This window comes from Apteryx mantelli, chromosome 25, assembly GCF_036417845.1.
Source record: "Apteryx mantelli isolate bAptMan1 chromosome 25, bAptMan1.hap1, whole genome shotgun sequence".
Lineage (NCBI taxonomy): Eukaryota > Metazoa > Chordata > Aves > Apterygiformes > Apterygidae > Apteryx > Apteryx mantelli.
In genome coordinates, this window is record NC_090002.1 from 7,342,721 (window position 1) to 7,473,339 (window position 130,619).

General features: G+C 53.3%; 6 protein-coding genes across 6 annotated transcripts; 4 read left to right on the forward strand and 2 right to left on the reverse strand.

The window, feature by feature from the left end:
• Window positions 1-3,327: 3,327 nt before the first annotated feature.
• LOC106496755 (green-sensitive opsin) lies at window positions 3,328-7,944 on the reverse strand. The gene is given in 6 exon segments (XM_013957513.2): window positions 3,328-3,417; window positions 3,419-3,460; window positions 3,703-3,942; window positions 4,068-4,233; window positions 5,665-5,833; window positions 7,584-7,944. Coding segments are annotated over 6 exon segments (1,068 nt in total).
• A 12,408-nt stretch (window positions 7,945-20,352) lies between these two features.
• Window positions 20,353-24,171, forward strand: MLN (motilin). Its single transcript, XM_013957512.2, has 4 exons — window positions 20,353-20,469; window positions 21,752-21,868; window positions 23,276-23,384; window positions 24,122-24,171. The coding sequence occupies exons 1-4, from the start codon at window positions 20,353-20,355 to the stop codon at window positions 24,169-24,171; spliced, it is 393 nt and encodes a 130-aa protein (XP_013812966.1).
• Window positions 24,172-29,516: 5,345 nt separating this feature from the next.
• On the forward strand, window positions 29,517-42,551 carry LEMD2 (LEM domain nuclear envelope protein 2). Its single transcript, XM_013957515.2, has 9 exons — window positions 29,517-31,089; window positions 32,474-32,514; window positions 33,218-33,293; window positions 34,563-34,639; window positions 35,287-35,366; window positions 37,685-37,830; window positions 38,846-38,947; window positions 39,036-39,138; window positions 40,301-42,551. Exons 1-9 carry the CDS (start codon window positions 29,526-29,528, stop codon window positions 40,449-40,451), a joined length of 2,340 nt encoding a protein of 779 aa, XP_013812969.2. The 5' UTR covers window positions 29,517-29,525; the 3' UTR covers window positions 40,452-42,551.
• Window positions 42,552-56,893: 14,342 nt separating this feature from the next.
• IP6K3 (inositol hexakisphosphate kinase 3) lies at window positions 56,894-66,839 on the forward strand. The gene is made up of 5 exons (XM_013957514.2): window positions 56,894-57,104; window positions 62,682-62,904; window positions 63,980-64,152; window positions 64,764-64,939; window positions 66,195-66,839. Exons 1-5 carry the CDS (start codon window positions 56,906-56,908, stop codon window positions 66,669-66,671), a joined length of 1,248 nt encoding a protein of 415 aa, XP_013812968.2. The 5' UTR covers window positions 56,894-56,905; the 3' UTR covers window positions 66,672-66,839.
• Window positions 66,840-69,215: 2,376 nt separating this feature from the next.
• Window positions 69,216-73,548, forward strand: UQCC2 (ubiquinol-cytochrome c reductase complex assembly factor 2). Its single transcript, XM_067310662.1, has 4 exons — window positions 69,216-69,395; window positions 72,150-72,224; window positions 72,575-72,644; window positions 73,367-73,548. The coding sequence occupies exons 1-4, from the start codon at window positions 69,258-69,260 to the stop codon at window positions 73,459-73,461; spliced, it is 378 nt and encodes a 125-aa protein (XP_067166763.1). The 5' UTR covers window positions 69,216-69,257; the 3' UTR covers window positions 73,462-73,548.
• A 1,167-nt stretch (window positions 73,549-74,715) lies between these two features.
• ITPR3 (inositol 1,4,5-trisphosphate receptor type 3) lies at window positions 74,716-119,288 on the reverse strand. The gene is made up of 58 exons (XM_067310799.1): window positions 118,882-119,288; window positions 111,385-111,455; window positions 107,390-107,511; window positions 103,767-103,853; window positions 103,366-103,524; window positions 103,100-103,198; window positions 102,838-102,921; window positions 101,883-102,029; window positions 101,267-101,362; window positions 99,883-99,933; window positions 99,115-99,257; window positions 98,722-98,821; window positions 98,260-98,420; window positions 97,366-97,507; window positions 96,952-97,113; window positions 96,616-96,788; window positions 96,342-96,461; window positions 95,909-96,091; window positions 95,564-95,815; window positions 95,134-95,278; window positions 94,845-94,992; window positions 94,283-94,479; window positions 93,960-94,089; window positions 93,561-93,618; window positions 93,180-93,345; window positions 92,821-92,985; window positions 92,291-92,359; window positions 91,649-91,774; window positions 91,342-91,464; window positions 90,922-91,122; window positions 90,228-90,479; window positions 89,917-90,042; window positions 89,455-89,580; window positions 89,171-89,291; window positions 88,202-88,386; window positions 87,894-88,042; window positions 87,615-87,723; window positions 87,367-87,457; window positions 86,920-87,089; window positions 86,038-86,212; window positions 85,769-85,953; window positions 85,165-85,365; window positions 84,630-84,740; window positions 84,302-84,397; window positions 83,591-83,692; window positions 83,198-83,284; window positions 82,362-82,472; window positions 81,644-81,836; window positions 80,506-80,631; window positions 80,104-80,276; window positions 79,823-79,987; window positions 79,147-79,339; window positions 78,570-78,665; window positions 77,991-78,115; window positions 77,564-77,729; window positions 76,665-76,825; window positions 75,983-76,144; window positions 74,716-75,635 (listed from the first exon to the last, which is right to left on the reverse strand). Exons 1-58 carry the CDS (start codon window positions 118,968-118,970, stop codon window positions 75,567-75,569), a joined length of 7,995 nt encoding a protein of 2,664 aa, XP_067166900.1. The 5' UTR covers window positions 118,971-119,288; the 3' UTR covers window positions 74,716-75,566.
• Window positions 119,289-130,619: the final 11,331 nt, after the last annotated feature.

Consider the following 130,619-nt stretch of genomic DNA (forward strand, 5'->3'; position numbering starts at 1 on the left):
ATAATTGTCATTGGAAACCTTGTCCTTGTAATATGAGGAGCTGTAGTGGAAAGGAAACGTAATGAAGATGAATTAAAGTCCGACTGTGAAAATGAGCTCTTGAAATCTGGTTCCCATTTGTCTGCCCTTGCAAACCAAGGGGAGCAGCGCCGGGCTGTGCCGGGACGGCGACGGCCGAATCCTGCGCTGCTCCTCGAGGCCTTTGCAGGCTTTGGCGGAGGTGCATGAACATCACAAGCTGGAGCAAAGGAATTAAGACTAAGCAAGCTGCCGCAAAATCAATTGGTGATAAAAACCCTTCGGCAAACGCGTGCAACTGTATCATTTTATTATGTTGCCCTCTGAGCAGTAAAAACACATAGATACGCACCTACATGGATACAAAACAAAATCCGAAGCGCTGGGTCGGAAACCTGGGCTCCTGCTGCTTCCCTTTTAATCTCCGATTAAGCAATATATCTTCGGGTTGCTTTTGTCAGCTCTCTAAATCTAATAACTGAACTAACCATCTTCTCCTATTGTTTGCATATAAATAAGCGTCGGATCGATAAAGAACATCTTTAAAAGAACCTGGGTTTGAAAAACGAGGGGAGCGTGGCCTGGCAGGCATTTGGAGGAAAGTTATGACTTCACACCTCCAAGACAGTGTTTAAAACAAGGCAGGGAAAAAAAAAAGCCCCCTTCCGTGAAGTGTTTTCTGCCGCTGAAAGATTGAATCGATGAGGGTGTGATGGGCTTTTAACTTCTGGTTGCGGATTGCCCGGCCGCCCTCTTCCCTACTGACGCCTGCCCGGTGCTGCCGTGGGAAACTCGGCAAAGCGGCGAGGGGACCCCGAGGGCAGCGTGTGCCGGCGGCAGCTCGTCCCTCCGCGCCCCAAAAGCTCCCGGTTACCCCCTTGGAGGTCGCCGGCTGTTGTTATCCTCCTCCGGCAGCCGCTTCCGAGTTGTGAATTCTCCCAGCATCGCCTGCACGGCAGCAAAAACTGAGCAGCCCTCGCCCGTAACAGCAGCATTTAGAAAAATATATAAGAAAAAAGGGGGGGGGCAGCGTAGGGTCGCGCTCTGTTCAGGGCGGCGGGAGCTGCATGCGGTTACGGAGGTTTCGCTTCCACTAATATATTGCTCTTGAAGTCGCAGGGTGAGATGAGCAATCCCGGCGAGGCCGCCCGCCTGTACGGCTTTTTCAATCGCGCGCCGTAAAAACGCGGCAATGCTGCCCGGCCTTTGCTCCCCCCTCGCCTCCAAGAGCCGATGGAAACGTGCTCGTTCCAGGCCGGAGAGGGAGAGGAGGCTCTGGGGACAGGGAGAAAGTGCCGCCAGGGGAGGAATTATCCAGGATTGCTGCCGGCACGAGCAGCGCCAAGACCTGCTCCCACGGTGGCCCTGGCCCCGATGCCCCAATTTGGCCCGATCCAGTGCAGCCCTGCGGAAGCATCCTGCTCCGGGCATTTTGGAGCAAAAGGGAGGGGGGGGTCCCCTTTTTTTTTTATTTCTCTTCTTTTTTTTCTCACCTAGAGGTGGTTGCTATTCCTGCATCCTTACTTCAGGGGCAAAGCCTTGGGCTTCCCCTCGCTTTGAGTTGCTTTGGGCCAAGAGAGAGGAGGAAGAGCGTGCAAGAGAGGAGGAAGAGCGTGCAAGAGAGGAGGAAGAGCGTGCAAGAGGGAGGGCGCGTGTGCACGGGAAGGGGGGGGCTGCTGGGGGTGGGAGCCCCAGGAGCGATTGCATTTGGGACCGCTCGCGAGCTGGCTCGATAACAAATTCACTGACACCGGGAACAATTTTTCCCTGACTCTGCCAATTCCTTAACGATGCTGACTCTAACGGCCCCGCGGGGAGGGGAACTTGAACTCGGCAAAAAGCTCTCCGTCGAAGCAGGATTGCTTTATTTAAGGCTACGTGCGGGGATGTTTAAATATTAAAGGCTGAAAGCTAATGGCTGGCGGGAGCCTGGGCAGCGAGTGGGGCCGCGGCACCGCTGAGCGGTGGGGACAGGCAGGGACGCGCTCGTCCCGGCCAGTGGCAGGTGGCTGTCGGCCGAGCGGACGTTGCCAGCGCGGCCCAAGAGAAGCAAAAGGACTGAAGCATCTTTTTCTTTTCTTTTTTTTTTTCCCCTTCCCCCTGTGCTGCTGGTGTTTATTTTTTATTTTTAAATCCCTACTTTTCAACTGTAAAAGTCCTTGGGCTGACACGATGTTATTTATTTATAAAATACGTGCAGGAGAGCGCTCAGGTAGCGGTGCCACCCTCCAAGGCCGCGCGTGTTGAGCCAGGCGAAAGAAGGTTTCTCCACCTTAGATTTGGGAAGAGGAGAAGGAGGAAAGGGCCAAAAAAGATAGAGACCTCAAAGTACGTGAGCAAATATTTACAGGTTCCAAGAAAAAAAAAAATACATGTATATCTACAGTGTTGTCTTGGGGATATAGGGAGCGGGGCTAAAAGCAAAGCCCGCTCGCAGCTCCATTTGTTATATTGATTTATGAAGACTACGGGTATCGATTTGCGTCGGCCGTGCCGTCAGCAGGGGCGCGCAGCTCCGGCAGGACCCGGCCCCGGCGCTGGCCGGGGCAGCAGAGACCACTCCAGCCACGGATCTGTGCTTCTGAGACTTTCTTTGATGGTGCCGTCTTTGTACGGTTGGTTTTTAAAAGAGGGACGAACGCTTTCGAGATGCTCCCTCGAGCCCCAGGGAAAGGAGGATGCTAGCAGGGAACGTGTTTCGGAGGAGACGGGAGGAAAATACTCCAGTCTGGGCTTTCCCGCTGGCTGCCGCCGCTGTAGCGCGGTGTGAACGCTGGAGGTGCCGTCTCGGCGCCCGCGGGTGCGCTGGGCAAGGTGTTCGTGCACATGTGCAATGTCGGCAAGGCTTTAAAGTGTTGGGGTTTTTTTCCTCCTGCACGGGAGGTGCTGGAAAGGGAACCCCTGCGAAAGCAGCCTCTGCTCCGGCTCTGGCTGCAGGCTGGAGGTCCAGGTTGGGTTTTATCATGGGGTATCAGCATGCAGATTCGGGGAAAAATGCCCCAGGGGGCAGGACGGGGCAGGACAGCGCTTGCCCCCGGGGATGCACCCACGGTGGGCGCCCGCGTGCAAGAGCCCCGGCCGCGTTGGCGCTAGCGGGTGCAGGGGTGCCCCCGCGAGCGTGCCCGGGGTCTGCACGCGGGGCTGCGCCGGCATCCGAGGGGGGAGCGACAGCGGTGTTTGCACAGCCCGGCAGGCGAGGGGTGTCGGTGCACAAGGGAGTGACTGCATGAAACGAGTTTGTGGGTGCATGGGTGTCTAGGTCTCGGTCCCAGAGCTCAGAGGGTCGCCCCAGTTCAAACTGTCCATGGTCTATGCGGGTGATACTTGGCTGGAGGAGATGGAGGAGACTTCTGTCTTGCTCTGGGACACGGTGGAGGAGACTTCTTCATCCCCAAAAGGGGTTCTTGCCACAGCAGATTGTGGTGATCATGCAGTTACGGAACTGGAGCAGGGAGAGAAAGAAAACGCTGGCACCAGGGGCAGCAGGGACGTGCCGCAGGACGGGGAACACCCGGCAGCCCCCCAGCTTGCAGCTCCCCACCGTGCTGAGATGCAGCCACTTCTGGGGAGGAGCAAGGTGCTGCTGCAACACCAAAAGCACTGCTGAGCAGAGGGCAGGGGAGAGGCCGTACAGGGGGCTTCGCTGGGAGTTGGCCAAAACAGTGGCTGGAGGGAAGAAGCCACCTGCTTGTTCATGAGGACGTAGATGATGGGGTTGTGGAGGGAGGAGCTCTTGGAGAAGAAGGCAGGCACTGACATGAGCGTGGCGGTGAAGTCGGCTCCCTTGTTGGTGAAGATCCAGAATGCCACCACGGCGTAGGGTGTCCAGGCCAGCATGAAGCCCAGCACCATGAGGATCACCATCTGCGTCACCTCCTTTTCTGCCTTCTGGGTCATGGCTGACTCCTGCTGCTGAGCAGCTGCCTGTGGGCACGGACAGGGGTGGTGAGCGGGACCCTGCGGCTCTTCGCCCCAGCATCGCCTCTCTTTTCCTGCCCAGGCTGTCCACCCTGTCCCCCTTCGCTCCCCGGTCCCCATCCAGACATTACCTCTCGGACTTCGCAAATGAGCTGCCCATAGGAAAAGAAGATGACCACGACGGGGATGATGAAGTGGATGATGAACATGTAGAGGACGTAGGACTCGTTGTGGTAGTCAGGGTTGTGGGTGTAGCAGTCGAGGCCGCAGGAGCACTGCATCCCCTCTGGCATGTATCTGCCAAGGAGAAAGATTGGGACGTTCGTGAGGACCCTCCTTGGGGACGACGGGAGCAGGTTAAAATGAGCAACTGGATCCTATGCAGCCGGGAGATGCTCCCGGAGCAGCACATGTCTCTTGGATGAGCTCCTCGCTGGCTTCGCGGCGCTCACCCCAGCTCCATTGCCCCCTTCCCGGGGAGCCCCAAAACCCCAGGGCTCCTCAGTACGCAGGAGTCGCTCCCGGCACCCGGCTTCGCGGTGGGCCAGGGCAGGCAGCAAGTGAGCAAGGCCTGCTTTGCCGCTCGCGCCGTGCCGACACATCGCGCTTGGGTGCGTAACATGGGTTTGTTGTGACACTTGCTTCCTCCCACGGGGAACAGGCTATTTATTTCCTTCCTACATGGCTGAGCAGTTGCCTGCCGGGAGCCACCTGCTCTCTCCCTCTGCGGATGGAGGGACGCCGCACGGGGACGGGAGCTGCCGGTGGGGCCGGTCTGAGCTCCGGAGGGCTTTGTCCCCACTGCTGCGTGGGGCCAGGATGCGCAGCCCACATCCGTGGGGACCTCGGCTCAGAGGGACATAGCTCGTGAGCCGAGGACAGCTGCCGAGTCGGGGATCCCCATCCACAGCTGGAGTGGGACTGTGTGGCCATGGGTTTTGCTCTGCTGTCACCAGCTGGTGGCATGGGGACCTCGCTACCCCCGAAGCCACCTCCTGCACACGCCCAATGGGCTGCTAGGGGCTTGCTACGACCCCAGAGGACCACTCTGCCGTGGGGTCTCGGGGGGCCAGAGCGCAGCATTGGAGAGATCCCCTCTGCCTCCTTGGCTCCTTCCTTATGCTCTGGGCAGTGCAGAGAGCAGCAGGGGTCCATGCCCCCAGCTAATCCTCCTAGCCAGGCTGTCCCATGGTCCTGGAAGGATGAGCCCCTCCGCAGTGCTGGGAGCAGGGCAGGTGGGAGGGCAGATCAGGGTGGGATACAGGGGAAGGTGGCTGCAGGGTCCAGGAGGTGCAAGGAGCAACGCTGGGGCTGCTGCAGTGGAGCAGCATGTGAGCAAGGCTGGATGTGCCTCCTTGGAGCAGCCTTGTCCGCTGGACGGCTCATTCAAATGCCATTTAGGGTCTGCGGAGAGAAGTGGGCCCTTCACGGCATGACTCTCCTGGGTGCAACCCAAGGATGGGTTGAACTGTGCCTGCAGAAGCACCTCTTTCTCTCTGCAGCGTGTAAAGGGAGCTTGAAGGATTATTGCAGCTGGAGATGCTGAGCCTGGAGCTACCTTGACTTGGGGGGACACTGAGCCATCATAACACCAACAGACGTGGCATTTCCAGTCTCGCTCAGATGAAGCTTGGGGGCTTCGTGGAGGGAGACAGGCTGTGTCTCCTCCCGTCCCGTTGGGGTGTCTGCACGGCAGCTGGGGCTGCCATGGAGCATCCTTTGACTCACCTGGACCAGCCGAAGAGAGGTGGAGCCGCACAGGAAAGGGCCATTACCCAGGTAAAAATGATGCCCATCATGGCGTGGGTGGAGGAGAAGTGGAAGTTCCCCGTGGGTTTGCAGACAACGATATAGCGCTTGATGGCCAGGATGACCAGGGACCACAGGGCAACCTGGCCTGTGGGGGGGCGGGGGGGGGAGAGGGAGCGTACGATGGCATTAGGGTCTCCTCTGAGCTTCATCTTCTCTTCATGGTCTCATGGTCATAGCAAAGAGCAGAGGGGACCAAGGGGTTGAGGACTGGCAAGGGGTGACCAGCATCTTTGTGAAACAGGAGCAGCGGGAAGAATCTGCCCGTTAAACAGCCGAGAATCTCCTGCCTGTAATGTGCAAAAGGTCTAGGAGCCGAGGAGAGCGTCTGTGTCGCAGCGGGATCCTGGGGAAGGGGGAGGGATCGTTGTGATTTTTTTAATCTTTTAAAAATCAATGGGGCGAATGCCACCTGGGCGCCGGGAAGCACCATTTCCGGCAAAGATGCCAGATGTATCCAAACCTGTTGATGCTTTTAAATGTGTTTCCTGAGCCTTCCACCACTGCTGGATGAGCTGGAGGAGGCGTACGGGGGAGGCTGTGTGGGTGGGCGTGCGGGCACATTTATTTCTAAGGGATAATTAAACTTCAGGGGATTGGGAGTGTTTAGTCGGTGCTGTAAGCCTGCTAATGCCCCCAGCTGTGATAATCTACAGATAACTACACCCTGGGCTAGGATTCGCTGGAGACCTGCTGCTAGCACAGTGACTGCTTCCCATCAAACTTTCTTTCCTGTGATCAGGAGCCTCCTTGTTCTTTACTAGATAAAAAGAGAAAAAAAAAAAAATGGAAGTCCAAATAAAACTGCCTGAAAGCACACAGGGCTGGAAGCGCCTTTCTGTTTGCAGGCTCGCTCGATCAGAAGTGGGGCAGACCCATACGACGCTCTGCTGCCTCCCCGATACCAAGACCTTCCTCAATCCTTGGCTTGGGTCAAGTAATTTCGCCTTGCTTTGGCCTTGCAGAATATCTATCTTTTTTTTCTGATAGGAGTTATTGCAGGAAATCACCCCTTTAAAAACAAAAAAAGAAGTCCTTGCATTGGTTGTGACTCTCTGCTGCAAGAAATAGCATTTGTCAGCTAAATCACAAGGTGTCGTGTGGGCCCGGCTGGCTGCGTGGGCACAGGGTGCAAAATGAATTTTTCCTGTTTCGCAAGGGGGCTTTGTGCAGGGCGCGGTGTTAGCGGCGCTCAGGTCCTCGAGGAGTGAAATAAGGAAGCTCATAAGAGGCAGCCAAACTGGGTGCAACTGGGGCAGAGCTGAGCTGTAGCTGCAAAGCCTGGGCCTGGTTTGCCTCACTCTGTGCAATCCCATTGCTGGGTTCCTTCCCCTCCGTGATGCCGCTCTTATCTTGGGGACCCGGCGCGGATGTCCCTGCCAGGTCTCAGCCAGCCCTGCAGCCTCGGGGCGAGACCCTCGCCATGCCCTCGGGCAGCTGGGCTGGATGAGGCCACATTTGACCCTGCGGACCAGGATCCCTTCTTCATTTGCTTTGCAGCTGTCCTGCTGGTTGCGAGAGCAGCGTGTCTCAATGTCGAGATCAAACTTCAAGAAATCCCCCTTTTTTCGTTTTTATCCCCACCTTTAAGCTGAAGGGAAGTCTTGTGCGGTGACGTCTGCCCCGTGCAGCGACCCAGTGCTGCAGCTTGCAGCCCGTTTCTGCGTGCTGCAAGAGGATGGCTGCAGCTTTCCCTACGGGAGGGATGCCGCAGGCACCAGACCTGTCCCATCAGTACAAGAAAAGGGTGGAATTGGGCTCCCAAAGTCCCAGGGGAATAAACTCATCCGCTGCCAAGCCTTGTCCTTGGGCATGCGCTCCTGTCCTGCATCCCTTACCTCCCAGCGTGGCGAAGAAGCCCTCCATGGCGCAGCTGGTGGGGCCGAAGATGAAGTAGCCATTCCAGGCCGCGCAGAAGGTGACCGTGAAGCCGAAGCAGGCCATGAAGAGGTCGGCCACCGCCAGGTTGACAAGGATGTAGTTGAGCGGCTGCCGCAGCTTCTTGTACTTGAAGGTGACCATCAGGGTGAGGAGGTTGATGGGCAGCCCGGTGGAGATGAGGAAGAAGATGTAGCAACGCATGACGCCGTATTTCCAGGGCTCGGCTAGGTAGTACTGGGGGTACTCGAAGGGGCTTCACACCATCCCTGTCTTATTGGACACAGGCACGTAAAAATTGATACCTTCCGTCCCATTCATCCTGCCAATATTTTGGCAGCTGCTTTATTTATTTATTTATTTTTAATCAAATGCTCTGCTTTATTCTGAACATGATGAGCTCATGGGAAAGTGAATTTTCACCTTCCAGCGTTTCTTTCATTGAGACTAATGTTCTGCCACATCTTTGTGGTGTTTTGTCTTTTCCTAAAGAGTTGCACAAATGAAGCATAACTGGGGAAGGAGCAGGAGAAATGAAAGTTGTTTTCAGTGGGAAAGGATCAGCAGGGGGAAAGGCTGAGGGAAAGGATCAGTAGTATTTTCTGCGCAGAGGATTTCTCCTTGGCCAAGGCAAACCCTCTCCTCTCCCTGTTCCAGCTACGTCTTGGTGCAACTTCGGCTTCATGCTTGGTACCCAGAAGCCTTTAACACGGAGGGCTGCTAACATCTGGACCAAGAGGACATTCACTCGGCCTTGGAGCAGTGCTCAGGATGTTCCCCCTTGTTGGGAGCTGAATATGAAGCAGGTAAGCGTAAGTCTCCTTGTCGTTCCAACCAGGCTGAGCACGGGGCTGTCCCTGCCCTGTCGTCCTCTCGGCCTCAGCTTTCTCCTCTCACAAGCGGAGGCTGGCGTTTCGGTAGATACCCTGAGCCTGGAGTTGACATGGATTTAGAGTTCCCGGCAGGTCAGCAGCAGCCGGAGCAATGCTAAAGGCTAAAGGCCTCAAATCAACTCAGCAGAAGAAAATGATACCAGAGAGGATAGGTGGTTCCTCCAGGACGTGTCCTGAATGCAACCTCGCTTCCTCTGTGTCTCTGTCACAGAAATGGAAAGTGATGGCTTTAATTTGGTATCTCTTAGCAAGGAAACTTTGCCGGCTGTCTCCCAGAGAGTGCTCAATTATTTTCCGTGCTGACTCTAAGACAAAGAAGGCAATAGCAAAATCTAGGCCCCGTTGAATGAGAGAGAGGGAACAATCCCTTTTTCCTTCTTGTTTGTCCTGAAGAAAAGGAAAGGTTTTCTTTCCTCTTGCAGGATTTTCTGCTTTGCTAAGCTCTTTGAGATGAGATTGTCTCTTATTCATTGTTCGTCAGCATGTTGCGTGACAGAGCCCTGAGCTTGTCTGGGCTTTCGCGTCCTGTGTAAAGCAAGAAATGATAATGAAATAACCAAGCAGCGGCAGCTTGCACCGACATGACAGGGCGTTCCCTGGGCTCGAGCAACGCGCAGAGCGGACCACGCAGGTGTGCTGGGAGAGGTGGGCTCCCCGGGGCAGTGGGAGCTGGGAGCCCTTCGCTGTGCCTATCCGCCTGCGCAAGGCAGGGCACGGCCGTGCATCGCCTCTTTGGTCGTGGGGAACTAAGTGACTTGCCCAAGGGCACCCAGGGAGCCAGTTGCAGAGCAAAGTGTGACAAAATGCAAAAGCAACAGCAATAAAAACCCATTGCGGAACAAACAGGGGGGCCCTGCACGTGCCTTTCCTGAATAAACCCCAGATAAGTGCTTCCCCCTTCATCTAGGTTCCCTCAGCCCCAAAAGAAACCATGGGGTGCTGTGGGCTAATCTCCCTGCAGACACCGAAATTCAGTTTTGAAACACCAGGGCTGAGCTCTGGCTGCGAGTCTGGCACCTTCCCATCTGTGCCTAAACTATCGTGGTGGACTAATGCACAGGACCTAACCCCTGCGCTGAACACCAGTGGCAACGTTGAGCACAAAACGGCACAGAGTTTGCTTTTCTGCCTTTGGCTGGTTTTGTAATGCGTTACCCGAATCTCCCTTCCGGAGGGGCTCAAACCTTCCTTGCAGGCAGGAAGAAAAAGAGGGAAATGTGAATATCCCACCGACACGTGCCTGCCTCCCGGTACTCCCGGCTGCCCTGGGAAGACTTCGCTTCCCTGTATCACATAGCAGCCGTGCAGGGCCGGGGCGCTGAGCTGCTTACGCCGGCCTTGCAAGCTCCCTCGCCGGGAAAGGGGTTAAAGCAAGCTAAAGCCAGGGCGTTGTGGAGACCATATGGAGGGGAAGAAAACCCTTTATCCTGTAATTGGATTCGTTCCCAGCGGCTCCTGGCGGAGGTGAGGCTGAGTGGAACTGACAGGTCGTGATGGGTGAGGCGCTGTCAGCCGCCCCGGCCGAAGCAGGATGTGTGTGCACAAACTTGTAGATCAATCCATTAGAGTGGATCAAATAGACTTAAATGTGCGGCAGGGAGCAGGAGGACACAGATGTATTTACAGTTCGGTTCGGTGGGCCATTCCTCCCCCAGCGTGGATTAACTCCGCCGAGGAGGTGGCCTGGGCCCTCTGCCGGCGAGAGCTGCGTGCCGGCAGCGGCTGCCTGCAGGTCCTCCAGGCTTGCGCAGTTGCATCCATCCAGGACAAGGGGCTGGTGGTGCAAAGAGGGGCTCTTCGTGCCACTTCCCCCAAAAAAAGAGCACACAGAAGCCTGTCTCCTGCCATGCAGCAGGCAGGTCCTTGCTCAGAGCCCTCAAAACTTGCTGCACCCACAAGCTTTGGCCAGGGGAAACTCCAATTCCTGTTTTCCTTGCAGGGGTCCCCTTTGCAGCTCCTTCTCCAGGCTCTCGCCACCAGTGCAGCCTTGCAGGGGGTGGCTGCACCAGCACCAGAAGGCAGTCGGGAAGCGGGGAGAGACCTGCACCACCACCGCTGGCCCCATGCATGCGGCGTTCACAAGCGAGCAGGCCCCCGCCACCTCCCAGGCTTTTCCTCCTCCTGCTGATCCACGTAATGTTTCTATAAGCATCATAAGATTTCCTTGCAGAGACAAAAAGTCATTGGGACCTGTCATTTTTTGCCAAGGAGCTGAGCAATCCCAGTTCAGCCGCCAACCTGCACCACGCTGTGTGGTGCTGTCAACACTTAACTAAGTGATAAACTAGGGCTGTAGCATAGTGTGCAGGTTTGCGAGATGGTATCACCAGTCCTCCAGCAGCGCAGGACCAGCCCAGCCCATAGAAGCCATGTGAGTGTGGTTCTCTAGCTGTTAGCGGCTGCGTAAGGGAGCAAACCGGCCGCTGCAGAGGGTGCTGGCCAGCGAGAAGATGCTGGCTGTTCCCGTGAGATCTTCCCGTCTTGCTAATGGCAAGTGCCTTACTGCGAAGCCAGGTGCCTAGAGAAAAGAAAAGCCATCTCATTTAACTGCAAAGGGATACAAGAGCGCAGCATCGCCATCGCTTCGTTCTGCACCTTCCAGCAGCGCCTGCTGCGGGCCAGCTTTGAGGACGGCTGAGCAGTCAGAAAACGGGATTTAGGCAAATAACAGTAATCCAGCTCTTTTATTTTTAATTTGTAAATCTCATTTGAAGTTGAACCCTGTTGTTCCTGAGGGCCTTATTTTGGATGTTTGCAGCCCGCTGCAGCAATGCTTTACACATGCTGTTTCATTTTGTCATAACTGGGTCATTATTTTTTTTTTTCATTTCTAGTGCACAGCCCTTGTTTTCTCTGTGGAAACCTGGAGACTGCTGTGACAGGTCTGGCTGGGTTTTTATGTTTCGGGAAAAAGTGCTGAGGAAATCTGGGGTTTACTTGTTTGTCTACTGTTTTCCAGCAGGGCTGTTGCCCAGTGCCTGGCTGGGCTGGCTCCAGGGCGCCTTGCTCCGATGTCCCTTTTTGGACCGTGCAATGCCACTTTGGTGCTCCAAGTCCCAGCAAAGCCACCTCCCAGCAGCACTTTGGGTCTCCCAGGGAGAGCCCCTCTCTTTGCTGCCTCGCCCAGGCTCTTGCCACCAGGTGGACCCCACCATTGCCTTGCTTCGGGTGCCTTACTCCTCGCAGTGGTGGCTGAGCATCCTGCGCTGGGGCTCGTTTTTGTCCTCATCTCGCTGCTCTCCCTGCTTTAAAGCCTTCTAGGGATTTGCTCCAGACCAAATGCATCCCTTCTCTCCCTTTGCCCTTCATCCTGTAATTGGATTCATTTCTTCCACTTGGCCCGGCCTGGCTCCCTCTCCGTCCCTCTATGTAATGGCCCCGGCTCTTGGCTGCGCCTGGTGGAGCTAAGCCCCATCGCTCGGAGCTTGGCCTGCAGCCAACTGAAGTTAGTGGAGGGGTTTTCACTGTTTTTTTTTTTTTTTTTTTTTTTTGCATTGAATCCCATGTTGGTATAACGACCCTTTCCCTTTTGCCATTCCTGCTCCCTTCCTCCTTGCTGCCTCTTTGTCCCTTTTCACATGCAATTTTCATTTCGTGCTGTTTGTGCGGCGGCTGCATCTCCGGCGGAGGCTCTGCGCGAGCTCTCTGAGCACGTGCTGCTGCCCGGGGGCTGCCAGGGCCTGCGCGTGACGAGGGAAGACGTAAATGCGGCAGCCCTGCACAGATGAGCAAAGTGATGGTGGGATCGTTCGGAAAAGCGATGATTAATTTTCCACTCCTTTCATTAATATTTATTCTCCTTAATTTCCTGATCTTTACTGTTTAGCTCTCTAAAGCCCTTGCAGTTGACTGGAGGAGAGGCTTTTCCTGAGGTTGCTATTCATCACCTAGGCAAAAGATCCATAGATTAAGCAGGCTTTTTATCAAATTTGAGTCCCATTGCGGAACTGGATTTCCCTGGACAGACCGACACGTCCCTGCAGATCTGACTGCTGCTGTCTGAGTTTTGCATTCGGTTCTGCTGGCCCCGTGTCCCAGCCGGGACGTGCCGCTGGGTTTCGCTGATCACCAGGTCTCTCCCATGAAGGTGTCACAGCCACGCTGGCCCCATTAACGCTCACCAGTGCGCGCATTAATCTGCCTGGTAAGACCTGGATAGGAAAGTGCTTGCTGGGTTGTGCTGTCTCTTTTTCACCCTGAAGCCATCTGACCCTCTTTCTGTGTTAGCTCACAGAATGAATTGGTGTCTTGAAGGTCTGAAAAGAGATAAAGAAACAGAAAATTCTTCTCCCCTGTTGCAGATAAACTACTATTAACTGCTGAGGTGTTCTGGAATGAAAACAGCGACTCTACTGCAAGTGCTGATAAATCCTGGGCATCCAGCATAATCCAGTCCACTGTATCAGGAAATCTCTTGGGAGCTGGCAGCATTGAGATCAGCAATGTTTTTTGATGCTATAGACTCCTGTGGATGGATAATCTCCATGGACAAAACCCGAAAATGCTGGAGGTTGGATCCTGGACTCTCCAGTTCCCTCCTCAGGCAAAAAAAATGCTAGCTTCTGCAGGAAGACGGGGCTTACTGCAAATTTGGCCTGCAAAACTGACCACAGGACTGCATTTTGCATCCCAAGGGTGAGTAAGAATCTCATACATCATCCTCCTGCTGATTTGACAGTGCAAGCAGCCCTGCAAAGCAGCTATTTAATGTACTTCTCGGTGCCTTAGCATTTCATCTTGCTATACTTAACCTGATATATTGTTATTTGATACAGGAACGGTAGGGGGGGTAAAAAGAGGTAATAAGAAAATAAAAGGTCAGTGGGTGCCTGGTGTGTGTAAGGCTAAATTGCTCTTTCATAAAATCTAATAAATATTCCCTGTGAGGGGGGGTAGCGAGCTCCTTTTCTGAAAAGCTAAGTGATTTCCCCACCTCCAGAGCCTCGGGCCAGCACTCAGGCTATTGGACGCGTGCGGTCTGCGGCCGTGGGCCGGGCGCCTTGCCTGCCCCTCGGTGCTGCCAGCCGGGCCCTGCTCCTGCAGCGCCCCGGGGCGACTGGGGAGCAGCGCTCCGGAAGGGACTGTCCAGCCGCAGCCCCTCCTGGCGGCGCGAAGTGCATTTTCTGCCATTCCTAAAAATAGTCCTGAGCCTTCAAGTGAAAAGCTGGTGGTTTGGATTTGAAAACCGAAAGGGGAACAAATGAGATGCATCCTATTTTGCTTTCTCACCTCCTCCTTTCTCTCTTCACTTGTTCCAGATCAGGGAGAGAATGGCAAAGGAGCGAGCAGAAACCACGAAAACAAAGCAAGGAAACACTTTCCCTCTTGTTTATTTGTTTCTTGTTTGAGCGATTAGAATGTTTTATAAACACCGAAATGTGTTTTGTAAATGCCTGCATGCCTCTCCTCGCACTGCAAAGAGATGGTGTTAAATCCCTTCCAGGCACAGAGACACTGAGGAAGGAGGCCAGAATTTCTACACGTCCCCAGTATTTGAGGGTCCACTTCAGGTCACCTCAGGCCTGGCTTCCAGAGAGGCTTTGGGGTTATGGGCTGCAGCACTGATTCCTCAGGCTTTAAACACCGGAGGGAGGCTCTCAAGGGCCCAGAAGAGCTCACCAAGTTGCTGAAGATGTAAATCAGCACGATCCTGCTGGAGACGGCCTGCTGCGAAGGAGCTGCTCTCCGTCCGGAGCCTCTTGGAGATGCCGGAGTTGGAGAGCTAAGGAGCTTGGTGCTTTCAGGTAAAAGTGAGATCGCCACCTCTAAAAGGCGAGCTGGGGGGCATTCCCCATCCTCTGCTGCACACCCAAAGCCTTTGCCTCCTGCTCTGTGTCTGACTTGCACCTTATCCAGAGCTCAGTGCAGTTCTGCAAAAAGACCCTCCAGGTCTCTGTGTTTGCTGCATAAGCCTAGCAGGCACAGTGGGAGGAGAGAGGAACAACGCCAGACAAATTTGCCATTAATCTAAGAGACCACTATTTGCTGCTGCAACCAGGAGGGTGAACTGTTTTGGGGAGTCAGCAGGAGTTAAATCCTCGCTATCGATTCTCTCCCAGCCCCTCAACGCAGCGGTGAATTGCCATGAATTACTGCGCCGAGCAGTGGGGAGAAACTGAACCGGGTGTGAGGCAAGAATTGGGCCGGGAGTGGGAAGTCTGTGTGCTTAAAATATTTATGCTGCAAATTAACATGTGTTTTAAGCCTGCAATTCTTCAAATATTTATCTAGCATTAATATTTGGAAAACTGCATTAAAATTTGCCACTGGTGCTTTATTCATTAGGAGAGTTCAGCAGCCGCAGACAAAGTGCCTGCTAAATCTGTAATGCATCCATGCAGAGAGAGCAGCTGGAGGACGGTGCCTGGGCTGTGAGGAAGAGCTTTCTACTCCTACTTCCAAAGCAGGGAGCCTCAAATGAACTCCTTACCCTCATCCACGTTTAGCTGTGCGACTGCAGACATTGCATTCAGCATAGCATGCTCCACATTTTTGACCCATCAGACTCAAAGCAAAAAAATTATGTGCGAGTGGGGTGAGACAGACACTCCCTTGGGCATGGGGAAGGGGAATTGAGGGCTGAGGACACAAATTTGTCCAAGCCTGATGGCTGCTGCGAGGCTGGAGGAGCTGCTACTGCAGATGGGTCTCCTCTGTGCACAAAGCCAGTCCTCCCCTCGCAGATGTGCCAGCCCCATCCATGGAGGTTGTTGGAGATGGGGGGAAAGAGGGCAATTTGGCCCACCGTGGCTGTCAGGGCTATTGCTCCAGCTCTGACCCTCGGCCCTGAATTACAAGCTTTGCTGGCGGACACCCAAATTCCTCACTGACAGTCTCCACCTGCTTGAGATGGAAACGAACAACCCAAACCTACAGCGTAAGCAGGGCGCAGTGCGGGATTTTGGTCATTCACGCTCTCCTCGTGTGCTTTCCCCCACCTGCTTTAGCCTAGGGCCGAAATTCAGCTTCGGACTAGCACAGGCTTCTTCTCTCCTCTTTTTCATGCAACCCACTTGCCAAAATACCCCAAGCACAAAGGGACTTGGAGGGAAAATTACAGGACACGGAGACAAATGTTCAGTGTTGCTGGTACTCGTTTTCCTTTGATTCCTTGACATTGCAATTGATACATGGTTTAATGGACTTTGCTACCACTGCCAGTTTCCTGTTAAAATTACTCCCAACTATGGCAAACATTTAACTTCAGGTACAAGCAGAGCTGCAAACAAGTCCATATTGCACATCATTTTTTTGTTAAGCTTCTAACCTCTGCTGTAATTTTGCTTCATAAAACAAGGAGATTTTAAGGGGACCTGCAGATTGCAAGTTGTTATAGGGAGCCCAGCAGAACAGAGATTTTTTTTGCCTTATGACAGAGGCCAGATTCCCACCTGTGAATTTTATTTTCTTTCATCCTCATTTTTTATTGGCAAAGGGGGAGGGGGTCATGCTAAAAGCTGCCTTTATGAACTCAACAAACCTAGGGCAAAAAGATGCCTGTTGCTACCATCCACTCTGGTGCTTCCATTAAAGAAGTCTTGGAATGAGGTCTCAGTTCTCCATTTCCTTTCCATTTTGAGTGCACTTGCATAATTAAGAGGTGGACTTGGTAGACAGTGTCCAGCTAATACAAATATGATTAATTTTAGTCTTCCCTTTTTGTTTTAAAGGTTGTCCCTTCCAATGAAGAAAGCTTCATCGCAGATGGATGGGAAACCTGCCAGCCAGCCACATTTCTGAGGTAAAAGGGGACAAGACATGGGAAAGTTTAGTGCACCGAAAAAGTGACCTTTCTCGGTAATTAATTTGTCACTTCCCAACACCATCTGCCGACTCGTCAGCTGCATCCATCATAGCCATAAAAAAAATAAGAAAGAAAAAGTCAATTAAAATGAGAACCAGTGTCAAATGGGCTTTGTGCAAATTCTTTAGCAAAGGGAAAAATAACCTATCGTGTAATGTCCTTTTCATCAACACACATGCACGTGGTCCCAGGGAGAAAAACTATGTTGACCTCTCTGGAAGTTTTATAGCTAGGACCACTTCATTGCCTGGTGATAAGCCGTAATAAATACACAGGGATCTTGGAAGCATCTTAGCGACTGCCACATTTTTTAAGGAGGGGTTTGGCCCAAATTGAGCATTATTGACTGCAGTGACAGCAGCAAGGCCCTGGTGAGGACCCACACGCTGTGCAGAGTGTGTACACATTGTATTGACTAGCTGTGATGGAGCCGGGTGAGGAAAGCCATGTTCCTGCCTTGTGCCACCATTTTTCTCCTCTTGTCTCCAGCAAATACTGCCGGTGCTTAGCTTTCAGCCGGCGAGGCAGGAACGCTGCTGCACGCCCCTGCTGTAACACCCTGCAGAGCCACTCGATGCAGCAGGGTTTCATTCCTTCCCCAACTCATTTTTTCCTCTTGCTTCTCACCTGCTTTTGGCTGGTTGCTCTCAGGTTTGCTCACATGCAGCCACCGATCTGATGAGAAGCAATAGGACATCTCTGGCCTCGTCCCAGAGCTTCTGTGTGCCTGAGGGGGATCAGTGTGTCCAGGAGTGTGAGCTGCTCAGCTATTATGGTATTGGCGCCATCTGAGGACCCCAAATAGACAGATATATCCCCCAGACTGCCCAGTCATCTCCTCACTTGTCTGCTCAGTTTATAAAGCTCTTTGGTGCTAGGTTTGGCATGTACAGTTTTATTTATTATTTTAATATTTTTCTCTAGATCTTGCCAGGAGATTTATTACCTTAAATCAATGCTTTTGCAATGCCAGTGGGTCAAACTTCATTCTGCATTATGCTTATTTCAGTGGCATCAGTGTTATTATTGTGATTTGTTCATATTACGTTAGAAATAGAATCAACACCCAGGCATCATTTTTCTGCTGATACATTCACAGCATAAAGGCCTTACCCGGAGGGCTCACAATCTAAATAGACAAGTGGGGCGAGAGGAAGTTTCTCCACCATAAAGATAGGGAAACTGAGGCACAGAGAGATTTGCTTTAGGTCCAGCTGTGGGCACCACTGAGACCTGCTGCCAGCCTAAGGACAGAAACCTGGGGGAGGGCAGAAAGGGGATCATCCTGGAAACCAGAAACTCTTAGAAATCCAATGCAGATAACAATGCTGCCTGTATGGCAAACCCGTTTCCACGCACTCCAGGTAGCCGTTCATCAGCTCTCCTGGAAGTGGGGGTACCAGCGCAGGAAAGCAGGTATATAAAGGGCTGGGAAACCCAGCAGGAGCATCCAGACGCGAAGAGGAACGAGAGGCCTGACCTTCAGCATCCTGTGGCCGCGCTCGCCAGGTAGGTGCCGGGTTTCTGCTTCCATCCAGGAGCTCGGCAGGGTGGCCCGTGGGTGCTCGAATAGGCGCCGGTGGCAGCGGTGGTGAGCCCTGGCTCAGGGGGGTTTCTCCCTGTGGTTTTCAAAATTTTCTGCAGGGAAAAGGGAGGAAACATGACTCAACTCAATGTTTCTGTTGGGCAGAGCAGAAAACTTTTCCTCGAGAAGAGGTCAAAAATGGGGCCTTTCACTACAGTCAGATGTTGTGAATCAAAACTCTGGCGAGGTCAGCCCAGTTGTGCCTTGGGATGTTTTGCCTAACAGCATATTCCTGCACACCGTGCGGGAAGCATTGCCTAGGAAGGTGCTGTGAGCGCTCAAGCCCAGCCAAGCTTTGCCCTGCAAAATTTGTCTGGAGGCTGGTGCCTGTGTTGGCATCTCTCTCCTTCCTCCTGCTCTGTTGCCATTAATGCGACTCCTCTCGCAGCCCCAGAAGGGCCCCGTTTCCCTAATCTCCATCTCCCCCGGTGCTCGCTTATCCCACACTGACCAAGCACTGGCAGAGCTGGTGTTACCAGCGTGCATTTGCTTCCATTCGGCAGGAGCTTGTCTGACAAGGAGGAGGGAAAATCAACACTTAAGCAAGGGGAAAGGTGCTTTCTGCTCTTCCCAGCCGTGGGAGCACTGATTCCACCCGCTTCTGTCTCCTTGCTTGCCCTGAGCACCTAGCAGACAGCAGAGCATGCTGCAGAGACGCAGGCAGCCCTGCATGTCCTCTGCACTCCGGGAGCTGCTTTGAACATAAAGAAAATGAGTCACAGCCAGCTCCTCTTGACAGGAACAATTTGGTTTTCGGAAGGCAGAGCTCAGCAGATAAAGGCACTGTCCTGTCGTCGCTGTGCTCGCACCAGGACCAGGCGGTGCCCACGCCTCCTGACCCCAAACTGGCACTCTGTCCCCATTTTATGCTGGCATAAGCAGAGCTGAATAATGCTGCACCCAGCCTCATGCGACCACAGCACTTTGTTGTGCTGATGCTGAACTTGGGATGCTCCTGCTTTGTGCTTTCCCTTTGTAGCTGGGAAGCAAATTCACTAGCGACAAGGTACATATCTGCCTGGAGAGGCAATGAGCTGGAGTTCTCGGGTCTGAAAGACACGTCCTGCTTACAAAATAAGGAAGGGACATTCAGAAGAGACATTCTCCAACTGGAAATGCGTGGGGGTGTTTCTCTGGGGGAGGAGGGAGAGAACTGATTCACAAAGGGCTAGTCAATAAGAGATGAAGGAGGTGACTGGGTTTATTTTGTTGTGTATGGCAGTATTTTATTGCAGCTCTAGAATAAATGAAACAGCACAAAAGACTGATGCTACTGAGAAAATGCTACGTTATCAGCACATGTGCATAACAAAATGCTCCGAGGAGGGGAGAGCCTGAGAAACCCCCTTTTGATCACCGCAGCAAATGGTGCATATGGCGAGGTCATCCAGGGCGATGTCGCAGGGCAATTAATAGCTTTGACCCAACGTGGGGGCAGCGGGGAGGTGGCCCTGGCTGTGGGCAGACTGGTGCAGTGCTAAGCAATGCTGAGAGAGAGAGGAGAGGGGCTACAGTTGCCTTCGCTCGCTGTCAGACCTCCCCTGAACTGGCATTTTGCTGAGGGATCTGGCTGGCAAGTGCTGTGGAGGGGAGTATTTATTAACTTCCACTGACCTTCAGTTCAATACTAGCTGATATTTATGGGAAATCTAATTTAGGGGTCAAATTTGACCTAACAACCTCTTTCTAATAATGTCCAAAGCACAAGCTTTTTGAAACTAATTAAGGATCAGGCTCCAATCAGGTAGAGTAGTTAAGTTGTGGGACCTGACTTCATTAAATTCGTCCAGAGAGAATATTTTAATATTTAAAGAGAGCATTTAATGTTTACATAAGTCCTCTTCTGATGTAAAGTCGCTGTTAAATCACTTCAAAAGCTAGTTTTTAAAGCCCTTTCTACTAGACTCCTACGGAGCAGGGCTGGCAAATGCCATTCTAAGCTCACTCTGACCCAATGAGGTTTATTAAATGATTCGGTCCACCAATGTAGATTTTCGGTGGTGAGGAATATGAAAACAAAATTTAACAAAACAGCTCTGTGAAGGCTTTTGCTCTCCTGCAGCACCACCCTGCCCACTCTGCTGTCAGGGCTCTGTGGGTTCGACGGGAACGCTTTGCTGTGGATGCGTGGGGCTGTCGTACCACCGCAGCTGGGGGCCAAAGCTCTCAGCACGGAGGGAGTCTTTAATGGTACTGAAGGGCTGGGCTTTGAGTCTCTGGGGTTATTGCTCAAGAACAAATCTGTTTACAAGAAGTGGTTTGAGAGAATTGTCAGTCAAGACACTTCTATTCTCAGCTCAGGAGCAACTGGAAGAGTAAATATACCTATAGTTAGCTGGTCGTTAAATTAGATGGCAGCTGATCAAAAGCCAGAGGGATTTCTCCTCAAATGGTCCTCTCCATTATCACCCCAACATCTTTTTTCCTGTGTTGCTCAGGCTTTCACAATGGTCTCAAAGAAAGTGGTGGCTGGTTTGCTCCTGGTGTACGTGGTGTCTATGCTGGCTGAACAGACCGAAGGCTTCCTGCCCTTCTTCACCCAGAGTGACTTCCGGAAAATGCAGGTAACCCATAAGAAATGTACTGCACCGGCTGGAGCCCTGAATAATGCAGGAAAGGTGTTTCTTCCATCCTCACCCCAAGCTTTGCCAGTGCATGCCATGCCACTGTTGTTCTCATCATCTGTCCCTTCCGTCCAAACAGGAGATATTATGATATTGGCAGTCCCCCACTCATCACAAAGCTAAGGGCTATGGGAGAGACAATCCTCAAGATGTGAGACCAGAAAGGAAGAGCTCAAACCCCTTTATATAAGAACTGAAAGCCCTGTGTGGGTTATCTGCAGATACTGGCTCTTTTTTCCTCTTCCCTCCATGCTAAAGGCTGTAATTTTTATAGAGAAGTTGCAGCCTCCTTTCACCATTCTGCTGGGCCTTTTTGTTGTAACGAATAATTAACCATCCTCAAGATGGTTGTCACCTCTGGGATGTGCAGAGAGGAGAATATTTTTCTTTTGATGTGAAACTAATACTGTTGAAAGGTGTCAGGCAGGCAGCCTCAGAGACTGGCATCTTCTCCTTAAACACAGTTAAAGGGAGCTTCCCCCGCACGACGCAATCCATTGATACTGGGGAGAAATCTTGTTTCCAAAGCCTATCCACTCGCTGCCGAGCAATTGCTTTTTGTGGGGAGCACAGCCATCCTTTAACCTCCTTGAGAGAGAGGATGGGCACCCACACACAGTCCCCATATCGTTTGTACGTCACAACCCTGGTAGCTATGTGTCTGCTGGTGACTGAGGAGCTTTTAGGTTTATGTGGTGAAATCAGTCTTGGCTTCCTCCCAAAGGCTGCCTCTCTTCCTCTGAGCACTCATTCAAACGGAATTAAGTGCACAGCAACCAGTATGGCACTGAGCGTGGCCTTCACTGGGTTCTGCACCCCTTGCCATTGTCTGTTGTACCCCACAATTTGGCTTTTCTCCTGGGGCTGGAATAGCTCTGTAAGGTCAGTGTACTTGGCCACCACATCCTGCTGATAGTGTTATCTTGCACAGATCAAAGGAGCCATCGAGGAGTGACGTGTTTGCTATAGGCTGTTCCCTGCAGCCTGACCTTACACCCAACGTGGCAGCCCCTGCTGCGTATCAGAACTGTAGCCCCTGAGGCCGTGCTGACCATAGTCCGTGGGCCTCTTCCTGGTGAGCTGCAGCTCAGGGCCCAAAGGAACGATGCTGCACCCAGCTCTGCAGGCCCCTGGCTGCAGGGCATTGCACCCTGGATTTGCCACAGAGCATGTTTGGTACCGTCACGATGCTGTGTCACAGCTCTTTCCTGTGGGGTTCCAGGAAAAGGAGAGGAACAAGGGGCAGAAGAAATCCCTGACCTCGCTGCAGCAGCTGGAAGAGCAAGGCTTCTCTGAGCAATCCAGAGCAGAAGATGTCAGCAAGGTCAAGACCATCCAGGTAAGGTGAACCGTGCGACCTTAAGGAATCCACAAGGACACATGGGGCCAGGTTGCTCTAGAGCCAGCCCACAGGACCTGGCTACAGAGACGTGGTTAATGGTGCCATGTGAGAAGAGAGTGGGTGCTATTAGGGAGCTCACAGTCAATAAAAAGGAATACCACCCATTTCCTCCCAGCTCTGCCAGGGAACTGAGCAAGGTTGCACCAGAGAAAGGGTATACCTTCAGCCTTTAAATTATCTTGAATATTTACCAGCCTGGTCACCCTTCAGACCCACCTTGCCTCTCCCTTAGCACAGGAAAGATGAAAACAACACGTGGTCTTTCATTTGCCACTCAGTAAACACCAGCCAAATGCAAGTCAGTAATTTACAGCTCTGCTTCAGGTCTGGTTTTAACTTGTCACTTTTTTGCCCAGCTCCAGTATCAGTTGTCCAGCATCACTCACCTCCTCTCACAATGCCCTGCACCAGGAAGACCTTATTTACAAACTTGAATGCAAACACCCACACCCCCAAAGCCTGGATACAGAGCAGAAAATCATCAATTTTAAGGATTTAAGTGTCAGTCTAAGCCCTCAAAGGCACACTTACCTGGTCAGCCAAGTCTGAAAATAGTGCTTTTCTGTTTTTGCCCTGTCAATGCAGCCACTTCTGTGGTGAGCACAGCCATTCCCTGTACCATCAAAAGGAGCGTGTAGGTCCAGTCCAAATTGCAGGAGAGGCTCAGTGGGACAGGCAGAGTGACTAGCTAGACTGGAATTTGGCCAAGACACAGGTTAATATGCACTGCTCTTATAAACGTGGTACACCAACAATCAATAATAGGATTTAAACAGCAAGATCTCACAGCTCAATGTATTAAATAAGAGGCACATCCCAGGGTCTAACCCCCCACTGCAACCACAAGTCCTCCTGTGCCTCCAGCCATGCCCAGAACAACTTTACTTTGGGTACATCTGAGCAGCGGCTGGCCTGAACTCGGTCAGCCTGGAGGCAGGATAATGTCTCAGCCTCAGTCCTTACTAAGGCAGGACACTTCATCAGCATCAGGAAAGCTGATAGCTTGGAGGGTCAAGGTGGGAGAGAGTGGGGGGTTATAAGGTTCAGAAGTGACTGTCTCATTTAAGGTTTCTCTTGCCAGCAGGTGCCTTTATCTGTGTTTCTGAGTCAGTCCATACGCATGAAAACTGGCACTATGAACAACACAAGATTGGATTGACAGTACAAGGGGCTGCCTTCAAAATGTTGCTATTCCCCACACTCAGGGTCATCATCTTCCCTTCAAACCAGCACTGGACCCTCTATTAACTTGAGCAAAGTGGAATCAAAGCATGGCGGCCCCCAACTTACCTGTCTCTCTTCCCCTCAGCTTTTCCCATTGACTTTTCCTGCTTTCCTCCACAGCTAGCTGTTCCTGCCAAAGCTGGGATGTGGCTCACCTCAAGACAGCTGGAAAAATACCAAGATGTCCTGGAGAAACTGCTAGCAGAGATGCTACAGGACACCCCAGTCGGTACTGTCGGAAGCTTGAATTCTGCCTTGGAAATTCTGCCTTTCCTTTCTCTCACCAGCTCATCATCATGGAGATATTTGTATTCCTCAGAAGGGCTTTTGTGTCATGCTTGCTCACTTTACAGAGGCCTTGGATACCTCCGCCCTCTCTCATGCATACACTTTTCTGCTGGGAAGGTTATACTGTCTTCAAGGGCCCTGCCTGTGCCCTAGAGCTGATATTGACTGCTAACAGCACTGCAACACTTCTCAGCAGCTCTCCTTAGCACTGCTTCCCACTTCCCTGCTCCTCCTCCCAAAAAAGACCTCAGGCTTTAGGGTGCAATTTCCAACAGAGCTTATAATTCAAGCTACATCTTCAAGGCAGCTCAGCACCTGTCCTTGGGTTGGATCTTACAAAGACGTTGGGTGCAGAGCAGTTCTGAACACCTTCCTTCCTAGACAGGGGCTTAAAACTAAGAGAATTAGCTGCAATTTGAAGTGTCAAGTGCTAACAAACCAGCTGTGGGCTTTGATCTTAGTGTATGGGAATTGCAAAAGGAGAAATGCAGAGGTAGGATGTTAGATAGTTACTCCTGCCTGCAGACCTGGGGGTTGTGGAATGGTTATCACTGTTATCTCTGGAGCTTTGTCTTATCTGGGCTTAAATGTCTCTAATAAGAGGGTCTCTATTATTCCTGTGGGAGTTGTTATTCTGCTTTGGCTGTGCTGATTTAAGTTTGTCTTCTGGATTTTTAGGTGAAGAGCTGAGGAGGAGGAAACAGTATATAAAACCTAGCAAAGACTGAATGACAAATTTAAGGATACTTGTTCTTTCTTCTTTTCTTTTCAGCTTACTGATATCTGCAGAATCAGAAGAGAAAGCGATGCAGCTTGCTAAAGTTAAAGGCCTCCACTTATGTAAATGAAATCTGTAAAAGAGATTAACAACAAAATCTGAGGTGAGATAATAAAATGCGCAGTATAATTAAATGGAGGATTTGTGTCTTTTTTTCAGCATGCTTCTCAGCCAGATGGCAAGCACCAAGTGTGGGAAAGAAGAGAGGCAGAGTTTCCAGTTCTAGAGAATATCACTTTTCTTCTGAAAAGTGCAATGCACATTGCAATGACTGAGTAACTAATCTTCATGGACTAATAAGCTTTAGTCCCCGCTCTTGGCAAAGAGGGAAACTGAGGCAAAGATTTCCTAGGATCACCCAGCCAAACTGCTGACACAAAGCCAGCATGAGGAGCTTGGGTGTGGGACCAGGGCGTCCCCATTCAGCTCCCTGCTCTCCACACAGGAGGGCTGGATGAACCCAGGAGTCCTGATTTGCGGTTTCTATCTGTATTTTTAACCCCCTCTTGCTCACTCATACTATATAAATCTAAATAATACTACAAGGAATATGTTAGCCATCGCTATGATGTGAACAGATACAGTGTGAAACACCACAGAGATCCAGCCTTATTCCTGCCCCTGAAGCAAACCTAGATGGGACATCGTAATTCTGCTTGAACATATTGCTCTCCATTTACATACCTTTGGCTCATTTTAGAACTGCTCCTCTCTATTGGCAGCAGGAAATGCAGCATATGTAAAGGGCCAATGAGACCAATGGTATGTATGTGAGTATATCCGATTCCAATCCAATTTTATCTGCCCAACCTAACATAAATTCTGTTCTCGCTGTGGCTCACTTAAATAGCTGTGTTTGTGCTAGAACAGCACATATGCGCTTCTAACTGTTCTGTATGCTCTCTGCTGAAAGCCATCCCTTAGGAGGAAAGAAATCTGCCAATGTATAATGCAACATCCAGCAAGGAGCGGATTCCAGCTTTAGCATATGATTCAAAGGCATATTCCTATTGCATGGACTGATCAGTTCAATGTAACTGGAAGTTTGCAGGGATTACTGCTAAGGCAGGTTGAGCTATGAAATGACTAGTAAATGAGTGTGAATGGGAGGAAGACAGAAAATAACACATTCCATTAGGCTGAAAATGAAAGCAGCTATGTCTTGCTGGGCTAGAAGCTCAGCCAGTGCGAAGCAGGCTCCAGTGGAGGCACATTGAGTGATACCCATTGGAGATGAGGCTTGGAAATCCCTGGAGGAGTTGTGCCACATTTATACCATTGTCCAGCAAGATCAGAGACAAGCTTGTTTGTGTGAAAGGAGGAACTATTGGCTCATTAATTCTGACAGACCCAAACCCTTACCCCAGGTTTAATTTTGCCCTGCCACAGGAAAACAAGGACAGTTTCCCCTTGAAGGGCAAACTGCTCCTAAAAACCCTACATGAGATCCACCCCAGGTCAGAGCTGTCCCTACATCATCATCTTTTGCCCAGATCTTTCACCGAAGGGGTTTCCCTCGCTGATAGTTCCCCTGCGGAGTCTATGAAGGAACATTGCCCAATGACAGTAAATAAGAAAGTGAATATGAGCCTCTGGAATTTGCTTCCTGGATCATTTCCCACTGGGCTGATGGTGGGGCTGATGTCGTGGAGACTACCATAGAGGAGATCCATGAATGTGACTTTGCTGGGTTGTCTTCCCCCTGCTCGTACATTTTGACCAGGACAAATTGCCACTGCTGGACCAGACCAGCAAAGGTCTGCTTTTACCTTGGGCCTCAGATGTGTCAGTGGCTCCTCTCACTTGATCCAGCTATAAATGAGGTCTTGGATGTATGGCTGGTGGTGATGGTAAGCACATGAACCTGTAGCCAGAGCTGTGCTGTCCAAATGGGTCACTAAAGGCAAGGGGATCTTCAGCTTTTGGAAGTAAATTCCCTCCAGACTCAGTGGGCTGGAGTGGTGTGAATGAAGGCGGATACTGATCTCGGGCATCCTCACTCTGCAGGGTTTTGTGGCCAGATGAACAGCTGAACTGTGGGGGGAGACAGGCAGGGAAACGAGGAGGAAGCAAGAAAAGAGACACTAACTTTGTACAGTGTCTAATCTAATAAGAAGCTAGGCAGGCTGAGGACATGACATATGATCAGGAGGACAAGAAGTAGTGTTCCTGGGTCACACCTGTGCTGTGGCTGTGAGTGACAGGGTATTAAACTGGCACAATCAGCACCCAAATAAGATTTGACACTTTCCCTGGTGACATATGCAGGACTGTCATCCAAATGCCATGGGATAAGAGGTGGGGGGATGCACTCGCAATTTTTTCAGCATCCCCTGGGTCAGGGGTGGGCAGGTTCATCCACTGCCCTGTTTTTTGGGGTGCAATGTGCTCCCCTCTTCCAGGGCCTTGTGAAGATGGTGAAGATCTAGTTCCACCCCTCTGCTTACACCAAGCCTGTCTTGTGCTTCAGGAGGAGAAGCAGAAGGCACAGCACTCCTCCTCTTCCCATGCTATCGCTGAGTCACTGCCAGCAGGCCTAAGGCAGCTGGTAGGATGGCAGGAAAGGTGGAGGCTATCCCCTCCTTGTTATCCCATTTTCCCACATTCAGCTCAGGATATTTACAGCCAAGATTTTCCAGAGCTGCCCAGTGGACTGGGAACTGGCTTTCCACCTCTGGCGATCTCTGAACATCACAACCTGTCTGCATCAGCAGAGCATTTCAAGCTGGCCTATGCTCACCCTTGGCAGCCTTCCCCGCTGCCCAGAGCTGTGTGGACAACCAAGGGGGCTGCACAAAGCAGTGTCGGCAGGAATCTAGACCTCTCCCCACCAGAGAAACTCCATCAGCCTCATCGCTGGCACTGTGGGCAGGATAACAGGTAAAATTAGGTGCTTGTCCATAGGGCTACAGGCTCTGTCACCTCTGAAAGAGGGCTGTCTTCTCCTGTGCTCATCTCCATGATGTCTAGGTACATCCAGGAATGGTAGGGATGTTCCCAGAGCGTTGTCTTGCAAGGAAGAAAGAGACAGGGGTAGCTGATTTCTCTCCACAAAGGGACATCTGTTCCTGCTGAGTGTCAGCACCACCAACCTCCCTTCTGCAAAGGAATCATAGCTTTTCCCCAGCCCTCCAGTTCTCCAACACCACTCCCAGGTTCTCCTTTCCATTTCAGAAGGTCATCTAGCAGCAACGCTGGGCCAAGCTCTATCCTGCTGTAACTTCCCCGATCTCCAGAAATGGCAAGAAATTGAAGGGTTTTCTTTCTTTTTTTTTTTCTCCTCCATACCAAGGGGAATTCACTTAATTCATGAGCTTATATCAGCTTGAGCTTGGATGCCAACATGCATCTGCATGTCTAGGCAGAGCTTCTCCAAACCGTCTCAAAGCTGTGAGCTTACAGAAACTGTGTACTCAGAGCACATTCTAATTCTGTATTTACATTAGACACTGCTCCAAATTATTAGCTGTCAGTCGCACTTTCCAGTTAGTGAGCAGGGGAGGCTCAGCTTAGCACATTCATGCTTCCCATTGGAACAGAGTATGCTCTTTTAATGGGCTCCCTGGCCTCCACTAAGTGTATATTTGTTGTTGCTAACCAGATTAACAAATCTCAGTGTATTTTTTTTGCTGCTTTCTTGCATAAATCAGGAAGAGCAAGGAGAGCTTTGTCTGATGCCCTGATTTAGAAGAAGGGCATGACAGCAAAGTGAGCGTGAAAGGAGGGCCAGAGGAAGCAAGGCAGCCTGCCCGACTTGCCTTGTATTTAATGCATCCATTAAAATCAAAGATGCCCTTGCTGAGACTGTACAAGACGCAACGCCTAATCAGATGACACGGCTCTGCGGAGGTCTCTGCGTTCTGCCCCTGACAGCTGTACCCGGTGGAAGCCAGATGAATTTCTCACCCTTTGGAGGTCTGCTCTCATCTTAAAAGGGCACCTATGTCACACAAACGTCACGGTGACGACGCGAAGCGGCAGCACTGCCCGAGGAGCCCATGGTGGCCCATCAGGCTGGGTGCAGCTCACATGCTCTGGGAAGAGGAGCAGCTGCCTAGGTCCCCTCCTGGGACCTAGCTTGGCAGCTGACCGGCCGCTCTTAATATCAGAGTGTCCTTAAAGATTTGTCCTGTGCACGGCTGCATTTAGCATCGCTAGCCTCACAGCAGCAAGTGTTGGGGTGTCCATCAGAGCACTTCCCGGAGCCCCTTCCCAGCTCCTGCTCGCGGCACATCCTGCTCTTTCGGAGATGCGCTACGGGAGAGACTGTAAAGTTTCCATGACTCTGTTATCATGCGTCTATCATAAAACCCGTGATGCAGAGACGGTCTGTGCGCATTCATCACTACCTTTTCATTATCCTTAATTAAATCCAATATTACGCTACAGTATTTCAGCCACTTTCATTACTTTCTTTATGGGCAGCAGCAGAAAAAAGCAATTACTGTACATCATAGCCTTGCCAAAATAAATTTTCAAGTCGACACTTGATTTTGCTTTTTTAGGCTGCGAGTATGTAAAAAACCCTCCTTCCCCAGCGAATATCCTGAGGACCCAGATCCTGATCCTGCCGAAAGTGGTGGCAATGCTCCAGCTCGTTCGACTGGTGCCAGCTTCAACTGTAACTTGGCAGAGACAGGAGGGAGGAGGAAAATGGGGGGGGGGGGGTAGGTGGCTGGGAAAGACACTCTTTTCTCCTCATAAATGTCCCTATATGTGTCAAAAATCGGCACAGCCTGGCCTGAGCGAGAGTGAGGAGGGCTCAACCCCCCTGCTTGCTCCAGCCCTGCAGCCCCATGTGATGGCACAGTCCCCCCAAGGTGAGGAGGCGGTGGCACTGGCTAGCCCCAGGAGATAAGGCTGCTTTTGCCCCTCGCCCCCTCCATTTCTCCCTTTTCCTTCAGCCTTTCCCCTCTCCTGAGATGGGCACCAGATGCCTCCCGGCGCCAAGCCCTCCCTGAGTGTGTGTGTGTGGGGGGGGGGGGGGGGGGTGGTCCTGACCTCCTCAACATGGCGGAACCAGCGGACCCCCCCCCCCCCCGCCTTCACAAGATGGCGGAAGGCGGGATCCAGCGTGTAGCGGCTTTTCTCGACCTTCCCAATATGGCGCTCATTCCCGCCCCGCCTCCGCCCGCCCACCAACATGGCGCCGGCTGCGCGGGCGGACAGAACCTACATAAGCCCAGCGTTTGCCCTTCCCAAGATGGCTGCCGTAGAGGGGCCGCGAGCCCCTCCCAAGATGGCGGTCGCGCTTCCCCGCTCGCGGGGCGCTTCCGGCCGGGGCCTAGTCTCGGGGCCGCGGCCATGGCGGAGCTGACGGACGCGGAGCTCCGGAGGGAGCTGATGGCTCTCGGCTACCGGCCGGGGCCCATCACCGAGACCACCCGCAAAGTCTACGCCAAGAAACTCAACTGCCTGCGGGCCGAGGTGGCGGCGGCGAAGCGCAGGGGCCGCGGCGCCCCGCCGAGCCCGGCTCGCCCCCCCGCCAGGCCGCAGCAGGCCTCGCCGCCGCGGCCGCGCCTCGGCTTCAACCCCGCCGCGGCCGCCCGCGACAGCGAGGAGGAGGAGGAGGAAGAGGAGGAGGAGGAGGAGGAGGAAGGCGGGCCACCAGCAGGGGGGCGGCCGCCCGCGGCCCGCTGGGGGGCGGCCGGGCAGGGCGGCGGGGCGCCGCGCGACAGGGCCGCGGCTCCGGGCTCCCCGTCCCGCCGGGGCCCGGCCGCGGGGCTCCGCGCCGGCTCGGCGCTGCCCCTCGACGGGTTGAGGGCGCCGAGCGCCCCGTCCCGGTGGGACGCGTCCGCTGAGTGGAGCGGGGGGCTGAGCACTGGGTCGAGGCCCTCCCTGGACGGCTTCGGGGGCTCCAGCCCCCCGTCCCAGTGGGGCACGTCCATAGAGAGGAGCGGGGGCCTCAGCGCCGGCTCGGCACCATCCCTCGACGGGTTTAGGGTGCCGAGCGGCACGTCCCACTGGGATGCGTCCATGGAGAGGAGCGGGGGCCTCAGCACGGGGTCGAGGCCGTCGCTGGACAGCTTTGGGGGTTCGAGTTCCTCATCCCGTTGGGGTCTGTCCGCAGAGAGGAGTGAGGGCCTCAGCGCGGGGTCGAGGCTGTCCCTGGACAGCTTTGGGGGTTCGAGCTCCCCGTCCCACTGGGACACGTCTATAGAGAGGGGCGGGGGGCTTGGCACCAGGGCTGGCTTGGGGACCTCCTCGGATGGGGTTGGGGGGCTGAGCCTCTCGTCCCAGTGGGGCACGTCCCCAGGTAGGAGCAGGGGGCTCGGTGCCAAACCTCTCTCCGGCGAAGAGAGTGGGGGGCTGATGTCCAGGAGCCAGTGGTACACATCAGGAGGAGGCCTTGGGGGTCTGAGCCCCCGGTCTCAGTGGGAGACAGTGGGGGAAAGGAAGGGGTTATCTTCTAGCAGCTCGTGGAGACGCGAAAGCGAGTTAATGCCCAGCGCCCACTGGGGCACCACGGCAACGTCAGCGGGACTCGGGGGGTTCAGTCACCAGGCCCAGTTTGGGAGAGGGGAAGGAGACTTGACTTCCAGTGTTCGGAAGGAGTCAGAAAGGGAGCTGAAACCCAGCACCCAGGGAGGGGGATTAACGCGTAGGTTCCCATGGAAGACAGCGAGCGATGCAGGGTTAGCCTCAGGGACCCGCTGGGGAACAACAGCAGCAGGACAGGGAATAACCTCCCGGACTCAGCCGTGGCGGTCAGCACCCAAGCCGCGGCTGGAAGGAAAGGGCAAGGGCCTTGAACACTACCTCTCCCAGTTCCTCTGCCTGGCCAGCTTTGTGTTGCTGATGATTTTTTTGGGCATCCTCTTGGTGAAGATGATTGGATCAGGCTGGCTTGACAGGACAGAGGAGAGTTGTACGTGTACTGGTTTAATTTTGCTTTTAAGCTATGTTCTTCACCTTTCTTTTACTGCTTTACCTTTATCCCTTCCATCTCCATCAGCTTTATCATTCTTCTCGTTGCCATAACTTGACATCTCTGTTTCTGTCCCCATTTCCCTCTCCCCTTGCCCGTGGAAAACCTTGTTAGTCATGGAAAGTAAGTCAGGTGTGTTTCTTTTCAAATGAATTCGGCCTCCAGTTCTTCAAAACCATGGATTTTATGGAGAGTGAAATTCCTGCTAGGCCAAGGATGCTTTTTATGATTGCCCATTGTGTAACCTAATGCCTGCGTAATTGCCCATTGTATGTTTTAACGTTAGCCTCTACAAAGCACAGCCATTTGGTGTCCTTTATCCTGGCCCCATCCGCAGTACAGTGTTTGAATTGGTACCTCTGTTCTTCGAGTGTGGTAGAGCTTCAACAGGAAAGGAAAAGAGACTTTCCCTTCCCCCTGTATCTAAGACAGAGCTCCCCAGCTAGAGCAAACAGAAGTATTGTAACTTCGTGTCTTTGAACTGGAAGAAGTAGTTTGGGGGGTGGCTTGGAAGGTGCAAGTCCTGATAAACTCAGTACACTGTGTTGTGTAGGTGTTTGTGCATTTTGCACAGGGTAGGTGGGCTGTTTCTTGCTTTCTCAAAGTAAAAATAAAGCTGGCCAATATCACTGACATGAATTTCTGGTGCACCTGTTAAAACTCTGTTAGATATTTCTAAGCCAATGCTATTTTGAAGCAAGAAATCTTGCAGTCCAGCTGTAAATTCTTTAAATTCTCAGATAATTAAGATTAGTAGAAAGCACTGTATCATAGACCTGTGGGTGGTATATATCTAATGGCTGGGGGGAGAGGAAGAGCTGTTAAACCAGAGGCCATAATCTACCAAGCTAACAGCTCTTTTGGCTAAAATAGATCCTCTGCTTTTGCCTTGAGTAGACTTGATTTAAATCTCCTTTATCACCGTGATATATCAGGTGACCATGGCCTGCAGCAAAGGACACTACTAGATTGTCAGAGATCTGTGCAAACTTCCAGTGTGAAGCAGTAGATAGTACAAGAGCACAAAACATGTACTTAAACAGGAGCTGTTAAAACATTCAGACCACAATTTTTACTTGCCAGCTGAACAGGGTTCATCATTTGCACCCTGATACAGAACACATTTTATTTGTTTTGTTTTCAATGCTGCCTATCAAAGGAGTGCTTTGAATGCACGATTTGCACAGCAAGGTACTGTGTAGTGAGATGAAGAATAGCAGAACTGGATTCGAAAGTAGAGCCTTTTTTAAGCACATAATTACTTTCTTGATCAAAGCCCTTGTTTTGCAGCCAGCTAACTCTTCCTTCCCCTTCTTTCTTGTAGTTAATCTCTTGCCTGTGGATTGTGACCAAAGAACAGATGATGTAAGCATACATTTATTTATTTTAAAATACTATGGATAGGAGAATCTCACGGAAGAGTAATTATGCTAGGTAGCATCCAGCAGTATCAGCATCACTGTAAATTTATTAGTTCTATCATTTTGTAAAAAAAAAAGTTCTGATTTGCTGAGCTGGAATTAATAGGCCAGATTAAATAGGACTGTGTATGAGACTGAAAAATCCATTTCTGTAATAGCTGTAGCATAAGTGATGTTGGTTTGCAGAAGAGGCTGTACCTGTGTTCAGCCTTAACAATGCATGGTTTAATACAGCTAATTCCTTGAACTCCATTATAATGTTTGTACAGTCCTGATTTTTTTCATAATGCATTATTAGGATAGAGGAGAACTTTGTGTTGGATTCGGAATTATGGTTAGTCTCTTGTGATTTTTCTGGAGAGTCAGTCCGCAGTCTGTCAGAGGGGACCTGCTCCTTCAGCTGCTGGTGATGCAGTTCTGGGTGGTTTGGCATGTGGGCGTTGGTGGCACTTTCGAAGGATGTGCTAGCTAGCTTTTGACTTGGAAACTATAGATCTTTACTGCAGAAGTGTTTCATTTGAACTAGTGAAGTGATGCATAACTGAGTAAAACCCTACTGCTGCTTTGTTTTCATATTTTTGGCTAGTCTGACCACTGTGCTGTTGCTGCTGATCTATTGATGTTTGTTACCTGTTTCTGGCTTTCAGTTCTGTCATGCTCAACAGAAGGAGATTATAATGAACATGCTGCACGAGTTGTATAACTACTTGTCAATACAAGCTGGTAAGTTCCAATTGTCATTATAAAGCACTTACAAGCATTCAGCGAACTGCCTCTCCCAGCTGTCTGGACATTTCTAACCTTACTTTGAAGAGAGGAGTTTATGGAACAGTGAGTTCCACTTGAAGAGCTCTGGGAAAGTCAGGTAATAGAAAAATAAAAAAAGATGAGTTTATTTTTAATCTGAATAGTGCTTAGCTAATGCACTGATATCACTGTGTGCTTGTGGAGTGGTCCTTATTTGCACTTCTTGTATTGGGAATTTGAGGTACAAATATTCAGCTTTATGGTCCTTTCCTACCTGCATCTTGAAACTGTCTTGAAGACGCTTGGAGCCAGTAAGTGTAAACTGATGTACTCTTACAAATAGAGTTGAAACAACTTAAGAAATTGCCATCTCTCTGCTCAAATGTGGTAACTGTTTATATGAGTGCCTCTGGGTTTTTTTTCATTGCTGGGTAAAACAGGCTTACTTAGCTCAGGAGCTAACTGAACTCAGTACTTTCACCAGTCTCTGCTACATATATGGCAATCCAATCCATAACTAGTATTTTGTGATGGAAAGGACTGTTAGAAGTTCAGTGAATACGTTTTTACTTTTTTCAGTAATGTACATAATAATGTTGATCATTAAAAGTGCTTACGTTCCATTTTCTAGAAGATTTGAGACATTAACAAGGCTGAGTCTTAGGCACTGAAATTTCACTGAATTTCTAAATCTTTTCAAATCAGACTTCAGCACCTGTGAAATTTCCATCAGTTTTACGTAGTCTCTTAACACATTTGTTTAGTCATCTTTGTGAAGCAAGATTTAGAAGCCTGAGTTTCTGGCTGGTATCTGTGTGCCTGGGTAGAAGATAGAGCTGGGAAGTAGGCTCCTCTGTAGCATTTTGAATGCTGATGCTTAACTCCAACATCACTGTCTTTGATGCCCAATGGAAGAGGCACCTCTGCAGGGTGTTAGGTCAGAGAGGCAGTTATGTACTTAGCCAGGGGAAGAAATAGGGTTTTTTTCCCTGGATTCTGTGTTGAGCAGCTCACACACTGAAGCATGAGGTTTGATTGCCCTTATTCAACCTGTATATAGTGGTTGAACGTTTTATTAATAGTCATAAGATTATCTGCCTACATTATAAATCTCACCTTGTAATTGTTTTGCCCAGAGCTGTAGATGGTTTTAAAGGATAGCATTTCCAGACAGTTTGGTATATTTCTGAACTGTTTGAGGGCTTTTTTCTAAAATAATTTCTGTCTGTTTGACTTTCTTACCAGGTAATTTTGAGTGTGGAAATCCTGAGAATCTAAAAAGCAAATGCATTTGGGTTAGTGAAGCAAGGGATCACGTGATGGTGAGTACGCTGTGAACACCTATTGTTATAACATAGCACTTAGTCTCTTATAAGGCAATAAATAATAGATACTAAAGCAATTCACCATCTGTTTTACTTCCTCATCCTGTTTTGCTTTTTCCCCATATCTCTTGCTTCCCCTTTGGGCAGTTCTGTTCTCAGCAGTTCTTTTGAAAATAATCTTCTCCTACATCTCTGATTCAGCCCCTGTAAATCTAACTTAATGGTTTGTTGTTTCACTGTAGTCATCAGTCTTCTGAAACCAGAAATTTCCCTGGATTGAGGGCTGGGCAGAAGAAAGATTTTTCCATACCTCAAAGTGTCAGAAGACAGACTGCTTTGATCTAACATTCCATTTCTTTCATGGTAAACTGTCAGTAAGATTATGTTGTATTTAGTGGTTAGTCTTAGCAATCCAGGGACAGTGTTATTTTACAGCATGCTTCATGCATCATCTACCATAGTCATAAGATTTTAGTCCAGACCGACCTCCAGATTTAGTTTCTTCTTCCACTTTGCAGGATTATGATAAGAATTAACCTAGGGACAGACCACACAGAATGAATTCTCCCACTAATGTAATGAAATAATGTTATTGCAGTATCTTAAATGAACGGAGAACTAATCTTATGGATTCTCCCATACAGAATGTAACTGCTAGTTCACCACAAAAGTTTGAAGCTGCCCTGGAATGGATACTGAAGAGTAGCAAGGATTTAGGAATATGGTAAGTGGAAGCCTCCTGTGCCAGTTTTGCTTCTCTGTTGGTTGATGTTATGTAGTTTGTCATCCTGTGTGGTGTGCTCTAAAAGCTATGATACCTCCCTTAATAGATTTCGTAAGATAATCTGGGATCAGTTTTGTCAGTACTGGCTGGGCCAACTTCCAAATAGAAGGTAAGGTCCTGCAGCAAAAATTGGCAACTGAGGGCATTCCTTCTGAGTCTGTCCCAACCTTCGCGCTGGGGGACGTTGCCTTCACAAAGACGCTGTCTTTCAGATGAAGCATAAATCTGAGGTCCTGGCTGCTTGTGGCTATCAACCATTATGTCACGCTTATTACAAGGTTTAGCAGTGCTAGTCCTGGTGTCCTGCCCGCGGTCTTGTGACTACAGTCGGCTTTTTAAACTTTCCCACGTACTCAAATGCTTTTCCCTAGGTAACTGTTTTATTCGGTACCGTTATCACAGGCTGTGCTTCGGTGCAGTGTGGAGTTAGGTTCTTTGGCCAAAGGAATTGGATTTGATAGGTAACGTGCTCTGGGAACCTTTGGGACCAGTCCCTGTGAGGAAGAGAGGGGAATAGTCTGTTGAATGGTATCTTTTCTTTAGTGCCAGTTGTTTTTCTGACAGAAAACACAGTACATATTAAAATGAATGGAACGACTCCCGCTGTGTGGGGTGTTGGTCAGTCACTGGAAGGGCTTTTCTCTTGTTTCTTTTGGCTACCAGTCACTTCAGTACATGAGAAATGGCAGAGATACTAGTTTCTTCAAGTAAAAAGTATAACGTTCAGGTCATTACCTAATGAAAGACTTATCCAGAGTCTGCAGACGTCAGTATCTTCTTCTGGGAAGCGTGCACTGCCTCCGCTCTGTGTTAACAAAGTCTAACGTTTGTTTGCATTTTAACATTGCTAATTGTATCTCTGATTAAATGACTTGTAACAACAGTAACACTAGAGTTTGTGGGTGTAGCTTGCATAAATTCCTAGTGCTTTATTTTCCCTTATAAATTTGTGTAGCTGTTACTGTGATCCAATGGTCAGAGAGCATCTACTACTTTGACTTTTGGTATGTGGTAAATTCCCAGGACAGGACATTGTTTCCCTGGTGGCAAGTTTGGATTTGTGGGTAGGCTGAGATCCAGAATTTTCAAATATGTGTTCTTGTACAGGAGCGCTGTTCAAGTCAAGAGCCGTGGAACACTATATACTCCCTTTTTTATTTTCATAATTAGCAATTCTACCAGCTTTTCACCAAATGGATCCACTTCCAAGAAGCCTATGTAGCGTGCAGAATGAGTGTTGAGCATGCTTAAAAACCTGCAGGTGGCATTTTAGCAAACAGTACGTGAGATTATTTTCCTAGGTGCTAGTCGGAGAGGCAGAACTGAAAATGAGCTCTGCACTGGGTGATTCTGTTGCATATTTTAAACATTTTCCTGGAATTTGGATTGTAAATAAGACAAGGGAGTGGGAAACAATTGGGTGCCTCTTTGGTTCCTGTAGAATCCAGTAACCAAATGGAAGCTGTCAGCAGTTTGTGATCTCACGCTAGTGAGCAAGTGTCTTTGTCTAATAGGTTATTCATTGCAAACCTAGAATGTATTAGTAGCTTTAAAAAATAAAATCCCCTTTAGTCCAATTCCTCTGAATCTGATGGCTCTCCCTTGGATTACTTGATGCCTGTTGGCATCTACTAAGGAAACCACATCAGTGTAGATCTGTATATAAAGAAGTGAGTTAAAAGCATATCAGATAGCACAGCAGGTGCGTACAAGTGATTTTGCAGGAGGATGTGCTATCGATTTTGCCATGAACGCTTGCCAAGGGTGTGTCTGTTTTCTACTGCAGATACAGTTGATGTGTTTTCACTTTTTTGGCTAAACTGTTTATACTCATCCATACTGAGGAAAACAGTGCAACCTCCATGGACATATGCAGTCTCCCTCAACTGCTCTCTGCAATTGCTGAGAGTGACTCAGTAAACATTTCCATTTCTGTATGCTGGGAGGTGGGAATCCAATTTAAAGTTTAATCTTCTGCACACTGAGAGGTGCTGTCAAAGAGTCTGCAGAGGGAGACTTCAGTTTACCAGTGGGAGTTCCAGCCCTGCTGCCTTTTCTAAAGCCATATCCATTCCTTGCTAAGCAGCCAGTTCCGAAATATTCTGGAAGGAGGAGCTGCAAGAATGTGGTGTATTTTCTATGCGGTGTACTGAAAAAGTTACTGCCTCTGCAGTCTGTCTGTTCTCCCTCTCTTGATTAAAGTCTGCAGTTGGAGTGTCTGTTTTCTTTAGTGGAGATTTTCTGCCTCTTCCCTTTAGGTTGAAAGGCAGAGACCCTTCTGAACCGGTTACCACAGTGGAGGAGGTGGTCTGTCTTGAATCAGCCCATCCTCAGATGGGGCTTGGCTGCCGTTTCCGTCGGGCAGTGATCACTGCCATTATGAACCTTTTCCTGTTTTTCTGGGGTAAGTCTTTAGTGTTAGTAATCAGCTTCTCCCCTCTCTAGCTGTACAGATGAACACGCATGCACATACATGCATTCTCCCAACCATATGAAATTAAGAGGTGAAATAAATCTGCTGATGAGTTAATTTCTAATTAACCTTTGTTCTGGCAGCAGAGAGAGACCTGTAGACCTGCTCTTGTGCTGTGAGTGCTTAAGATTTATTTTAAATCAGCAAGCTGATTAGCTCTCTGAGTATTCCTCAATCACCCATTACTATGGTCTGCAAAATGAGTATTTTAACCTGCCTAAAAGATTTGGTTTCTCTTTCTTTTCTTGGACTAAGCTACAAAGTCTTCTGGCCTCTTTAGTAGTGACTTGTAGCATTTCAGTGCTATAGACTTTACTGCAGTAGTCTGTCATGCCCCAGCTGAGACAGAGGTCTTACTAAGATAGCTGATAATGAGAGATGAGTGTTGCCTAAAAGAGTTTATAATCTAGCCAGGCAAGGTGGGAGTGAAAGGAGATAGTTATGTTTATTGCAGAGGCCGAGATACTAAAGTTAGCTGATGTTGTAATGGGGGCCTTTGTCAAGGCTGAATTCTGGGCTGGAGCCCTGGGCTTTATATCCTTATGAAGCACCTATTTTTGGAGCAGTGGAGCTTGACAGTTTCCTAAGTGATTATTGTGGGGGAGGCCTCTAGCAAAGAGATGGCTCTGGGATTTAGAGAATTAGAGCCTTGTGGTCGTCCTGAGGTTTCTGAGGGGGAAAAAAGCCCATGATGAGGCCCTTTGACCAGCTCTTCCCACATGTACACATGCCCTTCCGCTGCAGGCACTGTCAGTACTAAGGTTTTTGTGGGGTGCAGCTGCCACGATGAGCAAATGAATTGCTTGGATTCGGTTCCAAGCAGGCCCTGGGTGGCAGGGAGTGGAAGCTGCCTCAGAGAGGAGGCAGCATCAGATATAAACAGCTAGCATCCAGCAAGAGCATCTATGTCAGTACTGAATTCCATTTGTTTTTATTCTTCTCCTAGGTCTGATAACTCTTTGGGGGATCCTGATCTTCCTTAAGTATCGCTGGCGGAAGATGGCAGAAGAAGAACAAGCCATGTATGAAATGGTGAAGAAGATCATAGGTAGACTCCAGTAACTCTAAGCCAAGTAGCACTGTTCTCCTCTCTGCAATGTTGAGGTCTCTCACTGCTTGTCCTTCTGCCCCCCCAGCTGTTGTCCAGGACCACTATAAGGAATGGGAACGGAATTTGGAGCGTTACCCCTATGTCGGCATTCTTCATGTTCGGGACAGCCTCATCCCTCCTCAAAGCAGGTGAGCTGAATTTTGTTCTTTATGGAAGGCTGTCAGCATGATGTTATTCAGCTCAGCTCAGAACCACAGTTAGCAGGTAACAGAGCATGAGCAGGCAATTGATGGGAAGCTGGAGTGGAAGAAGAATCTCTCTGGCCTTTCAGTTTATAAAGGATTTTGACATAACTCAGGCTGTGTCTTAACCTGCTGCAGATTAATGTGACAGTCCTGGGGCTGATATTTTGTGCAGTCGCACAGGTGTATTGTCATTGTTCTCTCAAACAGTAATTGGATTTTGTTTTGCCTGGGCATGGAGTACCTTATTTTCTCTCCATCTAATCTGAGTTGGATGCTATCCTGTTTCTCAGCCGTCCTACCTTGTTCTTCAGGCAGGTGCTGTGCTTTTCAGAATGAACCTTTCCATGAGTGGAATAGGCTCTTCTGAAGTGGCTGCGTGTGTTGCCTGCCTGGAAGATTACCAGTTTGAGTTGGGCAGCTTTGAAAAGGAGATACAGCGAGATGGCTGTTCTTGTGCTTTTTCTGAAAAGAAGCATGGTCAAGGTAGTTGCTCCACAGCTGATGGAGCTGGGGGGCAGGATCCTGGTTCTTGGTGACTGCGTGCCATCTGCTTCATCTTTGCAGGCTTGTTTCTGGCATTTGGAGCTACTTCCAATATACATTTTGTCCTCTGCTATTAGGAGGACAAAGTCTTAAAAGTTCTCACCTTTAATTGGTCATGTTACTACCAGTAGGAAGAAGCTATTTCAGCTGTTTTGAACTGATATTGCATGTGGTGTGCAGAATTACTGGACTCCAATTCAAAACTGGGGTGAGTTCCAGTTTGTGCTTCCCAGTCTGAGATCTTTCTGCATGCTGGAAGGATGGAGGCAGGTTGCTAATTGAGTCTTTTCCCAACATGAATCAGTTGTGAAATTGAAGGCAGTCACCAATCTCTTGTACTGCCAGAGGGTCTTGCCTTCCCCACTGGCAGGACTTGTGTTTTCATGTCCTGGTCTGAAATTAGCTCTAAGCCAGAATTTTGGTTTAATATCCTTTACTGTCTGCACAGGGAACAGGAAGAGGCTAGCAGTAGCTTGGTCAGCAGCCACAACTGCTGTAAGCTGGAAAGCACAATGAGGATGTGATTGTATTTTTCTTTTCTTTTTATTGTTTTTTCTTCTAGGAAAAAAATGAAGCGGATCTGGGACAGAGCTGTGGACTTTCTGGCTTCGAATGAGTCACGGATTCAGACCGAGTCGCACAGAGTAGCGGGAGAGGATATGCTAGTGTGGAGATGGACTCAACCTTCTTACCTCTCAGACTCGGAGCACTAAAGAGGAGCAAAAGCTGAGCTGTTGATGTGGACCTCTGCAAAAGGGTGCTCCCTTTTCTGGTGGTGGGAAAGAGCAGGTCAAGGTCCTCATCTCTTTGGGCTGGGGATTGCACACATCTCTTTGCTCTTCTCTCAAAGTCTTCACACAAAAAAATTCAGGGCAATAATCTTGTCTTGTAAGGAAGATGGGCTTGAGCTGGTGGGAAGCTTGAATTGCACCAAAGTCAGCCTTCCGGCAGATATCTGGCTTCCAGAGGCAAGGAAACCTAGAACAACTTTCTAGAAAGAAAAAAAAAAATGCGTACCTAATAGTGAGGGACTTCGGGTCTCTGTGACAAGGGTTAGCTGTTTAAAATTTGACCTCAATTCTGCGAAGGCCAACTGGTGGCAATGTCCATCAGGGAATGTTTTTAAAGAAAAGATTAACATTTCCCAAGGAAACATTTGGGTGGCAGTTAAGATGCATTCTGTTAGAATTTGTTTTTTATCAGTATAAAGTCCATGCCAAAGGCACTTAACTGATTCCTAACAAGGAAAATGTTTGTGTCTGCTTCACCCTTTAAAAATGGAGGGGGGAAAAATTTGGGGGAAGGTGGTCCTAGAGGAAGGGCAGTCTGATGTGCCTTGAGTCATTTGGGCTGGTTTAGGTGGTAGGGAGGAACGGCTGTGACCCTGATTACACTTTGTAAGTCTGCAATCTCTGCGCTTTATGTTATGGGATGGGGAGGGAGGGGAATTTGGGTGAAAAGCGAAGGATATAGAAAGCTACAGAAAGCTCTTTCTTATGGCTGCAGCCAAAGGGACTGCTTCACAAGTTATTAAAGAGCAGCTTTGGAAAGGCTATTAGGGTTGAATGTACATGTTTATCCTGGGCAGCTGCAATGTGTGTGCTGTGTGTCAGAGCGGAGATATACTGTGTGTGGAGTGTCGGTACAGGGGTGGTTTGCCATGTTAATTTTCCTGCAGCCTCACAACAGGTACAGGGAGCAGTGATCAATCCTCTGTTCATGCTGCAGGCGTCGTATTTTGTGTCTATAATCATTTGGTTACTTAAGTTGGTTTTTTATGTCCAGCAAAGGAGTGTTTGTTTCAAAGAAAATAGCACCATTCTGTGGCAGCTTAGGCTGGGCAGAGATACTGTTAATCTGCTGTTCCCAGTGTCATAGAACTGCTGTCCAGCTCACCACTAAGACAGCAGGGACCAAATTCATTTCTGGCATAAGCTAGTAAAACCCACAGAGAGAAGCCAGCAGTTAATTTGAATCTATGTAATCAGTGGATGTTATTCTCCTTAGCATCACGGGTGCGATGTAAATGTTTGCATTCATCTCTGGCGCTGGATGTATGGAGAGCTTCCTCTCCGGGTCCTGGGTCGGCCTGGGAGGGCTGCCAGAGCCCCGCTCGCTGGCTGGCAGGTTGGTGATGCTGCACGCAAGGTGGGTTCCTTGTGCTGGGTCCCTGCTCGCCTCCCAGTTGTGAAGTCTGCACTTCTCCCCCCCTCCACTGCTGGCTTTGGTGGGGTTTTCCGCCTATGCACCCCGCAGGCTGCCGAGGCAGACTGCAGAGACTCTTCACATACCTCCTGCTGGCTCATCAACCAAAACGCCTGGAGAAAGCGACTTTCTCCAAGAGCAAAACACTGGGAGGTCTTGTACACTAAGTGGGAGATATCCTGCATGGAGTTGATTCTTTTTTTTTAATCCCCATATGTCCTTTTTGGCTGCAAAAGTAGGGTGTTTGAACAAAAAAGGAAACTCAACAGCTGTCTTTGAGACAATAACCATCTTCTTCCACTGTTTTTAAAATAGGGGATAAAATGAAGGCAGCCTTGATTCTTCTAAAGTGTTGTAACAAGATCTTCAGTGCTGTTGTAGAAATTATTGCAAACACCAGTGCCTACATTTTTAGGCCTTTTTAAAATGCTTGTGGGGTTTGGGTTGGCTTTTTTTAACCGTCCAGATCTAGGGTGAAAAGTGAGGCATTGCAATCATTTTGTATTAAACTTGTTTTTGTAGAATAAATCTCACTGGCTTGGTGCTATTTATTATATGCTCAATTTAGCTCTGTACATCAATATATAAAATAAATTTATTACAAATGATTGTCACCTTTATTTGTATTGAGGAGTTGCAGGTTGTGCTAAGTGTTTTGCTCATGCAGTTCAAATAGGTCCTGCTCCAGAGAGCTCAGCTTCTAAGAATAAGACTGAAGATAGCATGGGGATTACCCGACAGCCTAACGAGACAATATGGATCTGTGTGATACTCTGATCTTGGCACAGTAGCCAGCTGTCTCAAGTGTTTGGTTGCAAATTAAATGTCTGTTTTGGGACTAGTTGGCGTTAAGCAGAGAAGGTGCATATGAAAAGCAGTTATCTTGTTTAGCTGCATTTTGACAAGATTGACAGCTTTGAGGATTGTGGTATTATAAATATTAGTCTAGCAGGTTGATTGGTATTGCTATGGTCCATTATAAAGCATTTTTTTAAAGCAGAGAATGGGATGGAACAATAAGTCTAGGGGAATTGGCTGAGGGTGCTTCAAGCTTCAGGTGCTTCGTACTTGCTCTTTCAAAGGCAGGTCCCTCACATGGCAGGTGTCTGAAGTCAACAGGCTCTTCAGTGAATCTTGATGCTGTTCCAAGCAGTTACCAATGCTGTGTGGTGTGGCATCCTCAGGCCGCGGTGAGCTTGCCTTTACAAAGTGTTTTGGGAGGTGATGTGACGTGCCGAATGATAGTATAGGAAATGGGAAGTGGGTGAGGGTGCCGGAGTGCAGTACTGGGTGGAACTGATGCTCCATGCTGTCCTCGCTCCCAGACTGTCCCATGTCATGGGACACATCACTTCCCCTCATGGTGCTTCAAGGGTTAATAGGCTTTAAACAAGGCTATTAAAAAGCACTGTAACAGGGAGAATATTTGTGTCAAGGGCAGAGGCAAAAAGTCAAGTCTTAGCTTATTTACTAGATACCTGAGTTTCCAAGGCTGCCTGGTGGGTAGAAAACACGCAAATCCTGCATGAGTGCTGGCAAGCGTGAGTTGTTTTTTGGGTTTGTTTGCCTGAGTGTTTTCCATTCCTTTCTCTTACCTGAGTGACAGTGACTCAGAACATGTGCTACTGCGATTTTTAGCTTCCTTCAAAGTCTACTCATGAAACAGCGAGAGTGGAGCCTGTGAATCATCGTTGTGTAACTTCTGCGGACGTGGTTGACTCACTCGTGTTTGGTTGGAGAAGTGGTTAATTAATCTCGTAACGTAGGTCTGGATGACAAAGGGGCGAGATTTCCACCAGCACGAAGGGTGGTTGGCGACGCAGCTCCTGTTGGAAGTTGGTGGGAGCTGGCTGCCTCTCCGGTGTGCAGGTCGTTGCTAGGGTTTGGGGACAAAAGGAAATACAAGGCTAAATCTCTCCTCTGAACCTGCATTCCTGAGAGTAGATGCTTTTATCCAGTCTATGTTGCTAAGTTACAGCTGAAAAATATTCAAGGCTAGGAAATAGTCTTCAGTTTGTAATTACATGTGCCGGTGGATGTTTGCTTTGAACCAAGTTGCCAAGATGTGCTGTGATAGTCTTCCCCCCATGTCCGTTCTTTCATTTGCTATCTTGGGAGTGGAGAAGACTAGTTTAATGCTGCGCTTGCCACCTTGCTCCTACTTGCTCTGTACAAATTGTCCTGATGACTTCTATAGAACTAGCAGTTTTCCCAGAACCCCAGGCCCATTCAAAGAAGGGGAATAGCTGGGTTCTTGATCTCCCTTCCCTGCTCACTGCCCTGCTTACAACTTATATCATCTCCACCGGAGTTGCTAACACCCCCCTCCCACTTTCTTGTAAAGCATTAGGATGCTGTAAGTAAATTCTCAAATGGTGGGCTGATAAAGCCATTGCATCCCCTTACTGTCAGAAGGAAAAATATGTACCAACAAGGAATCTAAAATAAAATTTGCCCTTTATCTTTTTATTTCCTGCTTCCATTTAAAGGCTTTCATATTAAATGTTTTGTCTCCTGCTGACATGACAGCTGATGCTGTGCTTATTTATGGGAAGCAGGGTTAGGGCGCCGTGCCAGTTCTGCTGGAAAGATCAACATGAACTAGAGAATAAAAAGAACGGCCAGTGAGTCCTGCCCGAAGGACCCTCCCTCCGGCGCTGCCCCGTCTGAAGCAATCACTCCAGCGTGCCTTCCTTTGTTCAACCTTTAAAGAAGGGCCCTCACGCTTGGGCAGTTGCCTCCAGGCAGGTGCTGCAAAAGGTTTTGTGCCCGCTACTGATCCGGACCTTCCTGCAGCAGAGCGCGAGGTGCGAGTCCTGTAGTCGCCTCTTTACCCTTGCCAGTGCTTTGCCAGCAGCCGCGGAGCCAACCACGGAAACCAGATCTCTGGGCTGTCTGGCCGCTGATGTGACCGTTTGACCAACCAACCTCAAAGTAGCAAATGACTTTTGTGCAGACGCTCGCGTAATGGGAGAGGCAGGTGGAAAGCTCAGATCCAGGGTCCACGGGTGTCCCTGGACGTCTGCGTTGGCTCTACGGTATGAGCAGGCCTCCGTGGGTGGTGGAAACCTTCCTTGGCTTAGAGCTAGCGCTCGGGGCTGGGGTTGTGCCTGGAGCTCTCCCGGGCGCCTCGGGGGCAGCGTGGCGCTGCTGGAGCCCCTTGCACCCCTTCACGCTCCCCGCAGCGGTGTCGCTGCCCAGGCTGCGTGACCTTCCCGCGAGTATGCGGATACCGGAGCCTTAGCTGATCCGCTGGGACGGGAGAGAAGTGCCTGACCCGTGTCAGAGCAATTAGCCTTTAGGGCTGCCTTCAGGGTGTTTATATCATTGCTCCAAAACAGCACCCGGCGCCGACAGCAGTTGTGTCCAGCCCCTGTTTGTGTCGGCAGGAGCCTGGGGCAGCGCTTGGCTGACCTGTCCTCTGCCCTTTCCTCCCCTGTTATTTATTTCGAAGGAGGTTTTTTTGGTCTTTCGCCACTTTATTTTAAAGTCCAAGCCCACGCTCACCTAATTTCACTCCAGCTCTCACATAGATAAAATTAGTCTTGTGCAATGAGAAGGAGCCAGCCCAGGTCACGTCAGGCTGAGCCCTGGGTGCAGCCGGCGCTCAGGTTACGCAGGTTCCCTGGGGGGGAGACCCGCTCCCCGGCACCGGCCTTGCTCGGGACTCGGCCTCTCCTTAGTGACGGAGCGGGTTCGACCTGCCCGAGCTTGCGGGCAGCGGGGATTCGGTGTCACCGCGGGAGAGGCCGGGATCTCGGGTTTGTTCCTGGCCTGAGGCCGGCTGCAGCCTGGCACGCGGAGCGGGGCCCCGATCCGCCCGGAGCGAGCTTGCACAATCGTTGCCCTATTTAATTTCCTCGACGTTGCTGTGGTTCGATGCAAAGCGCTTGTTTGTTTTAATGCTCTCCGGGGCAGGGGCTGACGTGCAGCCCAGCGCGTCCAGCCGCCCCAGCGAGCAGAGCGGTGCCCACGGAGGGTGCGCGGGGAGCCCAGAGCTGGGGAGTGAGGCAAAGAGCAACCCGGCGGCGACAGCCCGGGGCACGCGGCCTTGCCGTAGGTGCAGCTCCGTGCGCAGACCCCAGCCCGCGTCCTGCACCGCGACGCCCCGGGAACCGCGGGAGAGAGCGCTGGGTGGCTGGAGGGGAGGAGAGCGGGCGGCGGGGGGACACTGCGGGGCAAGCGAAGGGCTGTCAGGGAAACGCCTCGGATGGATGCCGAGCGCGCGGGAGGTCTCTGGGTCTGCAGGCGATTGCTCGGGCTCCCGGGGCTGCAGCCTTGGCAGCCGAAGTGCGACCGAGTGCGGCTTTCACGTGGTGCCACCCTCGAAGGCCTCGGCCAGCCTGCCCAGCGAAGCGCTGAGCACGAGCACAGCAGGGACGCATGTGGGTCCCCTCCCGGGAGCCCTCGCTTCAGCGAGGCAAGGTGCCAGCACCGCATCTCCCGCCAACGGAGGCTGCAGCCTTTGGGCTGGCCAAGGGTAGTAACATCTTTGTGCCCATAATTAGTTCTTAATTAGCATAGCTTTAATATGAGACGGGGCTGCTCTGCCCTTGGAGGGCTCTGCCTTTCACAAGAGGCTGAGCGATTGCCGCTGCGGCCCGCTCGCCTCGGGCAATCAGCCCGGCCGCTGCTCTGGGAGCTCGCGCGAGGCTGCGGGCTCCTATCGGGCAGCCTCAGCGGCTTGTTTTAATGCGGCGATCGCGGCAGAGGACGTGCCTCCTGGCCCGGCGCTGCGCCTCGCATAAAAATGAGATTGCTTCAATTAACACTTGCATTAGAAATGCACGCGCTACCCAGCAGGACGGGCTGCTGCGAGGGAGAAGGGTGTGCAGCAGCGGCGCTGCGGCAGCCGGGTGCCGGGCCGGGTCTCCCCGGGGCTGAGCGCGGGGCGAACGCCTGCACCTGTCCTGCCCCTCGCCTGGCCCCGTCCTCAGCAGCTAACGATTACACTTGAAACTTCTTGTATTTGAGGATCACGTCCTGGCTTGGCTTCTGCTTTCCGGGACCTTTGGAGCAACGTGCTGTAATGCACGCAAAGGAGAGAATTAGGGACGTCGGGACTTGCTGGTGCGTTTGCTCAAGCGCTGCTTGCGCTCGCTGGCCCTCCCATCTATCCTGAAAAAGGGGAGAGAAAAAGGAGGAGGAAACACGCTTTTGCGTTAGCAATTGTGGCAGTGTCACGGGGCACGGAGCTAACGGTGCTGCGGCCGTCCCGGCTGCCTGTCCCAGTAGGATTCGAAGGCGCCTTCTCTGCACGTGCAGGGATCAATCTGAGCCTTCGCCGCTCCCATAGGATCCTGCTACCACCGTGCAGCTGCTCTGGGGGAGCCGGTGCGGCCCCGGGGCCCTGTTCACTGAGCACGGGACCCACATCCCCGGGGGCCGCCTGTGCAGACGTCGCCTTCTGCAGAGAGCGGTCGCGGTCTGGAAAGGCTTCTGCTGTCCCGGCCTCCTCTGTTGGATGACCGGGGACTTGGTCTCAGGAGAACCATCTGCTGCCCTGGGGAGATGGGGAGTTAAGAGTGATTAAATTCGTAGAGTGCTGCGATTCCCACGATTTGCTGGAGGGAGAAACATAATAAAGTGAGTGGAGAGAGAGATGAGTTTCAAGGACATGGTAGAGATTTTCCTTTTTGTGCCTTGGGGGGCCTTTACTTGCTTCTCGGCTTCACCGGAGTTAGCTCTAGCTCGAGCCTGTCTCTGCACGTCTTTGATCCGAGCCCAATATTGATGCAAACTCTTCAGTTCCTCCGTCGCGGTGGTGCTGGAGGCTGCAGCAGCTCTCGCTGCATTGCCCCGGAGCGGCCCAGCGCCGGGAGAGCCGCTCGGCCCGCGGCTCGTGGAAGGTCGCCTCCTTAAGCAGGCCGATTTCTCTTGGGTGGAGGAGGGATGAATCACAGCATGAGAGGAGGCAAATCAGCCTTTCCCATGGGACCCCGTGCTCGCCGCAGCGTGACACCCGGAGCGCTGGCTCTTTGGGAGCCTTCTGGTGCTGAAGCAGCCGGATAATCATTACGTTTCGCTATTCTGTCCCTGCTCCCTGATTTATTGGGTGCTGCTCAATGTGTCTCGCGGTTTTCCTACGGGGTGTGATTTGTGGCGGTGTCGGCGAGCAGCCGCTTTTCGTCCAGCGAGGTGACGTCTCTCGCGGATGGCGGTGGAAGCGGTTTCCCCGGTGGAGCCGTTTCCCCGCCGCGACGTGGCGAGAGCGGAGGCAGGCGGGAGCGGGCGAGCCCGTGTCGGGGGCGACCTGCCTGGCCGGGGTGCTCCCGCCTCCCTCCCCGGCTGGCCGAAGGCAGCGGCAGCCCGAGCGGCTCCCTCTTGTTCGTTCCCTTCCCCGTGCGCTAGCAGCATCAATTATGTAGCTGCAGGATGCCGGCAGCCCCGGGATTCATGCTTGTTAGCTCCCAGCTGCTGCAGCGCCCACACCGCCGTGGGCTCCGTCATAAATCTTAGCGATAAGGTGGAAAGGGCTCCGGGCGCAGCGGCAGCGCGGGAGGCAGAGCAGCTCCGTCTGCTGCGGCAGAGCCCGGCGCTGCCGGGGCTCCTGCAGGATGGGGGCGAAGGCAGAGGTCCCTGCGGAAAGCGGGGACGGGCTCGGGGCTCTAGCAGGTGCCCAAAACCCCCGGTGAGGGACTGCGCCCGTCTCTGCCGTGGCTTCCTTGGCGGCCTATGCGTGGTGTGCAATTGCCCTGGTGGGTGTCTGTGGGCTGTTCAGCCCGAGTTCTCCGCAAATCCATAGCAGAAATGTTGAAGGAGTAATTTGTAGTCCAGCCGTTTGGTTGAAGAGATAAGAGCAGCGATGACATTTTGGTGAGGGAGATACTTCGGGCCATGCAGAAGAAGGAAAAGACGGAGCGGGTGTTTTCCCCATGAATGAACAAGGCATCCTCGTTGAAAAGGTCGTTTAATCTCTCTGAACGCTGTGTTTTACACCTGACCTTTCCTCTCCTCTTGCCTTGGTCTTTCCAAAGCAGGGGCCTGACTCACAGCTGCGTTAACTCCAGCGAGAGGTCCTCGAGACTGGTGGCCTGGTACGGGCGCAGAGGAGGTAAAAAGCCTTGCGGCTCCCGAGGGCAGTTCACAACCCAAGCTGTGAGCAGCAGGGCTTACGGAGGCCGGGCTCCCCACGGCCCCTCCTGTGCGGCTTTTCTGCCGGCTGCTAGCGTGGTTGAGTTCCTGGTGATGCTGGTCCTCCAGCGGAGCCTCTGCCCCCGACCATCGGTTCCATCCCTCTGGTCTCTGTGATCCTGTTTTCTCCCCTTCAGTTAGAGAGAATTATTGCATCCATCAATCATTATCTCAGCAGCAAGATTTTCTTCCCACCCACCTGCTGTTTGGACCCAAAGCTCTTCCAGCTTCTTCCCCATCGCAGCCTGCAGGGCCGCGTTCGTGGGCAGCGATTTGCTAACGTCCCCTGAGTTACTGCTGGGCGCTGGGTCGGGAGCCCCAGGGGCGTGAGAGCAGGCGCCACCTCCTTGGGGTCCCAGCGAGCGATGCCCGGACCGCGTGGGCTCTGCGTGACGCCCGGGCTGTGGTCAGGAAGACCATTCCCCTGTGCGATGTCGGGTCCCGCCACCGAGGGACGTGCTGGCAAAGAGGAGGCAGGCAGCAGCGAGGAAGGAGTCTGCTGCACCTCAAACCTCGTGTCACCCTTCCTCTCGCAGGGATGCCCAGGGCCCGACGGCTCGTGCAAGCCGGCTGCTGCTTGTCTGGAGAGCGATTGCCTTCGTTGCGCTGCAAGAGGATGCCGGCAGCGGGGCGGTCTGGCCCTGCGGAGCCATCCGTCTCCCTGTTTCACCCTGTGCACGGAGGCAGTTTGGAGGGGAGGCACACACTGTCCTTGACTCCGCCGGAGGAGAAAATTCAGCCCTGGCAGGAAGCTCTCCGGGACTTTTCCATTCCCTTGTCAGTCCCAAACAGCCGGGTGTCAGCTTCCCCGCACGAGGCCGTTGGCAGGATTCGGGGCTGGGCGTCAGGAGACTCGGTTTCCTTATTCCCGCTCACCTGCTGCGAGACTTCGGGCAAATCGCGATCTCTCCCCGTGCCTTGTCCCCCCTGCCCGTAAGCAGCGGGAGGCTGGCGCAGGGGTTGGGGCTGGCCCGGAGCATCCCCGCGCCTCCCCCCGGCCGCTGCAGCCCCTCTGCCTGATCCTCGCCGGCATCGCCCCCGCGGCGCCTTTCTCCAGCAAACAAGCGGAGGTTTCGGTTGCTCGGGTGCCTGCGAGCTTTGGGAAGCCGGTGTCCGTCCCCGAGCCCCCTCCAGCCCCACGTGGGGTGGTGGAGCCGGGGGAGCCCCCTTGCCCTCTCCCCTCCGGGCTGCAGCCGGGCTCCCGAGCCCCCTCTCGAAGGGCCGTGGGAGGGCGATAAACAACGGTCTGGCAAAGCTGGGGGAGGCTTTTGCGCAAGGTAATGTGGAAAACACCACCGGAAAAATGCAGCAGTTGTTTTCCTGGAGAGGCACAAGGGAGCCAGGATGTGGCCACGCTTTCTGGAAACCCTGCGCACGCAGCGCAGGTGACGTGGCCACCAGCCCCTTCTCCCGCGGCCCCTTAACCCTCTCGCACGCGCATGTTTGTTTTCCTCACTGCCCGGCGTGTTTTCTCCCCCCTTTAAATCTCAGCTGTCAGCTGGGCATACCAGGAGCTTGCCAGAAACGTCTGCGGAGGTCAGGTGATGGCCCCGTGTGTCCACGGGCTCCCCCTGCTCCCTCAGTCCTCATACCGGCCCAGGACCGCCGTGCCCAGGCTGTAAAGCGGCGAGAAAACCAGCCCGGACAGCGTCCCGACCGCGACGGGGACCCGCGCGAAGAGCCGAACCCCGTCGGGACTCGGCGCTCCGCCGGCCGAGCCAGCAGGTGAGGGTCCGCGGCGCCTCTTGCGTCAGCACTGGCCACCTTCTAGGGCAGGATGAATAAGCACTTGGTTTTGGAGAGCAGGTGGGATATTATTAATAACCGTGTAAATGCGGACGTGCCTTGCGGGGCGGGAAGGGACGGGAGCGAGGAGGACAGCCGGAATCCAGGGGGGCCGGTGCTAAACCTGCCAGGAGAGCGAGTCGTGCTGGGCAGGAATGAGCCTCGTGGCTTTAGGTTCCCCGTCGCGCCCGCGGCGCTGCTGGAAACTGCGCGGCCGGTGGGCGAGGGGGCTCGCGGCGTCTGGTGTAAGGTCCCGGGGACGCTGACGCCGCCTCGAGGGCGGCCAGACGCGAGCTGGAGCCGGAGCGGGGCACGGAGAGTCTGCTGGATGGGAAGGAGCACGGCAAAGCGAAGGTCAGTTGGGAGCCAGGTCTCGATTTATGTGTAGTTCCTAAAAATATCTGGCAGAAAGGTAAGAAAAATTACCTTGTTACTTCCAGGTCAAGGTCTTGAGCTGAGATAAATAGGTGCAAGCCTCCGGTTGCTGATCTGCACCTCAAGTTACCTGCCAGTCTGGGCCTGTTTCTAATAAATAACGGGTGTTTGCAGAAAAGCTAACTATTTCCCTTGGGTTCAGGAGCCGATAAAGAATCTCCTCGACGTGCACGTCCCCGGGGCACTGAGCGTCTCGGTGAAGGGGTGGCTGTCCTGATCTAATCTTCCCCCCGTTCATAGGGCCCTATGAAGACTAGTTTGATCAGGAAGTTGCAAATTGCTGCCTTTCTTTGTTGTTAACGTTATTATCGTTATTATTGATTAGAGCATTTTGTGCAGATACGGTGGCTGAAATGCTAAATGAGCTGGGCTTGCGGGAGCTCCGATGTAAAGCACGCCCGAGGGAGGCAGCCCGGAGGAGGGAACAGGCGGTGCCGGTGGCACACAGTATTTTTACAGCGATGACCAGCATCCAGCCTCGCTTTCTGGGGGCTGTAACTCCCACGTCTCTGCGAGGTCGCGAGGATGATGTAAAATCCCGCTTCCCTGAGCCCCCGGCGTGATACGCAGAACCGGGACGGTGGCAGGGAGGGGAGCCGGAGCAAGCGGCGCTGAAAACCCCAGCTGCAGGGTTGCTGCCGCACGTTCAGAGGTGTGTTCCTGCCCCTTGCGGGGAAAACCCAGCCCGTGCTCATCTCCGCGGCCATGCTGTTGCTTTGCACCATCTCCCAGATGCCCAGGCCATCACAGGCGGAGGAAATGGGGTTTTTAGCAGCCTATCAATCCAAGTTAATGCGATTCCCATCCCTCCCCCCCTAGATCCTGCTGCTTTGCAAAGCAGCCAAATAAATCCATCAGTGCAGCAAACTGTATCTTTGCATCTTATTCGTGAGGGATGTGGGGACCAGTCATAAACTTTATGAACATCATTTTCTTTCAGGAAAGGAAATACAAGATAAAAGAGCTCAGGGTTTCTGCACATAAGGATTTATGGGAGAATGGTTAGAACTAGGTTTCTTGCAGAGAGCCAAGCTTTTCACTCCCAGCGCACTGCTGCCCTACAACTATTTTTGCCTCGTTCAGCTGTAGTCGAGGGAAGAGCAGAAAAGGCAGATTTAAAAATTAATTGAGAGCTAATATTGCGGCCGCTTGATGACACGTGAAAACAGCCATGTGGAAATGCACGGAGGGCATGATCTCGAGTGACTTAAAGTCTGTGGGAAAGGCTCTTCCTGACTGCCGCAGACTTTGGCCTGGCCCCATCTGAGGAAAGAAGAGGCTGTATGTATAAATAACTCAGGAGCTGTAACGAGAAACCCAACCGTGTGAAAGAGGAGAGGGAGAAATGGCCATTTTAATAGCGTTTGCACAGGGGGAATAAGGGCCTGATGGACGGGAGGCCGCGGAGGCAGGAGTCCTCGGCTGATCTGCAGCGCAGGGACGGCACCGGGGTAAGTTTTCGCCGTGTTGCACCAGCCATGGGGGTCTATGCCTGCTTTGAGGGACCGGCCTCTGGGCTGGAACTGGGAGGGTACACGCTATGCAAGGCCTTGGATGTGTTTTGAGGTATGAGGCCAAAAATCAAAAGGAAATGTGGCAGCTGGGTTTTGTAAAACACGTTTGTGCGTTTCCATCACTGATGTCCAGGCCGTGCTCGCATTCAGGGCAGCCGGCAGCGGCTCCCCTGCCGACTTGTGCGAGCTGACTCTCTGGCTTTGAATCTAGGCCAGTTCTGATATCAAGAACTATGGCCATACAGATCTCTTCAAATTAACAGATACATTATCTTCTTGCCTTTTAATTAAAGCAAAAAAAATGTCAGCACCCTGCAGCGTTTGAAACCAGACTTTGCAGCAGGATGCTTTGAGTTGCTTCTGAACGCAGGGTCCCCCGGAGATGAAGGTACCGACCATGATAGATGAAACTACGAACATGCTCCCTTGCTGACAGAGCACTTGTTTTAAATGTGATATCGCTTTTTAATATTCCAAAGTATTTCTGTTAACAGCATTCAATGAACATAACTATTTATGAGACGTAGTTTTCTCCTCAGGCGGGTCTGTCTGTCTCCCTGCTTTGCCCCCAGCACGCTGGACTTGGAGCTATAAGAGCTTCTGCCTTGGACAGGATGGAGTGTGCTTAGTTTCTTTTGGCTGTGGTTAGAGTTGGGAATAAACAAGCTGTTTAGCGCAAGCCGGTATCTTTTGACGTTTGGCTAGCTCTAAATGAGATCCGCGTGGGGAGTAACGGTACCCAGCGATCAGCGCTCTCGGCTGCCGAAACCACTGGCTTGGGCTCCCAGGGCATGACGACCGCCGGAGGCTGATTGCGAAAGCCCATGGCTAGACTTGGTGTGGCTCAGCCTAGCAGATCTCAGTTACAAATATGCGATCATTTGAAATGCAAATATTTCTCAGACCAGGACACGATGCTGAGATTCATTAGAAGGAAAGCTGACGTATTCTGACAATAAGCAGGGAGAAGAGTCAGGGAAATGGTTGTTTGCAGATGTTTTAAAGTATCTTGGGTGTTTTTTCTGGAGTGGGGAGTCTTCTATAAAGAGAAAGAAGTATTTTCCTTCCCCCTAATTTCTGATTCATTTTCATCTGCAGTGCCTGGGTTGTGTTTTTCATTATTATTTTTTGCCAGAGGAAAAATATTCAAGGTTTTTTGTTTTGTTTTTGAGACAAACGAGTTTTGAGGATATAGATTTATCTGTAATTCTGTGTATTTTTAGTGATGTAAATATCTTTTGGCACTCAGGATAACTTGAGCCAGGGAGGTGATTTATTTCAAGAGTGTCTTGTTTCAGAGCAGCTCAGACCAGCTCAGTAAGTGTTTGCAGTAACATTTATCTGCTCAGAATGAACAAGCTGCTTCAGAACAAAAAGTAAATGAAAAAAAAGCCGCTTTCTCCTTAGTGCAAATCTTGCTTGGAGTTTTGCTTAAGAGTAAACAATAAGAGCCTTATCAAATTGTGTTTTTTTTCTTGACTCTCTTTGCAATGCCAAGGTTGCCAGAATTGTAAGTGTGTTATGTCAGCTGCGTTTCAGCCTTGGAATGTCTCTAAAGCAATAAATACTGGATTGAAGTCATGTTGTGCTCTCTGCTCCAAAGAGGTATAATGACAAATTTGCTTGCTTTTTTCTTTTTTCTTTTCTCCTTTTTTAAGGAGGGAAGAGAAAAAAACCTACAGCTCTGAAGGGAGAAATCCTCTTTAAAAGTTGCCGCAACTTAACAAAATGCTAAATGCTTTTATTAACTTCTAGAAAGCCTCTAAAAAGCTGCATTCTTCCTAGGCTGAAAACCCCTCATCTAAGTGGCCTGGCATTGTTCCTTCAGTGCTGGTACAGGCTGGTAATTGTAGAGTAGAAATTCCTTTCTGAAGTGCGCCGTGACGAAAGAATAAAAAAAAGGGGGGGGAAAAACCCCCTTGGGGGTTGTTAAAAGAGCTGCTACATGTGTTTTGGAGGTAGGAGTGTTTCTTCTTTCCCCTTCCTCTCTGGGAAGGCGCGTCTGTTCCTTCAATCCATTTCATCTAACTCCTCCATGCAAAAAACAAAACGTGCACCTGAGTTAAGTGCTTGCTTGCTCAGTGATTTAATTACACCAGGAGGAGTGTGAAGGAGCAATTCAAGCATCAGAGCTTTAACTCTTTGTTTCAGGTTGGGGAATACGCTAGATTTCACTGGTTGAAGGTCCCAGGTATGGCAATAATCTAAGTGCTAACATCAGAGGAAAGGCTGTGCCTGCCTTCCTCGCAGTGACCCTGAAGAGCGACCCTGTGGTTGGTGTCCTGGGATGTGAAAACTCCGGGTTTAGTTCCCTGCTTCCCTAGAGACTTTTGGTGTGACCAGGGAAGGTGCCGTGTTCCCTCTGCTATTCGGTGCCTCTTCTTTAAAGAGGGGATGGCGGTGCAGCCCAGACTGTCGGGGTTGCAGCGATGGTGGGAATACCAGCCCTGCTCTCAGTGGGCCACACAGGTGATGGAGGCTTTGATATAACAAAAAAGATCTTCTAAAGACCTTATTATCTACTGCACTGGTTTTCTTCTAGCAAACACTACTGATGCAAACTTGCCCTAAGTTATGGTAACGTGGCAGGAACAAGGAGAAAGTCACCTGTGTTAACAGGGCCAGGCAAGACCGGGGCTCTGCACTCTCCCTTTCGAGGGCTGTAGGAACATGGACCAGACCTCAAAAGAAGGATGAATTTTTTTCCCATCACTTATACTTTGGGATCTGGATTGTCTTCCTCTGATTTTACTGCCTTGATGGTATGAAGCAAGGCTGCTTCTGCAACGTAAATTTTAGCTCAGTTGCCTTTTCATCTTCTTCCCTGGCTACAGGAGCCTCTGCCCAATGTCTACCAGAGCAAGAGCCATCTATGAGCTTTGTGCAAAGAGTGAAGTGAAAGGGTTTTTTTGCAGGGTGCTTGCAAGAGAAACCAGGGTGCTTCTGCTGAGGCAGTACAGCACAGATGTGGAGCCTGTGTGTGTTTTTTCTAACTGATCATTTTAGAGCCAGATCTTGTTCCTGTCAAAATCAAAGATGAATTTTTCTCTGGGGCTAGAATCAGGAAACAAATCTGTTAGCTGAATGCTCCCTTGTGCTTTAGCAGAGAACACGGCTTGCCTCATTGCACAGCATTTGGAGAGGTCAGGTGGAGTCAGTGTTTGGTTTGCAGCCTGGGTGGGAGCCGTGTCAGTGCTGTTTCGACATGCCCTCATGCCATGTACATTATCATGATGGAGGAAATACTCTTTCTAATCTCTGGTGTTAACTGACAGGGAATGTCTCACTCTGAGGTTTCTTTAGAAGGTGTAGAAAATGTTGCTGACACCATCAGCAGTGCTAAGAGGCAGAGAACTGCCCAAGGACATGAACTTGCAGAGGTCTTATTAATAAACCTCCTTCACAAGGAATGTCCCAGCTTGAGGAAAGACTAAGTACATCATTAGCAATCTCTCGTAAGGCAAACCGGGACTGTTTGACAGCAAGGGTTGTCCCTCTCATGAGGAGAAAAGTATATCGTATTAATAACCTGACCTTACTGGCCCAAGGACTGCTCTGACACAGCTGGTTTGAAGAGGCAGCCACATGAACTTGATAGCTCTTCTCCATCGCCCTCCTCTGTTTCTTTTGCCCCCACCAGGTCTAAGCAGGGTCTCTTCTGGAAACTGCACTTCAAGCTGTGGCTCCCTGCCAGCACCCGTGCATGTAAAGATCTCACCCTATATGGGTGCACTTGGCACTTGCCTTCAATGCATAACACGCCCTGCAGGAGTCAGTCGCTGGGGGGATGGCGTGGAGGGCACATGAGGCAGGGCTGTATTCCTACCCCTGCTGGCATCCCAGCAAAGGAAGTCGGTTTTGCAGCGACTCGTGCCACCTCTCTCACCCTCCCGAATATCCTTGTTTTGCAGAGAGGGCATCAGTGCCAACCTGAGAAGCCAGAAGGCATCTTGGACTGACGTGGTCAAGATCCAGACTTGGCATTCACTGCCCCAGTGCAGAGTGCTCTGAAACCCTCTTCTGATCCCTCCTCGCTGTTATTAAACGAGATAGAGACATCCATATTTATCTGAGCACAAAGCAGACCGAGCACCATGGTGGGGAAGAGCCCCCTGGACCCCAGCGACACCAAGAAAGTGGTTCTCTTGGAGCCTTTCGTCCACCAAGTTGGGGGCCACATGAGCATGATGAAGTATGACGAGCACACGGTCTGCAAACCCCTCGTCTCCCAGGAGCAATGGTTCTACGAATCGCTGCCCCTGGCCATGAGGCAGTTCACGCCTCAGTACAAAGGTAAGACCCGGGCGGATGGTCCACGGGAAAAGCGAGGAAACTTGTTAAGGAGCACTGAGACCAGTGGTGAAGCTGAGAGCCAGCCTCTTGCTCCCAGCTGTGAAGTGGTGTTCCTTGAAATGCTATTTCAGAAAGGCGCTAACTAGCAGTGTTTCATTGGAATTAGGCAGGCTGCTGCTGAGTTTGGGATAAAGGCTGGTGTGATGAAGCGGCAGCACAGAGGAGATACTGGCCAGCTAGTGCAGGGCTAGGTCCAAGCTGTGAAGTCCCTAGTTCCTCTTTCACTTGTGCAGATCATGTTTTGCTGAGCAAGGACATTTCCAGGGAGCTTGTGCATACGAGCAGGTCTGGGAGAAGGGAATAGTTTCCTGTGTCTCCATGGTGGTGCAGCTGTGCGGACTCTCTGATGTCTAATAAGGGTTGAGCGTTGGCTGATGGCACCCGGAGTTCCTCTCCTGTGTCCACCCACCTGCTGACATGGGACTCATGGGACTCAGTAACATGGAGGCCTCCCATTATGTCAAAAAGGGCTGAAAAGGGACAGACATGGAAAGATGGAGGCTGGGAAAGTGAACTGGTGTGAAGCAGAGCAGTGGCTGTCTGTAACTTTCCCTGCCCGAACCACTTTGTCAGCTTGACTTAGCTATTAAAAAGCAGCACTTGGTGTCCATGGGAGTCTTAGCACTTTTTTTAAGAAGTCCTTCCTCCCTTCCTTTATTCCCCCACTATTTTTGCTTTTACTGCCAGACTTGTGCTGTTCATAAAGCTCCTGACCCTGGATTTTTGTGGGAGGCAAGAAGCTCAGCTGTCACTGAAAAACTAAAATATCTTTTGGTCCTTCAGCATTACAAAGAAGAGCTCAGAGTGTCAGCTGAGGTTTTGATGCGCTTCCAATTCAATCTCTCCCTTTCCCAGAGAGCCAGGGGCCTTTTTAGATTTATGGGACAATGTTAAAAAGATGCTTAAGAAAAAAAACAAGCCTTCCTCTAAGCAATTTTCTTTAGCTCATCAACAAGCAGGGCCCAGGGTTCAGTGCTGGAGAGCCGGGCCCTGCTTTGTCTCTCTAATAAAGATGTTAAGCAGTCACAGACTATCAGTTCAGGGGCGGCCTGGTTATTAATACCTTTTTGTCTCCTTTTTCTTTTCTGTTGGAAGTCCCAGTGAGTTTTGCAATGAGGGGTAATTAAATAAGAGTTCTCCAATTTGTCATCAGACAGTTTTTTCTACTTGTAATTGACCCAGGCCAAATACTGCACAAATTAAAAAGAGGTGGAATGTTTTCCCACGAGGGGCTGAGCATCAGGGGAAAATTCCTGAGGTCTTTATCACCTGTTCACACGTGTTGGTGTTCCTCATCTCTATTCTTAGTCTGTGGTGGGGCTCAGGGACCATTACGAAATGATGATATTATGTGCAATGTTGATCAAATATCATTATTCAAACCTAACACCGAGTTGGCTGCTTAAAAATGTCTGCAGCTCACTTAACCATTTCAGGCATATTGGTGACCTTGAGACCGGCTTTCCTCCCCACTAACTGCTTCCAAAACTCTGCCTGTCTAGTTCAGAGCTTGCAATGGGATTATGGACTTATTTTCAGGCCCAGTTCTGCGCCGACTCTATTGCACATGGCAGTAAATAAATGCACTTGTAAAATTAAAAATAAATCCATGAGGGAAGAGCTACATAGCAAAACGCTCCTGAGAATCACCGGGATGCCTCTAGCATGGTGATAGCATCCGTAAATATCCACTGTCTGCCTCGCCTGCTTTAGACAGAGCGGGACTGCATTTTTGGTGCAACTGAAAGGCCAGCAAAGACAAGTACCTGTACACATCTTTTCTCCCAGATAGATGTTTTCTTGTTGCAATAAAAGAGAAGGTCAGTAGCTATCACCATGCTAAAGCTACGTAGTATATATTTGTTGTGCACATGTAGGTCACTTACAGGACACGTGCAAAACCACTCCATCCCTTAATGAAGTACAACAGGAAACACAAGTACTTTTTAAGGCTGAAAGGTAAGGTTAGAAAGGCAGAATTTTCAATTGGAAGGAGGTGCGATGATTACATTCCCTTGCAATTGAACTGCTCCTTTTTTGCCTTTGAAAATCTCCCCATTAATTTTCATATTAATGTAAGATATTTAAGGTCTCTTAGTTTCATGCTATATATAACGTTTTTAGGGCCAGATTGTCAGCACTATGTAGATCAGCACAGCTCCATTGACTTGCAGATATGTAATTGGGACAGTTTTTAAGGTTACAGGCTGCTGTAGTGCAGTAACTGAGGCGTAGCGCTAGATTTGGAATTGAGGACTCTTTTTGCCTCTCAGTGACTTTTTAAAAATAAAAAGTCTTTGACTTAGGCAAAAGATGTGTTGAGTTTTTTCATGGCTACCTCCCCTGAAAATTCAAAGCAGGCATCTGAGTTGGTCAGGTTTCTGCTTGCTCACAGTTACCTGTAATACGGATTTTTACAGATGAGACACAGCTTAAGATCATGCACGTGATGTAGGAGCCAGAGGAAAATAGATCTCCCTTTGCTTATGATGACCATGAGCAAAGGGCGGAAACAGCTAAAAATACTACTTACCCCCCACTTAAGGTTTCCCCTCCCACAACTCCCTCGGCAGAGCAGCCTGTGTTCCTCACTCCTTTCAGTGCAAAATTAGCTGATGTGACGGAGCCTGCCTCTACAAAGTGTTCAGAATAGCACTGATTTTACAGTGAAACTTGTGCAGCTTGTGCTGGGGTCTCACCTGCGAAGGGGTACCGCAGCAGAGGGGCTGTACAGAGGGCAGGAAGGCAGCACGTAATGCCTGAACACAGCTGGATCTGCAGGGTTATGAGATGCAGGCCCAGGGAAGTGCTGGCCACCCCACGTCTACTGGAAGTGGAAGGGGGCCGCAGACACACAGGACTGCTGAAATTCAGGCTGCGGAAACTTCCCTTAGTCAGCAGAACTCAGCGGACAGCGCACACATAGAGAGGGCAAATTCTTTGTGTCTGTGTTTGCTTACTGTAATCTCACTTTAAAAGGAGAGAAGGGAGTTTGCATATTTATTTGCTTTGGCAAATTTGCTCAGGAGAAGGGCTCCCTTCTTTGTAAACTGCAGAAATGCATCTCCCTGCAGTGACTAACAGACCAAGTGAGGGTGCTCTAGAGACTGTGGGGTAAAACCCAGCTCTGTGTATTGCTAACATCTGGGGCTCTTTCCAGTGATGAGTTTTGTTGGTCCAACAGACTTGACCATCCTCTTTTGGATCTGCCTTACTGCAGCTAGACTTGAAAGCAGCAGGGTACTGCTGCGGAGAACTTGTGTGGCTGGCATCCTATCTGAGCCTGAAAGGGTGATGCTCTAAAAATGCCCGTACTGCTTCAAGAGGCTCGGAAGCCTTGACAGAGGGTTGCTCGCTGCAAGTACAGCGATGCCCTGAGCAAAGGACTGCTGTTATCAACCCTTCTCAGAAAGGTCAGAGCCGTCTCCTATGGGAGCTGTGGCCATTCCTGCTCTGTCATTTGACACGTCGAGGCAGCAGTCCCGCTGCCAGAGCTGGGCTGAGACTGGGGTAAATACCTGGCAGGCTGAATGGCATTTGAGTCCTGTGATTCCCATAAAGTCAGGAAAAATCGCAATGCTAATATATTAAATATATAGTGGAAAATGCTAACCACCTCTCTCAGATTTCAGGAATGGGTATCGTGCCCCTCCTCATGTACGAACACCGGGCATGTAAAGGTCCATTCCCTCCTGTTGGCCCAGGGTGACTGCCGTTGCTGTGCTGGTCCTTGGCACTTGGGGAAGGACACGTCCATGACAATGTGCAGGCACCATGTACAGAGGCAGCAGTGCCAGCCCATACACATGCTTTTGGAGACTAGACCTGCTCTGGTTTTGCTGGTGTGCCGGTGGGCAGCGATTCTTCTGGGTGTGATTGTGTCAGCAAAACAAACCAGAAAAAGAGAGAGAGAGAAAGAGGCAAGCAGACACTTTGGATCTTGAAAAGCCATAAGGCACAAGCTGTCCTCTCCATCAGGCCGGCTAATGTAGGTTGCCCAATTGCCCTCCTTTCAAAGATCATCTGATACAATATTCCAGAAAAAAAATGGCTCTCAGTATTTTCAGTGTTATTTCCCCCTTATCCCAACAGTAAAAACCCAAGTCCCTGTTTGTCATCTATAGCGATCCTAGAGAGATGTTAGCTGGTACTCGCACAGAGCTTTCCATCTTCAGGACTAGCTGCAATAGTATGCGCTAATGGGCAAGGTACTGACTGAGGCTCAGGAGACCTGGCTTTTATTTCCACCTCTACTGCTAGTCTGCAGGATGTTATAGGTAAGTCGTGTCTTTCCGAGCCTCAGTTTCCCTGTCTCTAAACTGAAGATACTGTCTCAAAAATGAAGATACTGATTATGCCCTCCTTTGCAAAATGCTGTGAGCACTGTGAGTGTGGAAACAGCTTGGTGGTGTCACTTAGGAAGTGCCATCATGCTATCTCCATCCCACGGATGGGGAAGGAGAGCTTGCCAGGTTAAACTCCTGCAATTGGAGCCCGCTCAGGGCTGCTGAGCCCTCACAGCTCCTCCTGCCTTCAGCAGGAGACTTCACTGAGCTTAACTGCTTTGAAAAGAAGACCTCAGTGTGGTCTCCCGGAGACAGAGGCATCAAAAAATAGAGGCCAGCACTCACGTAAGGTGCAGCTCCTCAAAGGCATTTGGGAACCTCACACCCTTTGGTCGAAATGTCTTGCTCAGGGTCACACGATGAGTCAGAGAAGAGCTGGGACTAGAGTCCTATCTCCAAGGCTAGCAACTGAACCACCACCATTGCTGCTACAGTGGAAAGTGAGACCTAGTGCCTCGAGACCTGTGACATGGATGACACCATGCAGAACTGCCTGCTTCTGACAGGCAGAGTTTTCTAGGTGGCCACAGAAAATTGTCAAAATAAGGCAATTCCCTTCCTCTGCCCTCACCAACTCCTCTTGGGAGTGTGCTATGGCTTTCCTGCCACTGTGGTGCCACTGCACTCTTTCTGATTAAGCAGTTGACATGCCAGTTGTCTTCGGAAAATTCCTTCCTTGTCCCCAACCCTCTCTTTGCTTTCTGCCAACAAAAAGTGTTAAAAAGTGAGACCTGAATCCCTTGTCATAAATGAGCCAGGAGTTTCTGATCCTACAGTGGGGTCTTTGCAGGGTCAACTGTTGCGTAGCAGAGCCTGGATGTCCAGACAGGAATGGAGAACGAAGGAACATGATGTTCAGCCGAGGCAGGTTTCAAATGGAGACCACAGAAGGGAGCAAGGCAGCCATATCTGGAGAAGAGGAGGGAGTATTAGAAAAGCCTGTGGCTGTTTTCCAGGGTCTCAGACTAATGGTGTTTACTGGGCCTAGAATCAGACTGGGATCATTGTGAGAGGTCACTGAAATACAAGGAGGCAGCTGTCTTGCTAAGTGCCAACCCTCTCAGGAGCACCTTGAGCTGGTGCAGACGGTGACCCAAGCCTGTATGATAATGCACAGGTTAATCTGCAGCCCAGGAACTGATTCCAGTTTGTTCTTCCCTCTTTTCTGCAGGTATCATTTCTGTGCACCTCAAAAAGGACAGCCTTGGCAACCTGAACCTGATCGCCAGCCCCAGCCTGCAGATGGAGAACTGCAGCCTGCTGGATAACACCATCAATGAGTCGTCAGTAACGATATGGCACAAGTGTAAGTGGGCCACCACCAGCAGCAACGGCAGCGAGCATGCGTTTGTCAAGTGGAGTCACACGCAGCTCACCAAGACCCTCAAAGACAGGTGAGACCGTGGCACGGGCAAAATGCTGCAAATGTCCTCCTGGGCCTGGCCTCCCGTTTCGGCAGCAGGACCCCCTCCTGGTTTGGGCAGGGTCTAACCGGGTGGGTTTCCATGGCATGACTCCTGGTTTAAGGCAAGGTGAACAGAAGCAAAAAGTCCAGCTAGTTGGCTTCATGGCTCACCTCTCCCTCTGCCTGTGGATGGAGCAGGGCAGATTCAGCTATCACTGAGATGATGTCACTCAAATTTATGCCCCAAACACTGCTTTCCACCTGTTCCCTTTGGTTGCAGCATGGTCCAAAAGCAGTGAAAAGGAGGAGAGGCCATCAGCCCCTGTGAGAATAGCCACCAAACACGCTCAAACTGTAATGTCTTTCTGCTGGGAACTGGCCAGAAGTAGGAGACATGCAGTAACTGCATACTCAAGGGTGGTTCGATCCTGTCCTCGTCTCAGGGGAGAGCTGTGTCTGAGAAGCATTATGGTGCTTGCAAGCACACTCTGACCTTTGGACTTGCGGAGGCTTTCAACAAGACATCTTTCATCTCAAATTGGTTCGGAAAAGACCTAGGTCAGCTGTGACTGAAGGGTACAATACTGCTACTGTGAAACCGCTGCCCTCAGTGAGAACAGAATTATGGCTTTTAGATGAGTTAGACCAACAAATGACCCTACAAGGAGAAAAAATATCCTCTTTGCTCCTTCCCTTCCCTCCTCGAGGCCAGTCCTTCTAAAATGGGAATCATTCCCATTGTTGGGCAATTTGCCTGTGTTGTGCCTGTTAGATAAATAGAGATTCCTGGTCACTGGTGCTATGAATGGTGCTTTTCAGAGAAGCCAAGCACACTTTGAAATTATAATAAAAGAAAGTATTGGCACCCAGCAATAGCTCGCTTTCTGAAAATTACTTTTAGGAGTAACAAAGGATCTCTGCAGGTTGGACATGATGAATATGTCTCCTCTGAGAGTCCCTGAAAATCTACCTTATCAAGTTTGAGGTTCTACAAAAGGGAAGGGAGGGAATATTCTCTTCTGGAGCTTATAAACCAAACACGTTCTTTTGTGTGTTTTGTCTAGCTGCTCAGGGAAAATGCTATTGAGGACAGACCTTCAATACCGTACAGATTCACTCTTGGAAGATGCAAATGGAAATCAGCCTGAAAGAAACAGCTACAACCCCTGGGGACTGCACTGTCACAGGCAGCACCTGAACCGCATGTCCTCCAAATATAATGAGAACAAACTTCATCGTATCCTTTTTCTCTCTCCACTTCCCCCCTAGCATAGTCTTGACCACAAATAACCAGCAACAATCAATATATGTTTTATTGCAGGGGTAGGCAGCCCTCCTCTGCCCAGTCCCTGGACAAATAGAGAATATAATTCCCCTGTATCTTATCCCACTTAAAAAACAAACAAACAAAAAAAACTTGTCAATAAGTCAAGGATCCCCTTGGCATGCATTTAAAAACACAACTATATAGGAATTAGCAGCTGCCTTGCCTTTTATTTTTCTATTACACTTCATTACCCACCAGTCATGTGAGTAATACAGTTTAACAACTTCCCCCACACCCACTGGAGTGAATTTAGTACTAAGGAAAGGTGTTGGATTGACAGCCCAGGGCTAGAGTGTCACTAGAGAATGGAGCTGTTGGTACTTTAATTGGTAGGACTGTACTACAGTGAATTAACTGAAATTGGCAGCAAGGGGCCTATAGCAATGACATGTTGGTAAAATTGGCTCCGAAAGTCTCATTACAGTTGTGAGCTATTATGGAGAATGTCAGCAGTTGCTGTGATTTAAGACCTCTTTCAATTAGAATTTAAAAGTATTGGGTTTCCCTTGACTCATGTTCAGAGTTTCTCTTGCTTGAAAATGTGGTATCAAAGTACAACTATCCCTGCATTCTGGACCTAAAGATGGGAACCCGGCAGCACGGAGATGATGCCTCAGAGGAGAAGAAAGCGCGTCACATCAAGAAGTGTGAACAAAGCACCTCTGGGTCTCTGGGTGTTCGCATCTGCGGGATGCAGGTAAGGTGGAGTCTCAGTCCTTTCAGTCTGTGTTTGACACACAACTTGAAACCGAGCTGGAAATCTAAAGGGACTCTTTCCTTCGTTGATGTAAATTGAGGTGGTTTCATTCCTGTTTCCCACTGAGTTTCTGGCCATTTCACCGTGTATCCTGTCCTCAACCAGGAGTGGATGCTTAGGGGTATAAGAACATGGCGTATATAGGGTAATCCTTCCCTCATATCCCCTTTGTCTTCTGGAGATTTGGCTACTTTCATAAATGGTGCCTGCATAGGGTCGGCTATGTTCAATAGCCACCGATATAAACAGCTGAAACCAATTTACAGCAGCTGAGAATCTGCCTGTACAGGAAACCAGATTTTCATCTCATGCTCAGCTTTGGACTGCTGCACAAAAAGAAAAGCAAAAACAAAAAGAAAAAAAGGATAATTTGCCACACTCATTCCTTCACGGAGCTGTCTCATCTGATCAGTGCAAGCATGAGGGGTTTATTTTGTGCTAAGTGTTATGGTTCCTCTTGATCAAAACCGCTACCCTTCCTTCTAGAAACTGAAACCATATATTTGTTCCACTTATACTTCCCAAGCAGGTTTCAAAATGTTGTTCTCCTGTGCATGAAGGATAATTATGACAATGATGATTATAAAGCACATATATAGTAGTATAAACATTTAATGTCAAAAACTGTGTTCCTTTCTGGTCTTTGATATCCTTCTGTTGAGCAGATTTTCCCTTAAATTACAACTGGCGCATGAGCTGAATCTACTCCCCCATTCTTACCGGTGTTAACAGATCTTCACAAATGTATCTGTCTGCATATGCTTGTACTTCTGTGTTTTAAAAAGCAAGATTATTGCTGCCCATGTGTTGCGTATTGAGAGAAGGTACAATAGCAGGGGTATTCCTGTACTACCGCAAACTCCTAACAGAGACAGAGGGAAAATGCTCTAAATCACTAATGACGTGCCTGTGACTTAGAGCTGTATGGGTTTCATGAAGGAGTAATTTATAGCAGTACAGCAAGAATCTGCACCAGTGGTTTAAATTGAATAGTTTAAATCTCCAGAAAAGACAGGAGGTGGGATTCAGTGGGAAGCCTGCAGTACGTTGCCAGTATTGCTAGACTGCAGAGGCTCTGTGAATCCCATTTCTCAGCTTGGATCTGAAGTTTTTAGATTAAGACAGAGTCTAGAACATTGGAAAACTGAACAATAAGGCATGAACTGAATTTGGATTGTTGTTCTCTTCCTTCAAGGTTTACCAAGCTGACACCGGCCAGTTTCTCTGCAAAGATAAATATTATGGAAGAAAACTCACACCCGAGGGATTCAGGCAAACCTTGCACCAGTTCCTTTGCAACGGTAACCACCTCAGGACAGATCTCTTGGAGCCCATCATCTTGCAGCTAAAAGCTCTGCTTTCAGTCATTAGGAAGCAAAGCTCTTACAGGTTCTACTCCAGCTCACTTCTCATCATCTATGATGGACTGGAGAACAAGGAGAATGCGACACCCTTGGATAATCACCTTCAGGGGCACTTCCAAAAAACATACTGCACCATGTCGCACGGCACTGGTCACTCCAAAGTCGACGTCCGCATGATAGACTTTGCCCACACCACTTTTAAAGGCTCAAAATGCAATCACACCACTTACGATGGGCCAGACCATGGCTATATTTTTGGCCTAGAGAATCTCATCAAAATCCTTCAGAATATCTCAGAAGGAAAATGACAAATTCTGTGGAAGTAGCCTGGATTTACTAGTCATATTCCTGAAAAGTACTGCATTGGGTCAGTTGTATAGGACCCTCACAGCTGCTAAATGTCATGTGCACGGTTTGGAATGAGAGCATGGACAGCTTGCTAGGAAAGTGCAAAAATGCTACGTGCCATTACTGAACTCAAGCGTAAAAAGCAAAGAGCTGAAAGAATCTGTTCTGTCTGCAATCAATCAGAAGATTTATTTTCCTTTCTTGTTTTACTGCTGTCCTTGATTTATTTGTGAGCCAGAAGAAAGCATTACTTGAAAGAGTCTTAACGATAAAATAGGACCTGCTCACCTCCACTACACTTACGAAGCCACGCAGGCCAAGAAGATATTGTGCATTTGAGTGAAACTATTTAAATGAGCTGGCAGGTCTTAACAGATTGCAGTATTACTTTCAACTCATGCTCAGTGCTATGGGCTGAGCACACTCAAAGACAGAGGCCAAAGAAAAACACCCCCCCCCGACATTCACGGTACAGATGCCCAGCTCTGCAAGACTGTAGGGCATACTCTGTACAGCGCGGGCGTACAGTACTTTTTGTTGAAACACAAATGTACTAGATGCTACAGAGGTCCTGGCTCTATAGAACTTAGGTGTAAAAGCAGGTGGACCTCAGACCAAGAACTGTGCATTGCCAAGGTTTAATATCCCTGAGGGACATAACAGGGCATGTTTCAGTAATTTTCTAAGCAAGGGCTCCATAGGAGCTGGAACTACGGGAATGCGATGATTCTGCCAGATACCAGTCATGAAAACATTCACATCAAGGTATTTTTGCTTCAAAAAGGCATGTGAGATCGAGTCAGGGACTAGATATTAAAGGTCACCTAGAAATTCTTTGGTAAAAATATTGTGTGCATGTTTGGAGGAGACAGTAACAACAACAAAAAAAACTTGATACAACAATGTTTACAGCTTTTGTGGACAGATTTTAATTATGGAACAACAATATAATTCCTTCCTGGATGGTGTGGGAAACTTGAAAGAGAAATCCTTACACAAGGAATAGAGCTACAGAACCCAGTTACTGGGGAGTGGGAGTATAAATAAAATTGTCCAAGTAACCCTCACTTCTTGTCCATCTTTTTTTTTTTTTCCCCACTTCCAGAGCATCCTTAAGCTATGTTATCTTTTGTTTAGAGCTGTGTGTTTTGAAAAGAGCCATTATTTCCCCAGGTTTAAATACCAGATCTCAAGAGAGATCCTTTCACTTGTATTTTACTGCATACAGCTGGTGAATTGCTACGATTTATAGCTGGAAATTTTAAGTCATCTGGCCCAGTTGCATATTTTACTTGGCCTAAACTGCATCTGGGAAGAGCTCATTATTTACTGAACGTTATTCACAGTGTTGCATATTTCTTGCCTACAAACTCAAGACAATTACAAAAAGCCACACTCTACTTCAGCTGTGAAAGGATCAAGCCATCAATTGTCTTGGCTGACTTGTGCAGCACAGTCCTGCGATCAATGCGAATCTAGGCTGATATAGCCCTAGTGATATAGTTTATACTGATAGAGTTTAGTACCTATCATCTCCGCATGTGCAGCACGTGCACCAGTGCTGAGCCTCTTGCTGGATGCACGCTCCAGGCCAGCGGGTCTCAAAGCGGAAAAGGGTGAAGAAGGGCCTGAGGATGGTGCCAGCTGCAGGGCACGCAACAGACCCCCTCAGCAGCGGAAGACACCAACACCTGTTGGCTGTGTGCCTTACCTGCTATTTTTCCCACAAAGAAAAAGCCATCCTGGCTGCTTGCCTAACAACAGGAGGCATGCTGCGGCCCCCCCCATATATCCCTTATACATATAAAGTATTTATTCAATCTTTTGCCTGCCAGGGGAGGAGCGCTGAGCCGGCATACAACCTTATGTACTCCACGTGGAGAAGGGAAAAATCGCTAAGTCTTTCTAGCTTTTAAAATGGCCAGGAACCAAGCATTACAGTAGCTATTATGTGCCACACTGCCGGCTGCCTGGCCCAGATATTTGCAGCACTGCAGGAGCGAGATCCCTTTGCCAGCCACACAAAGCACCGCGCTTGGCAGCGTGGGCAGCAATCGAGCAAAGGAACCGAGCAGAGCCCGGCTGCTCATCAGCTGCCTTTCAAAAACGCTCTAAGCTACAGTGTATAACGCTACAACAAGGTAGGCTATAAGGCCCCGGGCCGCAGTCCGGACCCTGCCCCGCCTCAGCGGCCTGCTCCCGGCCGCCAGAGCCGGGATCTGCGGGGATCTGCGCGGCGGGAAGGAAAAAAAACCCCAAACCTCCCCAGCACCTGAGGCGGGCGGATGAAGCAGCCTCGGAGGAGCCCCCCCCAGCCCTGTTTTTCGGTGCTGGCCCCCCCCACGGCCGCCCGAGGGGCAGCGCCAGGGAGCGCCCCCCCCCTTCCCCCGCTCCCGGCGCGCCGCTCCTGCCCCGCCGGCTCCCGCCCGGGGCTGGGGCAGCGCCGCGCGCATGCGCCGCCGCGGCCGGGCTGCACACGGCCCCTCTCGCCTCCCGTAGAACTCATTAGCATAGCGCCCGTCACGTGGCCTTCCCCGAGGGCCGCGATGGCGGCTACCAGGTACCGGCGGTTCCTGAAGCTCTGCGAGGAGTGGCCGGTGGAGGAGACGAAGCGGAAGCGGGACCTGGGCGTCTTCCTGCGGCAGCGGGTGGCGCAGGCCTTCCGCGAGGGCGAGAACACGCAGGTAAGGGCGGCGGCGAGCGACCCCCGGCGCCGCGTCCTGTCTGGGGGCGGGGGGCTGTCGCTCCGCGCTTTTTAACGGCCGCTCCGTGGTAAAATTGGGGGGGGTAGGGGGGGGGAGGGCGCCGCGCGCCGTTTAACGGCCGCTTCTTGGGGGGGGGGCGCTTTTTAACGGCCGTTTCGTGGAGGGGAGCCGCACGCCGCTTAACGGTCGCTCCGTGAATGGGGGGGGGGGGGGGTGTCGCGCGTCGTTTAACGGTCGCTCCATGGGGGGACAGGGGGTCGCGTGCCGTTTACCGGCCACGCGGGGCGGCGCGCATGCGCGCTGCGGCTGCCCGCCTTTTCTCCCCAGGCGCCTCGCGCCTCTCTTGCGGCGGTGGGCGCCGAGGTGGCGGCGGCTCTTGCCGGACTAAAACCGTTACGAACCCCCGCCGGTCTCTTCTGGCCGCCGCCGTGGGGCCCTGGGGTCGCCTGGCCCGCAGCGGTGCCCCCGTGTCGCTTCGGCAGCGGGAGCCGCTCGTGCTCTTTAAGGGTTTCTCTGAGGTGGTTGCAAGGGTTGCCTCGGTTTCTGGACACAAGCGTCAGGACCCGAGTGCTGACAGTGCTGAGGGTCTGGTGTGCTCCCTGCCGGGCTGCAAATCGGTGGCTTTTTCCTGTTAAAAGCCCCAGTGCATGCTCTTCTCCAAGCAGGCACTGTCCTTGCTTCGTGTGCCTTAGAGCTGATGCAGTTAAAGCTGGATGATAAGCTGCTGTTTGCAGGGTACCAGGAATGAATTGGGCTATTTCCTATTGCAAAATTTCGTGTAGGTCTTTTCAGAGCACAGGATGGGTTGATACGAATGTTTTGTGCTTCTTTGAAATCTAGGCCTTCTAAGTTTGCCCTAGCCAGCCGCATAGCTTGTTCCCAGCTTAGCAGGGGGACAAGCTTCAGTTTTTGCTAAATTCTTGCACCATTTGCAACACATGAGTTGGAGAACCCTGTTACAGTGATGATGGAAGTGGGACACACTGCGAATTTGTCAGCACTGTGGTGTAATCGGTTTTATTAGCATGTGTTGCTTGCCGTGATCCTATGATGACAGAATGATATGATAGGGTGGCTTACATAGGGAAGTCCAAAATTGTCTGACACCGTTAGGATGCAATGTTTTTAAAGCTGGACTCTGGCTACAATTGTAATTTTATTGGAGTTTAGACTTTGGTACTAAAATAAATTGGGCTTGACTTGGGCTGCAGTCTTCTAAAGATTTGGAGATGGTGCTCTGGAATGTAAATGTGTCCTTTCTTTCCGTAAAAACAGTGATGGAGGCTGTTCCAGATGTGGGTTTTCTACTTGAACGTGCCGTTATAGGCACCTAATTCTATATTGGTCACCGGAATAATCTGCAGCAGGCATTTCAGAAAGTGCTTATTGCTTTTTCATATGCTTAGGACAGCTAAATATGCTGACCCAATTGGCTACAAGATCCCAAAGCTGCCACTCATCTTGAAAATCTAAATTGATGCCTGCAGCACTGATGTCAATTTGTATGTATAAAGGCTTAATACAGTAAAAGGAAATGTACTGGCAGACAGCAGCAGGAAGGTATGAGAAAAGAACTAGAGCTATAAAGGATACTTTATCAGTCTGCTATCTGTTTTATTCACACACAATAAGATTTGCTGATTTATTTTTATTTTTGGCAATACTATTTCTGCTACCCATTTAGTAGCTATTGCTGCTATCATTTCTAAAACACCAGCAGGGTCATTTGAAATAGGACTGCAGAGTATGTTAAGCTGAAGATCACCTGGAGCATGATGATGTTCCCTTTTGACAGTCTGTCTGTCCTGATATTCTCTGTCCTGCAGCAGCCATTACCTACTGAGGAAGGAAAACCACCTCCTTGTTTGCATAGGGGAGACATTACCTGCCTTATGCTGAACCTGTGCCAATGTCCCAAGGGCAGATTAGCCGTGTCATTTTATCCTGACTTGTTAACTGTTGACAGTGTTCTTACTCATGTATCCATCTGTTTTAATCATTTATGTTTGATGTCATTGAACAGCAGTGCAGAGTTCTGATCAAGTTGGCTCCCGTTTTAAAATAGAAAAAAAAAAAAAGATGATGTGCCATACATGCTGCTAAATAGATGGCTCTGCAAGGCAGATGCACCTGTTGAGGGCACCTAAGAGAGGTTTGTGTATTAGCGAAATCTTTCCAGCTTGCTAGACCAAAATAGAAATCCATTTACCCTTCACAAGCTGTTCAGTGTCTTTCATGCTGCTTTCCCTAATCAATTATAAACTGTTTTTAGCCTTCATCAGGATTTTCTACCTCCCATTCTTATCCTATAGTACTTTATCCTATCTGATCCTTCAGAATAAAACAGGAGGCAAACCTGGCCTTTGAGTGAAGAAGTCTTGGAGATTTCACAGCACTGGCCAATAAGCGTGAGAAGACTGTCCAGCTGGATCCTCATTAAGTGTGTATTCACAGTTGATCTGTCAAATTTTCTCAAGTAGAATTTAAGGTCGGTTCTGGAGATTACATGCTTCGTTACTCTTGTAGGCCAAGCTGGGCAGAAGTGGAGGGGAAAGAACATGCTTTGCATTCTTGAGCAGCATAATAGGGGCCACTGGCATCCTACACTGTACTGAGAAGTCACCTAAGCTGTTTCTTCATTGTCCTTCACACAACCCTTTAACTGAAATGAGTTTTCTCTATGAAGGTTTAAAGTAAGAAAGAGAGTTGTGTGATACTTGCATACCTTTTCAGATTGCTGACCCTGCGACCTGTGACCAGATGTACGAGAGCTTAGTCAGAATCCACACCAACTACTACAAAATCAAGGTGAGCTTTGGCATTAGCTGTCGTTGTTTTAGGATGGCAAGCCATTAGGCTGCCTCATCCCAGCAGGGTTTCTGGGAAGTTACAGTAGACAAGTGAACAGTGAGCTGGATGTAGCACTACCTAGTACTTTTGGTCTCTCCAAGAAAGCTGCAGGCATCTTGGCCTGTATAACATGTATGAACAATGCAGATAGATAGTTCTTGCTATGGATGAACAGAATTCTTAAAGCTTGACCGAAAAATGAGCTTGAACTCTATTTTGTGGTGACATTATTATTTGCTTTAATGCACTTCAAGTCAAGTTCTCTTTCTCACTCTCTCCTTCTCTTGTGTACTTGTTCATTTGTGAAGTATCCACGCCTGAAAGATACAACCTTCACCGGAGTGACAGTAGAAGATTGCAAGATGATCCTAGCAACAGGTATTTATACGCTGCTTAATTTGGGAGTAACTCTTTGCAGGAGACAAAGTACGTTCCACTCTTTGTGGTGGTCACCGCATGACTTCTACTAAATGCTTGTGACTGAAGGACAGAATGGGACTGCCATGCAACTATATTAGGATGTTTAAAGGGGAATAAGGTCAGGCATTATTGAGGAGTTCTTAATAATTTATCAGGACAAGGAGTTGACTGATTGTCTTTTGCACTGGATGGAGACAGCAAAGGGTTTTGCAAGGGCTGTTTGAGACTGGATGGCAGGAGCTATGGGAAAGAAAAACACAGTATATTTATCACATCATTCTAAAAATGCTCAGTTTCTATTTTATTTTGTTCAAATTCCCTTCAGTATTTCTTCTCTTGTATTAGACTTTGAGAGAAAACAGGGCACCACTATGCACAAATACACTCAGCCAAGTTGTTTATTAAGTGCAGTGTAGGAATCTAGTGTGGTTGTGTTCTGCTCCAGTTCCTAACTTTGATTGCAGTGTGTGGAAACTGAATATTAGTGGTTAGTGATAAGGGACTCACCACATAATTGATTAGATGGGAAAACAAACTTGCCTCAAGCACTGCAGTAGAAATTCATTAAGAAAGATGAAAAGTCAAAAAGGAAAATATATGTAAGGCAATGCTCTTGTAAGAGAGCTTTCATTCCTTTGCTTTTCTGCTTTTCTTCCTCTTTCCCCCTTCTCCTTTTGCAGACATTCTGAAACAGATGGAGGAAATGAAAAAAGGGACATGGAAAAAATTGCGAGAAAGGTTTTATGCCAAGAAATCTGAAGAGGACTCAAAGTGATAGGCTATCATCTCCCAGATTCTCCACTGTATATATTCCTAAAGCACTGTATGCTGCCATGATGAATAAAGCCATTCATTCCTCTTAGCAACAACAATTTTATTCAGACATACACCTTACACCCTTCATTTTTAGCATGCCCCCCCTTTTTGGGGGTGGGGGGAGGCAACTCTAGGCCTTAAGTAAACTCATCTGTGCTGAAACTGTATTGGAGCAATGGCATGTAGAAGAGCAAGCTTTGTTTTGTTAGACCAGAGACCTTGTATTAGGAGAACCTGAACAACCAGGAAATGTACAGCGCAAATAGGTAAAACCATGTTAGCTTGAAACTTGATTGTGAAGACAATCTAATCTTAATTAATAATGAAAAAGTGGGGGGCTGTAGTCTTGGCTTGTATGTATGTGTGATAGCACTGGTAACAGTGAAACTGCAGTAGGGATCACCTTTATTTTTTGGTTTTCAGAAGTCCTAGCTAGCTGGAAAGATGCAGGAGGGGGCTGAAGGTGGCTGTTTGCCATGTGACATGGAGCAGTGTAAGGAGGGTTTAATTGCGATCGCAATCTAGTACCCTGTCTCCATTGCTGCAGTGGTGTTCTGGCAAGCTATATGCAGATTTTCCTGGGAGGGACGAGCACTGCTGTATGGTTTGCTGCGTATTTACTGACAGGTAAGGATAGGTTTTAATGGTGTTTGGCTGATAGGGCTGCCATAAACAAAGTTCAAGTGTGATCAGTCCATGCTGTGGCCTAGTTTTAATTCCTTTTTGAAGCTTTAATGCTTGCATCAGTGTCTATTCAGGGGGAGGCAGGGGGCTGGAATGTGTTAGCATAGCACTGAGTTGGATTTGGGATGGCTACAGAGCTGCTTGGCTCAGGGAGGATGAGTGTCTAGAACACAGCTATGCCAGGACTCTGCTTGGCTACAGGAAACACCAACAGCTGCTCCTTTTTCTGTCTTTGAACAGTGTTTTCCTGGCAAGTAGTGAAAGAATCTGAAACTTTGCAGCAGGCTCTAATCCAAAGCTTCAGAAAACAAGGCTGGTGTTTGAGGTAGTTCTTTATGGTAGCATTCTTCTCTTTCACATTCTGACTTGAATTTCATATGACATTTTAACATTTAACATCTGGAATGGAGAGCATTGGGTTGTCATGTACCTTGAGTAATACAGCCTTGGCCCAGCTTCAGGTCTTTGGATTGTTCTGCATTTGTGCTTTTTTTTTTTTTTTTAATAATAGTCACATTATATCCAGAGCGCAAAGGAAGGGATTTTTCTTTATCATGTTTCAGTTTTTATTATAACTTGCTTTTGTATTTAATTTAGTTAAGGCAATTTACAATTTAGTTCTTAAGTAACAACAACAACAACAAGTAAAACATTACACCAGAGATGAAATTAAAACACAGGACACCCCTTCACAGTGAACTCCTGTAAACCTGCAGTCTCCTACTACTGCCCAGATATTCTTTGTCCACAGAAGGCAAAAGACCAGTTCACACTAGTAAGAGCTTTGCTGCTCATCCTCATCTGGTGAGTTAAATTATCAATGCATCTCCTCGAGTTTAGCTTCTCTTTACTGCACCACAGTGATGGACAGAATTCTTTAAATAGAGAAGAATCAGCATGGAGCAGGTATGATGGATACGATGGCTGGTTTGCAAAGATCCACATTACTATTGACACTCTTGGAATAAGTTAAATATTGCAGCCCTACAGCTAGTAACACTACAAGTGGTATCCTTACCCAAGGTGCAGGCCACCAGAATGTAGTGCATGGAGATAAAGATACAACCCACATTTGCAAAATAAAGAGTTATTGCAATGAGGAATAAAAGTCCTGTATAAATTATCTTCCTACAAGGGCATTAGAGTAAGTTGTGGGTCCAGGTATCGTAAGTAATCCTTGCCAGTCACTGGTTCCTGTTTGTTGCTGGGCAGAATTGCTTAGAAGCGATCTAAGGAAAATGTTGACTTTGAAGCCCCTCAGCATCGTCTGGCTTTCTCTGACAGTGATGTCCGTGTGTGGACCCCAGGAACAAGCAGCCCTCATTAGCTGATACATCCATTTAGTCCCTTGGTGGATGAAGCCGATGCTTGTACTGTGCTTTAGTGGTTCATGGTATTCTGGACATCCACAAACCCCATCCTTTGTCTCCGCTTCCTTTGCTCTGTCATCTAGAGTTCAAACAAGGACACAAGTGAGGTAGGAAACCAGGCCTTCTCCTTTCTATTCACCAACACGCTTGTCAGACATGTGACTGACTAGGCTGCTTTAAGCATCTGATAGAAAGCCCTGTGAATTAGACTCTAGGTGATGAGGAATTAAGCTATCAAAAAGCACATGTCCCAACCGTCCCTGACCCCAAAGAGCTGCAAGAGCCCTTTGCTTTGTATCTGAAGCTGTACAGGATTGGGCTGCTACTGTCTACTGTTCCTTGGAATCAGTGTCTATTTTGGTAAGTACAGTGGCTTTCTACAGCCAGGTGTTCCTCAAGTGTTCCTATTTGTAAAGGTGTTAGTACCTGCTCCTTCAGCTCATTCAGCTGGGAGGTGAGATGGGACACCAGCTTCATTGTGGAGTTGAGTTTGTCTTGAAGATTTCGAATCTCATTCTGCTCCCCTTCCCCTTCATTGCTAACCAGCGACATGGCTCGCATCCGGGGGAACCAGTCAAGGTTCTTGTTCTGAAATAGCAAAGTTGGAGAGAGGGTGAAGAGAAGGGAAGAGACCAAGTAGGATTTAACAGGAGACTTTTGTAAGCCTGCTATGCTAAGGGACTAGAAGAAATTCTCAAAAGGTTGGCTTGTCTGGGTCTTTGCAAATTTTTCACTAATGGTCCATTTATTTTCCAGCTTTTTTCTTACAGCCTTCTGTGTTCAAGTTCAGAGTTTTTTCTTTTCCAGATCTCTTTGCTCTCCCCTCCTGCCTTGTATCTAGTCTCTACCACTGTTCTTGCCCTTGATTCAATCCTTAAATATCCAGCACAAAACATCTAATAGACAACGTGTTGTTGCCTGAGATTGCAAAGTAGAAATAATCAGGTAAGAAAGAATTAAGGGACAACTACATAATTAAATATTTTCCAAAAGTTCTATCTTAAACTGTTTGTTTTTCTTTGGCAAGACCATTGTTCTCAAATGTTTCCCTGGGGGTAGGCAGGTTGCAGTGGCGAAAGCTGCCCTGCCTGGGAGGACATACATATACCTTTATCATCTGTGCCACATAACTCTCTGGCCCTGTGTAGTCAGTCTTGTTCTTCACTCGCACCAGCACTATGAAGTACAAGTAGTTCCACATGTTGTGCTCATATTTAATATGCTCCTCAAAGGACACGGTCTTGTTGTCAAACTTGTCCCTTTCAAGACCTGGGAGAGGCAATCAAGAAAGAGAAGATGGGAGAAGAGGAGAAGGTAAGCAGTGAGCAAGCAAACAAATGTGAAAGGAAGTACAGATAATTGCATCCTGCCCCAGGTGTGACTTTCAAAAAGTGCTTTTAATAATTAGTTGGCATTTAGCACAAAACAAGCATCCAAAACAGGGGGAAAATAACCCAGCTGTGTATTCAGGATGCTTCTATTTAAAGTGCTACTAGCTATGTTTCCTGCATACATATCTAAAAGCATAAAAGGCACCCAGTGGATCTCTTAAGAAAAAAACAGCTAGTCTTATGGGGTTGTTTTTTTTTTTTTTGGCTGCCTGCCTACAACCAAGAGCATTCTGAAATGTTTTCCTGAATTTTATTTCCTTAGTAATATGGTGCTTTTTTTCCACTTGATAAGTGATGGCCTCAGGAGTGATAGATGCACAGCAGTGAGAACATCACAATGGGGCATTTAGTTTAACACCTCATTAACAGAAGACAAGTAAGAATACGGATAATTTCTCCCCTCTCAGTTCATGTCCTTGTTTAAGCCTGCTCATACTGCAGTGACCCACTGGTGGCCAGATTAAGTTTCTGCTGCAAACTCAATGAAAACCAAAAGCACCTGAAACTTCATTCCTTCCCTTATGTTTAGGTTAACCTTAAAAAAAAGCTTGTCTGCAGGAGGAACCAGGGGGAGGGAAGTCCTATGTACACAGTGAGCCAAGGTTCTAGCACTCACCACATATGAAGCAAGTGGTCTTCAGTATTTCTTCCTTCTTCTGCTTCTCGCTCCTCAGATCAGCAAAGGTGTCAATAATGACCCCAAAGATGAGGTTAAGGACAATGATAATGACAATGAAGAAGAAGAGGAGGTCGTAGACAACTCGAGCAGGAAACAAGGACTCCTGCAATGGACACAAGGGGAAAAACGTGTCTCTTCCACACCTTTCCTCTAGCCACTCCAACAGGGGTCAGAGCCTGAGGGTGCAAGGTGAAGAGGAATAACAGGGATGTGATAGAGGAAGAGAGGTGGAAAGCAATGACAGACAGCTGAGGGGGATAGAGCTGGAAGTGTCAACATTTCCAGGGAAGAAGGGCAGCTGCATTGTGGTAAATGCAGCAGAGCTGTGCGGAAGAGAGGGGACCCGCATGCTGCCTGAACTCACATCCTTTGATGGCTTCCGCAGAATGTCACCTACACCCCCACCATTCCTCAGGCCGTGGTTCAGGACAGTTACAATGCACATGAGCAGCGTGTCACAGGCACGTTCCCACTGGTCAGCGTCTGTTTCTAGAATACCATCGGGGGAGATAAAAGCAAAAAAAAACCAGTATAGACAGGGCAGAACGAGCAGGCTATTGCAATGAACCCAAAGCTACAGGGATGACACCTGCTACAGGGATGCAGTGGGCCTAATTTTCTGGAGGCAGGTGCTTGTGTAGGTCCTGACCAGCAACTTTCCAGTGACTCCTCCAGCTTGCTTCTTGCTGCGGAGGTGGTTGTCTGAGCGCTCTCAAAACTCCTGCTTTCCTTTATGACTAAACTGAATCTACATCAACGTTTTTGTGCTGGGGTCTGTGCAAATTTTACAGGCTCTTGCTTAACTATCTGCAAGAGAGTGGGCTGTTTCTGTCTGTCTTTCTTTGAAAAAGATGCTGTAGGATTTTTCCGATTTCACTGACAAATAAGGCAGGCAGCCTACTCTGCTGCTAACAGGGTCAGCCTTTTTAATGGGCTCACTTACCTTCCAGGGCAGTGGGTACAGCAGAGCAGCTAATTTTGTCACCACTGCATGACTCCATGAAGGTCTCCATGTTCCTTTGCATCCCCAAGGGGTCATCTGCAAGTACAAGAGACCATAGCCTTGTCAGAGCGTCAGCTTGTTTTAGTAAAGCTCTTTTTGATCCTGTCACAAATGCGCTTCAGCTGCATTCTTGTAGCTTGAATGCTATTTGCAAAAGGTTTTTTCATATTCGCCTGGCCTTTTATAGGCTTTGAATCTTTTGGTGGAGTTTCAGAAAGACCTCTACAGTGCTAAAGCTTTGCTTGTAGCTGAACATCACCCTCTCTGCTATCCCTCCTAGCCCCCCCAAAACCCTATTCTCCACAGGACTAGGTTCCTAAGTCAGCACAGGCAGCTGTCTGCTCTGGCAACCCTAAAACCCCTGAAGTAAACACACACGCGCGCTCACACACTTCCAAAGGTGGAAGGAAGCAGGGTTCTTATCTGCCCAGGATCATGCAATGATCCAGCTACAGAAAGGGGACCCATTAGGCCCTCCCTAGCCCAAGCGCTGCAGGCGGTGACGGCAAGGCCTAACCTTTGGCTTTGTTGTCCGGCAGTCGGTCCACCTCCAGGATGAAGTCATCTTTCAGGAACAGGAAGCCCACGATAGAGAAGAGGTAGACGAGGATGAGAGCCAGGAGGGCTGTCAGCAGGATGGAGCGCCCGTTCCGTGTCACACTTTTGATGACATTAAACAAGGTCTCCTCACGGTAGATCAAGTCAAACAGCTGAAAAGGACCCAGGAGCAAAGAAATGCAGCAGGGTGCTTTTCTGTGATAATGCTTGGCCTACCTCTATCCCCTTTAATCCCGAGATCTTGGAGCAGTCAGCAGACATTGACTAAATGTCACATAAAGCATTTAAGTTTCCCATCTTACTGTACAGAAGCGGAGAAGAATAAAATGACTTATGCACAGCAGGAGAGCCAAGAATAGGACACATGCACCCAGCCTTTGCCCTCACCAGCTAACGTTGCCTCCCAGCTGACCCAGATAAAGGTACACAGTAGAGATTAGAAACAGATCGCAAGACCGGGACAGAAATAGTAATAGATATTGTCAGAAGACAGAAAGATCAACCTATGCAGAGATTAGAGCACATCATTGAGTTGTTCTCATTGCTGTTACCAGTCAATCTCTGCAACATTTCACAGGAACCTTCTAGCGTCTAACTAGCTACATCTGCTCCCCAAATAGCTGAGTTTACCGTACCAGGATGCTGTAGAAGAGTTCGTGCACAAAGAGGCCCAGGACACTGGTCAGGATGTAGCCAACATGGTAAAGAAACTCCACATCCATGATCATGGCCTTGTAGCCTCGAATGAAGGTCCCACGATTTCCCACGAAGCTCACCACAAAAACAATCTTGTTGGTTAGCTAGGAAACAACAAGGAGAAACAGAATGGAGTGTGGATTGCCACACTTTACGAATCCAGAACAGCCTTTTGTGTTATGGGGTGTTACACTACTTTTTCAGCACAAAGAGAACTTACATTGAGAGCTCCTAGTATATTCAGAGTGAGTCCAATTCCTAAGTAATAGATCGATCGCAAGATCAGTGCCACGAGGAGCGGTCTGACACCGTAGCGCTTAGTAAACAGGGCCATGATGGAGAAGCAGATCAGAATCCAGAATAGCAGGGAGATCAGTGGGGAATCCAGCACTCCTGGGAAGAGAAGACCCATGGCAATGAAATTAAATGCATACTGCCAGAAGAAAGTAGTGGGAGAGTTGGGAACTCAGTCCCTTGCTTTGACCAGCAGAAAAAACTTGGGGCTTTCAGAGTCGAGGAGACTAAGGGTTGGGAGAGTATTGGTAAGGGGACCAGTTTTCCTTGTATTTGAGGATCCCCTTTTTCCTTCATCTTGAGGAGCACTGGCTGCTGGGGCACTTACCCATAGAAGTGGCTTCAACATAGGGGTAGAAGAAAGCAATGATTATGTTGATGAAAACAGCCAGGTTGAAGGAAATGCTTCCCCAGAGAGTCATTCTGCGGGAGAACCAGTACATCAACGGCATGCCTGGAGGAAGAGGAGGCAAACAAATCTCAGCTAACTTTGTGCCAACTGGGTAAGGTGTTGTCCTCTCAGACATCCAAACAGCTCAGTTCAGTACAGCTAATGGGCCCGAAGGGACCCTTGCCGCCCACTTCCTTCAAACCATTAATAAAAGCTCCCTCCTCATCTACTGAAATGGGAGTACAAGTTCAAAATGTTGTGGCTCACATTTCTTGGCTTCTCAGCCCTTTGACCTGCTCTGGCACCATGGAATCAGATTGGCTTTGCTCTTCACCTCACCTTCCTCCCTATCTCTCATCTACATGCTCACTGCTTGTGTCCTTCAAAACAACATGTCTTTGTGTTTTCAGCACTGGTTCTCTGTCCCAGAGGGGACCTAGCCAGCAATTTCCCATCCATACTGGAAACTTGTTTCCTGTTGAATTCCTAAGATAGTTTTGACTGGATCTGCAAGTATTTTCAGGGCTGCTACACCACGTTTCAGCTGCATAACAGTATTTTTAATATTTATATGACTCCTGTTTACTGATCTCCTGTTCTTTTAAGCCAGGAAGTCAGTCCTGGTGTAGCCCTGAAAGCACCCAGAACTGTCTGGATGGTGCAGAGAACCAAAAGTCACTGATTCCCACATGTAGCTACTAGATCCTGGCTTAGGAGAAGGCAACTGAACATAGATGATGAGAGGGCCTTCTAGAGGAAAACACCTCAGGTGTAGTCCAAGGGAATGTGCTGTAAGATACATTTTAAACTACTTAGGAATTTTACAACAGGCATGAAGAAAACCCATCCTTGGACTGGAAAGTCTTGTTTATCCTCTACTCCTCACAAACAGCTGAGTATGCTGTGCTCTACAGAGCAAGGGGCACAAGGAGCCTGGAGACCTGATCTCCAGGCTGCTGCCAGCATTCACAGCCATTTCAAAGCACTGCTGGCCTCCAAGTTTCGAAAGATGGGCGATTTGAAGTGCCTGTTGTGGCCTGGGGTGGGTCTAAGGGAAGGTCTGGTTTGCTCTTACTGCGCAGCTTCTTCTGCCACTCCATCTCGTTGTGGAGGAAGGATGACTGGTCAAAGAAATCACTGACTTTGCTGCCCTGCTCATCTTGCTCAGTAGTGGTGAAGAGCCGGTACTTGGTCTCCTTGGTGAGGAACTCACAGATGCCAGGCACTGGAAAGATTATCTGCTCCATGCTTCGGTCCAGGCGCACAATCTGCAGGAAAGCAGGGCAAGAGGGGGGTGCAGTCAGATCCTGCCAGCACCATGCTTTTATTTCCTCTTTCTTAGCCTCAGTCTTACATTCCCTTCCTTTCCCCCAAATCCCATAGGATCAAAAGCACTGGTGACTCATATAATGCTACATATCGATCCAGCAAGTGCAGCCCTCCCTGGCTGTGCTGGGAGGAAAGCTCACAGCACATGAATCCTTGCTGGCCCAGCTGCAAGGAAAACCATCCCAGCAAGCAAGGATGAGACTGCCGAAACGGCTGCTTCCCAGCTGCTGCTGAAAGAGAAGGAAAGAGTCGGGGAGCTGCTTGTTCCAGGGAACCCACCCGGCTTCCAGCGAGCTCTGCTAATACCTCCAGCTCACTGCAGTGCAAAGCACCCATCTGCTTCCTGCAGGCACAAGGATGGGAATGCTCTTAGCATAAAATAACCGGGCATGAAACAGGCCTGAACACAGGTGGGATTCATCAGCCATGAGCATACCGGAAACCCAACAAATAACAGGTCTTGCCTCAATCTGGGACGTGTGTTTCTCATAATAGGCCAGCGGATCCTCCTCTTCTTCCTGGACTGGGGCTGTCGACTTCAGCATCTGTGTCAGTTGCTTATTATTCAGACTGAGCTGGGATGCAGGGAGAGGGAGAGAGGATGAGAAGGCTTCAGCCAGTAATGGCCAGGGGGATTCAGATCTAACTCTCTGCACTGACAACATCGTTCCTCAAAATGTACCAAATCTGATGAGGTTTCAGGGAAAAGCAAATGAATTAAAACTTCCTAAAGGGATACAAGAGCTCCTTGAGGTGACAGACATTCAATTCCCTACAATAATTACGGCCAAATCTGCTAATCCACAAATTACAAATCAATGCCCATAAAACCCCAGGGAAATCATATTACTGCTGAATCTCATTCAGGATCTAAGGCACACAGGCAACAAATGACAGCAAAGGACTCGGTCCTTCCTTTTCTGAAGGGAAGGAGAGAAAGCAGGTACTACCAGGAAAGCCACCCTTCACAGACAGTAAGGGACACGAGCCCTTCCCTATAGCAGGCTGGCTGTCACCCTACAACCTGAGCCTTCCCGAGGGAGCGTTACAGCACGTGGCAAACGCTGCTCTCCTCAGCTGGGTTTTAAGAGATGCACATGCCATTGTGCTTGTAGTTTTGGCTACCAGGGCACGTTTCAGTTGTTCTTTAATCCCCCTGGTAATAGCAAAACACATCAAATCTTAAATGACAGAAAACAGGGCAGATGAGCTAGGCTGGGAGAAGCAGCTTTTTACAGACTCCAGCGAGGGTCAGAGCGGGTGGGGGAGCTCTGCCTTTGTTCTCAAGGACTTTCCATACCATAGATGAGATGCCTTCTTCTTCTTCCTCCTGGATTCGCTTCACTGGCTTCAGGAGCTGCTGCAGAGACTTGTTGTGTCGGGACAGCTGGAAGAGGGACAGTGATAGCTGGGTTACTGGAGGCTTGTGAGCAGCCTCTGCAGTGCCAGGTGCACCACAGGGGGAGCGGGACAGCCAGCGAGCTGGAGGCCTGGCTTTTCAAGGGAGACAAAAGCAAATTTCCCAGCTGCGGCTCCCCAGGGAGGCTGGCCTGGCTGGAGAAAACATATAAATAAATAGGGAGAAAAATGTGCAAATCAGCAAGCGGAAGCTACAGCACAGCACAGTGGGGACCCCAGCCTGGCAGGGGGGCCCTGCTGCAGAAGCAGACATGCAAGATTGCAGCGTCAGTACCTGCAGCGCCAGTATATAAATGTTGTGGCCGACTTCCCGGGGGGAGACGTCGGCGTTCTCGCACTCTTCCTCTTGCAGATAGGCCTTCTTAATGACATCGACCTGGAAGGCGCGAGCGCGAGAGGGACAGGTGAGCTTCTCCCCATCACCCTGGCCTGTTTTCCTCCTCCGGCCACAAATGTTTCAGAAACGCCATTAGGTAAAGGACACTTGTGCATAAGGCTGTGTGTGACTAGTACTACTGCAACAGCTGAGGTGCTTTTTGGGTTGCAAATCAGAAATGTCATTAGGACCCACAGGCCTAAGGGGTCCAGGCAATGGGTGTGAAACGGAGGAGGACGGGGCTCACTGGGGGAGGGCTGGTGGGATGTTTCACCCCCTGGGGCTTCAGCCAGCCCCATCAGGCTGGCGTGGCAGATGGTTGTGGCGTTTTGGAGCAAGGAGGGGCTGGCTGAGCACAGAGGCTTGGGGGGACCTGGATCTGCCTTGCACTGGAGAGGTGCAAACCTTGTGACCAGCTGTACAACCATCTCTGGAAACAAACCTTACATGGGAGCTGCCAGGCAGGGAGCGCTGTCCTAGCTGCAAACTCTCCTGGCATTCGGGATATGTCCCGGTGATGCAGGTTCTCCCCCATCCCCCAAGTCCTCTCCGCAACGGTGTCTCATGGGCAGCTGCACACTGGCTGTGCCACCTCTGCTCAGCCCTTACCAGCTCCTGCGGGCGGAGGCTGATGAGGATCCGCTCAGCATTCTCACTGTCGTGTCTGCTCTCCATCAGGGCCAAGAGGAGCTTGGAGGCGTTGTCCTGGTGGGGAGAGAGACCCTTGCTAAGGGGAACTATGCTCTGCCTCTGCTGAGGGCCTGGAGGACCTGACTCATGCACAGCTCCTGCTACAGTGACCATTTCCCCCAGGTGAACATGCAGGCACCCCCAGCTGATCTGTACATGTCCTACGGATGTGCCAGGGAGCTGTGAGCCCGTGCAGCAGCGTCTGCACAGGCGCATGCCGTCCATCCCAGCTGGAGGCTCTGCCTACCTTCAGCTGCAGGACCAGGTCCATCCGGTACTTGCAGAGGGGGCTGATGTCGTTGAGGATGAGGGCTGTGATGATGTCGATCCCGTTGGATTCGTGGGTCACGATGCAGCTCTAGGGGAGAGATGCATTTGTTATCCCATGGATGCTGCCGTCCCTCCAGGTTCACCCGTGTTCCCCTCTAAGGCAGCCCAACTACCCCCGTACATGCCCAGGGGATGAAATGGTGCCCTGCCTACAACGCTGACTGGGCCCAATTACTCCAAGAGCCGCAAGTCCCTTTTCTCCCTGGCAATGACACCATCTGCATCACCACATAATTTAGCCAAGCAGTAGCTCATAATTCTTGCAGCATCTTTGCTTCCCTCAACTCTTCTGTTGTTCTGCTCCCTTTTACACCCTGAAATCAAGAGTTGGTCCTGTTTACCTGCTGCTTTCCCAGGCATCCCACCTGAAATACCCCAGGCGCGCTGGGAACAACCCAGAGCTACGGTGACACCCACAGACCCCTCGGAGGTGTCCCCCCCCGGGCGCCCACCTGGTTCTCATGGCAGGGCCCTTGGCAGTACTCGGTCAGCGTCTCCAGGGTCTGGGTGATGAGGGCCACGTTGTACTCGTTGATGTAGAGGCCCAGCAGCCCCAGCCCTCCCGTGGTACTGCCGCACATGATGTCGAGGAACTGCAACGTCTCGCACACCAGGTTGTAGTTGGTCTTGTTGTTTTGGCACCGGAGGAAGTTCTGTCGAGCAAACCCTGCAGTTACTGGCCTGAGCGGCATCACTGGGGGCTCTGACACGGGGTTCAGGTCCTGATCCCCCTCCCGATACTCCCTTCCTGGCCTCCAGCTCCCTGCTGAGGGGTGCAGTTCAGTGGAGGATTTGGCTAGAGGCCACCCCCGTAACGTACAGAGACCTCCGAGAGCAGCACCCAGCTCCATGGACACAGTTGTGCCATGAACGGCTCCTGCCACAAGGCCAAGCAAAGTTATTCATAAGGGACAGTACTGCATTTGCAGATGGGGAAACTGAGGCTGGTGCACTGCCCACTTTGGAGCCCAGCCAGGGCCAGAGGCCAGCTTTCCTGCATCCCAGTCCTGGGGCCTCTGCCCTATCCCTGCTGATCCTAGAAGGCCCATAACCAACCTGAAGGTCCCGGTTGTGGTTCTCACACAGCAGTTGCAGGAATCGCAGAATAGGCTCCATAATCAGGACCGTCACCCCCATTTCGTTGTTCTGGCCCTGCTCTCCAGTGTCATGGCCTTTCCGAAACCCTATTGCCATCGGGTATCGGGAGGGGGTGCCAGGCATCACAAAAGTCTCTCCTCGTCCTAGTGGGAAACCCAAACTCATTAGCATCGGGCTATTCAGTGAGACTGCCCTTCGGCCCTACCAGGGAAACTGTGACCCCATACCTTTGGAGCCAGGGTCAGGCTCGTCTTTGTCCTCACGAGGCTTGTTCCCGATGTCGCTCATGTTCACAGACACTGTAGACTTGGTCTCCTGCTGAGCCTTCTTCATCCGGTCGTGCAAAACTTTGAAGAACTTCTCAGACTTCTTGTCACTTGTCATGAGGTTGTAAAAGGATTTCTGAGAGAAGTGAGGATGGCAGTTTGAGTTTCCCCCATGGGATCCAAACTGTCCCAGCCTGCCCCTCTGATTTGCTAGCCACCAGCACTCGAGATCTTGCCTGCAAAAACCCAGTGAGTAGGTTTATTTCCATGCAGCAGCGCTGGAGCTAACAGTCCTCTTGGATTTACAGAGGCGGATCGTTCCCTACCCCAGGCTCTCCTTCACCATAAGCAAGGTTAGGCACAGAGCCTGCTGAACAGAGACTACAGCAGATCTGGGCCAGGAAAACCAGTGTTTTGCATGTATCATTTTTCAGCTTCCCTGCAATAAAGGATTCAAAATAGGGAATGAGTTATCACCCAAGAGCTGTAACTCTGAGTCATTTTAGCAATACCCGGCAGAGGGCATCAGCATTACTCCAGAAACTTGCCGGCAATAGCCTGCCCCTTTCACAACATCCAGCCCTCAAGTTTGATCCAGACACTAAGCTGGAAAATTCAAGCAGAGACTTCTACCATTCCTCTTCTGGATGGCCAGCAAACACACGCAACCGCTCTGCTAACCAGCATTTTGGCAAAGCCTGCTGTCCAGGGGCCGAGCCAGGGACCAAGGACTGCCCTGCACACCCCATCTACCAAGTGCTAGGGCTGTAACACTGCACAAATCAAACCGCAGCTCCCCTGTTCCCTGGGGCAGGTGCCCACCACACAGCCAGAGCTCAGCACCTGGATCTCTGTGTTGCCTCCGTCCAGCAGCCGAATGGCCAGCAGGATGCTCTCTTGGAAAATCTTCTCGTTCTTGGTGTTCATGATGAGGTCAGCCACCAACTTGGTGGCCCCTTCTCGGTCCAGCCGGCACTGGACAGCAGCGATAGCGGACCAGTCCTGGTCTTGGCCTGCACAAGAGGACCCAGAGAGATGTGAGGCCATGATGCTGCGGTCACGTGGGAGAACAAGTACAGCTAACAGGGTGCCTTTGTGCTGGGGCATCTGGACAACGTAACTCTCAGTAGGACCTTGGGTTTGTCCCTTCATCTGCCCATATCCTCTCTCCCAGTGGTGCTGGGGGCATTGAGACCAGCTACAAACCTGACCGCATCATGGCTTGGGAGCCGGATGTTCAAGGTGCATGTGAGCAGAAAGACAGGGAAAGCACAGGAGAGGGGCACTCACCTCCCCCAGCAGCATCCACGATTTCCCCTTTGGAGCTGGACTTCTTGTTCTGCAGGTAATTGTTCAGGAGCATTTTCCGCAGCAGGTTGCCCTGCCAAGACAAATAAACGTCACAAGGTTTCCAACTCTGAGGCCAGCACTAGGGCGGAACGAGGCCAAGGGCCCATGGGTTGCAGCAGGGAGGATGCTGCCAGACTCAAGAGCAGGAGGTGTGCAGTGGAGGAGAAGGGCAGGACGGTGATGCTCACCCTCTCGCCATACTTGTTCCTCTTCACCAGCATCTGTTGCAACGTCCTCAGTACTTTGATGCAGAGCTTCTCTTCTGTCTCCATGAGGTCCTTGGTGTGCTGCACCAGCCTGGCCACGCACAGCAGAGCCACCGTTACACAGCCCAGAGGGACAAGAGGGTCCCACCTCCCCCCAACTCTGCAGGCGCATGCCAGACTGCACAGCATCGCAAGAGATGAAAGGCTCCAGCCCTTCCCAAAGCTCTCAACAACCCTCGGGCAATTGCAAAGCATCCTTACTTGGACAGGAAGCCTCCACTCTCGCATCGCTGGTAGGCCTCCGTCCCTTCCATGAAAAGCAGCTCTGGCCGGTGTAGGACATCCACCAGGACAGACAGCTCAGCCTCCACCAGGGGTTTCAAGCGATCCTCCAGGGCGTTGATGATGTCCTACAAATCACGGCACACACCTTTAGGGCCAATTCATGCCTAGGAAACATGAGCATGGGAGAGGGACCCACGCAATGCCAATGGCTGCTTGCTTTCACAGAGCGGAGCCACGCTGCCTTGCTGATCGCACCGCCCCCCCCCCTTCTCCCTGCCCCATACCTGCAGCTTCTCTATGATGTTCTTGTAGTCCCACTGGTTGGGAGTGGTGGAGACGCGGGGGAAGGTCCGTGTAGCTGTCTTGTAGCTGGATGTGTTCCTCTGCACAGTGCTGGTGGAGCTGCTGTTCAGCAGCGAGCTGACGTGGGCATCCAGATCCATGGGAAGGGCAATGGAGCGGCTCTTGGCTGCAAGGAGAGGGAGCCGGGGTTAGGGTCAGCCACAACAGTGGTGCGGAGGCAGCCCAAGCCATCGACTGGATCCTACCACACTGCCTTGGCCCAGGCACCCCTTCACCAGCTCTTCGTTTGCAGTAAAGATTTAGGTTAAATACAAAATAAAACTCCCCCAGGCTAGTGAAGGGTCAAGTATTTCCACCCATCCCTCCCCAACGCGGCACAACATTGCCTAGAAACCTGGCCTGCCACCCGCCGTAGGACAGGAGGCGGCAGTGCAGCCAGTTTTTGGTTGGGAAAGCACAGCACAGAGGTTGTAAGCGCCCTGCCTAAAATTACAAAGGGGAATCCTAAGACTCCAGCTCACATCCCCACCCAGCATCTAACCACCGAGCAATCCTTTCCATATGGTGACTCAGTGCTAACAACCCATGTCCTGAGTCAAACAGCCACAGGCGGGCTGAGGGCAAAGTCCTGGAGAGGGAAAACTGCCATAAACGCTGACTTTATTTCTGGGCCTTTCGCCAGCAGGGACACACCAGGATTCTCCCAAATAAACCCAGGCTTTGGGCTATTCCCAGACCACCCTGGTAGCCCCCAGAGATCTAGCTAGGAATGCACATCTCCGAGCCAAACCTCCCTGTTCCTGGCCAGTAGCCCCTCACCAGGGCACCCTGCCAAGACCCACAGTAGAGAAGACTGCTCTTGATCGCTGCCAGGAGTGGGGGCAGCCAAGGGTGGCTGCATCCTCCTCTCCAGCGGGGAGGCAGAGCATCCCTGCGGCATGGCTCCTTACCGACCATGGCCAGCGTCCGGATACAGGCCTCCACTGAGCTCTTGTGCTGCTGCTGCAGCCAGGGGCACTCCAGCAGCCTCATGGTGGACTGGAGAAGCTGCACAACGATGGTCTGATGGGTCTGAAGGAGAGAGCGGGCAGGTCTGTACTTCAGCAAGGCCCTTCCAGACCTAGAGCTGTTCCTCGTTTGGGTGAGCCCCCCTTCTTCCCAGGTCTCCTAGGCACAGGTGATGCTTCCTAAGGGAAGCGCACAGCCAAGGCTCGGCCATGCAGCGCCCCGTTACCTGCAGTGAGGTGCTGTTCTCCGAGAAAGGGGAGCTGAAGAAAGCATTAATGGTGTCCAACACCACTGTGAGCACATACTTCTCCAGGGTGGGGTCCGGGAGGCGCTTCTCTCGCTTCTTGCACATCTGCGAGGAAAAGAGAGCCTGCTGATGGCACCTAGCTATTGTGGTGACATTAGCAAGCATCCTGGCTGGATGCCCGCTGGCATGCAGTGGCCTTTCCGAGCAGGGAGGACATGGCAAGTGAAACAGCTCCTGGATCTATGCCAGACAGCCCTGATTGCTCCCCAGCCCATAACAGGGCAGTCCTCCAGGCTACACAAGTCCTCATGGTGTCCAAGCTGCATGTCTAGTCCTGGGGAAGTCCCCAGGCTTTTTTGACCTCAGGGAGGTCAACCTGTCCCCATGCCAGGGCAGCAGCCATTTCTGCCGTGCCCCTCCAGCCCAGCACTCCTCACATACCCGTGCCATGTCAAGGGTGAAGTTCTCAAAGAGAGTCCAGATATGGTTGCTGGTGTAGATCTCCTTCATCTCCACCTCTGTGTCCACATAGCAGTGGTTGACAAAGTTCACATAGGCCATCTTCACCTGCCGAGGGAGGGAGGAGGACACAGGCACAGTGAGGGGAAGGCAAACATAGCTCACCATCGGTGACAGGGAGACCCTCACTCCTGGTGGCATGCAGCTCTGGAGGGACATCACCTCCTATCCGGCCCTCTCCCTCGCGTGTCACCCCCTGAGCCCAGGCACCCTCCTCGCTGGGCACCCCGTACCTCGGTGATGCAGTCCTCGTGCGTCACCACCCGCACCACGTCCTCCAAAGGCAGCAGGGACGTGCACTTGATCTCCGTGTACACGTTCTTGCCCTCGGCGCAGGCAGCCAGCAAGTCTACCAGCGAGATGTGGTACATGAGGGGGCTATTCTCCTCCACCCCGTCCCTGGCTGCTGTCATCATCTCCAGGAGGGTGGCCAGTGAGGCCTTGTCGTTGTAGAAAACCACCACGTCGTCCCCGGCGTTGGTGAGCTGTGGAGGAAGCTTAGTGGTCACCGCTCTAGAGAAGGAGGGTGAAAAATCTCAGGAGGCAACAAACCACTTCCCCTGCCCCAGGGCAAGCAGAAGGACTCTGCTCAGGGGTAGGGTTGGGGATGAACGCGCCATGTATTTACAAGGAAAACACAGCATTTGCAGTGCAATTAAACTTACAACCTGTGGGAGGCCCTGCTGCAGCACATTAACGAGGCAAACAGAAAGGAAAAAACAACCCCAATCTAGGGGATCAGAGCCCATGTTCTCTAAAACGGCTGTTGACTCTTGGACCTCACTTCAAGACCTTAGAGCTGTTTGCAACAAACCAGCGCAGCCAGGAAGGGCTCTTCCCTGCAGGAGAAGCCAATCCTGCTCCTCCTGGGAACCACATCCTGCTGCCCACCATGTGCTCATGCCTTGCAGGGAGAGGGGCTCTCACCTCAGTCATGATCATGTCCTGGCACTTCTTGACGTACTTGCCCTCGGCCTTGATGATGGTGTGCAGGAAGTCGAGGTACTGCACGTGGCGGCCGTGGGTGGCCACGCAGTGGATGAAGTGCTGTGGCACCGTCTCATTGATCTCCGAGCAGAGCTGGTAGTTGTTGAGGAAGATGTGCTGCATCGTCTCGGCCTCCAAGAGCTGTGGGATGAGGGGAGGCAAAGTGAGGCCAGGAGGGTTGCACAGGGCCATTAGGAACAGCTGTGTCCCAACCTTCTTCCTCTCCTGGGAGTCTCCTCCCGGGTTTTCCATCTCTTGCCCTTGCCTGCTGCAGGTCTGCACCCTCCCAACCCCAGGAACAGTGCCAACATCTCTCCCTGCACTACCGCCTACGACCGTCCTTCAACCCCCTCTCATTACCCCTGGCGTCAGGAAGAGGTTGAGATGTTTGTGCAAGAGCGCCTGGTTTTCCTGATTGCCAGCGCAAAACTTCTGCAGGAACTGGTGGGTGAATTTCAGGATCTCCATCATCTTGGCGTCACCCTGAGGAAGGGCAGAGAAGAGAAACAGCCTGAGTCAGCGAGGGACGGAGAACGGGGAGCAGGCTGCAATGGCTCCTGCCTGGCCCAGCTGCGGGAGCTGGATGCACCAGGGGTCCCCTCACCCTTCACCCCTCTTCCTGGGCACTTTGGGAGCTGCAGGGCCCAGCCTGCTTCTGCTCACCCACCTTTTCATAGGGGATCTGCAGCAGATCCAGCATCACTTTGTGGGCATCCATGTTCTTTAGCAGGCGCTGCTGTTTCTTCCGCACTTGCTCTCCGACCCCACACATCTTATTCAGCCGTTCCAGGATCTGGGGAGAGAACGACCATGGCCCAGAAGGGAACTGAGACTGGGAGTCCATCAGGACACCCATCAGCACTGGGGGCCTGCTTGAGATCCAGAGGCACCACCCGTAAACCCACATACTCCTTGCATGCCCAGCACCCGCTTTGTGCATTGCTCACGAATCCCGTCACCCCACTCAGAAATCCTCCGTGCAGTGCAATGCAGAGAGAGCCCTCGTGCCAGCACAGACCTCTCCCCTCCGCTCCCCCCCCGGTGGGAGTCTCCCTTGCATTCCTCACTCACAAGCTCCAGTAACTTAACAAGTTGCTCCTTGCACTGAACCATAGGAACAAGCCCTGGCTTGGCTTATTTCCATTCAACTGTAGAAGAAATCAGGAGTGTCCCCACGATTTTTCCCATCCCCTTCTCGCTGGTACATGTCACGCTAGCCCAGGCCAGACAGACATCCCTGGCTGGCCCTCTCCTTAGCGAAGTGGTCCTGGGGATGCTGCCAGAGGTGGAATTGGAGGGGGTCACTTACCCCCTTGACTATCTGATAGTTCTCGCTGCTCTTCTCTCCTGGAGCAATGACCTCTTCGTCAGCAGCATGCTGCAAGGGGGGAGATATGGGTCAAGGTCCCACTGCACCTCCCCATCAGCCTCACAGAATCACAGAATCACAGAATCACTGAGGTTGGAAGGGACCTCTGGAGATCATCTAGTCCAACCCCCCTGCTCAAGCAGGGTCACCTAGAGCACATTGCACAGGATTGCATCCAGGCGCATTTTGAATATCTCCAGAGAAGGAGACTCCACCACCTCTTGGGGCAACCTGTTCCAGTGCTCTGTCACCCTCACAGTGAAAAAGTTTTTCCTCATGTTTTCCTCATGTTTTCCTCTCTGATGCTGAGGGAATTAGTGCACCCCGCGGATCCTCTCTGACTCTCCTCTTCCAGGGAGAGGCATGTGTGACCCATCAAGGGGAGATGCATGTTGGATTTAAGCAAATTGTACCTCTGCCCTCTGCTCTTCCCCCATCCCATTTCCCGGAGTCTTCCTCAGGCTTCTCACCTCTTTCTTCTCCTTCTTGTTCCCCTCCACTGTGCTGTCTCCTTTGGTGCTGCCTTTCTTGTCCACCCAGAGCTCTGATTTCTCTACCATGGTGCGGAGTTTGTCCAACTCTGACTTGATCACCTTGTAGTTCTCAACATCCTGGGCTGAGATCAGGAGCTGAACCTGCAAAGAAATTCCCAGTGGGTCCCTGGGCAACCAGTTTGAGGCAGGAACCCAGCTCCCCTCCTCTCCCAGATCTCCCTCATGAGAAAAGGAGCCATCAGACAGTCACCCTGACTGGGACGCGTCCCACGTCTTGCACAGGCAGCCCAGCACGTGTTTACAGGTGCTCCAGGGGAGCATCCTGCTGGGGTTACCTGTTTGAAGGTGTGCAAGACCTCCTGCCTCTGGCTGAAGTGTTTGAAGAGGAGCTGCAGGGAGCCGGAGATGAGTGGCGGGTAGTCATGCATCGTCAAGTGGATCAGCACCCGGAGAAACATCCTCCCTCCTTCATCGTCCACCTCTAGCATGCTGCTTGTCTTCCTGAAGCCGAGACGAAAGCGCTTGGTGTTAGCAGCCGCGTGGGAGCTTGTGAGCACTCAGTCACCCCTCGGGGCCGATAGGGACAGCTGCATTAGCCTTTATAGCCTGATCTTCCTCATCACCTGCAGCTTTCAGGCTCAGCAGCGAGTACATATAGGAGAGGGAAGAGCCCTACGGCCAGGATAACTGGGCACCGGAGGGGCCAGGGGACTCACCCCACACCAAACATGGCTTCTGCATGCTCGCCGATCCGGTCCAGGTTCATCGCTGCAGCTGAAGAGAGGGAACACAGGAGGTGAACAGGGCAGCAGATGTGATCTCTGCGCTTTGGCAGAGACCCCACAGGAACTGTCCCAGCTCCCTGGGCAGGCACACGCCGAGCGCCGGCCCGTCTCTCCAGGGGCTGGCGGGTGGGAACAGCATGTCTGCAGCTCTGCCTGCGATGAACGCAGGACACCTCCTCCCTCCTGCACAAACTCCAACCCCCTGCATCCCCTGCAGCAGCAGCGGGCAGAGAGAAAGCTGCTGAAGCTGTTGCCTCTGTCACCTGTATTTACGCGGCCTGTGGAGTTTGCCAAGTTTAACTGGCACCAGAAACAAAGGGGAAGAGTTACTTGTGGAGTCAAAGGCTGGAGCTGTCCCATCGGCTGCACTGTCCTGCATGGGGTAGACTTCCACAAACTCCTTCTTGAAGACAGAAAGTAGGTAGGAAATCCTATAGTCCAACCGCACGTTCAGGATGAACTGGTAGCAGCAGAGAGGGAAGAAAGCAAAAGTGAGTCCTCTTCATGCCAGCTGCCTCTGTAGCAGACAACTGCTCCTTTCCCTCACCACCCTGTCCCACCCCAGCCCAGGGTCCACCCTGCAGCTCCACAACGCTTCCCTCCCTCCTTCCAAGCATCAGCAACCTGGTTTCTCCCTCCCCGCTGTCCCCCACCTGCAAGATCTCCAGGATCTTCAGCTTGGTCTCCATCACCACAATGTTCTCATTCTCGATGCTCCTCCCTCTGTCTACTGGCTCCGGGGTGGACCCAGTGCTGAGGCTTGGAGCGCTAAAGATGGACTGTTTCCTGCTCAGCACCATGGTAGACATTATCTGCCCAACACCCTGGATCGATCTCCGCACGTTCTTCCCTAGAGAGGCAGCCACAGTGGGGGAAAGAGAGATGGGAGAGGACTGACGTTAGGACCCACTTAAACTGGAAAACGCTTTGGACATTAACCAGAGAATGAGCAGGAGGGACTTGCTATTCCTCTGGCATGGCCACGCCTGTGTTATTGCTGGGACATTTGCAGCATTTCTTGCTCACTTTGCATCCTACACTGGGAAAGACCAAGGGCTTAACAACTCCTGTCTCTCACTGCAGGCCCAGCTTTCACGTGATCAAACTCGTGATTTTTTTTCCTGGAGCCAAAACTGGTAAGTGCTAGGTGGACCACAGAAAACACTTTCCCACGGGACCTTGCCAAGCTACCCTGGTGATGGAACAGGGACTCACCCGTCACCTCGTCGTTGTACACTGCCTGCATCATCAGCTGAGGGTTTTGGACGCAGTCAATGATGCCCAGCAGTGTCCGCGTCAGGCGCAGCAGCTCGCTGAAGCTGTAGAAGCCGAAGTAGATGAGGTTGTGGGCAAGGCTGACGACCTGGGGGAAGGATGAGTAAACTCCAGACCCCTCCACACTCAGGTGGAGGAGAAACAAATGCATGGGGAAAGGGATGCCAAGGCAGCTGCCCTTGTCAGCCAGAGGCAGCCTCAAGGACTGGACCCTGCACAGGTCTCGCACCTCAAAAGTGAGCTTGTTCTTCTCCTCGTTGGCAAAGGGCACCGCCTCGCTCACCACGTTGTTGAGGTAGTCCTCCACAAACTCCATGGTGCTGGCAAACTTGTTCTTCTTGTCATCACGGGAAACATTGAGGTTGGAGTCATAGCTGCAAGGGGAGATGGTGGGAGTAAGCTGGAGGGAAGCGAGGCAGCAAAGTCTCCTCTTGCTCAGCCTGGAAGGAGCACTGACCAGGCAGTCACTGAGAGCCATCACAGCCAGAACTGATGCTCGTTAGCATGATGGAGACCTTTTCCTTCCCAGGCTGAGACCTGTCAAGCTCACTCCACAAATGCCCACATCTCCAGTCCCAGTCCCCTACAGAGGGGCAGCATCTGGCATCCCGCCTCCCGCCCTGCCCCTCAAAGCCCCTGCAAGCCCCGACACTTCTCACTCTTTGATAGTGATGGCTGTGGGGATCTCAGTCCAGAGCCGTGCAAACTTCACGGGCATCACCAGCTCCTGGGGGTCCCTGTCCACGTGCACATGCAACATGAGGTGGCAGAAGGATGCCCGGAGATCGAAGGGCAGCATTTCGTCTGCCATGCAGAGGAAGATCAGGTCTACGCCCAGCTGCTGGGAGATCTCCTTGATGGCCAAGTACTGGCGGTCCAGGCACATGCGGGCAAACAGCTTCAGCTGATACCTGTTTGGCAGTAAGGGGGAGAGGGAGTGAGGCCACGTAACATCCTCACCCCGTTCCCTGGAGCCTGGGGAGAAGATGGTGCGGGATCATCACCTGTAGTAACTCAGGACGTTCTCGTCATGGGCATTGCCTGCCCGTGCCTCCTGTGCCAGCTGCCGGATGCTTTTCTCGTGGTGGTCGTTGTTCTTGTCTGTCCAGGTGAGCCAGACCTCCTCCTCCGAATACTCAATGCTCAGGTACTCATGCGTCTGGGACATCTCCTTCACTGGCCTCAGCCTAGGGGTGGAAAAGGGGTAAAATTGGGGATGTTCCCCTTGACTGGGGATGGCTGTACCTTGTCACAGAGGGAGGATCCTACTCCTCACCCCACGCTGTAACCATTGGGGCACACTGCCTGTAGGAGTAGGGATGACGGGGGTTTTACAGCCAGGGAATGGGGCACCAAGGGAGGTGGCAGCAGGCAGGGCCAGGCACCCAACCCAGATGAAATCCTGACCCCAGAAGAGCCTTTCCCTTGGTTACTCACTCAGTTTTGATGAGGATGTCGCTATTCTTTGGGTCCAGCACGCACTTGCAGATCAGCTCCTGGGTGACAGGGATGGCAATGTGGTTGGACACACACAGGTCCGAGAGGTAGTCCAAAAACCTGGGAGGCAAGGGCAGAGCAGAGAGAGCTTGCTGTGAGAGGGGGTGTCCACGGGGGCTCTTTCTGCCCCTAACTGAGGTGGCTTCCCACCCATCATGCTGCACAAAGCTCTTTTTCAGCCCTGCCCTGGGACAGGGCCCTTCTGGACACCCACCGTGGCTCGCGGTTCTTGCGCACCAGGCTGACGAAGGTCTCCACCTCCGTCTTCGTGATGTGCTTCTCCAGCAGCTTGCGGTTGTTGTGCAGCAGGGCCGTGATGGTGTCTTCAGCCAGGATGTCGTAGCCGATCTGAGACTGCATCATGCCGAACTGCTTGGCGATGTGCTCCTGCAGCAGGCAGAGAGGAGATGAGGCAGTGGACAGGGCTGCATCCCTGCTGGGGTGCCAGGGTCTGGCAATGCTCCTCCGAGACCTCTGCAAACCCCCCAGGGCCGTGCAACACGTGTTGGGATGGGGTTCCCGGGATGGAGGCCAGGATGACCCAACACACCTGGTTCTTGCGATAGTCCTCCTGGGAGTGCCGGAGCACACGGTAGCACAGGCGAAACATGTACTGGTAGGGAGCGTTCTTCTGGTCCGACAGCTCTTCCAGCCGCACCAGGGGCCCTTCCCCGCCCTTGTCCTTGAATGGGGCTTTCAGGATCCCAAAGATCTGCCCAAAAGCAGAGATGATGAGGTGCCGCATCCCTCTCCCCACTGCCCTCTCCTCCTTTCTCCCTGTGCTGGATGCTGACCCATGCTTGGCAGGAGGGCCCATTACACCACCATAGTGTGAGCTCAAGGCCAGCTAAGCCTCTTTCATAGGGCTTTTTGGGAGCCCTGGCCCCTGGCGTGGCCTTGGGCAGAGCAGGATGTCTCTGCTGGAGCTCAGCCTCGCTTGGGCATGTGGCTTGGGGCTGCTCACCTGCTTGAGGATGTTCTGCTCCCGCATGAGCTTTTGCCGCTCCCGGTTGGGCTTGGTCACCACGATGTCCAGCACGTTCTGGCCATTGTTGGGGACGTCGCTGACGAAAAACACCAAGTCCTCCAGCAGCTGGATCACGAACCTGCCGAAGGGGCATGGTGCCGGTGGGGTGGTGGGACTTTCCACCCCAACACAGCGGGGAACTGCTTGCCAATCCAGACGAGGGGTGCAGCCAGTGAGGTTTCGGGCACATTTTGGAGGGTCAACAAGCCCATGTTTAGGCTTCAAACTCCTGCCAGAGGAGCTGCTGGCCAATCCTCTCCCCCACCTCCTGCTAGAGGCCGTTTGATGCCCTGAAGCGTGAGATTTTTACAGCCCTCGCTGTTCCTAAGGAAACTGTTGTCCTGAGTCAGGTGCCCAGGGTACACGCCAAAGCCTTCGCTCGTGATTCATGCCGGGGATTTTGCATTGAACCTCTCTGCCCCTTTAGTCACCTCTGCGGCAGCGCGAGCACCGCGGCACCGGCGCTGCGAGGGCTGGCAGGGTGGAAGCGGCTTGCTCTGTCCCACGGGGTATCTGTGTTTGCTCAGGAAACGCCAGGAACCCACCCACCTAAAAATAATACTGTGACTAACCGGGCTGCCCCTATCGTGGGGCCATCTCCCCCTCGGTTATTTTTCTAGCAGCAAAGGAGAGGCCAGAGCGGGTTTGGCGTTATCTGATTTCCTTGTCAGACCCCGGGGATTAGCAGGCGGGGAGTCGGGTCGCCGGCAGGAAAGCGAGACAGCGCTGGCACCAAGACCCGGGCAGGGGCCCAGTGTCACAGCGATGCATTAGGGCTCTGGAGGAGCCCAGCACGGCCCCATCTCCGTGGGGAAATGACTCTCTTTTTACCTCCGGTCATTCTGGCTGAGAAAACCTTCGTTCATCTTCTCCACCACGTTGGCCAGCATGGAGCTGGCATCGTTAGCAAAGTCCAGGTCCCGGATTTCGGACACAGGCACAGAGACAATGGCAAAAGCTTCCTTGTCTTCCTTGGTGGGACAGGTGCCGAGCTAGAAAGCAAAGAGGAACCTGGCTAGACACGTCCACACTGCCCAGGGTGATCTGGGCTCATCCCCCACATCTGCCACCCGCCCAGGGTGAAGTCAGGGACCCAGTTTGTCCCCCACCGGTGGGTTCCAGGTTACTGGGGTGGGCTCCAGCTTGGTTTCCTTCTGCCTCCTTGGATCACCAGGATATTTCAGCCCCCAGGTGAAGGGATCTTCAGGCACACCAGGGTGTGAAGGAGGAAGAATCAAGCTGGTAGAACCTGGGGGATGATGTGCATGCTGGAGGAGAGAGCGCTGGCCCTACCATGAGGCGGATGGGTCTCTCCTCATCGATGTCAATGGGGACATTGGTGCTCTGGATCCACGTGTTGGTGCAGAGGTGGCGCAGCCTCACGTAGGAGTTCCTGCAAACGGCACAGCACAGCCGTGAGCAGCCCCGCGTGGGCACACCATCACCCCACCACTTCCTTTGCACCAGGCAAACCCCGGCTGGGTCCCAGCACCAAGGTTTGATGCCGCATGGTTAATCCACTGGGCTCTCCCTGCTTTTTTGCAATCCCTCAAACTTCTCCCTCTTTGACACAGCCCGGTGACTTTCCCCAAGGAGAGGAACCCAGACTACAGGCAGCAAACCAGGCCCAAATTCACAGCTCTGCCTTCACCACGGGCTGAAGGGTGCATGTGCATGGTCATGTACCGCGGGACGAAGGAGTCCGTCTTCTGCAAGGTGGTCGGGTCCAGCTCGAAGAGGGAGGCGATGTCGTTGCCGTGGGGCACGGCCACCAGGCGGTATTTGATCTTCTCCCCCGTGTTCCTGCGGCTGGAGCGGCCGCTGCTCCCCTGTGCCGGGGAAAGCAGCTCTGAGCACGGCACGGAGCAACCGCCCCGACGAGCCCGGCCTCCCTGTCCCGCGCGCCTCCCTGTGCACGCGGGATCGGAGGGGACACGCAGCAGCTATGTTCAGAGCAGAAGCTTTTGCTCGGACACCGGGCTGGGCTTAGTAGCGTGGAGACGAACGAGGGGCTGGAAGAGCACAAGCATGGCATGATGCACCTGAGCTACGAGGCCACCCCATCTCCAAACCTTACCACGGCAAAGGTAAAAATCCCCTGAAAATCCAAGCCTCTCTTCTACCAGCACTTCATCTGCAGACCCCTCTGGCCTGGGATGCAACATGCACTGGGCCGTGGGACCCCTCCTGCGGCTCTCGGCCGGGTCCTCTGGCAAACGCGAAATAGGGATGCTACTCTACAGCGCCAGGCGCGGGGACATTCTGCTCGGCAGCCCGGCTGCGTAGCAGCCTCCGGGGTTGCCCCAAATAGCAGCTTCAGCACCAAGCAGTTCCCCGTCCTCGCGGCGTGCTCTGCTACGGGGCGATGCCCTGCTCTCGGGCAGGGGCTAAGAGACGGCGTGATTTCAGGCAGCAGCAGCAGCGTTTCTGCTAGCGAGGCTGCACACAGCTCACCGTGGGCGCTGCTTTGGGCTCAGCCACGTCTCCTTTATAACTTGGGTTTTCCTGAAAAGTTAAAGAGGGAGATGAGAGACAGCTATCAATCCTCTGACTCGGTCCCTCCAAAACCCTGAGCATGGGGGGGTTATGTCTATTCCTGCCTTCCTCGATCACATCACCAGCAGCCTGAAACAGAGAGAGGAGACCTGCACAGAGGGGATGGCAGGATGTGACCCACTAGCAGACCGGGGACCAGGACAGGGTGAGCCATGACTAGCAGACCCATCTTCTGCTTCATTGCAGCAAGACAAGCACTTGCTGTATATCCTGCAAGGCCCCAGGCTGAGGTCTCACTGAGTGGGATAAGCTAGGCAACAGCAGCCCTGCATGGGGATCTTCTTTCCTCTGCAGATGTTACCTGAACATCTTTTGTTTTAAGGCACCCAAATCCAACAGCCATTTCAGAAACTTAGCGGCAGCCCCAGTATTGGCTGTTTTCCATCTTGGCACTGATGGGCAGAGCCCCGGGCGGCTGTATTTAGTCGTCTTCGTGAGTTAGGGAGCACCTCTGACACTTGCACACACTGCGATCCCCCCAGATGCATCTGTGCTCCCCCGACCACAGCGTGCAACGCGAAGGGACTGTTTCTCCCTTGGCTGTGGCAGCGCATCAGTGTTGCATCGACTGCATTTTGCAAGTGCTGAAACCCCTCTGTGCCACTACCAAGAGGCCTTGCACCGGCCTCAGAGGGGAGCAAAAAAAATCAGCAGGTGGTGTTTCCAGCCTGAATTTTGCCAATACCTCCCGCGGTCCAGGACAGCTCTGGATGCCCCCAGGGACCAGAGGATGGGGAAGTGCAAAACCTGATCAGAAAGGGTTAGATGCAGCCAAAGAGTCTCCCAGTCCCAGCGCACAAGGAAGCTGTGCTGGTACAATCCCTTGGCCTGGAGCGGGGAAACATAGGAAAGCCCCAGCCTGCCCCGGTCTGCCACCCGCCGGCCGAGTGCCGCCGGCCAAGGGAGGGAGCTGTGAGCAGTGAGTTTGGCAGGTGAACCCCAGCGCTGTGGGGTGGGGGGTTTCAGCAGGGAGAGCCTAAGCCCTGCGAACGGGCAAACAACAACGTTGTTCACGGCCCTGGTCCCAGCGCGCAGCGTCTCTGCCTCCTGCAAGTGAGCAGGAGCTGCCGGGGGGGCCTGGATGCTCCCAGGGGGCGGCTCTGGATGCAAAATGGAGCAGGGCCGAGGTGGTCCCAAGAGCATCCCCGGGCAGCTGCAGGACGGGGAGCTTGCTGCTCTGGAGGGACATCGCCGCCCTGTCTATGGGCAGCCTCACGCTCCCTTCGCAAGGGGCGGTAGCAGCAGGCAGGGCAGGTTTCTACGCTCTCTGCTCGCCCCTTACCTCTGCTGCCAGGTAGTTGCCGGTGGCGAGGTGCTTGAAGCGGTACAAGCCGTTCCAGTGCCCGGCTCCCCCGCGGCACGGGTCGTGATGGACCACCTGGAAGAAGCACAGGAGACTCAGCCGGCGGCGTGCGCGGTCGGGGCACGTCAGGATGCCATTCCTGCCTCCGACGCTCCGCCTGACCTTGGGCAAACACGCCGGCGATAAGAGCCCTGCCCAATCTCAAAGGCAGCCGTGAGCAAACATACTCGGGGCACGGACCATGGGGAGACAGATGTGGACAAGCCGGAGGGAGGCTCGTCCCCTCGTGGGCGCGCTGGGCAGGGCAGAGCGCGGGCTGCTTGCTGCAGAAACGCACCCCGACGCCATCCGCAGCTCTCGCAGAGCTCGAGCTTTGCGCTGGCTTTCGCTGGTGCAGTCAGGGCTGCCAAACCAGGTGGAAACCCAAGGCTTGAAAGGTTCAGAAGTAACCGCTGCTTCTTGCAAACACCCCCCAGCGCAAACACTGCAACCCCCAGAGGTGCCGGCCACGGGCCCAAAGACAGCTGGGCTGGACGCTGGGACACGGACACGCTCTCCATCCCGTCCCGTCCCATCCCGTCCCATCCCGGCTCACCTCCACCTCCCACAGGGCGTTGGAGCTGGTGGCCGAAGTGGCCGACTGCCTCAGGGTGGTGCGGAGGAAGACGTGCAGCTTGCCCTTGTACTCGTCGCAGGTGAGAAACTTCTCCTGCTCGGCGTGGAAGAGCCTCACCACGTCCCCCTGGCACAGGGACACGGCGGTCAGGCCCGGCGGACAAAACCTGCCTCTCGCGACCCAAACGCTGCCCCGAGCCCCGCGGGAGGACACCCCGCCTCGCAGCTGCAGCAGGGGCCGCAGGCACCCCGCACCCGCTGCAACGGCATCGCCCTGCTTCTGCAAATCACTGCTCCGCGCTTCCACTCTCCGAGCTGTAAAATGGGTGCAAAAATACCACTTTACGCCCCTGGAGCGGGCAGAGGCTCGGCTCGCCAATGTGTTTAAGGCATTAACGCCTCCGGGAGGAGGAGGACGCGGTGCACGTGGGAAGGCAGGGATAAGTGTGTGCTTGGGGACGAGGACCTGTAAGATCATCACAATCGATATCCAGCCAGCTGCTTCCTGGAGGACCTCAGACCCAAACAATAGCTCCGCAGGGAAAGTTCCTTTCCCAGGCAACAGTCAGCACTGCTGCGCGGCTAAACCACCTTTTACTGCTCCCAAAATCGTCCTCATAGATGGAAGCCCCTGATGGCACTGTGTTGCATGTTGTCCTCAAGAGCAGATTTATTGTAACAAGGCAGAGGGTAATTTGATGCCCCCTGGGTACCTCCTGCCGGTAAATACTAAAATATCCCACTCTAACTCGCTGTTAAGTGCTGCGAGTGATGAATTCTCCTGGAAGCGAAGATCCCCAGAGGCAGATCTGGCGTCTCCTTCCTCTAGCCTTGTCACGCAGCCAAACGGCTCGTCACACGTCCTGACAGAGCAGGGGGACGGGGGACAGGTCCCCGAGCAGCCCGCGGCGGCAGGACAAACGCCCCTTCCTTACCCCCTTCAGCACTTCCTCCAGGTGGTCGCAGAACTGCATGAAGAGGTTGATTTTCCAGCTGGTGTTACAGTTGACGGAGTTCACCTGCGGAGCAAGGGAGGGAGCTCACAATACCAGAGAAGGAACTGGAAAACAAACAAACAAACAAACAAAAAAGCAACCCCCCCCCCTCCAAAAAACTCCCTAAACCTCCCCCAAAACCAGGCAAGCCCCGAAAGCCAGACCCCACGTTCGCAGCCCAGCCTCCCCCGGCTCCCGGTACCTCTTTGCAGCCGGCGTTGTCAGCAAGCTCATAGTTGCTGGCGTGCAGCGGCTGCCCGGCGTTCACGGGGTTCAGGATCACTTTGTCCCCCACAACTACCTGGGGGGGGGGGCAAAACGAGGAAGAGGGGAGTGAGGACGAGGCCAGGCGCCCCGTGGCGAAGCGAGCCCGGGCAGGGGGCACACGCGCCCCGCTGCTGCTCAGCTCGGAGCTTTCTGCACTAACCACCCAACATCTTCGCTTGGGGACACTGTCCCTGCACTCACGTTATCTCCATTGCTCCTCAGCTTCCAGAAGGGCTGGATGAAGAGCCAGGACCCTTCGTTGCCGGTGGCGTCCAGTGTCACCCGCATCGCGTTCTTCTCGAGCAGGGCCGGCAGGCGCTTGTTCACCGTTAGGTACTTGTTACTCTTCATGTGGAGGAGCTGCAAAGCCAAACGCCACGGCTGAGCTTCCCGCGGCAACAAAGCCCGGGGGCTACGGAGGACCCCAAGGCTGGTCCCTGCCCAGGAGTGACGCCGTGAGCCCCCTTCCAGCGCTGCCCAACTCTCTTGCGCTTGCGTTTGCTCGAATCCGTGCATTTCCCCCCAAAACCCTGTTGGTCGGAGCAGCCGGAGCCTGAAAGCAGAGCGCCGAGCCCACCGGAGGGGAGCGCAAGCACCCGTACCTGTATGACGCTGCCGTATTTCACCACGTCCCCATGCACTTTCTTGTTCTCCGTCTCGTTCTGCTTCTGCTCCATCTGGGCCGCGTGCTGTCCACCAAGAGGAGAAGATGAGAACTTGGCAGGTACCAGCCAGCCAGCCCCAGAGAGGCCACCTCGCCCTCAGCTGTGGCCAGGGCATAGGACAGGCTGGGACACCACCTCAGCACCCCCGTCCCCCAAATACCCAGGCACGGTTATATCACTGAATGGTCCAGCAATATAATATGAGGTCCTCGGAGTCTGAGGGCTCAGTCCAGGAGCCCTGCATGGCCCGAGCAGCCGTACGAAGCCGAACGAGCTGGGGCAGCTCTGCGTTTCTGTCACCCAAGGCCAAGATGTAAACATCTGCACAAGGAGAAGACAGCAGCCAAGTTTCCCGAAAGCCCCAGCTGGGCAGGTCTTACGGGGAAGCACCAAGCAGGAACCCCGCGCACAGGCAAAGGGCTGGGGAAACACCAGCTATTCCCAGCCTCGGGGCAGCACGGCCGCGGGAACCGGGGATTTGCTGCTGGGCTGAGACCTTGCAGCCCAGGGAGCCACGTTGGCGGTGCCGGGAGATGCGGCAGGTCCTGGCCTGCCGTGGCGGGAGCCGATGGCACCCGCTGGCCCAGACGCGCTGCCAGGCGAGTGCTCACCACCTCCTCGGGCATGCACCGGGCCACGCCAGCCAGCCCCTCTCTCCAAAACCACAGACATTTTCCATGCAGCCGCTCCAGCAGCCGGCGGGGCGGTGCCGGTGCCCGCGGTGTGAGGCAGGAATTTGCTCCCGGGACGGATCGGCGCGGAAACACCGAGGACACGACTCCTGGTCTGGCAGCTCCCAGACTGAGCGGCAGCCACGGCACAGCCCTGGGGCAGTGCCAGCCCCGGCACTCGCGACTGCATGAGCAGAGGCTGCTCTGGCAGCCGGAGATGGGGGCGGAGAAGGTCCCATCCTGCAGTTGCTAGCGCGGAGGAAATGCAAGGGCAGCTCTCAGGTTTAAGGGAGCCTGGGATGGCCCTGGCAAGGAAGCAACCATGGCAAGGGATGAAGCTGGCAGCGTATCTGACCTCTCCTGCCCTATTTGCTCCCCTGTTCACCTGAGGAATTGGGAAATAAGCAAAGCTAAGAGCCGTGCTCTGCACCTTGCGGGAGGTCCAAAGGGAGAGAAGGCGTCGCTGTGCCGCTGCGGAGTGCGGCCAGATGGAGCAGGGGCTCGGAGACCCCCCCATGCCCGGGGCAGGTGCCCTTAACACAGCGATTTAACACGATTTCCCAAGCAGGCATCGCCAGGGCTTCGAATCTGTCTGGTGCACGTTGCTGCATTGCAAACGCTTGGCTGTTTTGAACATTGCTGCAGCTTTAGCTCTCCATCCCCACGCAGCTCTGGGTGAACATTTGGCGCCTTCCACCCCGGGGACATGACCCTGCCAGGCCTCAGAGGTCCAAGCCTGCTCAGATCATCAAGTGGTGGCAGCAGCCATCAGGAACCCAGGGCTGTCGGTTTTGGTTGCCACCAGGCTCAGTCTGTTTAGCAAGGAAAAACCCCACTGAAGCAGAGCGGTGAGCATGAGAGGGGAAAGGAACAATCCCATGGAGCAACACGGCTCCAGCAAGATCAATCACCGTGGCAGCTCCCCCAGCTGCACCTATAATTAGTCAGTTGAGAAAACATCAAGCCTTAAAGCCACTTAAAAACAAAGGCACAAAAGCACGAGCTTGGAAAGGCAACAGCAGGCATCTCAGACCGCCGGGCAGGGTTTCTCCTCGCGACACCTGGGCTGCTTCTATTTCAGGAAATTATCTCCTTGGGTTGAAAGATGTTCTCAGCCCGCAGGAGATGCTGATAAATCAGAGGCTGGATTTCAGCTCCCCGCCAGGATATCAAGGAGCTTCGCAGCAGAGCCAGCACGGGAAGCAAATTGCATAAACTCGCGGGCTCGCTTGCTGCTTGGCACGTCAAATGCACTTCTGCATTTCCCAAAAGGGCAACAACAGGAGCAGTGTAGAGGAACAAGGAAATTCCAGAATTTCTTTAAGACAAATAAAGCCAAGGTTCAATCAGCCAGGCTCAGAAACAAGCCCTTCTGTCCACGCACGGCAAGCACAGGTGTTGACATTACAAGTTGCATGCTAGCCGAAAGCAGGAAAATAGAGAGTGTTTCTGTGTGAGGTTAATGTTATGCGGTTACACACAGCAGGATGCACTGACCACGTCTTGGCATCCCCGACGCGAGCGGGATGCTCTTTCCAGATACTTTATTAGACTTCGCTCACCAGGCTCAGCGCAGGCAGAACTGGGGGAACCGTGGGGCCTGTGCTATGCTTGAAGTCTCATTAGATGATTTAACGAATCCCTCCTGAACTTCAGCTCTATGAATCATCCCTGCAGCCTTGCCAGCTGTCTGGTGCGATTATGCAATGTTTAGCATGGGCCTTTTCCAAACCTCATGGAAGTCAACAGGAGCCTGCAACTTCCACAGGCCCTTTGGAGCAGGTCCTGTCCTCAGCGTCTCCCAGGTCGGCCGGCGCGGGCTCGAGAGCCGGGACAGCCTCGTTTATGGCAAAGGCCACGGCGTTTAAAAAGGCTCCTGCTGGCAGCGAGGGGCCAAAGCGCCGGGACCTGCTGCCGCAGGGCTGCTCTCAGCCCTGCTGCCCCGGCACGGCTCCGCCAGCTCAGCTCTCCGGTGCCCTTTTTCCCTTCCTCCAGGCACCTCTGGGTGCTTTTTCGCCCCGGGGAGGTGCTGGGCTGTGCCGGTCGCTGCCGCGGCTGCCAGCTCTGATTTCTGCAGAGATGCTTCTGCTGCTGCCTGAGCTCGCTGGAAACCTCCGTCCCCCCGCAGCGGGGAGGAAGCAGGCAGAGGCAGGCAGCGGTGGGGAGAGGAAGCAGAGCAGCATCTTCAAAGGGAGCAGCAGAAGGGCTGAGACTGGGAGCAACAAAAGCATCAGCGGCTGCCTGGCCGCAGCTGTATTTACCGCTCGCCGTCACGGAGCGGACCTAGCCTGGCCGGGCCGCGCTGCCAAGGGCTTCCCCCTGCGCCAAGGACAGACGCGCAGGCATGACACGAAAGCAAAGGAGCGGTCGGGAGCCTGCGACAAGAGCCAAGGTAAATCCGCCTCTTCCCAGGGAGGGGGGAGCACCTCCAAGGCCGGCTAAGAGCATCTCACAACAAGTATAACCCGCAGAGCGACGTGTCTCCCTTGGGGCCCGTCCACCCATTGACCTTAACCCTTCAAGTCTTGCAGATACCACAGCAGAGCAAAGCACCTTACAGAGGTCCTACCTCTACCCCCTTATAAGATGCCACGATTAAGTACAAGCTGATGGCTACTGGAGCCTTTCCTCTAGTACCAAGTGGTTGTGGCTAATGGTCCATGGTGGGAAGAGGGTGGAGAGACAAGAGACAGCGTTGCTGAGATGAGGGACGCCCTGGGTACAGCAAAACCCAAGAGAGGGCCTGCTCTCCCATGCATGCTGTTTTCCAGGAAGGAAAACACGTCAGGAACTTCACAGCAAGAGGTTCGGATGTCATCAGCCAACCAACCCACTGGGCTCTCCACCTTGGGGGAAGAGGGTCCCTTGTCCCACGCAAGCTCTGCTCACCTGGAGTTTCTGCAGCAGCACCACATCAGCGATCTTCTCCTTGTCCTGCTTGGTTTGCTTGGCCTTCCAGTACTGCTTCTGGGCAGAGTAGCGGTTCATGGGACACACTTTGAAGAGGCAATCTGGAACGAGAGGAAGCTGAGCATTAGGCTGCACCACCGGTGCGGCGGTCGGCAAGCGGTCTGCCTCCTGTGGGGCCGACTTAGGGGGCAGGAGCACATTCGCCTCCAGGACACAGCTCCCATCCCAGGAGCATCCCTGGGAGAAGGCCCTCATAGCGCAGAATGACACGGGCTCCTTCTGGGGTTCCAAACCAGACCTGGCCAGGGCTGGTGGAGAGTCACATCACTTCATATTAGCTGGAGGATTAGTTTCAAATCAGGCTAAATGAGTCCGAGAGTAACTCCACTTCTTGGTCCACTGATAGAAGTGTTTCCATTGGAAACAACCATGCGACTTGGGAAGGAAAACTTTAGGAGGATAAAAAGCTTTGAGGAAGAGAGTAATAAACAAGCAAGAGGATCCCCCTGGAAGGGAGGCGAAGCCAGCAGGACGCAGGTGCTGCGAGACAGTGAGGAGGGAACATCTCCCCTTCTCATTTATTGCCCTAGACATCAGATATCCCAAGCCAGCAGGACTGAGGGTTACTAGCCCCGTGGTGGCCGTGCCATCGGGATACGCCAGTTTTGCAAACACACTGTTGCCCTCCTGTGACTACTCATAAAGAGATTTAATCACCAGTGCTGGAAGCTGTAAGCAACTGCTCCTAAAAATCTGTACGCAAACAACTGCATTTCGAGGCCTACAAGAAACCCTGTTTGGATCTGAAGGGCCCAGTTCTGGATCCCAGTTCCCCAAAACACTTGCAGCGTATCTGTACTGTGCCACATTGCCCCAATTTGCCCATTTTTGCCCACACTGCTCTGGCCAGGATGGGGGTACAGCAGGGACGCCCTCTGCAGCAGTCCCAACAGCCAGGTCCAGGACCAGGACCTGTGAGCTGAAGCAGGAGACCAAATCTTTGGGAATTTTGAGCCAGAGTCTCAATTCGGATCCGGATCAGAAGCTCTGCGGGGTGGGGAGCGAGGGTAGGAAGGGCTCTTTAGCCTGGGTCGCCCTAATTGCTCCTGAAATAGCAGCCCAGAAACTTCAGACACAAAAAGAAAATCACTTCCATCTCTGGCCGCGGGCCCGAGGCGCTGGCAAGCACGTATTTATTTACCTGGGAGTGACGAACAAACAAGCGCGGAGCACGGTTCTCACCGGCTCGGGCCGCTGGGAAGAGGCCAAGTTTCACATTTCGTTTTGCAGGTCTATTTGCTAATGGCAGGTCCCGTGCCAAGGAGCCGTTGCGACGCGGGGCGTTTAATAAGGGGCTCGAGCGCCGCTGCCGCAATGCTTTGCTGCGTTCTCCCACAGCAAGGTGACTCGAACCGGGGCTAGAGAAACGCTTCGGCCACCTGCAGCACCTTAAATCGTTTTCATTAAATTGTTAATTAGGCTGCCAAAGGAGCTGGTGGAAAGCAGAAACTGGGGCGTGGGGGAGAGGGGAAAAAAATAGAGCTATTAAGAGGCAGGTGCAAAGGCAGCCCCTGGCTCCGAGCGCACCCCAGCCGGAGGGGCTCTTTGACACCCGGAGCTGAGCGTTGCTGCTCCCCGTCTCTTAATACAAAGCCTCGTTTTGCAAATGGGGAAACCGAGGCACGGAGCAATTCCAGTGGTTTGCACAAAGCTCGTGTTGGGCACTGAAGACTTTGGTGCTCTGGCCTCAGCACTGAGGATCTTCCGCAAGGCGGGCGGCGGGCGGAAAAGCCGGCGGCCGAGGAAAGCTCCCACGTTAGCGCTGCCCGGCGAGGGGAGCGAGCGCGGGAGAGCGCACACGCTCCGAAGTAGGTCAGGGCTGGGGCGAAGCCGTTGGGGACCAGCGCAGCCGCAGAGGCAAAGCCGCCCCGCGAACCCGCGCAGGGGCGGAACCGGCGCGTTTCCGGCAGAGGCAGAACAAAAGCATCCTGCGGCGTGCAAGGCGCTGCGGGCACCGGCGAGCGCGCGGCACCGCCGGGCCGGGCCGGGCCGCTCCGCTCCGGCCGTGGGGCGCGTTGGCCGCTGCATCTGCTCGCGTGCAAAGGGCCGCTGGAAAGCGAACCAGCAGCCCCCCGAGCCCCCCTGCCGTCACCCGCCCCGCCAAGCGCGGGATTTAAGCGCCTTATTTGCTTTTTCCTAACGTGCCTGAACGCAGGGCCGGGAAGAGCCTTGCGAGAAGGAAAGAAACCATGAGAAAAGCAAATAAAAGAGGTGCCAGGCGGCTTCCGGAGGCCCGGCCAAGCCCAGGCGCTACGCAGGCAGCGGAGCCGGGCATTCCTCGCCCCGCAGGGACAAGCTCCCGCGGTGGGTTTCGGCGTTTCCAAAAAACCATTTGGGCCCGACTCTCCCTTTCGATGCAGCGTCGAGGCACGGAGGGAGCAGTCACCCCTTCTGCTGCGGGAGACGGGCCCCGTCCCCACGTCCCCGGCTGAGCCGGGACCCGCGGCCGCGTTACGGCGGTGCAGGATAGGGCAGGGTCCGGCCACAGGATATGGGGACGGCAACCGCACATTAAAGTCCTCTTAAGCCTCTTGCCGCTGCTGCAGGGAAACAGAATCGGTCTGTTGTTTTTACCTTCCTCGGTCTGTTGTTTTTACCTTCCCCGCAGCGATAGCTATCGACAAGGGAGACCGCTATTTTTCCGGCCATTAAAACAAGCGGCTGGATATCCTGATAGGGTTTGCACGGAGCAGAGCGGAGTCTAGACCAGACCTGAGTCTGGAAAAGAGATTCGACACCCGCCCATGTCCGGGAAGGGAGATAGCGGGGCGCTGGGATGGGGAACCTGCCCGACGCCGCGACGTAGCACAGGCCTCCCTGCAACTGCTTCCAGCTGCTCCCATCCGGCCATGGGAAAAGTTCACCGATGTCCGGGAGCATGACGGCTCCCAACGCTGCGGAACTTGCCGTGGAGCTGTGAATCCATGCGTGCGCATGCACAGCGTCCGGTTAATCGGCCCCATGCACAAAACAGCGGCAACGGCCGCATCGCTGCTCTGACTGCTCAATAAACCAAATCAAAAATCCCCATCCAATGTGGCCCGTGCAGGAGCACGAGGTACTCCGGACACCAGGAATCAAACCAGCCCGGGAAGCTCCTTGGGAAAAGCCTCCTCCCCGGCGCTTTGCAGCGCGCCGTGCGCCTGGGGCACACCGCGAACAACAGCAACGTTGCCCAGGTCGCTGCAACGTAGGGCAGAAACGAGACGCTCCAGGCTCGGAGCAGCCGTTTGCTTGCGGCAACCCGGGAGCCCGAAGGTCGAGGCTGCGGGAGGAGCAGGGACACTGTCCCGTTGGCCTCGCCGGCTCTCCTCCTCCTCACTCCGGCACGGGATGGGGATCCCCATCTCAAATATTCGCCCTGCCCTGCACCGTGCCGGGAGCCGTGGGCGCTCGGCACCTCGCGGGCCTGCCCCGGGGCTTGCAAAACCACACGGCGAAGCTCAGGGAAGCCGGAGGCACGATCCCTTTCCACAGGCCAGGAGCTGCCCCGGCCCTGCACTGACTCATCCCTGCTCCCGCCGGGCCCTGGCCGTGGGCGAGCGGCTCGCGCTCGGGGCTGCCCCTCGCCGGCGAGCGCTGCTCCACGCGCGGCAGCCGGGAACGTGACGGCCGAGGACGGGCAGGGATTTAACGTCTCTCCCTGAGCCCCACCTGCCTTGCAAAAGCGCAGCTTAATCCCCCTGCTCTCTCGGAGGCGCAGCCAAGCACCAAGTAATTAGCGCTCAGCGCTAACGGGCTTGCCAAGAAACAGCGTGCTGGGCGCAGCCGCCCCTCCGCCTGCCCCCTCCCGCCCTCTCCCCCCGCGCGCGGGATGCTCGGCCGCGGGCGTCCCTCGGCACGCGCCCCGGCTCAGCCGGAGGGAGGGAGGGAAGGAGGGAGGGAGGGAGGACGCGCGCGGGCCCCGGTCTCACCTCGAAACTTCTTGGGCGGGTTGTCCAGGTCGCCGGCCGCCGGCTCCACCACGCACCGGTCGTCCACCAGCCTGCGCGGGGGGGGGACAAGAGGGGGAGCAGAGGTTCAGAGCGGGCAGCGAGCGTGGCGGCCGCGTCAAAAAGCCTCGTCTCCCATTTTCTACCCATTTGCACTCTATAAATATTTATATTATATTTATTTTTCATTATTGCCCCTTAGGGCCATGGCCCCTTGCCGGGAGGGCAGAGCCACCGGCGCCGCCGAGCTGGCTCGATTAACGGGTGCAAAAGAGGCAACGCGGCGACGGGGGAGCTCGGAGCCGTGGGCTGGGGACGCTGCCCACGCCGCCCCCCTTCCCCTTCTCACCATTTCACCCTTAATCTGGCAAAACAGGCCGCGTTCAGCCTTCACGCAACGATCCTCCGCCCGGGAGCGAAGCGCCATGGGGTTTAATGCCACTGGAGGCAGCGGGGGCTCTCGGAAACCCCTCGTTAGTCGTCATCTGATCGGCGGTGCCGGCTCTGCCCATCGGACACGTTGCATCTCCCCCCGTCCCCCTCCTCCCCTTGTTTTCCCAGCGCTGAGCAAAATCCCGCGGGTCCTGCTCCGGATGCCGAGGACCTTCCCCGCGATTTGGGGACAAACGGGATGCTGCCGAGCCGAGGAACTGGACGGGCCGGGTCCCACCGGCCTCTCCCCTCCGGCTGGCAGAGCCCGGAGCGTGGGAGCCGGCCAGACTCCACGGCAAAGCTTTCAAGGGAACAAGGTGCTCCAGCGAGACAGGCTCTACCCGCTCGCCCGCTTTGCGCGCCGCAAGAAACCGCTGCGGGAGCCACCTCCCCGCCGTGGGAGCTTGTCCCCACCCGCGGAGGGCTGGATCCCGGCAGCCGATCGGCCGGCGAGCGGAGGAAGGAACGCACCCAGGACGCAATCCCGGCGGGAGCACCGCGGGGAAAGCCGGTTCCCTGGAACCGGAGGCAGGATGAGGCGCAGAGAAAGCGAGGGAGCTCGCGCCCAGCCCGGGGCTCTTGCTGCCGAGCCGCGTGCTGAATACACAGTCGTGCACGTGCCAAAGAGCCGCTACCGACAGCGACGCGGGGTGACGCCTTGGGAGCTCCGAGACTGTAAACCCCAGAAATCACGCGGTTTCAATGAACACTTTGAGCTTTTCGGTGGACAGGGGCTGCCTTGGCTTTGCAAGCACCCGTGGTTGGCAGTGCAGGGGGTACCGGGCTTGAGACCAGGGGCTGCCCAAAGGGCAGTGCTTTTTCCATGGGCTGCGACAGCAGGGAAGGAGTCAGGCACATTCCCAAACTCCTGCGGGGCAGAGACTTGGAAAGGCAGGGAAAAGGTGAAGAAAGAAGGGGAAAAGGGGAACAGAGGGCCGCACCGCATGCACCCACCACGCAGGCGGTGCAGATGCGCAAAGCCTCGGCCCAGCCCCGATGCCAGCTGTCGCCTGTTTTGGTTTCCACTGTTATTACCCTTAAAGCCTGTGTTGCCCAAACATTGCCGGAGTCAAACGAGAGCTATTTGCTTGTACACAAATACGAGGGCTTCCCCCTCCGGATCTGGAAACCAGGCTCCCCTCCCCAAGGTCCCTGATTACAGCCTCCCCGGCCCGCTCTGCCCCACTCTGGCTCGGGTTATGGACGGAGATGGATGAAGTCGCCCGCCCGGCGTCTCCGAGAGTGCGGCAGGGCCGGGGGCTGCAGCAGCCTCCCCCGCCGAGTTCGAGCCGCCAAGCACCGACCTGCAGCAAGTGCCCCGTTCCCTCCAGGGCCTGCAAGAGCAGGCGGCCTCATTCGTTTACGCACTTGAAAAAAAAGAAAAAAGAAATAGAAAAAAAAAGAAAAAAAAGAAAAAAAAGAGTCTTCCGTCATGGCTAGGGGTCTCCGAGGAAGCATCTGACCTGCGTGGCCCGTTTCCAGTGTCGAAGTAAACAGCGCCGATTTGCAAAACTCAGGAATCTTCCACCCACACCAGCTCCGGCTTGAAAGTTTGCCTGCAACGTCTCCGTGCCCAGCATTACTGATCCGTAGCACAGCATGGGAGATAGTGACCTGCCAGGCTAGAAGTCTTAATTAGTTAATGATCTCAAAGCAGCTTCAGCGTCTTTAATCCCAGGATTACATGCTTTGCAGGAACGCAAAGTATTATTTTTATTAAACTGATACTGCAGACTAATATTCTTCAGGAAAAATTGCCGAAAATAAAAGGATTCTGACATGGTGGACACGAGTCACCTGTGTTGCTGCTGGGGCCAGGAGGCGATTCGGCTAATAACCGGCATTAGCGCGGCGGGGTGGTGTAAAGCAGAGCTCCCTCCTCTGCCATTAGAGCAGCAGGAGCTCTCCGCCGCTCCGAACCGCGGGCAGGACGCTGGGCACGGAGGTAACGGCACCAACCTTTTCTCAGGTGTTCGCGAAAAAACAGGCTCTTAGGGCCTGAACGCCTGGAGGAAGAGCCCGGGAGAAGCAGCAGGCTGGTGCATCAGTAAAACCCTCACGTTTCCCCTTTTGCAGTTACCCCCGGGGAGCAGCCGGGGCCTGATCCCGCGCGTCGCCCTGGGCGCAGCAACGCGCGCGCGAGCATCTGGTTAGCTTTAAACCGTGCAAGTCAGCGCAAGTGGTTCCAGTGGGGCTTTCGGCATGCTTAAAATCGAGCACAAAGTGATCTCCTGGAGGGGGGCCAGCGTGCTTGGCCTCGCGCGAGGCAGAGCCTCCGCCGGAGCTCGGGGGGGAGCAGCTTTCCCGGTGCTGGAATCCGCATCGATCCGACACCCCTCGCCCTCCCCGGGGACGGCGGCCAGCTGGGGCCGAGGCGGAAGAGCCGCTCACGTGGAAAAAAAAAGCTAACCTGCTCCCGAGAAGAAAAGGGAGCTTTTCACCGCCGTGCCGTGGAAAGGGGTAACGCCACCCCTGCGGGTGGGCGCAGCGCTCCCACCCCGGCACGTCGCTCCCGGGAGAGCGGAGCGGCGCCCGGCCGGGGGGACCCCAATGGGAGCTGCCTCGAGGCTGGGGCCGTCGCCGCGGGCAGGGCCACGGCAGCAAAAATAAATCCAGCCAACGCAGGGCGGCCGCAAAAACGCAGGCTTTCAACCCGCCGCCCCGCCGTCGGGAGGAGGAAACGGCGCCCGGCCGCGCGCGTTCCTCCTTTGAACGGACGCAAGCTCCTCCCGACCCGGCGGGGCTGAAGTTACCCTTTAACCAGCTGCGTTTCCCCAAACCGCTCCACCCTGTAAATCCACCTGCAATCACAACTGCAGCTATCGGAGGTGTTATTTTACATGCAACGGCCGGCTCCCGTTCGGGCAGGTCTGGCACCGGCCCTTCCCCTCCGCAAGCCGGCGGTGCCAGGCTGCCGGTCCCCGAGCCCGCGGGGTGCCCAGGGATGGGGACAACCCCGGAGCAGAGCCCGCCAGTGAGCGCCCGGGCTGATGGCACCTTTCTACCCAGGGGACACGAGGCGAGGGAAGGCGCCGCTCGCGGCACCGGCATCACCGCGTTGACCCAGCTGGAGCAGGGATCGAGCCGAGGTCTCCGAGCTCTTCTTCCTGCTTGGCTGCGGATTTGCTTTGCACAGATAATCCCTGCAGCACGCCCCGGGGCGGCAGCTACTCCTCCGCCCTGGAGCAGGATCCGGGCCCGTTTCAAACGGGTGTTTCCTTATCCAGCTCCCAAAGAGGCAGATCTCCTGGAGCAAACCTAGCAGGGTTCACTGGCAGGTGCCGGGGGCGCTGGAGAAACCCTTCATTGGCAGCAGCAGCAAAGCCACAGCAGTGAAGCCAGGCCATCCCGCAGGTTGTCCCCCGCCTCCTGGCAGAGCAGGGACCTCTAAATCCAGCAAAGAGGGAAGAGGAGACCATGCTCGGGTCCCTGCATCCAGCAAGCTCCTCCTGGGCCATGTCCTGTGCCATCAAAACCACTCTGGGCAACTCTGATACCTGTCCCGTTCCCCTCGACTTTCCTAAGGGAACGTGATGCCCCCGAGGCGCAGCCAGGAGATGCGACCAGCAAAGTGGCTGCCCTCAACGCAGGTCTCCTGCCACGTTTGGTTGCTGCTGCTGCGGAGCTGTTAAGTGATCTCCTGGGAGCGCACAGCAAGACCTAAGTAACCGCTGTTTGGCCTATCTTTAGCATTTTAGCTAGTTTGGGTATTTTGGCTCAGCGCGTGCCCATCCAGCCGAGCACTGGAGCGCACACAAGTATTCCCCACCCTTCAGCAGGATGTTTTTCCTCCTTAAAAGCGCGCGCTCGCTGCAGACAGCCTCCGTGGGAGGAAGGGTTTCTGCCCCGGGGCCTTTGCTGGCGCAGCTCAGGGAGGGAGGTCGCGGGCGGAGGAGGCTCAGCAGCGAGGTTCAGCCCTGGGAGCTGCTCTGCCTCTGCACCAGCCCCCTCCGTCGCCCTCGACAGGTTCCCTTCACAAAAGGAGGAAAGTGACCACTTAAGACAACGGAAACTTTTAAGATTAGTATTAACCAAGGGCCTGATGCAGCTACGTGCTCGTGCCGGGCTCCTGCTTTGCAAGGGACCCCCTGGACTCAGGAAACCTATCTGCAGAGCTGAGTCCGGTCCCGCGCGAGCAGCCCCAAGCGCTCGGCTTCCGACACAGGCTGGAGAGCAGCATGGGGCTGCGCATTCCCGACAAATATTCCTCCACGCACCCGATGGTCAGCAAAACGCTGGGCTGATGCTTTCGTGGTGGAGCAGTCAAGAGCCCGACAAGCTCCTGCGGGAGATGGGACTCCAGTTTGCTGCCTCTGAAGGACGCACATCCAGGGGTCAGCAAACAGCCCCTTTACCAAGGTCCAGCAGCCAAGGACCTTCCTTATCCAGCCCATTTCCCTGCAGACCAGGGCCAGGCTTCACCCTACCACTGGCATTTAAGGACTCCAAGACCCGCTGCTCCTCCCACCAGCTGTGCGTCCCCAGCACAGACACCTGGGGACAGACAGAGCCCTGCATGCCCTGATGGCACCTCCTGCAAGCACCACCAGGTTTATATTTAGGTCTTTCTCATAGCCGCATCAGGAAGCCCTGGTGACACCAGCAGAGCTGGTGCAAGAGCTCAGCTAGGCTGGCAGGACACCAGCGCTTTGCAGGTAAATCAGGGTACGTCACTGCACAGGGCGCTCGCAGCCGGCACCTGGAAACATCCTGAATCTCTCCAGTTCAACCGAGGATCCTGCTGCCGATCCCCAGCCTGGAACGCCCTCACCTCTCCCTGCCGTGAGGGCAGATGGTGGCACGGCTGGACAGACGGAGCGCTTCCGGCAGGGCGCTCAGCCGGGCATGCAGCGCCGGTGCTGGGGTTAGCTGAGCTATTTGCCTTGCAAACGAGCCAAACAAGGTCCCCCACGGGGAGCAGGGCTAGGGAGAAGCACTCTCAGTGAGTCACCCCGGCCCTTATCGCAGGAGTGATTTAAGGTGCGGTTGGGTCTCCCAGGCCGCTGGGCACAAGGGAAAACAGTTGCAAAGGGTGGGAAACAACCCGGATAAAACAGAGCCGCAGAAAAGTGGGGCTGGCCAGCAAAAGCCAGCGGCAAAGCTCAAGTCTCTCAAAGGCAGCCCCACTTTTCAAATGCTTATAAATAAGATTAGAGAAGCACCCTGCAAAAGGGGGACCTGGGGGTCAGAGTTACAAAGAGAGTGGAGCTCCAAAGCATCTAAATGCCTCTAGATTTGGCTCCTGGAGAGCTATTAGGACATGCTGCACAGGCTAAAAATCCAGCATCAGGTCCCACAGGATCATCCTCCGCATCTGATTTCACAGACAGGCTCAGAGGGTGCTCAGTGCCGAGCTGTCGCGGTTACAGACCCTGCCTCGTGACGTCTTGTGCTGAGAAAGCAGGCCAGCGATGAGGAGACCTCTCCAAAAACGACCTTGGGGAAGTTTTCCCACCCGTTCAGGGCCACGGGCCGGGTGTGCACATGTGCGCCGAGGTCTGGGTGCAGACGGGCTCACGGTCTGCACTTGCAGGAGGGAACCTCACGCTCAGCGCTGCATGGTTGCACGCACAGAGATATTTGTGTCCGTGCGCGCGCCCATCCATGCACGGCGGCGTGATTCGGGGCAGCCTCACACGGATGGCCGGATGCAGACTTGGGTGCGCATGAAGCCAGAGACTGCATGTGCCGAGCAGCGGCTGCGCGAATGCGTGTAGGCGAAGGTATGCACGTCTCCGGTTATACGCAGGCATGTGGGAGCAAGTGCATTCATCTCCGATTATACAGTCGGGCAGCTCCTACCCCAGGAATCCCATCCAAGTCCGCATTCCTGGCTGATCTCACACTTGCACGTGCAACGCGGGGCAGGCGCGCTGGCACGGACCCATCTCCTCGAAGCAGCACCGGCACCGCTCGGGGCTGCAGGGCAAGGTCTGGGCCCCGGCTTTGAAAAGCCGGACAGCCCTGGGAGCAGCAGTGTTCCCAGCCACGTAAGCAGTAATCCCCTAAGGATTACACTACGGAAAAGGCCACCCACCCCCAGCGGCGCCCGGCAGACCTCGCCGCGTCGGGGACACGGCCTCTCCTGGCACCGCAGGGCAGACGCTCACAGCAGAAGCGAGGGAAGCCCGTGTCCGGGGAAAAGCACGTTTAAAGGTCTTATCCTGGCTTTGCCCACCTGCTGCTTTAGCAACACTGCTGGCTTGCACAGAAACACTAGGAACATGGGACAGGTCCCCAAGATCTCTGCTTGTCCCCCCAGACCCACTTGCTGGTGGCTGACCCATCCAGGGGGCTGCAAGGAGGCGGCTCAGCCTGGACCCTCATGGCCACCCAGCTCCCCCCAGCACCAGCCAGGGCCACCTTGGGCTGATGCCTCCTGCCTGGATCAAATGCAGCCGGGTGAACCAGACCCCGGTGCCCAGAGGCACCGCCAGCGCCGTGCGAGGTGGCAAGCAAAAGCCAGGCACTGTCCCAGCAGACTGCAGCCTCCAGCCGTGCCAAACGGGGCAGAAAGCGCTTTGAAAAGTCATTTAATCACCCTGCGCCCCAAGGAAGGATCACGGCTGCCTAAGTCCCCAGGTCAGACTCGTGCACAGCCCCTTCCTCGTCCCACCGACCCCTCACGCCGCCCAGCGCCGAGCTCCCTGGCCAGCTACAAAGCCCCCCCCCGCCGCGAGCCGCCGTTTAAACCCATCTCGTCCCCCCCCCAGCCCCAAAGTGGGGAGAAGTTTCCGCCCGGGGCTGCCGGAGAGGGGGGGCTGCAGGGTCCCCCCGGGGCAGCATCCTGCCCCCGGCAGCGGCCGGCAGGACGGGGCGCCGGAGCCTCCCCCAGCCTCCCAGCCCGCTCCCCGCCGCGCCGCCGCCGCTGCAACACCTGGAGGCTTCCGGCCCCTCTGCCCGCAGCCTCCAGCCCAGCGCTACCTTCACTTCCCTCGCTGAGGGCAGAAATAAGCCCCCTTCGGCCGCCCGCCCGCCCGCCCGCCCGCGGGGAGATGCCGGCAGGGAGGGAGCGGGCGGGCGGGCGCCGGGACGTGGCACACTCACCCCAAAGTGCTGATGAAGCCATTGACGGAGCCCTCGGCGTACAGGGAGACGATGTCCCCGACGTGCAAGAAACTCGACATCTCATTCATGATTGCCCTCGCCCCGGCGCGGCGCCTCTGCTTCCCCGAGTCACCTCCCGGCGCAGAAATCCAGCATGGGGCACGCGGGAAGCGGCGCTCCGGAGGCTTTTCCCACCCGCTCTCGCTCGCTCCGCAGCCGCCCGGCAGGCAGAGGCACACGCGCAACTTTTACATGTGCCGCGCAGGACGGGAGCCAAGGGAGCCCGGCAGCGGCGGGCTGGAGGGACGCGTGTGCCGCCGGCAGCGGGAGAGGGGGGGAGAGGCTCAATTAGAGGCTCGCAGGAGATCTGTCCGGCTGTCCGTGCCTCCGTCTCGCCTCGCACGGCTGTCTACCTGCAGCCAATGGAGAGCGATCAGGAAGTCCTGCTTGAAAAAAAAAAAAGAAAAAAAAATGCAAATATTTTTGGCCTGGGAGGGGAACCGGAGCCGCTGGGGGGATGCCCAAAAAGAGGCCCCACCCTCCGCTCCCCGCCTCCCGCGCCGGGGGAGCGGGGCGCCGCGCACCCCAACGCCGTCGAGCGGCCCCCGGGGCGCACGGTGGGCATCGCCCGCAGCCCGGCCCGGGAGGAAGCGGGCGCTTGCACCGCTCGCTGCTTCGGGAGCCGCCGAGGGCTCCGCTGGGCTCGCTCCCCGTCCGAGGTGGCCCCGGAGTCCCGCCGGCTCGCTGCCCTTGGCTGGGGCTTGTCACCCGCCGGTGGCTTGGACTGGCACCGGGGCGCTCCCTTCCCCCCGGGGCGCTTTCCCTGCGCGGAGGGGAAGGCAGGGGGCTGGAAGCAGCAGCCGGGGGATTGCAAAGCGACACTCGGCGTGCACCAACGGCAAGCGAAGGACGCAGCCCAGATGCGCCCCGTCCCCCTCCCGCAGGGACGAGCGGTGAAGCCGAGTCTCCCGGCTCCTGCTCCCTTGCTCCGACACCAGGCCAGGTGAACCAGCCCCTTCCCACCCCAGAACCTTTCCCAGGCGCCGGCAGCCTGGCACTGCCAGCGCTTCTGCTCCTGCCGTTCGCTTGCCCTGGCTCTGCAGCGGGACCAGGTGCCCTGGCTCTCCCATACCACAAAAACTTGCTCTTTTGCCAGCGTTTCCTCCCAGCCCCGGTTCAGGGATCCTGGGAAACGGCACCACCTGGGCAGCTGGGGAAGCCTGGGCCAGGACAGAACGGCTCCCGCTGGATTTTTCTGCCCCAGGCGAGCGCTTGCAGCAGGAAAGCTTCAGCCCAGCTGCCTCCTGCCGGCCCCGAGGCTCTCGGCCGACGCACTCCTCATTTGCCCCTTGCCACCCCTCCTGCCCCCCAGCACACCCAGCACAAGCCTCCCCTCTCCCGTGGCTCTCCCAGGAAATGCATCAGCCTTTCCCAAGCTGCGATGCCATTTCAGCCGTTGTCTCCAGCCCTGTCCAAGGCCACGACTGGCACGCAGAGCCCGGCACGCACAGGACACCAGCATCCAACCTGCCCAAAGCAACGGGAGCCAAGAGCTGGGAGGGCTCTCGCTGGGACCCCGCGCACCCAAAGCATCCCCCGAGCTCGCCTGGTCCCCCCAGGCCAGAGGGACCCTTCCCTCAGGGACCCCGACGCAGCAGGTCGGAGCCAGGGGGAGGCTTTTGCAGGGGCAGTTTGCCTCTGCGGAGGCGGCTGTCACTGGCCGCTATCCGACAGGATGCCGGACTGCCCGGATGGCAGGTCCGACCTGCCTGGCAGCGCCTGTGCTCCCGATTTAACACCGGTGGGAAAGGACTGTATCCTCAGAGCATCTTCTGGACAGTGCAACTGCCCTAGTTCCGCACTTTAATTAAATTTCCCTGTTGTAAAAACAATATTGGAAGGGGAAAAAAAGTATGATGCTTTTTTGGATTGATTTCCCTCCTGTCCTCTTTTCTTGCAAACAAACACACAGGTTTTGGAATCTAAACCTTGCCCTAAATAGTGATTTTATTTTTTTTTTTCCACTAGGAAACGGACAGGTCCCCTGGCAGAACAAAGGAAAAAAAAATTAGTGCAATTCCTCTGGGGGAGATGTGAATTCAGGTCCATCAGGATTAGCTGCATTTTCAGCACACGACAAATTTAGAAGCCTTTATCTCAGGGCAACAAAGGGGGAAAAGAAAAGATCATAAAGAAAAAAAACTCGCTGCTGCCAAAAGCAAATGAAGGTTTCAAAACAGGAGCTAAAAGAAAGGCCCCAGGGAACCCAAGACCAAAACTTCACGCACGGATCAGCTGCTCTGATCAAAGGCAGCGGCAGCATCTCAGCCAAGGGGCTCCCCCGGCTCCAGCACCCTCGTGCGCACGGCTGGGCCGCCGCGACCTCCCCGGTGCTGCCCGTCCCCCCGCGCCACCGGGGACGGCTCGCGATTGCGGAGCGTGCCGAGCGCCCTGCGGTAAAAATCATCTGGAAGCGCAAAAAAAATCGCGCTAAACACACACGCGCCTGGCCTGACTTCTTCCACTCGGGAGAGGCGCACCAGCACGATGAGCCCCCTCAAAGTCTCCTTCGAAGTCACAGCAGACCCTTTCCCCCACGCTCAGGCCGGCGGACACCGTGCTCAGCGGTCCCACGTGCCGGGATGAACATCCCGGCTCAGATACAGGGAAGTTGGGCAACCCGTAACGTTTCAGGGGAGCAACCCGGCCTGCCTATTCCGACCCCAGCACTGCATCCCGACCACCTATAAAACTGCACCTTGCTAGCCCCCAGCTAGCGGCTTTTTCTATCAGAAAGCTGCATTTCAGTTGCTATCAGCTGCCTGCGATGCAGCCACGACCCGAGCTGTCATCGCCCCGGTGCACGAGTCCCCGCTGCCGCCCTGAACCGGCAGGGCCGTTTGCACGCAGACCCATGCACTGAAGCACTGCGGAGAGCCCGTGCCCCGAAAAGGGACCTGCAGCCCGCGAGCACGTGCCGTGGAGCAGCTCCTCGCCTTGGGATGCTTGCGGGAACGCGGGCCGGGCTCCCCCCTCGCGGCTCCCTGTGCCCTGCGGCTCAGGGGAGATAGAAGAGTTAAAAATAAGAGCATTTCCTTCCTTACCCCTTACTTTAAGCCACATGATAAATAAAAACTGGGAGTTTCTGCCTCCCGGAGAGGAAGCGGCTGCGGAGAGGAGGCCGGTGAGTCAGTACAGCAGCAGCCGTCCCCACGGCCCGGCCTTCGTCTCTGGCGGGGCCGAAGTCGCATTCCTTCCACATGCCGAAATCGCTCCTTTGCGGGCGGCCGCTCAAGCTGTGGGGCCACCTCCCCGCACCGGCCCCGGCCCCCGGCCTCGTCCGCGGGATGCTCCCTTTGGCAAGGGCTCCCCCCCACCCACACCTCCCGCGCGCCTCTCCCGCCTTCGCCCTTGTCGCCGCTTGCTAAACCGACAGTGGCTGCAGGGTTTCGCATCCCCGCGGGCCGTGCTGGGACCCGCCGAAAGGCCGGCCGGGATTCCTAGCCCCGAGCTGGCTGGAGCTTGAGTTTGTCCGGAGCAAAGTCCGGGAGCAAACGCGCACCGGTGAGCAAGGATGCCGGATGGACGCTCAAGGGAGCACGTCCCCACCACAGTCCGTCCCGGTTTGGGGGGCAGGACAGGCTGGAGGCACCCTGAGAGCATCCCAGCGCCGTCCCAGGTGCCCATCCGCAGGGATGCCGCTGTGGCAGCCCCGGTGCTCTCGCTCCCACTCTTGCGGGCGCTGCTCTTAGCCCGTCTTTTTGCTTTCCAACCGGGGCGCTGGGAGCATGACAGCACCTGCGACGGGCAAAGCGGCCCCCGCCTCGCTCAGGAATGCTCCCTGCAAGCTGTCACCATCTGGTACGGCCCGTCAGAGCCAGACCAAATCCCGGAGCCGTGGCCGGGAACGCAAGGGTGAAGCCGCCTGGAATGGGAAAGCAAAAAACAACTGCAGCCTCCTTTGTTCGAGGAGGCGGGAGGGAGACACTCGGGCCCTTGTGCGCGGAGCAGGGGCAGGGACGCAGGGCCGCTCTGCAGAAAAACTCGCATAAAAGGGGAGGCCCGTTTTCCCCCTCGTCCCGCTGCCTTCGGTTACCCCCTGACCCCGCTGCTGCCCACAGACGCGATACAAAGACCGGCCGGGCTCCGTACGGTGCTTTTCGTGCCACCATGCTGTCCTCCCACCCCAACCACCCCGCGGAGGCTGGACCGAGCCCAGGCCAGAGCTACTCGGGGGGAAAAAAAAGAGGAGGTTGTTTTGACCTTGTTCCTCCTCCCAGGTTAGGATTTCGGAGGAGCCACCCCTGGATAAAACTGCTCCTTGGGTGCAGGAGACGGTCAACCCTCGGTGAGCAGGGTTAACCCCCAAACCTGCTCTGCTCGAGCTGCAAACCCAAACCGAAGCCAGCTTCCCCCAGAGCAGTGTCCGGAAGGCGACCCGAGGTCCGCGGTGCGCGGGATGAAACCCCCGGGGTCACTTTATCAACCTCTGCTCACCCCTGCGGCGGCCGACCGTGCGGGACCGTCGCCGCGCGAGGGGGTCTCGCGGGAGCGGCCGCGCTCCCCTGAAATAGCTGTCAGACGAGATGACTTTGGCCCACATCCTCAAAGGTATTGAGGCGCTCGGTTACCTCGGAGGACCCGAGCCTCCGTCGCAGCCGAGCCGGCAGGAGCCGACCTAGGAGAGAGGGAAAACGCCTGCGCGGCGAGCCGAGGGGCCGGGCGGCCGCCCCGAGGACGGGCAGGGAGAGCGCCCGGAGCCCCGGCGAGGGCGGGCAGCCCCCGCTCCCACCCGGCCGCCCTCCCCGGGAAGGGTTAAGCGCGGTTAGCGCCGAAGACACTTTGTACTTGGGTTTAAAAATACAGCCAGTCCCCTGGCGGCTCGGCTCCGTGCAACTCGCAGGTATATTTCCACAGTCGAGCCAATAACCTTCCCCGAGGGAAATTTAGGCTTTTTATGATTAAAAGGGGAAAAAATAATAGTGGGGGATTAAATATAGTACAGAGCGAGAGAACAATTAGCAGTTGCCGTTAGCGACGCCGGGCCAGGTTTGGGACAAACGCCGCGGCCGCCCGGAGAGCGGCAAGGCTGGGGGAAGCAGCCCGAGCCACTCTCCGACGGAGCGGAAATGGGCCGGCGCTCCGGGCAGGGAGGCGCTGGCGGTCCGCGGCCGAGCTGACCCGCCGGACGGCCCTCGGGAGCCCGGACCCGGCACGACCCCGACCCGTGCAAGCAGCCTGCCAGGACTGGCCGCACCTAAGGGACACGGTTTTTCTGCATTAGTTTTTATCAAAAGCAAACGGCAACGTTTGCACAGGCTCAGAGCTTCCCTAGCAGGCAAACGCCGGTGAGCTGTTGGGTGGAGCTGGAGCTGCCGGCCGTACCCGCACCGTGGGCCGGGAGCGAGCGGGGAGCCCCATTCCCCATCCCTGCGGGTGCGTTGCCCAAGAGGTTTCTGCGTTGCACAACGCTCCCTCGCTCGGCTGGCTGCTGACCCACATCTTGTTCATCGCCTGCTTGCCGCGATCATGCCAACTTCTCCACGCGGTTGCACAACCGCTTTGCACCAGATCAGCTGGTTTGCTGCCCACCATCCACTACGTTCATGCCCACGTGAGAGCAGCGCTGACTGCTTTGCTGCCTCGGCCCCAAGGGCAGGCACAGATTTACACCCCGGGCAAGGCCTCTCTTTACTTCCTTGATCTCTCCTTACTCCTGTATATCAGGACAGGGACACAGACCAGATGGCGTCCCATCAAGGGGAGGCTTTTCAAGAGCAGCCAGCAGCTCCAGAGCTACCTTGAGCACTTTGGAAACCAGATTACCTCTATCTGATGACTACAAGCTCGGCTGAATTCCTACCCCTTCACACTCACACCAGCACATCTCATCCCTCCGGAGAAATCCAGAGAAACGTGCCACAAACCGTGCTCCAGCACGGAGCTAACACAGCCTCCTCTTTCAGTAGCTCTTCTGGAGATTGATGACCACGCCAAGCAGCACTTCCTCTGCCTCCAAGGGGACCACGCGAGTCCTGCTGCCTGGCTTGCGGTCAACGCGCAGCACTGAATGAACGACACAGCTTATCGGAGAGCGGACGGAAGCGCACTCCAGCTTCGGGCGGGCACGGTGCCCACCTCCGCGCGCTGCCAATGGTGGGACGGGCTCCAGCTCCATCCCGCTGTGCCAGGGAAAGGAATGATCTGATGGTCGGCACGGGGGGAGCAAAAGGTTAAAGCTAGCAGGGGAGAGGGGCCAATTTTAAACAGGGAGCCACAGGCACTACGGCACTCAGTCCAGCTCCTCTTGCATTGGGTCCGACCTGAAGGATGCAGGGGCTCGTGGGTTGGTCACGAAGAGCAGATGGGACAGAGCAAAGAGGAACCGGCTTCCCGTTACAGACCTCTCCCAGCCTGGCCTCCATTTCTCCCTGTGAAGTTGCATATAAAATGGCTGATCCGAGTTTCTTGCCTCCTCTCCAGCTTTTTGAAACAAGTTGGTGCCAAGCAGCCTAATTACAGCCTTCGCCGAGATAACCACACGCTTTGCTGCCTGACGAGAGGCTGGGTTGGGACTCGAGCCAGCTGCCGCCCCGTCCGGGCCGGGCCACCGCCCCCCCCCGGCTCTCCCCCATCACATCGGTCACTCGGGGGGGGACGAGCAGACCCTGCTTCCCTCCAGCGACGGGGTGCGGAGAACCGGAGCATCCAAGCCGCCCTGCCCGTGGGAGCCTGGCCTCCGCTTGGAGTCGGTTTTACAGGCTCGCTTAAGGAAAGACACTGCGAGAGCGACCGGGCTGCCGTGCTGCTTTTACAGCTCTGAGATCAAATGAGATGCTCGGGGCAAGCTCAGGGATGGGAAGGAGCTCGGGGAGATCCCTGCTGCCCCGGGATGTGACCCCATCCCTGCTCTGCGCAGCAGGGAGGCGCCGGGCGCAGGCTGCCGCTGCGGCAGCGGGTTGCGGACTAGCCGCTGCGCTGGAAACCGGGACAGGTTTTGCGCGTGCAAACGCCGCAGGAGCCGGCTCCGCGCCCCGGGGCTCCCCTTGGCCGCAGGGCCGACCCAGGGCCCGCGGGCACCCGACACGGCAGGTCCCCAGGAGGGCTCCTCAGCCTCCGTGCCCTCAAACGCGGGCTCCCACGGGCACCGCACGAGGAGCCGGGCTCTGCCCGTGCCCCGAGCAGAGGCACCGCGCGCTGCCAGTGCTAAACCCACCAAGGGGCAGGGGGCATCTGCAGGGAGCAGAAAACCTTCAGCAGGGAGCGAGGGACACGACTGGGAAGAGAGAGAGACACCCCAGGAGCAGCCAGCACCCAAGGCACCACGCCAGGCTACAAACCGCAGCCTGGGCTTTCACTCCAGCAGGGACCGGTCTGCAGGGCAGAGGCTTGGACACAAGCCCCAAAAGCCCTCAGAGCCCAGCCCTGCTCAGAGGTGGGGGAGCAGCTTTCCCAGCCCCCACCTCACGTGGATGTGCCCCAGCACGGCAAGACCCAAATGCACCAGCAGCTTCAGAAACAGCAGCGTCAGAGCCCTGCAGAGCCGCAGGGCGAGCGCTTACAGTTCAGGCACCTGCTGCTGCCTCCTCCTCGCCGAGGGCCCAGCACTGCACATCCCCATCTGCCCCAGAGCAGCAGCATCCAGCCCCTGCAGGAGGAAACCACCAGCCCCACGGGAAATCCCTCCTCTTAAAGGAATTTTACCTGCAAGGAATTGCACCTGCAATTAAAGGGCCAAGGGCGTGGGGTGGGTCTCGCCCTCCCACCCGGACACTGCTGCACCCACGGTGTGAGCTCTGGGCTCCCTCCTGCCGCGAGTTTGCTCTGCAAGGAGAGCAGGGCAAGATCAGGTGTGCGGTAACGATGCCTCATTTAACACCTTTCTGCCATCACGGCATGGATGTCACGCAGGTGAGTGGAGAGATCCTCCCTCCTAAACTGACCTCATCGTGGCTGAGGGAGGAAAAGAGGCCACGTGCTGACACCAGCAGGAATTATCCTGCATGGCTTTACAGTGGACAAATCCTCCCAGTGAGTCCAAAAGTCGCTGGGGAGGAAACGGCCCAGATGACGGGAGGATTTATAATAACCAGGCTGTGACCGGACTGTGCTCCAGTTCTGCAAACAACTGGATACCAGGAGATATCAGCTGTAGAGCGGGTGCAACTGCTGTCTGGGAGGTTCTTCTGAATGGATTAAACACGTTTTCCAGGTGTGAGCCAGCAAGAGCCGATCCCAGCTGGAGCAGGAGAAAGCCCTGCATCCATCTGGACCCACTGTGAGTGGCGCAGCGCAGACATGCACCCGGCGGCACAGCCTGACGTCCTGCAGCAGGATACGTGCAGAGCCGAAGCCCTGGTGCCGGGCGATCGGGGCGCTCTTCCTTCGGCTGAGTCACGCGGCTGTGCCAGGGCGGTTCGTTAGCCAGCTTCCACCACCAGCGAGGAATGCACTGAACAAAGACCCAAAATCCCTGTTTGCTGTGGAAGGAAGAGTTAGTCACGCTTGTGCACCGCGCTGCTGAGTCACCCAGGAGCCTGGGATAAGGGACTGGCGAGAGCGGGAGCGACTGTTTACTGCCTGTACATGTAAATCAATCAGGAGGTTCTGACGACGCTATAAACCAAGACAGTTGCAAGCTAGGAGGGAGGAAGAATAGACGTCTGCAGTTTATAGCTGTTAAAGAAAAGAAAAAGAAACTATAGAGAGTGTTTTATTTGCAGGACTAGAGCTGGTTTTAAAAAATTATAGGTAACATTATATTGCATTTTATATACCACCGTCAGGCCCCAAAAGCTCTTTTACGTGCTGCGGCAGACACGGCTCCTTCCCACCCGATTCAGAGCAGCAGCTGGGCCGTGATTGCTGAAGACATCAGCAACGTAGCTGGGGCTGCGCTGGCAGCAGCGCCTTGGGGGTTGTGAAAAGCCAGCTGCAACTAGAGGGCTCGTGGCTTGAAAACTGTCCGGGCCGTCCCAAAACTGATGTGCCCAGGAAAAATGCTAGTTTAGTGCAGCTAATGAAAAGGCTGCAGAGGCAGGATGCAATTGCCTGGTTGGACTTTTAAACCGGGACACAAAGCGTGCTCGTGCTGGTAAAGCGGAGTTTTCTTTATCATGGGTGCCAGCTGGATGCCTAACATCTAACTTTAACAGCAAAGACCCAGGTCTCCAGTGACTAATGTTTCCTTTGATCAGAATCGCAGATCTTGCTTGCAAAGTGCTCCAGCGCTGCTGGGAGGGAGGAGCGCGACCGCCCCGGCCGAGGAGCGCGCAGCCGCCCCGCTGCACCCCAGCAGCGACTCGTCCCCAAGCCCGGCGCAGGGTGCAGCTTGCTGAAACGCCGCGCTGGATTTTTCCAGAGTGGCCGGGCCACCGGTTTTGCTCCTCGTCCAGGTCAGGAGCGTCTCTGGGGCTCTGCCGGCAGCGCAGCGGGGTTTCCCGGGGCTCCGCTGCTTCGCTAGGAGCCCGAGGCGTCCCTCTGGGAGGGCCAGGGGTGGGTGCAAACAGCAAATAGGTGCAACGACAGGCTACGTCCACAGAGGGATTCAAATCACTTCTGAATATAAAACAGGAATTATATCTGCTTGTAAAAGTAGCAGTTGCTCCTATTATGGGCAAGCCCGGAGAACCGGTCAGCGCATGACACGAGAATTTCCTACCCACGGGCTGCCTCAGCCGCTTGCCTCCGGAGTTTGAATTATTTCTCATTCAATGCACAAGATGAAGGATTTTCTCGAAAATAGAGTCTTTGTTTCACAAACATTTCTCCCATCTGGTCTGGGGCTCTAAGCGCTCTTTGTTGATTAAATTACAATTTCTTTCACAGCCAGTGAGATACCATCAGCTGAGAGATATGACTGTTGAGGTCTGCCTGAACTGCTAAGGAAGAATATCTTTCTATGAGGATGCCCTGCAAGGAGGAAATGCTGCATGTTAGAGAATAGACTTGTTTTTGAAAAATACCAGGCTACATCCTTAGCGGTTTTGAATTTGGGGCACAGATTGTCTAGTTGTTCTGTGATTTTAGAGCACCTGAAATAATGGGATCTTAGGCTGGAGGCGATCTCCTAGAATCTCCTAGCCACCATCCTAACACAAATGGGTCGCAACAAAAAATAAATCAGTGTGAGTCCACAGAAGCCAGCAGAGCTCTATCCATTTTACAGGCTGAAGATCCAGATGAATATTTCATTTAAAACATTCTACTATGTTGGCTCACATCATTGTAATATCCGAGTGCCTCGCATTTGTAATGCAACTTTACAACAGCTTTATGGGACCTGGAAATCTCAGACTGAAAGTTATTTTAGGCACAAACCATCTATTTTACTCTGTGCTCATGCAGCAGCTTGCACAAAGGAGCCTTCATCCAGGACTGGGGCTTCTTGGTGGCACGGTAAGACACATAATGAGCCGAGTGACACCACGCGTCTCAGGGCAAGGCTGCCCTGGAAGCGCAGGGCGGCACAGGAAATTGGACTGAGCCTCTCGGAGCCGGAGCGGTCCCACTGGCCCATCCATCTTTGCAATTGGCAGAGCTGCGGTGGTTATAACGCTCCAGGGTTGGATCATCTTCTCCCATCAGCACGCAGGAAAATAACGAGGTGTGCGGAGGCTTGTGTATCTCGCGCAATTTGTGAGCATCCTGGCTTGCTCTGGCACCACACCAGTATTTGTAAGCAGCATTCTTAAAATACATCGAACAGGATGTGGGAGCATCACGTGAACCTGCAGCTCCTTCTCAAGGAGATGGGCCCAGCTCTGCCCTCACAGGGGAGAGCGAAATCACTTACTGGGTTTGTTATTCCACCCTGGACCAAACGAGGACGGCTCGGTGCAGGCACCGGCTGCCTCCCTGCATCTCCGCTTCCCACCCGCGCAGCGAGCGGCAGTAGCGCTGCCCTGCGCCGCAGGCACGAAGAGCGCAACCACGCCGACGAGGGGAGCTCGGACACTGCGCGGAAATGACTTTGTCACCTTTGCCAGACCTGGCTCACCAGGCAAGTCCAGCTGCTTCCCAAAGAGGTGTGCGCAACCCTGAAATGAGCGGCTATAAAGTGACTCAGCCGAGGCCAACCCTTCCTCCTAACACTTTCTAGCCTTGCACTGGTGTTTGACATATGACCTGGCAGAGGGAGATTGCTAATAATACCTAGGTTTTATATAGCGCTTTTCTTTGGGAGATCTCAGAGCGATTTACACAGAAATCTAGTCTATTTGGAGCTCAAGGGCTCTAGGGACACCTCATGGACACAGACTTTTGTACCCAGGAAGGCAATGTGGAAAGGGGCTATTGCTATTTGCTGCCACGATAGTTCTGCTAAACCAATCTAGCAAAGAAGGTGCTGATGGCTCCAGTTATTTTGCCCTTGTTAGGGTCCAGAGTAAACATCCTAGAAGTAAATGGGGCCGGGGGTTCATTTTTTTCACAGCCATTGCTTCAATTCGGTCATGAAAGCCTAGACGCTACAGCCCCATTTTGTGATGAGCCCCCGAGACCAGCGGGACCGTGTCCGTGGAAAGCAGCCCGGTGGCTGGGAGCCCCTCGTGCCGCGCCAGGCCCTGTCCCCTCGCGAGAGCACCGAGCTCCGGCACCACGGCCAAAGCAGACGCGCGGCTCCCCGGTGCCCGGCCCTCCGGGGAAGTCCGGGAAGGGAACGAGCGCGGCCCCACGCGCCGGGGCCCGCTCAGAAATCGCCCCGAGCCCCGCAGAGGAACGCCTCGGGAGACCGCGCG

Bases quoted from the DNA above. Each gene is read 5' to 3' on its own strand.
- MLN (XM_013957512.2), top strand. From the start codon at position 20,353: ATGGTCTCAAAGAAAGTGGTGGCTGGTTTGCTCCTGGTGTACGTGGTG. The intron at 21,869-23,275 runs GTAAGGTGAACC...TTTCCTCCACAG, and splicing joins GCAAGGTCAAGACCATCCAG to CTAGCTGTTCCTGCCAAAGC. The intron at 23,385-24,121 runs GTACTGTCGGAA...CTGGATTTTTAG, and splicing joins GCTACAGGACACCCCAGTCG to GTGAAGAGCTGAGGAGGAGG.
- LEMD2 (XM_013957515.2), top strand. From the start codon at position 29,526: ATGGCGGAGCTGACGGACGCGGAGCTCCGGAGGGAGCTGATGGCTCTC. The intron at 35,367-37,684 runs GTAAGTGGAAGC...TCTTCCCTTTAG, and splicing joins AGCAAGGATTTAGGAATATG to GTTGAAAGGCAGAGACCCTT. The intron at 39,139-40,300 runs GTGAGCTGAATT...TTTTTCTTCTAG, and splicing joins CTCATCCCTCCTCAAAGCAG to GAAAAAAATGAAGCGGATCT.
- IP6K3 (XM_013957514.2), top strand. From the start codon at position 56,906: ATGGTGGGGAAGAGCCCCCTGGACCCCAGCGACACCAAGAAAGTGGTT. The intron at 62,905-63,979 runs GTGAGACCGTGG...TGTTTTGTCTAG, and splicing joins ACCAAGACCCTCAAAGACAG to CTGCTCAGGGAAAATGCTAT. The intron at 64,940-66,194 runs GTAAGGTGGAGT...TCTTCCTTCAAG, and splicing joins TTCGCATCTGCGGGATGCAG to GTTTACCAAGCTGACACCGG.
- UQCC2 (XM_067310662.1), top strand. From the start codon at position 69,258: ATGGCGGCTACCAGGTACCGGCGGTTCCTGAAGCTCTGCGAGGAGTGG. The intron at 69,396-72,149 runs GTAAGGGCGGCG...ATACCTTTTCAG, and splicing joins GCGAGGGCGAGAACACGCAG to ATTGCTGACCCTGCGACCTG. The intron at 72,225-72,574 runs GTGAGCTTTGGC...TCATTTGTGAAG, and splicing joins CCAACTACTACAAAATCAAG to TATCCACGCCTGAAAGATAC.
- ITPR3 (XM_067310799.1), bottom strand. From the start codon at position 118,970: ATGAATGAGATGTCGAGTTTCTTGCACGTCGGGGACATCGTCTCCCTG. The intron at 85,366-85,768 runs GTTGGTTATGGG...TTTGCTCGACAG, and splicing joins ACCACAACCGGGACCTTCAG to AACTTCCTCCGGTGCCAAAA. The intron at 79,988-80,103 runs GTAAGTTCTCTT...GTTGTTTCCTAG, and splicing joins ATATACTAGGAGCTCTCAAT to CTAACCAACAAGATTGTTTT.